The sequence below is a fragment of the Hyaena hyaena genome, unplaced genomic scaffold (assembly GCF_003009895.1).
Source record: "Hyaena hyaena isolate Hyena2069 unplaced genomic scaffold, ASM300989v1 scaffold_248, whole genome shotgun sequence".
Classification (NCBI taxonomy): domain Eukaryota; kingdom Metazoa; phylum Chordata; class Mammalia; order Carnivora; family Hyaenidae; genus Hyaena; species Hyaena hyaena.
This window is the reverse complement of record NW_024080881.1, coordinates 974,999-1,088,187: the sequence shown is the minus strand read 5'-3', so window position 1 is coordinate 1,088,187 and position 113,189 is coordinate 974,999. Positions and strand designations below refer to the sequence as shown.

Here is a 113,189-nt window from a genome sequence, read left to right as displayed (position 1 = left end):
GGGGTTTCCATACCACTCCCAACCCCCCACCTCGTCCCCTGATCTCTCCCACCTCCCCCACAGGCTGGGTCACCGCTCTCCTTCCCCTGTGCTTTGTCGTGGCTGTTGATTGGCTTCTCAGCCTAACCCCGTTACACAGGGAGCTCCTTGAGGTCAGGGGTCAGACTTCCGATTGGTCCCCCCCTCCAGCCACGGCACCTGCTTCCTTGGTACTGTACACCCCCATCTTTCCACTGGGAGTTTTTGCCCTGCCTGGCCCCTTTTGGAGTTGCCTCCAGGGGAGTGGTGCCAGAAGTCGGGGACCACTCCCCCTGGGGGGTGCCGGCCTGGCCACTCTCATGAGTGCTGCTTGTTTCCCTTACTCCGCTCAGTTGCTAAGTGGGGGTTACAGACTGGCTAAGAGGGGTTACTTAATTGGCAATAAAACCGAGGAGAGTGTGTACCCACTGATGTCCCTGTCTGGTCTGAGATCAACCTGGGCCCGCCTTCTGGTGACCCAAATGCCTGGAATTCCTGCCACTTACTGGGGGCTCCCTATGAAAACCATCACAATAGGGGCGCCTGGCTGGCTCTGCTGGTGGAGCATGTGACTCTTGACCATGGAGTTGTGAGTTTGAGCCCCATGGTGGGTGCAGAGATGACTTTCAAAAAACAAAATAAAATCTTAAACAAAGCAAAACGACACATCATTGGGTGCCTGGGTGGCTCAGTCGGTTAAGCGCCTGACTTCTGATTTTGGCTCAGATAATGATCTCCCTGTTCGTGGGATCAAGCCCCTAGTGGGGCTCTGCGTTGATAGTGCAGAGCCTGCTTGGGATCCTCTCTCTCCCTCTCTCTCTGCCCCTCCCCTGCTCATGTGCACACTCTCTCTCAAAATAAATAAACTTTAACCACCCCCCTAAACCATCACAATATTATCACAATTTACAACATTATAGCTCTTTATCACAGCCTCAGCTCAGAGACTGTGTAATGTGTCCAAGGTCCCACGGCCAGTAAGTCACACAACTTGCCTGGACACATCCAAGCCTCCAACTCCAGAGCCCAGTTACTCTGCTGCTCTTCTCTACCTGGGGCCCGTCACAGCCTCCCACCAAGTTCAAACTCACCGGGGCTCCATGTGTGCTCCTCAGAGCTCTCCTTCACTGGACGGGGGGCTGCAGACTGCGGATAGCACCCAAATCGTGACACCTAGGGTTAGAGTGTGGCCACAACACATGTGCCCGCTCAGCCAGGCTCCGCTTCCTAACCTTCCGTGCAGCTCAGAGGGCTGAGCTGTCCCTGGGCTTTTGCTAGAGAAGCGTGTAATGCCTGCAATTGCCCATCTCTTTATTATACATTTTTTAATGTTTATTTTCTTGATATATATACATATATATATATATATATAGAGAGAGAGAGAGAGACAAAGCATGAGTGGGGGAGGAGCAGAGAGAGAGAGGGAGACACAGAATCTGAAGCAGGCTCTGGGCTCCGAGCTGTCAGCACAGAGCCTGATGCGGGGCTTGAACTCATGAGCCCCAAGATCATGACCTGAGCTGAAGTCAGATGTTTAATCGACTGAGCCATCCGGGTGCGCCTCTCTGGTCCCTTTAAAACACATTAAAGCTTAAGTACTGGTGTTCAGATGCTCCTACAAGCAGAAACGTGTGTGCTGTCCTCTCGAGCTAAGGGAGTTATGAATCCGGTAGAAGGGACTAGAATTCCTCGCTCCAGTGGCCTCCCCTCCTGTCCAGGAAGCTTCAGGAAGCCTGTGTTCCTGATATGGAAAGACAGGGTCTGTCTCAGCCAGTCACCACCCTTCCTGTGCCTCAGTTGCCTCTGATGTCTGGTCAGTTTGTGAGCCCCAGTGCCTGCCCAGCACCGCTTGGGTGGGTGCCAGGGATTTGGGGCGAGATAGGGCGGTGAGGGTACAGCAGTTGTTGGGGGCGGGGGTGAGGGGCAGTCGGTACACGTGAAAGAGAAGGTGGTGCTTATACATGGGCCAGAAGGCAGCAGGAGGTCAGAGTGGTCCTCTGTAGTTTGCCGTTCTGCACCTTACCAGTCAGCGAGAGAATAAACTTTAAAAATCCTTTCTTGACTTGGTTTTAATTAAATCCTCTTTCGGGGTAGTAATTACACCCATAACCTGCCTTTGTACTGTCTAGGCAGAGACTTCTGTTTTCCCTGGTTCTTTCTAGAGGTTTCTTTGCAGGCTGGAGCTCTTCTCCTGTCCTCACTTACAAGCAGAGACCTCGCAGGCCTCCGGCACATGGCCAGGGCGCTAGCTGGCAGCAGAACTGGAGTGAGTTTAGGGTTAAGTGTGAACATGACTAGTGGGAAAACAACTCATTCCTCTTTCAGAGGCCCCGGGAAAGGACACAACAGTGTTGGAAAGGAGGGTGGAAAGACAAAGATCAAGCAGGAAGTGGCCAAGGATAATTAAAAAAACTTTTTTTTTAATGTTTATTTTTGAGACAGAGGGAGGGAGGGAGAGAGAGAGAGAGGCAGAACGCAAGTGGGGGAGGGGCAGAGAGCAAAGGAGACACAGAATCTGAAGCAGGTTCCAGGCTCTGAGCTGTCAGCACAGAGCCCGACATGAGTCTTGCACCCACAAACCATGAGACCATGACCTGAGCTGAAGTCAGACGCTTAACCAACTGAGCCACCCAGGCACCCTCAGGATATATATTTTTTTATGTTTATTTATTTAGTGAGAGAGAGCATGCATGCACCAAGCGGGAGAGGGGCAGAGAGAGAGGGAGAGAGAGAATCCCAAGCAGGCTCTGCACTAACAGCCTGATGCAGGGCTCGAACTCACAAACCATGAGATCATGACCTAAGGCGAAATCAAGAGTCAGATGCTCAACCGACAGAGCCACCTAGGGGTCCCCCAAGGATGTTTCTAAAAGCCGCACGTTATTTACATCAGTGGGGTCTCATAATACTCGTGTTAAATTCCTCAAAGAATTAACATGTTGTTAGGGGTCATCATTATTTTCGAGAACTCCCTGAGCTCGAAGGAATCCCTCAGAACCAGGAAATCGTAAATGCACGTGCTTCGAGGTTGACGCCAGGGATGCTGTCTGAGGCTTGCACGTCAGGAGCTTGTGACTTGGGCGGGCGTGAATAACGTCTCGGTTTTGTGTTGCCAAATGTCAGCCTTATTTTTATAGCAGTGACCACAGGAGGCTAACTTATGTGGATAGTGACACAAAGGCTCCGTGTGCAGGTATAGGGGAAATGACACACCTCAGGACGATTCTGGCTTAAATCACTTCTTCCAGACTCATGGGGATTCACTTGGTGAATGTGACTCAATTGTTTCCGGCTTGACCGCTGGCCTGAGCTCCATGCCCACACTGCTCTCTGTCTTTGGTCACGCATCCCTGAGGATCCCGAAGGCGCATCATGGTTCCTTATCCCCAGCTGGCCCCTGCTGCGCGCTCTGCGGTGCAGGTATATCTCGGTATACCTCAGGCTAGGTGTCTCTGGGGAGCTCTCCTTTCCCCTCCTCCCCTATCAAAGGAATCCCCAGCTCCTGCCAACCCTGCTTCTGAAGTTTTCTAGAACTCACTCCCTCTTTTGCCGTCTGCATGCCACAGCCTTGGTCCTGGCCTGAATCTGAACAAATAATTCAACTTTTTCAAATGCAGCTCTGATCAAGATACCCAACTCCTCTCATTCCTCCTCGATGGCTTTCCACCACTCTGAGGAATCGGGGCAAGCTTCTTCTACAAACTTCAAGGCCCTCAGACATTCACCTTCCCTTGGGTCCTTAACCAACCAGATTCCCTCTGGCCTCAGGACATTTGGACATGCTGTTCTCACTGCCTGTGTGCTTCCCGCTCATCCTTCTGCTGTCATCCTTGCTTCCTTAGGGAGACTTTGGTCAGCCCCTCTGTCTAGGTCAAGTTCCTTTGGCTTATGGGAGCAGTTTAGAATCACCTGGGTGGGGGTGGGGGGGACTTGTTAAAATACGGATCACCGGGTCCCATCCTGGACTTTCTGATTCAGCAGGTTTGGGGAGAGTCCAAGAACTAGTGCTTTACTAAGTTCCTACTAATGCTGCTGGTGTGGGCCACAGTTTTGAGAAACACTAGCTTGTGCTTTCGTGTCATCCCAACTTCATCTGGAATCACACACCTTTATTATAATTGTCTCTGCTCTAAGCTATGAGCTCCATGAAACAAAGACCTTGTCTGTTTTTGTACCTCATCACAAAGCTCGCTGGCACACAGAGGTGCTCAATTGATAGTTTTGAACAAATGAATGAATGAATGAATAAAGAAAGAAAGAAATCTGGTCTCCCCAAACCCCCTCTAGCAGACTGGAGCTCTGGATTGTACCCAGATCCCCCCCTCTATGAAGAAACTGGACTCCACATCCATTAGAACACACAGGATCTGGGGCGCTTGGGTGGCTCAGTCGGTTAAGCATCTGACTTCGGCTCAGTTCATGATCTCAAAGTTCATGGGTTCGAGCCCCGCGTCGGACTCTGTGCTGACAGCCAGCTCAGAGCATGGAGCCTATTTCGGATTCTGTGTCTCCCTCTCTCTCTGACTCTCCTCTGAGAGACCGCTCATGCTGTCTCTCTCTCTCTCTCAGAAATAAATAACACATAAAAAAAAAAAAAAGAACACACAGGATCTTAAAACCCTAACTTGAAGAAATAAGGGAACTTCCTAAGCGCCCCTTCAAAACCAGGAAGTAAGTGGAATTGGAGCTGCCCTTGGGGCTCACAGTAATGTTTCTCAGCATTTAACCTCCGTGGAGGTTAAAGAACTGCATGGAACTGTCAGGGGGAGCTGAACCCCAGGCTCCTAAATTAAGCCAAGATTCTGGAGAGGGATACACTTTTAGTGCAAAGGTAGACCAGAAAACCTCCATCCACCAGGAAAGGGAATTTACAAAGAAACCTACTTCTCCTTCGTGGTGGACAAAAATTAAAAATAATATCTCCCGTGAACCAGGAACCCTATGCTTATTCATATTGCTTCAAGTCTGGGACGCTTTCCTTTTTTCTTTTAAAAAAATTTTAAATGTTTATTTATTTTTGAGAAACAGAATACGAGAAGAGGAGGGGTAGAGAGAGAGAGAGATGGAGACACAGAATCTGAGGCAGGCTCCAGGCTCTGAGCTGATACTAGAACCTGACGTGGGGCTCAAACTCACAGACGGCAAGATCACGACCTATGCTGAAGTCAGACGCTCAACCACCTGAGCCACCCAGGCGCCCCAGGGACATTTTTCACGGAGAAATTAATTTATCATGGCCATAGCGCCCTCTCGTGCCTGGTAGGAGTAACTACAAATTTTTCTGAAGAGGAGCTCTCCTAACCGGGATCATCAGGGTTTCCAGCGATGAAAAATAAAAAATAACTGCCCCCAAAATAAATATAATTACTCCCACAATGAGAAATTAATAAATAACACAAAGAAAAAAGCCACCATCAGTTAGAGCATCAGTAGAAACAAAAAGCAAAATTTAACCCCCTCCCCAAGGATTTCCGATGTTAAATTTCTCAGATACAGAATACAAAATAACCATTCATGAGCTCTTCAAATATATAAAAGAATTATAAGAAGCAAGGGACTATAAAAGTGATTATTTGCATTTGATAAAAACAAAACAAAACCCAAAAGAACAATCGTGGCTGAAGAGAGCTGGAAGGATGGGTGGGGAGAAGTTACTCGGAGCGCAGCGTGGAAACAGAAGTTGGGGAGCTGGTCTTTCTGCTCATGGGCTTCCTCCATCCAGTTCGTCGTCGTCTTCTCAGACCGACGGTGAGGATGAACAGAAGAGTGATGACAGAGGGGCGCCTGGGCGGCTCAGTTGGTTAAGCCTCCGACTCTTGATTTCGGCTCAGGTCACAATATCATGGTTTGTGAGATCGAGCCCCACATTGGCCTCTTTGCTCACAGCATGGAGCCTGCTTGGGATTCTCTGTCTCTCTCTCTCTCTCTGCCTCTTCCTCTGTCTCTCCCTCAAATAAATAAATATTTTTAAAAAGAATAGTAACAACAACGAATACAGACCTAGTGTTTAGAGTAGTGCCTGGTAAGTGGCACTTTATAAATGTTGATTCATGTCATCCCCTTGACTGACCTGTGCTATAGGTCATTTCCTATTTCTCCCACTATCTTGAGCACCTTAGAAACAGGGACTGTGAGGGTGCCTGAGTGGCTCAGTCAGTTAAGCATCTGACTTTGGCTCAGGTCATGATCTTATGGTTCGTGGGTTCGAGCCCCGCGTTGGCCTCTGTGCTGACAGCTAGCTCGGAGCCTGGAGCCTGTCTCAGATTCTGTGTCTCCCTCTCTCTCTGACCCTCCCCTGCTCACACTGTCTCTCTCTCTCTCTCAGAAATAAATTAAAAAGAAAAGAAAGAAAAATGACTGTCTTTTTTTTTTTTTTAGTTTATTTATTTTGATAGAGAGAGAGAGAGAAAGAGCACGTGAGCAAGCAGGGGAGAGGCAGAGAGCAAGGGAGAAAGAATCCCAAGCAGGCTCTGTGATCGAGCTCCAACACAGGGCTCGAACTCACGAACCGTGAGATCATGCCCTGAGCCGAAATCAAGAGTCAGATGCTTAACCGACTGAGCCACCCAGGGGCCCCAGGGACTGTGTCTTATTCATCTTTGCTGCCCTGGAGCTTTGAATGCCTTCAGAACATAGAGGGTGTTCATTACAGGCTTGTAAATAGACTGGAACAAGGCACACACTTTCTTCTCCCCGCCCTTGCTGAGCCAACGGTGATACCCGCACGGCCTTGATAAAGACTCAGCACTGTTGGGAACAGCAAATGTCCTCTGTTCTTCCTCTCCTTTCACACCTGCGCTCCGTGCATGAAGTCCCACCAAATGCAGTAGCTTCTTGACTGACTCGGTTTCCCGGTTTCCACTTTCGCTCCCCAGCCTCCCCATGTTCTTCACACAGTAACTAGAATTCGATTTACTGAAACATAAAACACTGTGTCCCTCTGTTGTCCAAATCTGGCACCTGCCCAAATCACCCCTGAACTATCTGTCTCACTTGAGATCAGCGAAAATGCTGCGGCCCAGAGGCCCCTCCCCTCCTCTCTACCCTCCGTCACTGCTGGCGCGCCGCTCCCCACGTTCAACCACAGGACAGGTTTCTGTTTCCTAAACCTGTCCAGCTGCTTCTGACCTTGGACGTTTGTACCTGCTGTGCCCGTTGCAGGGAACACTTCCTTGGGAAGTATAAGTGCTCCCTTCTCATTCACCCGTCTCCCCAACTCCTCCTCCCTGCCCCTCTCAGTGACATCATTATTTTACTTTCAACCTGGTGAGTGTCGCTATCTAAAATGACTGTGTTTGTTTCCTTGTCTCTTCTTTATCCTCCTTGACCAGAAAGTAAGAGCTTTGAGAGGAGGGATCCTTTCTGTCTTGTTCTGTACGAGCTCCGGAGTCCTGGAACGGGGCCTGACCCACAGGCAAAGAGGTTGGTAAACACTGCTTGAATGAGCCAACAAAGTCAATCGCAAGCAGGCAAAGCATGACACAGGATCGCAACGCAAGAAATGAAAGGGTTCCTGTGGCTTTAAAAGAAAAGCTCTAGGGGCCCCTGGGTGGCTCAGTCGGTTAAGCGGTTAAGCGTCTGACTTCGGCTCAGGTCATGATCTCACGGTTTGTGGGTTCAAGCCCCGCGTCAGGCTCTGTGCTGACAGCTAGTAGCCTGTGCTGACAGCTAGTTCAGAGCCTGGAGCCTGCTTCAGATTCTGTGTCTCCCTCTCTCCCTGACTCTCCTCTGCTCACTCTGTCTCTCAGAAATAAATAACACATTAAAAAAATTTTTTTTAAATTAAATAAAAGCTCTGGGGTCACCTGGGTGGCTCCACCAGTTGGGCATCTGACTCTTGATTTCAGCTCAGGTCATGATCCCAGGGCTGTGGGATCGAGCCCTGTATCGGGCTCTGCACTAAGTGTGGAGCCCAGTTGAGGTTCTCTCTTCCTTCCCCTCCGCCCGTCTCTCCCTCTCTCTCTCAAATAAAAAAATATAAATGAATGAATGAATGAATGAATAAATAAAAGAAGTCAGCAATGTGACTGCTGTATTGTGCTGCCCGAACAGGAATGTGGCACCGAGAACAGAGCGCGGATGTGTCCCCCTCCTCGTTGCTTTGGGCAGGTCTTGAGAAACTGTTTACTTTTGGTTTTAACAGTTAACAAGAGATACGTCAGAACTGGGATGACTTCTGGGGCGCCTGGGTGGCTTAGTCGGTTAAGCATCCGACTTTCGCTTAGGTCATGATCTCACGGTTCGTGGGTTCGAGCCCCGCGTCGGGCTCTGTGTTGACTGCCAGCTCAGAGCCTGGAGCCTGTTTCAGTCTGTGACTTCCTCTCTCTCTGACCATCCCCTGCTCATGCTGTCTCTCTCTCTCTCTCTCTCTCCTAGAAATAAAAAAAAAAAAAAAAAAAAAAAGAACTGGGATTTCAGAAAAGGGACACGTGAAATTAACACAGGTAGGAAAACCGGAATCAGCCTGGAAAGCCTCAGGGACCTGGGATCTGGGAAACCAGCCGGCAGGTGGCCTCAGCACTGTTTACAAATGAATGGTCGCCACTGAGCTGTCAGGTGGTCAGTTAGGATAGTGAGCCACACGGAAGGTGATGACAGAACAGCTGAAGAGGCACCAAGAGACATCCCTGCCTGCTGTTACATTTTCTCCAACGAAACGATGCTGGGTGAGGGTCAGATGACACGCAGAGCAGATGGGGGAACTGTCAGGAACCCCAAGTACAAGGCTCCTGTCTCTTTACAGACCACAGAAGGGAGAGAGAGAAGGGCTAGTTGTCAAAGGTACTTCATCAAAGGGGACAAAGTGTCGCAGCCACTGCCCCCAGTGAGGGGGAGCCTGGGCCAGGCGTGCAGGGGGGCATGAGTGTGGCTGCCCTGGACGCTGTGTCCTGGACTGCACCCTCCCCACCCCCCCAACCCCCGCCCCGAGAAAGCTGTCCCACACTGGCTGGTGAGGGTCAATTGCCTTTTCGGCTGCAGTAGGATTTTGGCCTGAGCTTGACTCCTCACCGGCCGACGTCTGTCTGTGTCCACAGCCCATGTGCTTTCCAGGCCAATTCATCCTCTTCAAATCCTGATCTGGCTCAGGCTGCCCACCTCTCACCGGGACCGCTCAGACACTCTCCCTCCACGTCTCAGTTCTTCTAGACCCCACAGGAATGGCCTGTCCTCACCCTGAGACCCTTTGGGGTGCCCCCCCACCAAGTGTGGTGGGCTGAAGACCCCTCCTGCTCCCCAGCCCTCCCCCTGCGTTCTAGAGGGACTGCCTGCCTCTGCCCACTACCGTGTGCCTCTTCCCACCCGGCCGGCCTCCATGCTGCCCACCCCTTCCCGCTCAGCCCCTCCAGGAGTCTTTCCAGGCTCTTCCAGGCCACAGCACTTGGCACAGGGCCGTGTGACAGCCTGTCGCTGTGTGGAAGGTCCTGCCTGGCAGGGAGGCTATTTTTGCAAGCTCTTCACACAGGAGGCTTGCTGACGAGAGGCTGTGAAATGATCAAATGAATGGATGACGATTCCAAGTTCCGGCTCCGTTCGGTTCCCCTCGACTGTCCCCAGCCTGCTCCCCTCCTTCCTACCACAACCTGAGAGCGAAGTTATCAGAGCCGCAGAATGTCCTGGGGCCACACTCGGGGTCTGTCCGTCGGCAGGTAAGGAGCCCCCGTGCCCGGGAGTCCTGTGCAGACACGGCGGACAGCGTAGACAGCGGCGCTGGGTGAGCCTCAGCAATCATTTAAAAAAATCTGAGTTGAAACTGTTTGCCCCTTTCCCATGAAAATAACACCCTGACGTCTTTTCTGATTAAAAACCTTTATTTTCCGACACAGAGTTCAAGGGCTCGGCCTGTCTGTAAAGCCTCAATTCCACCTGCCCAGGTCCCAGCCTCCCTGGAGGTTCAGAAACTCAGCACTCGCGTCACAACCCCCTTCTCAAGGCTTGGACAACTTTCTCTCAGAGTGTCGACCTGGTCTGCCCGCTTGTCTCCCTTCCACACCTTTCCAGAAGCTCCATTTCCACGGGAAAGAGCCCAGCCTCCTGGCTGCCTTCCTAGTGGGGCCGTTTCCATGGGAAACAGGAGAGGAGGGGCTCCGGCGAGCAGCTCGGGGCCCTTCACCCCTTCACGAGCCGCACAGCCGCTCGACCTCCTCCTCGCAGGCGTAGAATTTCTCGAAGAGCTCCGGGGAGGTGCCGTTGCACTCCAGCCACCTCCTCAGCGTGCCCAGTGCCCGGAGGGCGTCGGCCTTGGTGGGCAGGGGCCCCGGGCCATCCTCCCAGGCCCCCTCCTCGTCCTCAGTGCCTGCCTCCTCCTTGCACACTCCGGACGCGGGCTCCTCACCCTCCAGGTCCACGAAGCGGGAAAACTCCTCGAGGCTCAGCCCACCGGGGACTGGCGGCGGCATCTCCGAGGCGGCCTGGCCTGGGGCCGGGGCCATTTTGCAGGGAGCCAGCCCTTCCTGGACGAAGCTGCTCCCGATGAGCTGGGGGGGCACCTTGGCCCAGGCGGCCGCCGCCATGTGCAGCGCGTCCAGCACCGTGATGCCCGCCGCGGCCTCGGCCAGCGAGACGCCGTCCCTGTCGCTCCGGACGGCGGCCAGCTTGCCCAACAGACGGTGGCGGTAGTGGGTCCTGAAGGCCCGGACCACGGAGCCGGGCAGCGAAGGCGGGCTGCCGTCAGCGGCCAGGGGCAGGAGCCGCACGTGGCGGAGGCCCGGCAGGCCGGCCACCCCCTCCACCACCCGGGCGGCCAGCAGCAGGGTCACCTGGCGGCCTTGCCGTCCCATGTCCCTGTCGAAGTGCGCCAACCACTCTGACCAGGGGACGCCCGGGGCGGGGTGGTAGGAGGCAGGCAGGGCCTCACCGCTGACCCCAAAGAAGCACCTCGGCGCGGCCCGGAGCCCACTGAGCAGCACGCGCCGCTTCTCGGTGCCTCGGCTGTTGGCGCACAGCAGCACCCGCAGCCCGGCCCGCGCCCCGCCTCCGCCCGGCACCGCCCGGTAGAGCAGAGGCACCTCGGCACAGCCAAACACGTCCTCCGGGGAGAAGTCTTTAAGAGAAAGAGGAGGCTGCGCCTGGGCCGGGGGGCCCGGGGGAGGGGGCTCAGGCGGGAACGGCGGTGCGAGTCCGTGGCGCCCCCCGAAGCCCACGTTGTTCCGGCGTTTCCAGCGGACCAGCCAGCCGATGCTGGGCACGAAGTCCTGGCCCATGACGTCGGCCAGCTCCTTGGCCTTGTGGAGCAGCATGGGCCCCGTCACGTCCCAGGCCCTGGCCCGCGCCACGTGGTACCAGCAGAGCAGGGCCTCGTCGATCCCGCTGTACTTGGACTCCCGCTTGCGCTTGCGCTCGCCGTTGGCTGTGCCGCTGCACCAGTCCGCCAGCAGCTTCTCCTTATTCTTGCAGATGCGGGAGATCTGGGGCTGGGAGACCTGGAAGCGTCGGGCCACCTCCGACTGGGACATCTTGGACTCGTCCAGGAGTTCCAGCACCTGGATCTTCTCGGCCAGGGAGAGGGCGTGAAGCTTCTTCTTGCTGCTCAGCTCCATGGCTTCTCGGCGGCGGCACCTGCCGGGGGAGCAGACAGTGAGCCGGGCACAGGCGGCTGAGGCCGGGAGGGCGGCAGAGGGGCACCGGCGGGAAACGAGGCTATACGGGGACAGGGGAGCAGGCTGGTGTGGGGGAGACACCAGGGAAGGCGGGGCCGGCCGGAGAGGGTGCGGGGCGCACTGGGTGGGTGTTCAGAGGGCTGGGCTGGAAGGAAGGGCATGGCTAGGTTGAGCGAGCCGTGCGCGGGCGCAGGGCAGGGCGAATGCCGGAACAGAACCGGGCAGTGGAGGGGGCTCGCTGGTCAGACGGAGCAGGAGTCTGGGCTGGGGTTTTGGGGAGAAGGATGGATAGAGCCAAGGGGACAGCGGCAGAGACAACAAAGGGGTGTGGATGGGGGAGGACATGGGGCTGGGGCTGAGTGGGGCAGGTGTAGGGGACAATCGGGGCTGGGGAGAGGCGTCCCTGGAAAGCGGAGAGGGATGATGGCCTGGGCTGGATGTTGGGGAGGGGGGGTTAAGGGGGCGTAGGGGGGCGGAGTAGGTGAACAGAGTTGAGGTGACAAGTGTACAGACGACAAAGAGGGACGGACGGGAGCAGAAGGAGCCAGGCTGATTTGGTGCTGGGTCCTGAGGAGGTGAGACTGGGGGTGGGGGGGCGGAGGAGTCGGGCCTGGAGAGGCAGTGGGAGCACAAGACCAAGACGCCAGGTGCACAGGCGACAAACGGCAAGAGGGGTGAGGAGGCCGCAGGCAGCGAGAGGGACGAGGTGTCCCCAGAGGGGAGGGTGGTGGCCTGGGAGGGGGACTAGAGCGCGGACCCGAGCGCCCGGGACCGAGGCAGGCCAGGAGCCGAGCTCCGCCACCTGGCCGACCTCTCCCCACCTCAGCGCGGGGTCCTTAGGCGGGGCGTACCCAGGCGCCCGCCGGCCCGGCCTCCCTGCTTCCCGCTCTGCACCCACCTCAGGCGCTCGTCCCGCGGCTCCCGCCCCTGCCCCGGCTCGGCTCGGCTCCCGAGCCCCTGTCTGGGCGGCGACGGGAGGGCAAAGGAGGGACGGGCGCCACGACCCGCCGGGCGGAGTGGGCCGAGGGGCTGCGCGGTGGCAGGTGGCGGGCGGCGAGCGCGCGCACAGCACGGCCCGTGCGCGCCGCCCGCGCCGGGCTCTCCCCGGGCTGGGAAGACCACGGTGCAGCCGCTCGGCTCCCACCCGCCGCAGCCCCGCCCAGGCCCAATCAGATTGGCCCTCAATGACGTCCCGTCCCGCCCCCAGCCAAGTCTCACTGGACGTCGCGGAAGCGGCGGGGCCCTCCCAGGGGCGGGGCCTCCAGCGTGAGGGGCTCTGAGGCGGAGCCAAGACCCGGCGGGAGTCAGCAGCGTGGGCGCGGGAGAGACCTGGCGTCTCAAGGCCTTCCTGGCAGTGACCTAGTCAGTCTCAGCTTTCTCATCTACCCAACAGGGCTGACACCCCTCACGGACCGGTTGTGAGAAAAATGGAAGAAAGCTTTAAGCCACACAAAAGCTGTTACCATGGACAGCGCTGGTCTCACGTCCATCTGTCCAGCTAGGGATGACCACCTGCGTGGGCCAGTTCCGATTTAGGGCGATTAAGGTCCAAGTTTTATTGGTTTTGGTAACTGTTGGCAAGATTCAGGTTTCTGAACTCAGGATCTATTACCAGTCCCGTCCTCGGTAACCTTCAGTCCTGCCTGTTCTTAGCAAGCGGATGTAGACACCTTAACCTGCGGCGGGGCGCTCACGGCCCTCAACCTCAGCCTGCTTTCCAGCCTTGATTCCCTCCCCCGCTTCTAGCTCTGATGGGAAGCCTGGGGCCACAGATGGGAGGGGGGCCACACAGAGTCCCCATCACTCTGCCTTTCTCACAGGGTTCCCTCCCCAACCCAATCCTACTGGCTGATTCTTTTTCCATCCCTTTCCGTCCCATCCGAAATCTCATCCCTTGCGAGCCCTTCCCAAATTTCTCACTTATGGCTGCTACAGCATTATCTTTTTTTTTACATTTTTCTTTTCACGTTTCTTTTCTGACTCTTGAAGACTACTCAGCCACCAACGATCATTGCTTTACTCCACCTGCTTCTGGCCTACTTCCGTGTAAAATACCTAAGGACAAGAGATGTGCTTTGTTACCACCCAAATTCCCAGCCCAGAGGACCCCGCTTACTTATTGAATGCAATGGTCTACGCCACTGGCTTCCAGTGGGTAACAGTGGCTTTCAGGCTGTTTCAAAAAACGCTAAGGATACCTCAGTGGGTTGATAACTGACTGATTCAAATCTTAAAAAGTTTAAGTTCAGAGCACCTGGGTGGCTCAGTTGGGTAAGTGTCACACTTTGGCTTGGGGCATGATGTCATGGTACGTGAGTTCGAGCCCTGCATCAGGCTCCATGCTGACAGTGCAGAGCCTGCTTCAGATTCTTTCTGCCCTTCCCCCACTTGCACACGCTCTTTCTCTCAACTAAAAAAAAAAAAAAGTTTAAGAACTTCAAAACACACACTCAAGCGAGATAGAGAAGATCCATTATGGAAGCTGTCAAAAAAAAAAAAAAAGTCAGCTGCAAAGAAAGGAAACTCATTTTTGTGCACGTAGATGAGTCCCCAGGAAAGCGGCATGGGGGCTGAGCTCATGTGCACCACATCTACAGGAGTGTGTGCCAGGCAAGCAAGGCCGAGTGAGGGGTCTCTCTGCTCCTTGTGTGCAATACACACAAAGCTTTCACGTGTTCCACTGTAGTATTTTCTTGTGACTGTTTTATCTGTATATAATAATCAAGCTCCTGAACCCATGTAAAGTACCTGAAATCCCAAGACCAACCGTTACAAACCTGTCACCGTTTGCATATACAAGTCAAGCAGAATTTCCTTCAAACCAACCCAAATACAGAAACAGGATGAAGTTGACTTTAACCCAAGTTTTGTATTAACTGCAACCCCTTCTCTGTCTTTCATAACAAGGAATAGTTGTGTTGTAACACAAATGTACGTTAAGAATTAGAACACTCAATTTTTTATATATGCTTTAAATACTGGAGTTTGGCAAAAATTTTAATTCGGGATTAAATAAACGCCACTGTCCTAGGAAAGTTTTAGGATGAAATGACCTCCTTAACCAGGGAAGGGAGTCAGGAGATAAACCATGCAGCAGGGAGTTCTGCGTAAAAACGTTTATTTGTACTAATGTTTAGAATACAGGAACTAAAGAAAGAAAAGACACCTCAACTCCAAAGCGACCGTGAATTAGGGCCTGCCCACAGCTAAGGGGAAGGCCACTCCAGGGTGTCCTGGCATGGACTGTCCCCCCCACTATCTCATGTCAGTGTCACCAGGCAAAAAACTGAGGAATCAGGGCGTGAAGACCTTACCAGCTGCTAGCGAGCGTGCAAGGGAAGAAAGGGAGGTCTGTGTGGCTTCCCTGTGACCCAGGAGCCACGATACACAGAGCAGGAGGCAGAGGCTCCCAATTCAGTTAAGGGCAGGAGCTGAAAGTCCAGGTCCAGAAAGAACAAAAAGGGGGATTTCGGAGGTAGGCTTTTTCATCGAGTTAAAAAACAGGCACATTATCCAACGTCTCCCTGTGGCCCCCAAGCTGCTGGCCTGGCCCCCTGATTCTTCCCCTCTCCCCACGAAACCAAAGGGAACAAGGAGGGGAGGCAGAAGACAGGAAATTCCAAGGGCGGGGAATGCTTCGGTCACTAGAGACCGCCTGGGAGTGAGCCAGGTGAGCACAAGAAGAATCAGGTGAAGCTGCTACTCCCCCTGGGGTGGGGTGGGGTGAGGGGGACAGGACCGAACAAGGAGGGTGACCAAGAGCATCCCGGCTCAGGCAAAGGACCCTGGGGAGCAGGAAGACAGGGCCGCGGAGGGCCGGTCCAGGGGAAGGGGGCAGCGAGGCTAAGCAGCACGACGCGCACGGAAGCGCTGCCTCAGCTCGCCCCAGCCGCTCGCCCCCAGCCGCTCCTGGTGAAGAGGCCCTGGCCTGGCTCCCCTCTAGGGGATGGCAACACCCCAGGGACTGGAGCGGAGGCAGAGCGGAGAGAAAGGGGAGCTGCTCTCCTACTCTTTCTCAGAGGACACTGTTTGAACCCTGTGATCACCAGGGCCGGGGCCCAAGGCAGGCAGAGTGAATGCACGGCACGGAGAGCAGTGAGAAGCTGGGCCGCAGGCACGCCTCGGGGCAGTGTGCTGCTCCGTTCTCCCTGAGGGCCTAGGGCCAGGGGTGGCCAGAGCTGCCACCCCAGCTTGCTGCTGCCAAAGGCAGATTGGCACGACCACCCGAGGTTCTCTGGACTTGTGAAAGAGGAGGAGGGGAGAGGTGGGCGTGAAAAACAAGAGAGGAGGAGAGAAACAGCCCTAGATGCATGAGGGGGAGGGGAGGGGGGTAGCCGGACGGGGCGGGGGGGCACATCAAGAGGAGTTCTGGTTCTGGTAGATGGAAGCTTTCTCCTTCAACAGGTCCAGACACAAGTGGCAGCTCCAACTTCCTGCAGAGAAGCAGAAAGGGTCAGGACAGGGCCCACATGGCCCTAGCGCGGCGCCCCTCAGCTCCGCACACCTCCTTCCAGCAGCTGGACCAGCTACGTGTGGGAGAGAGGTTCTGCGCAGTGAACGTTCACAGTTACCCTGAACTACGAGAAACCTCTAGGGCCTCAAATATCATGAGAAAGAATTCTTGGTGCTGAAAGAAAGAATCACCTGGAGGACTACTTCCAAATACAGACTCCTAGGCCCTCTTGGCCCTAGTAAATGAGAATCTCTAGGGGCACCTGGGAAGACAGGATTTTTTCAGGCATCTCCAGTTTAGACTTGTGATTACAGAAGAACCAGCCTTTGTTCTCATGGCCCCAACGGTCAGAGCAGAGATCACGAATAGTGGCTCTAGAGAAACCAACTCTGACTCCACACTAAGCCGGCTTTCTGTGAAAACCACAGAAAGGAGACGGGCTTGCCACCGTCACTAGGTGTCTGAGATGATGCTGAGGACTGAAGAGAGCTGAAAAGGGGCAAACTGTGATGACCCAACTTGCTATGATCTACTTCACCAAAAAACTGGAAAAAATGTCCCTTGTCAGAAAAATAACTGTTTCATACTTTGCTTATTAATATTTATTAATGTTGTGTTCTTGTTTTGTTTTTAGAAACAAAATTAGCCCTTGTAGCCTTAAAATCATAAATGTAACTGTACATACGTATATGTGGATGTGTACGCGGGACAGAATCCACACCTTTTATAAACTCTTCAGCGATCTAGGACTCTCAAAATGGAAAAAGGTCCTTTGTAACCCGAAGGTCAATACCACCGGGGCTGGCAGGCTTCTCTGTAAACAGCCAGCCAGAGTGCTACATATTTTCGGCTTTGTGAGCCACATATAGTCTCGGTTCCATGTTTGTCTTTTTTTATAATCTCCTTTAAAAATGTAAAAACCGTTCTTAGCTTGTGAGCTGTATACACTAGCAGCGGCTGGATCTGGCTTATGGGCTGCAGTTTGCTGACACCCGACTTAGAGCCTAGACCACCTCATGGCTTCTAGAGGGTTCTCCCCCAGCTGCCTGTAGCTCTTCACTACCTCAGCGTCTGACAGTACTTCACTAGGAAGGCCCTTGTACAGTTCACGTAGAATTTGGTCTATAAATTAATATTTCACAGTTAAAAAAATAAAACACAGATCACACGACTTTTCATCCAAGTAGATTTGTAAAGTGAGCACGAGAGAGGACAGTAGCTATGTGCTCCCCCGTAGCTGCCAAAGGACTCTTCAGACTTCGTTAGTGTCCCCTTCCCTAGGGGGTGACACCAGTTTGACCTCTATTACGAATCAGCTTAACCACACAATGGGCCACTTGCTCTGGTCTGTGATGCTGGCCCACATCCTCTGCGCACAGTGAAAACCAGGCACTCACACCCTCCTGAGCAAGCTCCGGATTTCTATAAAGGAGGAGCCTGGGGACAGAGATCTGGCTGGAAGGGGAGGGGGACTTCAGAGAGGCAGCCACTTTTTGGGGCCACCACTGGTTTGGCCAAAGAGCTTCCACAAACTCAAAGCATTATTAAGCAAACTACCAGAGGGGCGCAGTGACCCATTCACGCTCCAGATTTAACACTTTCCTAGTCCAGGCAACGGAAGAGAAATGATATGGACACTCAAACCTGTCAAGTCCAAGAGTTGACACCAAAGCCTCACATCAGAAAAACTATCAATGGAGTTTCTGGACTGGCTGGAGGAAAACAAACCACTCCTGGTAAATGTTTTCTGCTCAGCATCTGTTTTCTCTTGGGCTGGGGATTTTCTGCATATCTAAATGTATCTAGGGACAACGTGCAAACATTAAACCCTTGAAACTGAGATGGTAGGAAAGCATTCTGAGTGAAGGCAAAGTATCTACTCCCTGATTTAGAAGAACAGATCACCGAGAACTCATTTATTGTACAAGTGATCTGCCAGGTGACAAATAAGATAATTGTTCTGAGTAAGAGATCAGGGCAACCTACCTTCAGGAGGCTCAGACATGGATGGTGTGAGACAGTACATGTGGTAGCCACGATCACAGTCGTCACAGAAGAGGAGCTGGTCCTAGAGAAGGCAAGGTGGGAGAGGAAGGGGCAGGTGAGTGACCAGTGGGCCTCAGTCGGGCCACTGGGGGAGGGGAGGGGTGGGCGCCTCTGCAGACTCCATGGCTACTTCCAAGAGGGGGCAGGGAGGTGGCAAGTAAGAACAGACTTGGGAACTTCTGGAGAGAAAACGGCTGTCCTGGGGCACCTCGGTGGCTCAGTCAGTTAGGAGTGCGACTCGGTTTCGGCTTAGGTCCTGACCTCATGGTTTTACAAGTTCAAGCCCCGAGTCAGGTTCCAGGCTGACAGTGGGAGGCCTGTTTGGGATTCTCTCTGCCCCTCCCCGACTCATGCTGGCTCAATCTCTCTCAAAATAAACTAAAGAAAAAAAAAAAAGAAAATGGCTGTCCTCCATGCAAACTGAGTCACCATCATGCCACCTGAACCCTACCAGCTCCCTAACTCAGCTCCTGGCCTCCACTCTCGTCCCTTACATTCTATTCTTTACAGACTAGGTATCTTCTAAAAATATTGGGGCACATCACCCCCGGATGAAATCCTCAGACCTGGTGATGGCCGCCTTCCGCTCTCTCCTCCTCCTGTGCTCCCGCTGCAGGAAGGCCCCGGCTGGCCAAGCTGCCTCGGGACACTTGGCTCGTCTGCCTTAGGCCTCTGCACTTGGTGCTCCTCCCCTGGGCACGCTGTACCCACAAACCTTCTTGGACTGGCTCCTCTGCATCATCCAAATCTCAACACCAACGTCACCTCCTCGGTAAGGCCAGCTCTGACTACCTACATGTAGTATCCAGCGACTCTGCCACACCACCGCGCTCACTCTCTTCACGGCCCCAGGGAAGGGTCACTCATCTCCTCGTGCACCGCTTGTTCCCACCAGAGGATAAATCCCATGAAGGGAGGAGCCTCGTGCGTCTTGTGTCCTCGGTGCTTAGAATGGCGGCTGACACTAAGCTGGCACTCAGTGAGCACCTGCCGAGCAAAGGACTCAAAGTTCTCACTGGGGTGCTGGGGAGGGTCTTGCTTCCCTCTCAGAGGAGGCTCCCGTGCACGGGCCGCGGACGGCCGGTGCCAGGCACGCGGGGTGGGGGGGACACGCACGTCGTTCTCGGAGGTGCCGCAGATGTTGCAGCACTTGCACTCGATGCACTGCCAGCGGTAGGTCTTCACGGCGGCCATCATCACTGGGGTGAACTGCAGGCAAGACGGGTGCCCTGTGGAAGGCGGGAGCACGTGACACAGACAGCTGGGGACAGGGAGGGGGGCGCAGGGGGCCAGGTTGCCCGGGGCTCCTCGGGGCTGCCCGCGGCCCTGGGCTGGAGGTACCTGAGCGGCCACAGTCAGAGCAGGACACCAGCTCCTCCGGCTGCCCTGTCTTCTTGTTGATCTTGGAGTCCCCCAGGCAAAAGTCACAGTAGTTGTTGGGCAGGGCCAATCCATCGGGACCCTTCTTGGCTACAGAAAGAGAACTCTGACGACACCCTCGGGGGCCTCTAAGCCACCCCAAATCCCTGCAAGGAGGGCTCTACGTAAGCAGGCCAACTCCCGCTTGCCCCACCTCCAACACCTCAGCTTACACTTCTGCTCCTCCGACCTCTGGGAAACCGGGGTGGGCGGCTGCGAGTCTTCCTTGTCCTCACCCTCCTCCTCAGCCAGGTGGGAGTGGGCGTAGTGGTAGCTGAGGCCTGGCCGGTTCTTGTAACGTTTTCCACAGACTGAGTGGGGAGAAGAGTGCAGAGAAAGGCATTAGGATCCGAGAGAGCTGCATCCTGGCCCCTCCGAGCTGCGGGGTGCCCCCCGAGGCAGAGGCGACCACCCTGCCCCCCACAGGCTCTGTCTGAGACAGGCCTTTAGTGACAGCCACCTCTCCTCGGCTAGGAGCGGTAGGCCCCGGGGCTCTCCGGCTTCCGTGGCTCTTGCCCCTGCTGACCCCCAGCCCATGGCCACCTCTGCTCTTCCACACTGGCTGTCTGGGAGGCGGACCCCTTGTCCCATTACCACCTGGCCTGGGGATAGTCCGGGGAGCTCTGCATCAGGAAGGAAAGGGAATTTCTACAATCTTGCAACATGGCAAGGAGGAATAAAGGTAATGAAGAGATCCCAAACTTGCTTTTACCTCTCAGTCAACGTGGGAAGCTCAAGCTACCCCGTGAATACCACAGAGCTCATCTCTGCCCAATGAGGAGTGGGGAGTGGATCACTTGGGGATCACCTATCCACTGAGTCCACTGGGGTATCTGGCCCCCAAGGCAATTCAAAGACACTCTCACATCAGTGCCCTGCCCACCCCCTGCCAACCAGCCAGGAAAGCAGATCTCCACAAGGCATCTCGTACTCTTAAGCAGTGACACCAGAAAGAGCAAGGGGCCGGCAGGAAGGGACGGGGAGAGGACGGGAGGAGGTGGCGAGACGGTGAGAAACGTTAGCTGACCACCATGTGTCTGTTCTGGGGAAGGGGAAGCAAAGGGATCTGTTGTAGCGGGTTCCTGATAATGCTTCTGAAGCCACCCCATGCAGCGGGGCCGAGCAGCCCTCGGAGCCAGTCCGTGGGAGACAAGCAGCGGCAGAGGCAGCTTCCGGGACTGGGAGGAGTGGAGCACAACAGAAAGCCCGCCGCTCCCTTCCCCATGCCATTCCAGAGAGTTTTACACCAGCACCACAGGAGATGAGAAAGGTGGGAGAAACAGGGAGGAGGGAAAGGGACAGGAAAACCAATAGTCTGAAAAGTTGAGAGAGCTACCTCTCTGGGGCGCTTTCGAGGTATGCTTTTGTTTGAAACTATCTGAAAGACAGAAAGAAAAGTCATGAGAAGAAGGCCTTGATACACTTGAGACAGGAGCAGCAGCAGCAGGAGAGCGGAGCAAACGAGAGAGAGACCAGCGGCGATGGCGCTCCCAGGGTGGAGGAACAGAAGTGGGGCGAGTCAGAGAAAAGGGGGACAGCAAACATTGAAAAACTCAGTGTTGGACTCCGGGAGCCCTGGCTTGACTGGGGCCCGCAGACCCGGAAGTGGTCTATCGAGAGGCCGATTCTGCCTGCTGAGTGTGCCCCCACCCCCGGCACCCCGCCCCCGGGGACAGCAGCAATCTCTCCCAGAGCATGCAGGCCCCCTCCACGGCGGAGCAGAGGCCGGGGCCTCCTGTTGGCAGGCAGGACGGTGTCAAGGCTGACTTTACCACTCTGAACAAGAACGACACCCTCCCTTCTCTCACATCCTGAGCAGGGGCTGGGTCCAAGGCAAGGACTACCCACCCACTCACGAGGCACTCACTGTCACAGGCATAGGGTTTGTCCCGATCCTCCAGGATGGAAGCGTCCAGCTTCTTCCGGGCACTGCCCACACCTTTACCCTGCCAAAAAGAACAAAATGATGTCCTTACTGAGATGTTTAAGCTTGAGGAGTTGAGCTCTCCAGGAAGTGGCTGCTAATTTCACAAGAGAAAAAAAGGCAACAACAAGCAATAACGCAGAGGGACTCCACGGGGTCCCCTGCAGGCAGCACCTCGGCTCTCACCTTGGATTTCCCCTTGCCCCGACGCTTGGGAGTGTCTTCCTCATAGTCCTCGTCATCAAGGTCATCCAGGAAGTCATCTGGTTCTAGGATCCGCTGAATGGACAGGAGGATTAGGATGGGCAGATACAACATACATCCAGAAGCTCCCACACGACGGGACTGGGCAGGCCGCCCACAACCCCTTCTGTCAGGTGGCCCCTCTGCTCCGGCCTCCGGCCTTACTGCTGCCCTTCAACACCCTGCTGTCCCAGCCCTTCACTGCAATGCTCTGGGCTCTCCTGCCCTTTCATGTTGCTCTCCTGGAGTGCCTTCCTCGCCATCTCCAAGGGGCTGAATCAAATGCCATGTTGTCAGAAAGTCTTTGCTGGTACCCCAGGGAGCTGTGCCCTCTCCTGCCTCTGACCTGCTGCCCTAGGAGCACCCTGACAATGGTTCCCTTCCCTCTGACATCTCACTTCCTAGATTTTTTTTTTAGTTATTTATTTTTTTAGTAATCTCTATACCCAATGTGGGACTCGAATTCATGACCTGAGACCCTGCACACTGTTCTGAGGCAGCCAGGCACCCCCAATCTTTCGATTTAAATTAGAACTTTGTTGCTTACTTGTGTGGCCTTATAGGAAGGTTTTCTTTTTTTAACTACTCTGTTTCAACTTCCCTGCATGTGAAACGGAGGCCACAGTACCTACTTCATAATAGAGAAAGTAATGGGAAAGCACTCAGCACATCACCTGCCGTATTTTTAGCTCTTAGTATTTCTTTTTTATTTTTATTTTTTAAAATTTATTTCTAGGAAGAGAGAGAGAGAGACAGCGTGAGTAGGGGAGGGTCAGAGAGAGAGGGAGTCACAGACTGAAACAGGCTCCAGGCTCTGAGCTAGCTGTCAGCACAGAGCCCGACGCGGGGCTCGAACCCACAAACCGCGAGATCATGACCTAAGCGAAAGTCGGACGCTTAACCGACTAAGCCACCCAGGCGCCCCTAGCTCTTAGTATTTCTATGTATAGTTTTGTCTTCCCTATAGACCAGGTCTGCTTCATCCATGTAACCCCAGGCACCAAAAACCATCTGCGACAAAAGATGAAGGAGTCTGTCCTTAGAAGGAAAGGAACAGGACAAATGGGATGCTAAAAGCAAAGCCAGTCAGTACCCAGTGCTAATCAGGGAATGAAGCAGGAACAGAACGGCAGGGGCCTGCTGCCTGGCCCACAGCCTCTGCCTTCCATTCTGCTTACTGCGTGGCCTCTGATGAAGAGGAGGCCAGTTTCTATCAAAACTCCCTTAGCCGTAGTGTTAATCCTGTACCTTCCGTGCTCGACTGTTGGTTACAGGAAACTCGCCCAGGCTGTCGTCATCCACTCGGGGATCCGGGGCACCTCGCTTCTCCAGGGGGTCGGTGCGCAATAGAGCCTCTAAACTACTGCCATCTTGAGAGATCAGCCCCTCCTTCTTCAGGGTCTGGTCTGTGTCTGCAGGCAAGGTCAGGAGGAGGCGAGGCTCAGAAGGGCTGAAAGCAGACCGCTCTGGGTCTACACAGTGCGAGGCCAGCCACAGGCCAGTCACTGTCTTTTGGTCTCTGGCTGCCCAGGAACCAAACAAGACACCTCAGTTTACATGGCAGCATAACTATCTGTTTACCTGTCTCCTCTATTAGACTGAGTTCTTTAAAGGAAGGAATGGCTTCTCACTCATTTTAGTATCTTCAGGATCCAGCATTGGGCCTGGCTTATAACAGGTAATTAGCAGGCCTCCTACCATGCAGCAGGCCACACCCCTGCTCAGGGAGGAGTGTGCTTTACCTGGTTTAATAGATGGGAAAGAAAGTCTTGGATCCTCGGGAGGGTGGGCTCGCCGCTTTTTCCGCCAGCGCCGGGCCGGGTAGGAGTACAGCTGCCCAGAGGCCAATCCTGTGGAAAAAGGAAAGGGAGAAAAGTCAAGCTCTAACCCAGTCCCAGGCAATAACAGCAAACACTTTCTAGATGAGCAGCCCTCCCCACCCCATCCCAGCCCTGGGTTCTAGAGCAAGGGAGGAACATGGACAGTGAAGGCCCAGGCAGGAGGAGAAAGTTTATGCAAAAGAAAACTGGATGTAGACTCAGGGGCCTTGGCTAACATCTAGCTTCCCAGAAGCCCAATGACAGCCTCAGTAGGGCAGCCCTGAAGGAAACAAAGATGCTGGTATGAACTTGTCTGCTCCATCCCCCCCTGGGCTTCTAGTCAAGGGAAGAGCATATTCATCCAGTGGGGGGAAAGCAGTGAGGAAAACCCTCTCAGCTGGCTCATCACTTAAGCTGAGAAAGCTCCTTCCTTGTGCTTCTGAGTGTGAACCCTCACCTGGACCCCGGTGTCGCTTCTCCATCCAGATGTAACAGTTGCTCTGGGCTACTCCAGTCTGTGAGTCCAAGAAAGGAAGGCGCACGCTGCGCTCAGCACAGAGGCGGGCATTGTAATTGTGGCACTGCTCCATGGCATCTTTGTAGTACTGCTCCCCAAGGCTGCGGGGAAGACAAAGATCAGGGCAGGGCGGAGCACAGGGCACCGAGCTACCCCTCCCTTGCCATCTGCTTCTTGAACCCAGAAGGTTCAAGGGACTGGGAGATCATGGCTCGGTCCTATTTGTCTCCATTTCTGCCTCATGGGACACCAAGTCCCTTCACTAAGCCATTATGAGGAAAGGCACTTTATAAATAAATTACCATCAGGAACCCATGATCTCTCATGTCTAATCAGACTTAAGTCTAACCCAGAGAGAGAGGAAGAAACTAATGTTCACTCTGTGCCTCTCTTGAGTCCAGCCCTGTGCTGGCCAAGATGAGGTTTCCCTTGACCCTCAGGACTGAAAAGAAGAGGTTAGCTTCTTTTCACAAATGAGGAAAAGGGTTCAACAAGGTCTAGGGGGGTCTTATTAAAACATATTTAACAAACTGCAGCATATCTATACCATGAAATTCTACTTAGCCATTCAAGAAAAAGAAGGAAACTCTTCATGTATGGATATCAAACAATCTCCAAGATGACTAGGAAAAAATAAGCAAGGTACAGTGCCAAGAAGTGTTATAAGATGCTACCATTCATGTAACAAGAGGTGGAAAAGAAACTGTAGACCTCCAGAGAGAAAAACTGGGGGCAATTTCTCTTCTATGCCATTTTTTATCTTTTGGATTCTGAACCATGTGCAGGTTTCTCCCACTATCTGACAGTTTCCTTTATGGCATTTCACTTTGACAAAAGACCTACATTAGTAACTGTTTTCACTAACCAGAAGAGATTCAGAGAGATTTTTACTTTCAAGAAGTGGTAATTGCTTCTTTGCTTTATGCCATCTCAGCTTATGAACAGTTTCATAGGAACACTTTACTTTTGGATAGCAGGGGTGGGGTGGGGGACGTGTATTTAGCCAACTAATTAATTCTATATACTGATTTTACAGTCAATGGAAAACATCTGAAAATACCTGAACTACCTTGAAGCCTACTTTTTTTACTCAGTACTACTAGAGTGATACAAAACCTGTTTGCTCAGAGGCCCATCCTAGGCCCTTTTCCATTCCCACCATCAAATTATTTACTCCAAAGACTGAGCTTGAAATGTAAATCTTCCTTCACTCCAAGACTCCGTTTGAAATCTAAATCAAAGGTAAACCTTGGGGCGCCTGGGTGGCTCATTTGGTTAAGCCTTGGACTCTTGGTTTTGACTCAGGTCATGATCTTGCGGTTCATGGGTTTGAGCCCCACACTGGGCTCTGCCCTGACAGCGCAGAGCCTGCTTGGGATTCTCTCTCTCCTTCCCTCTGCTCCTCCCCTGCTTGTGCGCACGTGCTCTCTCTCAAAATAAACTTAAAAAAAAAAAAAGGGTAAACCTTTAAGTGTTTTAAAAAGCAGAAGAACTGTACAGTGCCAGGTTCTAAGAAGCATGTATAGAGAAACAATCTTGTTTTCATCCTTTACAGTTTAACAAGCACTTTATTAATTGAGCTTAAACTAAAATGATTCATGTTTACATATTCAATCAATCTTAAAATTAAACCGAAGGCAGAGGTATTTTCTTTGCCATACTATCCCCAGCACCCTCAAGGGTGTTTGGGACATCTGGACTTGACTTGGGAGTAAGCAGACCTTGCATGGCTGCAAGTCACCACACAAACTGGACATTTCATCAACCCACGTGGAGTTCTGGTTCCTTTGCTACAGACTGGGGAGGTGGGACTAGATAAGCTCTACCATATTCTATGTGAGGGAGACCGCTAGCATGAGAAGCTGGACACAGTATGTCTCTGTTGCTTATGTTCATAACTCAAGCTCTGGGAAGGGAGGGGAGCAGGGTAGGCTCTCACAGCAGCCATAACAGACTATTTAGGCACAGCTTACTTAGTATGTACCAAAGCAAAGACACACACCACATACAAGACGATGACAACACAAGACAGCCTGGCCTGATTCAATGAGCTGTAATGACTACAATTTGAGGGAAGCGTGGATCTTGTGTCGGAGAGTAAAGAGAAGGGAACAGGCTCACATTAGCTGGCCTTTAGGAGGCAGCCATGTCCTTACCACGCAGAGGAAAACTGGATAAACAAGGCTGAGTGCAGCAGCTCCTTTGTTTCTGCTGATGGGAATTGATACTGACACTGGAAGTCAAATGGAAGGAAGGGCGAGACAGACTTTGGGCTTCAAAGTCAGAGCAAGGAGGCTAGAAATGGTTTGGGGCGAAAGAGTAAGAGATGTTCGATCAAAGCTCCTGCAGTTAGTGGGATTTCAGAAGGCGGCGCAAACAGTCTCGTGAGCAGAGAAGTGGCAAATGAAACACCTAAGCTGGGGGAAGAGAGGATCTGATGAGGAGAGATTAAGAGAGAATGAGAGCATTTATAAACAGGAAGATTCTTCCTCCAGAACAAGATGCAAATCAGAAAAGATGCGCTAGTAGTCCTGACCTCGATGTATCATCTCAGCTGTTCAAAGAGCAGGTACACCATGATCCAGAGAAGCTCCAGAAAGGTATCTCTCTCCAGGGTGACAATGGTAGACGAAGAGTAGAAGCCCCTTCTTAAAGGGCAAGTTCTGTAGGGAAATGTGCTAATTGTGGCTCACAGCCCTCTGCAGCTACAACAGAGGAGAAAGTTACTAGTGCTCAGTAACGAGTGGTGACCCTCACCATCTCTGTAGTTCTTTGAAGAGAAATAAGAAGTCATGCTCTGTATAAACAGGCAACTCCTCCCTTTTAGCACCACACGAAAGGCTTGGCAACTCTATTTCCCTGAAGAAAGTCTTCCAACATCAAGTCTCATAACCTATTAACTCTCCAAATCTGATATTCCCCCAGTACGGTAAGATTTCTAAGGAAATCCTTTCCTGGGATTCCTTCCTGGGAAGTATGAAACCTTTGTAAAACCTCCCCTTAAAATGGGATGTGTGTGTGTGTGTTGGGGGGGGGATCAACAAAGAGAAAGGCACGGAAACAAAGAAAGAACATCTGAGTCAGGAAGGATAACTATACAAATGGTAGATCAACAGCGACAGTTCTAAATTGAGGGAAATGTCAGCCTGAAGAAAGAGCTGGGGGAAACTGGAGTGGGCAGATCGGAGAGAAAGATAATAGTGTTAGAAGGAGGGGTAGCCGAAAGAGGAGGCAGGATGGAGCTGAAAGCAAGTCAAAAAAAAAAAAAAAAGAAAGAAAGAAAGAAAAGAAAGAAAAAAAACCCCACAAGCCGAGAAGGCACTTAGCTTAATGGAAGTGGGAACGCATTCTCAACGAAAAGGCTCCAGGCAGAGAAGGGGGAAGCAACCTACTCTTTAGAAAGGCTCTTGGGAAGAGTGGGGGCTCAGCCCACCACAAAGGCAGATGAGAAGCTGTGAGTCCCTCAGAATAAATGCCAAACCTTTTACCCTGTCATCCGGTCAAAATTCATCCGGTCAAAATCCAAAAGCCCGGCCCCGCCAGCTAGACACCTTTCAATCTTCCTGCGGCTGCACCCAGCCCAAAGTACCCATTCAAAAGAGCTTGCTCTCTCCGCCCAGCAGGCATGAACCCATTGCAATCTTCGCGGAGGAGGCTGGGTGACATCAAGTCCCAAAGCATCTTGAACTCGCAGCCAACAGACCACTCTCCATTCTCCCCAAGAACCACGAACTAACTTTGCCCGACACCTGCCTGGCACAGGGGGGCTGCACAGCGCAGCCTGCCCACCGAGATGCCCTTCTGCGCGGCAGAGGCGTCCTGGACGGCCTCCGTCCAGTTCCCGTTTTTTGGTGGCCGCACTGGCCGGCGCAAAGGCTCCCTCTCTCCCCTGAAGTTCTCGCTCTTCTGGATCGGCTCCTCAACAAATGCTTCCCAAGAAGGTTTTTGGTTCGGGGTCGCATATCCTCAAGACCTCCCCCCGCCCCTCCGGGAACGTCACGGGGCTGTTAAAACAAAACAGCTCCGCGGTGCTTAACTGCGCCAGGGCTGCTGAGCCTGTTGCTCCAGGACCGGCTGTAGGCGGCCGGTGGGGAGGGGTCGGCGGCCGGGCTTCGCGGGGGACACGGCCCGGCCCCTCCGGACCGAGGCGTCTGGTCGCGAGAGCGCACCCAGTCTGTCGCTCGTACGCAACAGGGGCGCCATGCTCGGGACACTGCGAGCCTGAAGGAAAGCTCAGACCGCACAGCCCCGCAGGGAGGCTACCGGTAAGGGGCTCCCGTGTGCCCCCCTCAGGGCCTCCACAAGTTTCCAAAGAAGCGCAACGTCTTCTCGGAGTCTCCTGTTGCCCTCCCTACCAAGTCGCAACGACGCCTTCTGGGGCATGTCTTTCCCTCCGCCTCGTCCCCTCCCGCACCGCCCCCTACTCCCAGGCCCCTTACCAGAACCCCCCACCGGCCTAGGAGAGAAAGAAACGACTACTCACAGCTTCACTACATTTTCCACCACAGCCGCCATCTTCCCTGCTCCTCTCCCTCAGGCCGGGAGGCCCGGAGCCCTCAGCGCGCAGGCGCCGGGACCGCACCGGGGAACCGGTTTCCTCGTTCCTCTGCGCAGGCGCCGCCCGGGCGCGCGCGCCCGAGAGCGAGGCAAGGAGAACAGCCTCGGGGACGGTCCGCCCGGCCCGGGGAGCCGAGGGAGCCCAATGCGCAGGCGCGGTGGGGACGGGCGCGCGCTCCGGGGGCTCCAGCTCGAGCCCGGTGTCTTCCACTGGGAGGGCGGGGCCAGCGAGAGAGGATCTGGCCCCGTGCAGAAATGAGAGGATTGATGAGATGATGAAATGAAGGCTGGCGAAAACCGGCAGGCCCAGAGATGGGCTAGATGGACTAGACGGAGCACATGCGTTCTGCTACTTCGCCGACCTTTAACCTTTTGGTTAACCCTTTGCCCTCACTCATGGGCTCGGGGAGGGGGATGATGGTGCACACTCCACTCCCCCCCCCGTACCCTCCCCCATCACCAATCAAGTGCCCATTTAGGGAGAGGAAAATTAACGTCCAGAACTGCAAGAACGTCCAGAACAAGCAGTTCCTTGTTCTGAACACTGGACCCTTGGCAGAAGCTACCTCACCATCTTGTCACCAAACCCAGCCACCAACTGAAATGATAGCCACTTCTCCCATCCTTCCTACGTCCGTCCCTCCACTCAGGCCGTGAAGAACTTCTCTTCTGCAGCTATCTTTTGTGCCATGCATTTCTCCTTCACTACCGAATCATGCAAATTCATGTACAAACATGGCTTAATATCCTCTTAGAAAATCAGAGCTCTTCTGGCACCTGGGTGGTTCAGTGAGTTAAGTGTCCTATTCTTGATTTCTGTTCAGGTCATGATCTCACAGCTGGTGAGTTCAAGCCCTGCATCAGGCTCTGCATTGACAGTGTGGAGCCTGCTTGGGATTCTCTCTCCCCCGTCCCCACCCCTCCCCTGCTCGTGCTCTCTCTCTCTCTCTCTCTCTCTTAAAATAAATAAATGAACATTAAAAAAATTGGAGCCTTCCTTCAGCCCATGTCTGCCTTGGATTATCACCGCATTTGTTTCCCCTTTCACAGCAAAGTTTCTGTTTATACCCCCATCTCTGTTGACTTACTTCCAAGTCCCTTTTTGCCCAGCTTAATGGTGATTCTGTTCCCCCTAGTTCATTGAAACAGGTCCTAACAAAGACACCAGGACCTTCATTTCAACACATTTAGAGATCTCGTCTCCATCCTCATTGGCCTGTCAACCCAATAGCTCTACTCATCTTCCCCCTCCTTTTTCAAGCTCTTCTTCGGGTCTCTGAGATGCACATCCTCCAGCTGTGCTCTGACCACACTGGCAGCTCCTTCAGCCCCTTTTGCTGACTCTCTGTCCTCTGTTCCACTTTTAACTGTCACAGTCCTCGGGGCATGGCCTTTGGTCTTTGACATATACCTTATCCCATGAATCCCAGGATGTGCATATTCCCTCCCTGGCCTCTCCTCCATATTAATATTTTAGAATCAAGAGACCTCTTAGCATTGCTGTGCCTTAAGATCATTTTTGGCAGAAGAGCGTTGTGGGCTATCTGTCACTGCCTACCCTGCACCACATTTGCAGAATAGGTACCAGCAGCTTGAAAGAAAACCCAGAGACAACACACTCTTTTACCCCTAGGAACCGAATGCTTGTCAGGACAGAGAATATCAGAAGTGACTCCAAAGCAGGAATCAAAAGTACATGGGGCGCCAGGTGGCTCAGCCAGTTAAGCATCTGACTCTTGGTTTAGGCTCAGGTCACGATCTCCCAATTCATGGAAACGAGCCCCGTGTGGGGGCTCTGCACTGACAGCATGGAGCCTGCTTGGGGTTCTCTCTCTCTCTCCCCCTCTCTCTGTTCCTCCCTTGCTTTTGCACTTTTGTGTGTGTGTTGTGCACATAACCTCTATCTCTCCCTCTCTCTCAAAATAAATAAGCATTAAAAAAAAGTACAGTATGTACTGTGGCCTGAATATTTGTGCTCTCCCCATTCATATGTTGAAGCCCTAAGCCCCAATATGATGGTATTTGGAGTTGAGGCCTCTGGAAGTGATTAGCTGTAGATGAGGTCACAAGGGTGAGGCCCTCTTAATGGGATTAGTGCCTTTATAAGAAGAAGAAGAAGAAGACAGATATCTCTCTCTATGAGGAAAGGCCATGTGAGGTCACAACAAGATGGCAGATGTCTATGTCAGGAAGTGGGCTCTCATCAGAACCCAAATCTGCTGGCACCTTGATCTTGGACTTGCCAGCCTCCAGAATGGGAGAAATAATTGTCTGTTGCTTAAGCCCCCCAGTCTGTGATATTTTGTTATAGCGGTCCCAGCTAAGTAAGACAGTATGCTAGCACTGAAGCTGAACGTATACAAATCCTATGATCTAGCAACTGCCCTTGCAGATGCAGACACCAAAAAGCATGCACAAGAATATTCACCACAGCATTCATTGTAATAGCTCCAAACTGGAAAAAACCCAATGCCCAAAACCCAAAACAGTACAATAGATTGAACAAAACAGAAAGAATAAGTTATTGTTATACAACAATGTGAATGAATCTCAAAAACTTAATATTGAAGAAAAGAAGCCAGTTTTGAACAAGGACATATTGCATGGTTCCATTTATATAAAAGTACAGAAATAGGCACGCTAGTCCATGGAATGAAAACTCAGGAGACGCGTTATCTTTGGACGATAATGACAAGAGGGGGCAAGAGGTAGCTATTGAGGTCCTAGGAATGTTCTTTTTTTTTAATGTTTATTTTTTATTGTTCATTTTTTTTGAGAGAGAGAGAGAGAGAGCACACAGAGTGGAGGGGTGCAGAGAGAGAGAGAGGGACAGAGGATCCGCATAACCGACTGAGCCACCCAGGCGCCCCAGGGACAGAGGATCCGAAGCAGGCTCTGCGCTGACAGCAGAGAGCCTGATGTGGGGCTTGAACTCACTAACTGTGAGAAAATGACTTGAGCCGAAGTTGGACGTTTAACTGACTGAGCCACCCAGGAGCCCCATGTTTATTTTTGAGAGAGACAGCACAAGCAGAGAGGGGCAGAGAGACTGGAGACAGAGGATTCAAAGTGGGCTCTGTGCTGACAGCAGTGAGCTGAAAATAAGACTTAGACTCATGAACCAGGAGATCATGACCTGAGCTGAAGTCCGAGGCTCAACCAACTGAGCTACCCAGGAACCCCTATAGTAATGTTCTTTTTCTTCATCTGGGTAGTGGGTACATAGGTTCTTTAATAATTTAATTATTGATTAATAATTTTATTATTTTTTAGATGGGGAAATTGAGTAGAGCTTAATAAAATAAGTATTTACAAAGATGCAAGCAGGTTTAGGGAAACCAGTAAAGGATAATGTGGTAGTCAGTGGCTTATCCAGCTTTTGTGAGGGCTTGTGGCTAAGGCATACTTAATTTTTTTTTTTTTTAGCATAAGGTACTTTTTAAAAATATTTTTTAATTTATTTCTAGGAGAGAGAGAGACAGCGTGAGCAGGGGAGGGTCAGAGAGAGAGGGAGACACAGACTCTGAAACAGGCTCCAGGCTCCGAGCTGGCAGTCAGCACAGAGCCCGACACGGGGCTCGAACCCACGAACCGCGAGATCATGACCTAAGCGAAAGTCGGTCGCTTAACCGACTAAGCCACCCAGACACCCCAAGGCATACTTAATTTTTAAAACCTTCTTTAAGAAAATGAATGCAAAATCATTGATACAAAATAAAGTTTTAGAGGTTAAGATAGAAAGAAAGCACATCAAACCACAAATCTATAAAACTAAAAACGTTTGTTCACTTTATAAAAATGTATTGAACTACACAAAACTGGGGCGCTTCTCTGCGTGCATATTTCAAAAAATTTGTTTTAATGTTTATTTATTTTTGAGAGAGAGAGAGAGACAAAGTTCAAGCGGGGGAGGGGCAGAGTGAGTGAGAGACACAGAATCTGAAACAGGCTCCAGGCTCTGAGCTGTCAGCACAGAGCCCAATGCAGGGCTGGAACCCACAGACCATTAGATCATGACCTGAACCCAAGTTGGACGCTTAACCAACTGAGCCACCGAGGCACCCCATCTGCATGTATATTTCAATAAGAAATTTAAAATAAAAAATATTAGTAATAACACATAGGCTAGTTCTGTTTAATTGGAAAGGTAGTGTGTGAGCCCCTCATGAAAGCCTTTCAGTTCCTTCAGGATTCTTTCAAGAAATGCTTCATCACCAGGGGCGTCTGCATGACTCAGCTGGTTAAGCATCCAACTCTTGATTTCAGTTCATGTCATGATCTCACGGTTCGTTGGTTCAAGCCCCAAGTCAGGCTCTGAGCTGACTGCAAGGAGCCTGCTTGGGATTTTCTCTCTCTCTGCTCCTCCTTGACTCATACTCCTGTTCTCTCTCTCTCTGTCCCTCTCAAAATAAATAAGCTTTAAGAAATGCGTCGTCACTGAACAGCAGATGCCCTCAACCACTGACCAGCGTATACAGTGTTTCTCTTACAGACAGCAACGAAGGAGCGGCGGTGGGGTGCAGCCTCTCCCAATCTCAACTAGTGACTCTTTTCCCAAATATTTCTAATTTCTGCACCTCTGGGTTCTGCCAGATCCACGGGAGGAACAATAACGGTATCTCTACATTAGGAACTATGACGGCCAATGGGCCATTTTGTTCTGCATGACACTGGGCAAGAAAGTGAAAAGGAGGGGCGCCTGGGTGGCTCTGTCGGCTGAGCAGCTGACTTTGGCTCAGGTCATGATCTCCTGGTTGGTTTGTGAGTTCAAGCCCCCCATTGGGCTCGCTGCTTTCAGCACAGAGCCTGCTTCAGATCCTCTGCCTCCTCTCTCTCTGTCCCTCCCCAGCTTGCATTTTCTCTCTCTCAAAAAAAATAAAATAAAATGAACATTAAAAAAAGAGAGAGAAAAGAGAAAGGAAGTACTGCTATTGTTTGGGGGATTGGTTCTTTTTTTGTTTTAATGTTTTTATTTATTTCTGACAGAGAGAGAGAGAGAGTGAGCATGAGCAGGAGAGGGTCAGAAAGAGAGGGAGACACAGAATCTGAAACAGGCTCCAGGCTTTGAGCTAGTTGTCAGCACAGAGCCCAACGCGGGGCTCGAACCCACGAACTGCGAGATCATGACCTGAGCTGAAGTTGGACGCTTAACTGACTGAGCCACCCAGGTGCCCCTGGGGTGATTGATTCTAATTGTCAAGGCGAAATAGGATTATTACCCAGTGGGGGCAAGGAGAAATATAAATGAACCCCAAGGGGTCTTCCTAATATTACATATGGGTAGTTAATGGGACACAGGCTCCTGGTTAGATATTTAATTCCAATATTCCCAACTGAACAAACTAAAAAGCAGAGGAAATGGAAACAAAAATCTTTTTTTTATATATATATATTTTATTTATTTCTGAGAGAGAGAGACAGTGTGAACAGGGGAGGATCAGAGAGAGAGGGAGACACAGAATCCGAAACAGGCTCCAGACTCTGAGCTAGCTGTCAGCACAGAGCCCGACGCGGGCCCGAACCCACGAACCGCAAGATCATGACCTGAGCTGAAGTCGGACGCTCAACCGACTGAGCCACCCAGGCACCCCGGAAACAAAAATCTTAAAAGCATTGAAAAGCTAATGATACAGTGAAGGATAACTGGACCAATATTTAGGAAGCTAAAACTCAAAGAGGTAAGCTCAGCATTCAAAGCAGTTTTTGTCCTGGGGACATTTACTGATCTGGAAGATACAACTGTGAAACTGAACTGTTGTTTGGTGGTTGATGGTGGGGAGGGTGAAAACTCATGGGGTGCCTGGGTGGCTCAGTCGGTTGGGCAGCCGACTTCAGCTCAGGTCATGATCTCGCAGTCCGTGAGTTCGAGCCCCACGACAGGCTGTGTGCTGACAGCTCAGAGCCTGGAGCCTGCTTCAGATTCTGTGTTTCTCTCTCTCTCTGCCCCTCCCCTGCTCAAGCTCTGTCTCTGTCTCAAAAATAAAAAGTTAAAAAAACAAAACAAAACAGATGAACATAAGGGAAGGGAAGCAAAAATAATATAAAAACAGGGAGGGAGACAAAACATAGGAGACTCTTAAATATAGAGAATAAACAGAGGTTGGTGGAGGGGTTGTGGGAGGGGGGATGGGCTAAAAGGGTAAGGGGCTTAAGGCATCATCTACTCCTGGAATCATTGTTGCACCATGTGCTAACTAACTTGGATGTAAATTATAAAAAATAAATAAATTATAGAAAGAAAAAAAAGTGGACCCATCCTTATAATGCGGAATGTACTGTCATCCCAGGCCTCAAATTATGTCTAAAAATATTTTTTCAGATATGACAAAGATTATCAGGCACACAAAGAAAAAAGAAATCTTTCACAAGAACCAGTACAAAAACTATTACACACAAACTGACTCACACAAAGATGTAACATATTGGAATGGTTTGATACTGACCATAAAATAACATTGCTACTACATTTAAAGGAGTTAAAAACTACCATAAAAACATCTGCAGGGGACAAGTACTTATTAAGAAATGCCACAACAGAATTTTAAAACAACAACATAGAACTTCTTCAACAGAACAATAAAATAACCAAAGTTAAGAACACAATGAATCCTTTAAACAAATTACTCACAGCTGAAGAGAGAAACATAGAAACTAGAAGATAGGTAGGCAGAAATTGTCCCTAACATTTCATAGAAAGACAAAAGAACAGAAAATAGAGAATTAGAGCAGACACATAGACATATAGAGAGATCTAACATACATTTAGTTGGGGCATCAGAGGGTAAGGAGAGAGAAAGGGGGTAGAGACAATATTTGGAGAAAATGACTGATAATTTCCCAACAATAATGAAAGATGTGAATCCACAGATTGAAGAAGCCAAATAAAACCAAAATTGAGCTACATAAAGACTTCATGGAGACGCCTGGGTGGCTCAGTCAGTTGGGCATCTTAATCTTGGTTTCGGCTTGGGTCATGGTCTTAAGGTTTGTGGGTTCGGGCCCCGCATCGGGCTCCACGATGGAGGCATAGAGCTTACCCGGGGTTCTCTCTCTCTTTCCCCCTCAAAGCCCCTCTCCTCTCTCTCCCTCTCCCTCTATCTCAAAATAAGTGAATAAACTTAAAAAAATAAAAAAGGACTTCCTGGAAGCCAATGGTAGAGCATTTGGGGTCTGCAACTTTTCAAAAGGTCAGGAAAAAAGTTCATGTAGGCAAAGAGATAAAGGAAACAAGGCAAAATGGTAAAAGTGAACAAATCTAGATGAAGGTATATGGACACACATTGTACTGGTCTTTCAGTATCTCTGTAGGTTTGAGATGTTTCAAAATAAAAGTTTTGGGTGGTGGGAAAGTCAATTCTATAAAGGGAGATCCACCAAGGACTCAGATTCTTTGAAAATAAAGGTCTGGTGGAGCGCCTGGGTGGCTCAGTTGGTTGAGCAACCAACTTCAGCTCAGGTCATGGTCTCACGGTTCATTGGTTTGAGCCCTGCCTCGGGCTCTACTGACAGCTGGCTCAGAGCCTGGAGCCTGTTTCGGATTCTGTGCCTCCTCTCCCTCTGACCCTCCCCTGCTCACGCTGTCTCTCTCTCTCTCAGAAGTAAATAAAACATTAAAATTTTTTTTTAAATAAATAAAAAATAAGGGTCTGGTTCAGAACCCTGAACCAAGATGCAGGCTGAAGGCAAAGTGAAGGGGTGTCTGGCTGGCCCAGTTGATAGAGCACGCGACTGTCAATTTCAGGGTTGTAGGTTTGACCCCCACGTTGGGCATAGAGATTACTGAAAAAAAAAAAATCCTTAAAAAAATTCTTGAAGGCAAAAGGAATATGAATTGGATAGTGAAAGAAGGAGTTTAATGGGTATGGAGTTTCACTTTGGGAAGACGAAAAAAATTCTCAGATGCATAGTGGTGATGGTTGTGGAATGATGTGAAGTGATTCATACCAGCTACAGCTTTGCCGTAGAAAAAGCCCACAGCTTCTACGTATGTTTTTCTTGCTGCATCAGGTATATTTTTATATATATTTTAATTCTCTCACACTTCTCTCCTGCTTTCCACTCTCGAATATAAGGTATATTGGTGATAACTAACTTTTACAGCATAGTTCATAGTTTGCAAAATCGATATTTTGCAATATTGGGGGCTGGTAAAAAAAAAAATTTTCAGGAGGAATGAATGTCTAGAAACCCTGAACTTGTAAGTGGATGTGATCACTGACAAGATATTGAGTTGTCTCCCTTTGGAAGAAGAGTGAATATATTGTTGACAGAAATAGGAATAGATCCATTCTACTGGGGACGCTTATTTTATATTGTAGTAAGTAATGCATGAATGTTGGGCATCTAAAACAGAGGATTGTACGGACACTTGCCTTTTTTTTTTTTTTTTTGGCTGTCCAATAACTTCTTTATTTTAGGGAAATTCCTTTTTGTGGGTGGTATATAGTGAACAGCACTATACAAGCTGAAGAGGAAAAATCCATCTTTCCATCCCTGACTACCTTAGTGCAAGCAGGTATTCCTAGTTTAGTTAATCTGATGCTTGAGGACCCCTGCCTAATTCCCTTTCTCTAGCTTGACACAGCAGTCCCAAGTGATTTCCTAGGGCCCTTGGGTTGGTGCCTGATGCAGGGTGGGTGGGGAGACAGTTAGGGGACTCAGGACAGGCACGTCTCCGTTCCATGGCTACTCTGGCCTTAACTCAGGTCCAGGGTGAGGTGCAGCCTTTTAACTGGGTAAATCTCTAGGGAAGGTTTCCTTTTTTCTTTCTTTTTTTAAAAATGTTTATTTATGAAACAGAGAGAGACAGAATATGAGCAGGGGAGAGGCAGAGAGAGAGAGAGAGACACAGAATCTGAAACAGACTCCAGGCTCTGAGCTGTCAGCACAGAGCCCGACGTGGGGCTCGAACCCACGAACCGCGAGATCATGACCTGAGCTGAAGTCCGACGCTTAACCGACTGAGCCCCCCAGGTGCCCCAACCTTTTTTCTTGTCTTCCTTTTCCAAGGGAAGGGACAAGTCGTTAAAGCACTGAGAGGGAGCCTCCAGCAAGAAGCTTCTGGCCCTTCAGCTCCCCACCTTTGGTCTTCACACTTTACCAGTTCTGCTGCAGAACTCCTGCTGGGGGAGAAGGTTGCAGTGGAGTATAGGCACTGGGTTAAAGCCCCACTACCCATCGTGAAACCCCTACGCTCTAAATAACAGCAGAATTTTCAGATTAAAAACAAAAACTTAGCAGGGATGTAAAACGGTGCACCTGTAATGGAATAGAATATGGTGGTTCCTCAAGAAATTCAACATAGGATGAGCGTAGGATCTAGCAATTTCCACTTGCATGGACCCGAAAGAATTGAAAGCAAGGACCCAAACAGATATTTGTACATCGGGGTTCATAGCAGCATAATTCACAATAGCCCAAAGGTAGAAGCAACGCATGTGTCCGCTGATGGATGAATGGATAAACAGAATGTGGTCTAGATGGACAATGGAATAGTATTCAGTCTTTAAAAGAAGGAACTTCAAAGAGGTCATGCCAAGAGAAATAAGACAATCACGAGAGGACAGATACTGTGTGAACCCACTTATTTCAGGTCCCGAGAATAGCCAGGTCCACAGAGACAGGAAGTAGATGGTGGTTGCTGGGGCCTGGGGGAAGGGAGAATGGGGCGTTAGCGATTAATGCGTACGGAGTTCCACTTTGGGAAGATGAAAAAAGTTCTGAAATGGATGGTGGTGATGATTGCAGAATAACATGGATGTACTTGATGCCACTGAATTACGCACTTACAAATGGTTAAAATGGTACATTTCATGTTGTATATATTTCACCTCCTCCTCCACACACACAGAGCCCTATGGCCAAGCAAAATGCCTCCTGGTCAGATTCAGCCTCCGCGATGAAATCTGACACAGGGATTGGAGGCAGGAGAGGCTGGGGGTGAGGTGGGAGTCTGGGATCCGGAGGGTCAGAAGGATGGAGAAGAACTAGCAGAGAATGGAAGAGGGGGAAACTGAGGCTTGAACTTGCGTCCAGCTGCCCGTGTAGTTTGTACCAATCAGACACCAAGCCCCACCTTAGCACTGTCCCCAACTCCGTCCCCACTGTCCCTGTCCCGTCCAGTCCACCTCATCCTGCACTGGCTTCCTCCGCTTTGACCTTTGATCCATCTTACATTGGCCTCAGTGGTGACCCTTCTAGAACCTGGATCTGACCACATGTCTCTCCTGCTTAAAGTCCGTCTGCAGCTCCCCACTGCCTCTGCTCAGCCTTGAAGGCGACGCTGTTCCCAGCTGACTCCAACCTGCTTTTCCTGCTTCACAGTCCTCATGTTCCCGAGCTCCGAGTTCCTTTATGTCCATAGCCATTTTTGCATACCTTCCGTGCGGCAATTCATAAATGTTACCCCTAATTTCCCCCCACAACCCTGCAAGGTCGGTACCATTGACTCCCTTTTAGAGATGGGAAAACTATCTCACATAGGCTAGGTCAGACTCTGAGATCTAGGCTCCTATCACCCCACGGCGCTCCTCTGGTGCCTCAGCGCCTTTTGCTCATGCATGAGCAGATCTTAGCCCTCAGGTCTGGCTCAGAAGCACATCTAGCCTAATGGGCCCTGACACCAGTTGCACCCCTGTCCCAGCATGCGCGATCATGTTTTTTTCATAGTATTCAACACAGCTGGAAATCACTCTACCTGCTTACAAAGTCGGTGTCCTTTTCCCACTAGACTATAAGCTACAGGAGAGTAGGGATCGTGTCTGTCTGATATCCCCAGCACGCAGAGCACGCCTGGGTGCCCTGTAGGTAAGTGCTGGCGAACCTGGTGACTGGCACTTGCTGGATCCCTCCCAGCCCCAGGCCTGGCCATTCCTGCCTGCGTGCTCCCTTAGTCTTCAGAAGCTGGAGAAGCCGCTGGTCCCTTGCGCTAGGCCTTGGGGTTATTCTTTCCCTGTTGGGGTCTCCCCCTCGTGTTAAACACCTGAAGCAATACTGCAGTCACCCTAGACGGCATTCGGTTCCTTCCTGCTTCTTTCTCACTATGGGCTTGGAATCAGGTGGAGGCTTCCAAAGGGCAGGGCCCGCCCTGCGCAAAGCCTTCTGGGAATGGGGTCTCCCCCACGGTCGGCCCAGGTCGTGGAGGCTCTTCTGCCTTCAGGAGGAAACCTGGGTCAAGGGTGCCGGGAGCACAATTACCAGCAGCAGCAAGTTTTATTGCGACCAGAATCTCCTGGTCATGTGAGAGAGGATGGGACTGAGGGACGTTCGGTCACCGACGCCGCGTTCCTAGTCCAGGACAACGAAGCCAAAGTTCTGGCTGGCTGTGCCCTGCCTCTTCCCCCGCCCCCAATCGGGGCATCCCATGGGGCTGAGGCAGGAGGGAGGTGACAAGGGGGCTCCATTTCAGGGGAGCTTTCGTCCAAGGGATCTGAGGGAAGGAGGAGCAGTTGGTGGTGGGGGCCCAGGTGGCCCGGGGTGCTCAGGGCACTTGGGCTGGCTTCCGCACGTGTCCTCGGTGAGTTTTAGGGGAAAGCAAATGAGGCACACTCTGCCCACGGGGGGAGGGCAGGAGGGAGGGAAACAAAGGCTCAAAGAAAAGAAATCACTGGCGGGCGACCACACAGTGGGACCTGGGGATCCCGACGTCTAGGCCAGGGCTCCATCCACCCCCTGCCTCCAGCATTCACTCCATCCTGAGCACCCGGCCTGGCCAGCCGCGGTCCTATGTGGGGATCTGCATGTGGCCCAGGTCCTGGTCCATGATCTGGAGGACCTCATCCAGGATGGAAGGCCCCAGGTCCACGTGCAGGGAGAGCAGGGAGCTGGCATGGGACAGGAAGGGCTCCTCGGCCCCTGACTCGGGGGTCAGCCCATTGGGGGCAGAGCCAGCCTCCGGAATTCTCCAGATGTCCACACTCCCTGCCTCCTGCGGGGAAGGCTGTGGGGAAGGCTGTGGGGTCTCCAGGTGCAGGCGAGGGGGTTTGGGTGGGGCCTGGGTTGTGGGCAGGGTGAGGGCCTGGGGCCCACCGATGACAGGGAGGGAGATGGCGTTCTTGAGCAGAGGGGATGGCCCCTGCGGGAGCTCCCGCTCACACAGTGTGGCGGTGCGGGTGAACTGGAAGGGGAGGTCCAAGGTGCCGTCCTCCTCGGGTCCCTCGACTGCCGTCCCTGGCAGGAGGTGGAACTTGCCCTGCAGGAAGGAGATGTCACCAAACATGTCGCTGCCACCGCCACTGCCGATATGAATGGTGTGTCGGAAGTCCCCCAGCGGCGGGCTGATCATGTCCGAGGACAGCAGGTCCCGCAACTTCTCCTTCTTGCCCTTGCGGCTCCCACGCTTCAGATAGATGGGCACCTTGGTGGACATGGCGATCTCAGCGCCCAGGCCTGGCTGCGGGGACTGGGGACAGCGCACCCTTGGGGACCACGGCCTCCGGCTGCCTCCTCTCACCACCTCAGCCAGGGACACCCAGGGGGGTTTTCAGACACCCAAACCTTGCCCAAGGGCTAAGACAAGGGTGTGGGGCGTGGCCGAAGTTGGCCCAAGGAATGGATTAATGATCAATGAAGTCAGAGGGCTGAGATAACAAAGATCAGTTTGTCCCAAAAGAGTTGAAAGTGCTCTGGTGAAATCAGCAGCAGAAAGGTGGGGCTCCTGTGCGCAGCAACGCTCTCTCTGGTCTTGTTCTAGGGTCTCCCCGGTCCGGGGCTGAAGAGCTGAAACACCAAAGGTATGAGTCAGGGACAGAAGGACAAAAGTCAGAGGCATCCGTCTCATTTCTGGGCCCTCTGCGTCAGCCCCGGGAGCCCAAGTGGGGCCACTCTCCTGCGGAAGCCCGGCGGGAACAAGCCTGTGTTCGCTTACAGACTCCTTGCACCTTAGAGCCGGGATCACCAGCCCCGAGCCGCTCCCTTTTCAAGTGGGGAAACTGAGGCCCGGGAACCTGAGAGATCGGCCCAAAGTCATATACAAAGTCCCAGCTCTGGTCTCTTGCCTTGGGTTCCTGGCTCTGCTCATCACCCCCTATCACACACCAACTGTGCCTCAAGACATAAGTGTCAAGGGGCGCCTGGGTGGCTTAGTCGGTTAAGCGTCGGACTTTCGCTTAGGTCATGATCTCGCGGTTTGTGGGTTCGAGCCCCGCGTCGGGCTCTGTGCTGACTGCCAGCTCAGAGCCTGGAGCCTGTTTCAGTCTGTGACTCCCTCTCTCTCTGACCCTCCTCTGCTCACGCTGTCTCTCTCTCTCTCCTAGAAATAAATAAAAAAAAAAAAAAAAAAAAAGACATAAGTGTCAAGTTGTGTGTGTGGGGGGGGATTGATTGTCTCAATCCCGTACTTGACCAAGGATAGAGATCATGTAACCTCTGCCTCGCCCACCTGTCTGCGCCAGATCTGGACACGCTGGAGGTGTTCAGCCCGCAGGGCCGAATGACGGACACCTCCTGTTTGGCCCAGTCTTGCCCCACCTGGAAGTGAGGTCACCTCGGGGTTTCTCTTTTCCCCTGCAGGTTGGCAGTTCCTAGCTCTGGGAGCGAGTTACTGTCCCTCCGCCCTGCCCAGCACCTAAGAGGAAGATGCAGTGGAGAGTGCAAATATTTGGGGGGGCTCTGCTCTGTGCCCGGCATTTTGCTAAGTTCTTTGCAAACACATCTCATTTAATGAGCCCGACCTATCATCCCCATTTTAAAATTTGAACCAAAGGGGTGCCTGGGTAGCTCAGTTGGCTAAGCGTCTGACTCTTGACTTTGGCTCAGGTCATGTTCTCATGGTTCGTGAGATTGAGCCCCGCCTTGGGGATTGTCTCTTTCCCCCCCCCGCCCCTCTCCTGCTCACAATCTCTCTCAAAATAAATAAACATTTAAAAACAAATAAATAAAATTTGAACCAGAAAAATTTTGGAGGGATTTGCACAAGGCATCGCTGAGGGAGGGAAGCAAAATGCAGATATAGTATAGAAGGTTCCATTTCTGAAGCAGTGACCAACTCCCCTCTCCTCTGTCCCTTCCCTGTATATATATGCATGCCTATATATGTATATACACATGCCTACCTACATATGTGTATCTACATATACACGTTGGCATAGGATTCTATCCTACATAAAAAGAGAGAAAGGGGCTCCTGGGTGGCTCAGTCGCTTGAGCATCTGACTTCGGCTCATGTCATCATCTCACGGTTCGTGGGCTCAAGCCCCTTGTCAGGCTCTGTGCTGACAGCTCAGAGCCTGGAGCCTACTTCGGATTCTGTGTCTCCCTCTCTCTCTCTGCTCCTCCCCTGCTCGTGCTCTGTCTCTCTTTCTCTAAGAACTAAATAAGCATTAAAAAAAAAAAAAGAGAGAGAGAGAGAAGAATCTAGAAGGCCCGCACCAGGTTGTCATATAGGCTATGTAGACTGGGGTGGCGGGCAGGATGGGGTGTGGCATCAGTGATGGGGGAGGAAAGGTGTCCTCAGCCAAAATGATCTGTATACTGTTACTATAAAATGATAGATGTTCTCCATAGTTTTTTATAAGCTCAAATTCTTTCTTTTTTAATTTGAAAAATATTTTTATTTTAGGGGCACCTGGCCGGCTTGGTCAGTTAAGCGTCCAACTCTTGGTTTCAGCTTAGGTCATGATCTCATGGTGTCATGAGTTTGAGCCCTGCATTGGGCTCTGACAGCGCCGAGCCTGCTTGGAATGCTCTCTCTCTGCCCCTCCTCTGCTCTCTCTCTGTCTCAAAATAAAATAAATAAACTTAAAAATGTTTTAATTAAAGAATGTAACTTTTTTTTAAAAATTTTTAATGTTTTGTTTATTTCTAGGAGAGAGAGAGAGGCAGCGTGAGCAGGGGAGGGTCAGAGAGAGAGGTAGACACAGAATCTGAAACAGGCTCCAGGCTCTGAGCTGGCAGTCAGCACAGAGCCCGACGTGGGGCTCGAACCCATGAATCGCGAGATCATGACCTAAGCGAAAGTCGGACGCTTAACCGACTAAGCCACCCAGGCGCCCCTGAATGTAACATTTTTATTTTAGAGATTGAGAGAAAGACAGAGATCACGAGCTGGGAGAGGGGCAGAGGGACAGAGAGAGAGAAAAAAAAAATCTTTTTTTTTTAATGTTTTATTTATTTTTGAGAGAGAGAGAGACAGCATGAGCCGGGGAGGGTCAGAGAGAGATGGAGATACAAAATCCGAAGACAGGCTCCAGGCTCTGAGCTGTCAGCACAGAGCCTGATGTGGGGCTCGAACCCTCAAACCGTGAGATCATGACCTGAGCTGAAGTCAGACGCTCAACCGACTGAGCCACCCAGGCGCCCCAAAGAAAATAAAACCTTAAGCAGGCTCCCCGCTCAGCATGGAGCCTGATGCGGGGCTCGATCCCATGACCCTGGGATCATGACCTGAGCTGAAATCAAGAACTGGACAGTCAACCGACTGAGCCACCCAGATGCCCCTCAAATTCTTGAGGATCGAAGCATGTATTATTTAGGTGAACCTAGTATCCACGTAATCAGAAAAAATAAGCTATTTTTAATGTGGAAAAAATAATACACCCTGGAGTGGGGGTGTCACATGGGTTTAACAGAAAAAGGAAGCATTACAAGCACTCAATGGCGTTCCCACAGCTGTTAGAGGACTGGCCTTGAACGTGGACGCGAGAGAGCCCAGATGTAGAATCAGAGCACAGAAGGCAAAGAAAGAAATTTGTCCAAGGTCATCCAGAGGGTAACCAGATGAGCGCCCCGTCTCCCACTGCCGAGGCCGGGCAGGGGCTGAGCAGGGGGGAAATGGGCCAGGGAGGGGCAGAGCCACAGCTGGGAGGCCTGGGGGGCGGGGGAGTCCATTCTCCATCCTGGGCAGGGCGAGGAGAGAATGAGGGGGTCGGCAGGAGGGAGCAGGAAGGGTCCCAACTCCCAGCCCAGGCCCTCACTCAGGAAACCCCACCCCAGGACCGGACACCCTAGGTCAGTCACACTGAGCCCGGACATCTTGCCCCTCCCTGAGCACCTGCAGCTTAACGGGAAACAAAGGAATGACTCTCCAGTGGCCGAATTCCAGCTAAGCTTGGAAGGAGCTTGGGGGGAGGGTCGGGGAGGCAGTGAGCGCCTCAAGGTGGTGGAATCCCATCCCTCACTGTGCTACCAGGCAGTCACTTGTGCCCACCGTGCCAGACCTGGGGGCACGCCAGCACATCCTACCGGGCTCCTTGCTAGGCGAGCGGTCCTGAGGCAGCCTTTCCTTCCTTCCCAGCCACGGAGAGTGGGGCTGACTGGTGGGATTTGTCGTCCTCGTCCCCCTCCGCCCCCCACTGCTTGTTACACAGGGCGCCAAGACAGCCTGAGTGTTTCCACAACAGATTGGGCGTCCCTGACAGCTGTCTCACTCGGAGCCAGATGTACCCGCCCAATTCCAGATGTGGGGAGAACTGAGGCTGGGGGGGGGCGGGAAGGGTTGGGCCAGTGTCAGCCACCCAGGGGAGAGCTGGGAATTGCAATCATCAAGCCCGAAGTATTCGGATTTGGCAAGCGTGAGACCCCAGGCTCCAGCCGCCCTTGCAGAGTTCCGATTTTTATGCTCCCAGGCACGGCACGGTGGGTGTCACTATTGACTTTTGCAGAGGCAGAAGCTGAACCTCAGAGACCTTAATGTTGCTGAGGTCACCCAGCTGGGAAGAGGAAGAGGGGTCACTGGTGCCCAGCCCGGGTCCTGTGGCTCTGATGCAGCGGGGCCATCCAATGTCTGAAAGCTGCTTGCAGAGAAGGAGAGAAACAGGCTCCCAGCTGGGCTGGGGCCACTGGGTCCCCAGGCCTCTCCCTTGTAAGTCCCGTCAGTTGTCTCCCACTCCCCACTGGCAAGGATCCAGAGAGATGAGAATGGGCTCTCCATCAGGACAGGGTATGAAGAGCTGGAAGCGGTGACTTCCCTTAGCAGTGGGAGGAGCAGATGGGAGCCATCCCAGCCCTGTGAGCTTGCTCTGGCCAGGAGCCCTGGGCCTCCTCCGGAGCTAAGGACTTCCTACAGGCACATCCCCTCCTGCCCTGAGGAGTATTAGCCCACTGCCTACCAACGTTCAATCAGCAGCCCCCTGACCTTGAAATCAGGAGAGGGACCTTGAATCTATCTCCGGCTAGGACTCACCTTGGAACTTTGGGCAAGACACAGCTCCTTTATGGCCTTCACCTTCCCCATCTATAAAATGGGCTGACAAAGTCGTCACCAGAGGGCTACTGGAAGACCCTACAGTGCAAGTGAGAGCAGATGGACAGCAGACAGGGTTATCGGGTCACTGTCACCCCTGTCATTCATTCAGCAAATAACTGTAGGTTTTCCACGGACACTGTTCCAAACAAGACCAAAAACCGAATGCACCCATCCTCCAAGAGTCCGCCTTCTCCTGCCTTGGAGGCAGTCTGCGCAGAGTTCCCCTCGCGGGCCCGCGGGAGGTCTGGTCGCCCCCGGTCCCTGTGCAGAGCGGCGCTCGGCTCCACGGCCGCGGGGTGGCGTGCGAGTGCGCGCTCTGTCGCCTGCTTCCCAGAGGGGTCCCGGCGCTCACCAGGGTCTCCAGCGCCCTCGGGGCTCCAGGCAGGGCCCCCCAAGGAGCTGCACGTTCGCGTACCAGATGCGGATTGTCTAAGGGATCTTCCTCTCTCGGACCGTTCCGGTCTCACAACAGGACAGTAGAGGGGGAAAGGGCGATCGGGGACGTTGCCAGGGTCTCCAAGCTCTGGGAGGAGCCTGCCCCGTGCTTTCCGGCCTGGGCGATGTCCGAGTGTCCGCTCGGCTCAGGGCCAGAGCTCGGGCGTGCAGGCCCCCCACCCCTGGGTCCCGCGGGTCCTGTTCCTCAGCCCCAGCTCGGGTTCAGCGCAGACCCCTCCCCGCCCTCTGCGCGAGTGCCCAGCCCGGATCTGTTTCAGGACACTCGCGGACGCGGCTAAAGATAGGAGGACACCTCACCATCGACTAAAAATACGACCCCCAGCATGGGCGGGGTCGCTGGGCCGCGGGAGGGCGCTCCCAGCTCCCGAGTGTGTGGAGGGGACCAGGGCTCAGAGTGAAGGGCGGGACCGCGAGTTCGAGGTCTGGATGCGCGGCGCCTCGCAGGCGGAGGGGGCGCGGGCGTGGCCGCCTGGACCTAGGTGCTGGCGGGAAACACCGTGGAACCCGAGGTTCCCGGGAAAGGACCTGCGCGGAGGTGACACACGGACCCGGGTGCGACGCAGGACGGGGCGCCACGGGGATGGGCCTCTCGGGGGCCCCCCGGGCGTCGCGGACGGGCTGCAGAGTCCCGGCCGTAACTCACCTTAAGGCGCTCAGGCGGTGGGCCCGCGGGCTGCGAAAGCTCTGGAGCTAGACCGCGAGGCTATGGGACGCGATCCCGGCTGTGAACTCACAGGACGATCGGTGGCCCCTGAGGCCCCGCCCCTGGCCCGCGGAGCCAATGCCGGGGCCGTCCCAACCAGCCCCGCCCACAGCCCCGCCCCACGCCGGGCCCCGCCTCTGCTCCCCCTTTGGTAGCGCGGCGCCGGGGTTCAGCAGCCGCGCGGACGAGGGGTGCAGTGCAGGCTCGGACCACTGCGAGCCAGGCGGTGTCGGGTCCCCGGGCTGGACTCCGTGGATTCTGGCTGTGCCTGTCGGAGCCAAACTCGGTTGTAGAAGGGCCGAGGGCGTGGCAGCCGGTAGACCGAATTGTGGTTCTTCAGAATTCACCGAGCGTCCTTGGACCCGTTCCCTCCCTGAAGAGCTGGGTCTGGGGAGGCGCCCGCACAGGTGTGTTCAGTGACCACTACGGGAGTGAATGAGGCCTTGGAGGCGCCCGAGTGAAAATACTACAAACTTGCGAGACCTTTCAGGAGTTTACCGCCCCCTAGAAAAGAGGGCACTGAGGCTGTGCCGGCAGAGTGGCCTGGGTACGCCCCTGTTTGTCATCAGTCTAGGTGGCTTCTGGGTCGGGGGTGGAACCCATACTTAGACTCGTTTCACCTTCGTTTGTTTCATTCATTCATTCATTCATTCATTCATTCAGTACCAGAAGCATCTATTGAAGGGCAGACCCTGCACAGGGCCCTGGAGATAGACGGAAGGAAACTGCCCTCGCTCCATTCAGTGATTCAACAGACACTTGAGCAGCTCCATTCAGTGATTCAACAGATACTTGAGCATCTATTAGGTGCCAGGCACGGTTTTTGTCCCTGGGGATTCATCGCCTTAAGGAAGAAGGAAAAGTAGTTCAGGGCCCTGATAGTGATCTTCTAGGCCTGAAAGTGAGAGACCTGTGGCCTTTGGGCCTTCCTCCTGCCTCAGGCTTCTCATCCAGCCGCCCTGCCCCCTCCCCCCCCCAGCACAACCCTGGGAGAAGACACAGCTCCGGGCCAAGCCTTAAGCGCTCCCACTGGGCCCAGGTTCCCAGCTGGCTCCGCTGCCCACCCTCTCTGTGGCCACAGGCAGAGGACAGTCCCTTCCTGAGCCACTTTGCCTGTAAAAGGAGAGTTACATGAATCCCAAACAAGATAAGAGGCTTTCATGTGTTGTGTTGATGGGAACACATAGCCCTCAACAGGTGCTACATTCATGCAAATGTTCACAGTCGCCTTGGGGGAGAGCAGGCTGGCCTTGCCACTTGACTTGGAATGGCCCCCCTGATGAAACCTCCTGAGCCTGCAAGAATGTGGCTGAGGCACAGTCCTTTACCCTCTGTCCATCCGCTGGGCGTCCTTTGGGGGAAGGAGGTTGGAAGGGGTCGAGAACTCCATTCAGAGCTGGTGACAAAACAGAGTTGGAGAGATGGAAGTTTGGACAGGCAAAGACACCCAAGGCCACATGAAACTGGGAACCAGTTCCAGAACTCTTTGAAGAGTTTTTTTTTTTTTTTTGAGGGGGGGCAGTTAGTGGTGATCACTGGGGGATGGGTAGAGAGCAGTGGATTTGGCCCCTTCAACCTGACCCTAGCCCCTGCTCCCCTCCCCCAGCGGCTAGTTAGTAATCGTCCAGCATGGCTGCTAGCCCACGACTCCTAACCAGGGCCCCGAGCCATAGGAGCCACCATCTGTGATCTGGGGACTGTTTTGAGTGCATCCGGGTGTGACAAGGCTCCCTGTACGTGCTGGCTCCCCTCATACTCCTGCCATCAGCCAGGGCTCGGGGCCAGCCTGCACAAAGCCTCCATTACATCCGAGCCGTGATCTGTGCCTGGTGGTGAGTTCTGTGCTCTGCAGGCACTCAGGTGAGCAGGTCACTCTCTCCGTTCACAGATGAAGTTATGTCACTTGGCTGGGGCTGGAGGAATCCCGAAGGAGGCTGCTGACGGCGGCGCTGCTCCTGGAGGTTTTGCTGAATAGACAGGATCTTTGCATACACACCCAGCTGCTGTGGGAGCCCTGCAATTAATGCACATTTATGAAAGAGGATTTCATTTGCTAAAATTGGCTACTTTACGCAACTTCTCAGGCTGTGTGTAAGGGCCCGAGTGGGGGCGGGGAGGCTGGGATCCTGGGCCAGGGGATAGCCAGGGTGTCCTGCGTTTCTGACTCAACGGACATCCAGGCCAAGTGTCCCGCCTCCTGCCCCGCCTGCACCCCACGTCCAGAGTCTAAAACTTCAGCCAAGGCCCTGGACTGTTCTCACTGGGAGGGCTCTGCCTGGACATCCTGGTGGCTGAGGGGGCAGGACCCTGAAGAACATTTGGAAGGAGTTAGAGGCAAGGAAGGCTGAGATGGAGCAGTGCCCGACATGGGCTATTCAACTTCCTTCTCCTCCGCTGGGAGCTCCCCCTGGCCCTGAGATGGGTCTGGTCCGTTTCTCCCACCCGGAGGCTGCTCCCCCCTCTGGGCTCTGTAATCACCACGCAGTGACTGACTCAGCCCTTCCTTCCCCTCCCAGCCCCTTCTTCCTGGAAATCATCCACGTCAGCAGCCCCAGCCCCTGTAGGCCCAGAGGGAGAGACTTGGAAGCCCCCTTCTCCAAGATTAGCTGGGGAGGATGAGGGACTGATGGGGAAGGCCCCTCCCCCCCAGGCTGGAGCCCGCTCTCCAAGGCCCCACCTACCCCGGGGAGCTCGGGCTCTGGGACGCAGGTGGAGGACAGTGACCAGGAGTTTGGGGGCAGGCCTGGGGGCAGAGAGCCACAAGGAAAGGGCAGTGATAATCTTGGGGGTGGGGAATCTGGGGGGCCGGTGAGAGGAGACAAAGTGTCTGGAAGGGGCCTCAGCACCCCTCCCAGGACCACAGGGCAGCACGGAGCTGGGCAGGAGCTCAGTCGCCCCTAGGAAGCCTCTCCAGCCCAGCCCAAGCTCAGCCTGAGGGCCCCATGGCCTCAGCCAACCCCAGGCCTGGGTTGGATTTTTCCTTGATTGTTTCTTATTTCCTTCCTCCCCTGGGCTCCTGCCAACTCCAGCCCTGGCTTGCTTGCAGAGAACTCTGACCCACCAGAGGCTGGGATTCAGATGAGAGTCCCCTCCAAACTGCCCCCCAGCTTCTGTCTCTGTCTTGAACCCCTCCTGGGAACGGGGTGACAGGGCCTTGCGGAGGGACTTTCCTTTGGGTCTGGATTTTGGGCCCATGCCCAGAGCCATGGGGGTTCCCAGAGTGGTGACAGCTCCGTCCTAGCGGGGACCAGCCCAGGCATTGCCCCAGAGACCTCTGGGAGCATCCAAGCCGCATGGCTGTCCTTTGGCTTGGGAAACGCAGGGTCAGCCGGGGGCCATCTTCAACCCTTCCCACCTCTTCAAGACGTCTTGTCGATATCCATTTTGAAAACCCCCACTTGCGTCTACTTCTTGCCTAGGGCTGTGCTGGACACAGATGGCCAAGGCTGGTCCCCAGCCCTCAGGGAACAGATAACCCCAAATGCAACAAATAAGCAATTCTAGAATAGCACATTCTGTGCTGTAAATGAGGGCCTGGAGGGTAGAGGCTGGCTCTGACTCACGTCTAACTATCCCAGGCCAGCACGGATGAGGCTGTCTGTGACTGCGGATGGAAAGGAGAACTAATAAGGACAGAAGTGAGAAGGACTCGATTTGCTAGAGGGGAGGAAGCAGATGGGAGTGTTACGAAAACTGCAAGGAGGAGGGGATATTTGAGTAGGGTATTCATGGATGCATAGGAGTTCACCAGGCAGAGAAAAGAAGGGACATCGCAGGTGGAGCCGGCAAAGGCGGGGCGGGGTGGGGGGAGGGCGTGCTACAAGTAGATGCATGGTGTGATCAGGGAACAAGAGATACCCCGTAGACCACGATGGTGTAGGAGAGGCAGACAGTCTAAGAGTGAGCAGTGAGAACTGTTTGCCTTGCCCAGCACCCATCCCTCTTACTCTGGTGACCACTCACCACTCCATTTCCCAGCGTCTTCAGTGTGACTAACGCCACCCCCAAGGCCAAAGTGCCCCTCGACACCCCCCGCCCCGTTCCCTAGGCCCCCATTCTCCCAGAAGACAACCAGTGGTATCAGCTTCTTGTCTATCTTTCTAGAGATACTCTGCATATGCAAGCAAAGACCCTCCTGTCTTTTCTACACAAATGGCACCGTATAAACAGGCAGATTCCCAAGGAACTGCAGGTCCTGGTGGCGCTGGGGGGGGGGGGGGGGGGGGAGGCCCACCTGACTGTGGCAGGCAGCAAAGGTCTGGCTGTTGATGATGTTGCAGGTGCGCTCTGCCCACGCCTGGAGAAAGGCAGGCTCTGCTGTCGATGGCAGTGGAGGTGACTCTGCAGGGCACACGGGAAACCACCCTGATAGGGCCTCTGCTCTCCCCACTGTCCTGCGCCTGGCTTTTCAACAGCTAACCTATTATGAACACTCTACAGCAGGACACAGAACGGGTCCTCATCTTCACATTTTTGCCGCTGCACAGCATGCGGGGGGCAGTTTCCAGAAGCGGCTCTCAGGCGCTGGGCGTGTGGGGTGTTCCCAGCCCTTTCCCAGGACAGGCGGCTGAGGCGGGTCCTCTCCTGCGAAGGCCGAATGACGCGCGCGTGCGCACAGCTGCGCCACCATTCCTGCGCGCTCAGGGGCGAAGGGACGCGCACTGGTGTCACTCGGTCAGCGCTGTCTGCTTGTCCTTCCAGGGCGTGGGCCGCGTGCCAGGTCGCAGAGGGCCCCTTTCTCCTCAGCCTCACCAGCACCTGGTTCTCGATCTCTCTGATTTCTTTCAGTCTGAGAGAGAAAAACCAAAGCCGAAGGAGCCTGGGTGTGGTTTTAGTTTGTGTCTCTTATGATAAGGGAGTTTGGCTACCTTTTCGGAGGCTTTAGGGTCATTCCTCGTTCTGTTTTCTGTGGACTGGCTGCACAGTCTGGCTTAGGAGGTCACTCCGGGGCGGGGGGGGGGGACCCGGAGGGGGGCCGGACTGGAGGCGGGGGCGGCTCTGCGGAGAGTCGGTTCAGGAAAACGACGGAATTTGGCTCTGAGCTGTGGCGTAAAAGCCAGAGTTGGAGATAATAAAGTATAAAGATTGGAATTCGGTGACACACCGGCCACGGGGCCCATGGAGGGGGAGGGGAGGGTCGAGCCCAATCCAGGGTGATGACTCAGAGTGGGGCGGGCGGGGCAGGGAAGGGAGGATGGTGGGGCCACCAAGGGAGATGGAGGATCCTGGGGGGTGAGATGATGTGCCACCTGCCTGTTTGCCACCCTGGGTCGTGATTGATGTGCCACATGCCCCTGCTGACATGCTGCAGGGTCCACAGTCCCTGTGCAGGGGGCCCCTACCGCCCCCTCTCCACTCCGTGTTGCAGGGGCGGCCCTTTGCGCATGCTCCGCCCCTGGCCTCACCTGGCTGCCTCGCGGAGGGGGGCCTTCTCTCAGCTGGGGCATCTCTCCCTCAGGGAAGCCTTCCGAACCCCCAACTGATGTCAAGTCCCCTTGTAGTACCCACGGAGAAACTCCAGGCCACTGTCCCATCTGAATCACATCCACCCCCCACTGGACAGTAGCCACCAGTGTCTCCCCAGAGCGCCTGGCACACAGTAGGTACCTGACAAAGGAACGGATGGATCAGCTAATGAATGGCAGGAGGCTGGAGACAGCAAGCTGCTAGGAGACGGGTGTTTGGGAAGCAAGAGCCTGGAGCCTAGGACCTCTCTGGGGCCCCGCCCTGGCGCCCCCTCTGCGCTTGGCCTGCTTTGGTTTCCTCGAAGGCATTTGCCTCCCCCTGCGCCTGGTGTTTGCTTATTGGTGGTGCTCTGGGTGGGGCGGGCGCTGTCTGTTCCCTTCGCCTCTGCGTCCCAACCCGATCCCGGCCCAGAGCCGGCCAGCAGCCAGTGTTTGCAAACAGGAGCAAGCAGAACTGATGGGCTCGGGCTACAGGTCCGCACACCAGAGGCAGGGGTGCCTGGGGGCTTGCTTCTTCTCTCCAGGCACCTGTCTGGGAAGGCGGAAGGGAGGATGTGTGGTGACAAACCATTCCTGCCGCGGGCATCTCCCGTGGGCCTACTGCGGGTGAGGCGCTCTGCAGGGACGGGACAGGCTCCCTGCCCGCGGGAAGCAGGCATCCTGACGGATTCTCGGGGAGAGGGTTACCCACGGGGACGGGACACGGAGAACCGAGGAGCGGAGGGGCTGGATCGCGCCGTGTATAGTTTCTTTGCAAGGATTCTCCACACGGGGCACAAGATTTCAAGCCGGATAGGAGCGTGGACATGACGGTTAATTCTCCGAGGCCTCGGGCCCCTGACCCCTAGCCCTTCCACTCCTGTCCGCAGAGGTAAATCGCTGCTACTAGAAGTGTTCTAGAGGGCAGAGCACTTGGTGGGGCTGGAGTCGGCTGGCCCGGCATCTCCCCTTTCCCACTCCTCCGGTGGGGCAGTGGCCCCGGCCCCGGAGGCCTCCAGATCTTTCTCAGAGCAGATGCTCCAGATCCCGGGAAGATCTGGGAGTGACGGAGCGGGCAGAGGAGATGGGGCTCAGCTGGGCCCTCAGAGAGCAGTGTGCGGGGACGAGGGGTCAGCAGGGTCATGGGGCAGCAGCTGTCCCAGAGGCCTCGGAGGGGCCCCTTGGCCTAGGCAGCTGCTGGCCATCTCAGCTGTCAGGCGGGCAGGGGGCGGGGGCAGGGAGTCCGGGACATGAGGAGGAGGGTGGGGCTGGGTGGGGGAATCTGGAACTGGCCGTGGGCCCGAGTGGGCCCAAGGGCAGGCTGGCCCCTGGGGGCCTGGCATTTCTAGGGCGGACCCAGAGGGAGCAGATAGGCCTGGCTGCTTAGGGATAGAGAACCCAGAATGACAGAGGCCAGGGTGACCGAGGGGTCCAAATGTCCGAGTGCAGCTGACTGAGTCCCAGCTCAGTGACAGGCACCTCAGTGATGTGCAGCCTGGGAGACCCGGAGGGTCAGCTCCACCTCCAGCCACGCCCCCCCACCCCCCACCCCGTCACTGCCCTCAGGCAGACCCCCAGTACTTCCCAGTTCCGCAGCTTTTGAGTCCGGTCCCCACTCCTCACCAGAGTGCTACTCTTCTCACCCATAGCCTGGGTGCCCCCCTCAGTCCCCATCTGCCCCCAGTAGTCCTGGGCACCTCCCTAAGTTTCTCTCTTCAACCCCTTCCCCACGTGCTCCCAGGTCCCTGGGCTGCTACCTGTGACTCCTTCTCAGTCTGTCCTTGCTGCGTGCCAGGTCGGTCAGCGTGGCAGGGTGGAGAGACAAGGGGTTTGGAGTTTAAATCCCAGCTCCGTCACTGACTTAGGCTGGTGACCTCTAACCTCTCAGCACCTGCCGGCAGGGATGTGGGGAGTTAGATGCGATCCCCGTGTCAGAGTACACGCAGTACATCCCCAGAAACGTCCACTCCCTCGTCTTCCCACCTGAGCTGCGTCTTCTCCGTCTGTGTCCTGGCAGTCGCCCTGATCCTGCGGTCCCGGATCAGGCCTTCACTGTTTTGATTGCAAATGCCAGAAAGTTCCATTCTGACTAGTTTAAGGAAAAAAAGAGGGGGGTGGTATTTGTGGGCTTAGATTTTGGGGGATGAGGACGAGCTTCATCAGAGCTCAGACAACGTGGCCTGGCGCCACCCTCTCTCTCTCTCTCCTGGCTCTGTGTCCTCTGGTTTAGTCCATATTCATGATGGGTTTCCCTCATTGCGGCAAGACGGCTGCAGCAGCTCCAGCGTTGCGGCCGCGTCTTTTCTAACACTTCTGCAGAGGTCTTGGAGTCATTGTGTTTGGACTGTCTTAGGGCCTGCCTATCCCTGGCCATTCACCGAGGCCAGGGAGATGCAGTGTGCTGCTTGGTTTAGGCAAGGGAGGAGCGAGGAGGAGGGGGGCTCTCCCACAGGAAAACTGGGGTACTGCTTCCATAGGAATGGAGAGTGGGTACTGGGAGGCTCTTCTGAGAACTTCCAGCCTCTCCTAGTTTCACTCTGCCCTTAGTGGCACTGCCAGGCCTTTCTAAGTCCCAGGCTCCATACTGTCCATCTGCTCTACTCAGAAGCCTTTACAAGTTCCCTGGGAGGCACTGAATCAAGTCCAAACTCCTCCACGGGGCCCTCCTGACTTCACATAAAGTTTGTTTATTTTGAGAGAGATAGAGAGCGAGTGGGGGAAGGGCAGAGAGAGAAGGAGAAGAGAGAATTTCAAGCAGGGTGTGCGCTGTCAGCGCAGAGCCTGATGCAGGGCTCGAACCGACGAACCGTGAGGTCGTGACCTGAGCCCAAACCAAGAGTCAAATGCTTAGCTGACTGAGCCCTTCAGGTGCGCCAGGCAGCATCATTTACAACAGCCAAAAAAGTGGAAACAGCCCCAATGTCCACCACCCCGTTGAGTGAATCGAGAAAATGCCGTCTATCTGTACGATGGGATGCCACTCAAAACAGGAAAAGAACTTAAGGACTAATACCTGCTACAGTGTGGTGACCCGTGAGAACGTGACGCTCAGTGTGAGAAGCTGGCCACAGAGGACCCCATCATTTGTATGATGTGCCCAGAACAGTCAGGTCTGTTGAGACAGAAAGTAGATTTGTATTTTCTAGGGGCGCCTGGGTGGCTGAGTCGGTTGAGCGTCTGACTTCGGCTCAGGTCATGATCTCATGGTTTGTGGGTTCGAGCCCCGCGTCAGGCTCTGTGCTGACAGCTCAGAGCCTGGAGCCTGCTTCAGATTCTGTGTCTCCCTCTCTCTCTGACCCTCTGCTCACACTGTCTCTCTCTCTCTCTCTCAGAAATAAATAAAACATTTTAAAAAATTTAAAAAAAGATTTTTGTTTTCTAGAGGATGGGGGTGGGGAGGTGACTGCTAGTGGGGATGGAATTCCTTTCAGAGAATCCTCTGGAATTAGTAATGATGTTCACACACCATGGTGAATGTACTAAAAACCACCGCACGGTGCCCATTAAAATGGTAAAGTTGATGCTGTTAGTATATCTCAATAAATTTTAAAATGTTACCCTCCCCCTCCCGCCATCACTCAAGGCCATTCATGGGGAGTTAGAAGGCTCAAGTCTGGAGGAGGCCCCGTGTGGCCAACCAAGCCTGGTTCTTGGGGTGGGACGGGGGCCTCAGCCAGGAGCCCGGGGGTCAGGGGGAAGGAGATGTGTCCCAAACAGAAGTGAAAAATCAGCCCAAAAGGCTACTCCCAGCACCAGGGGAAGCTGCCAGACAGGCTGAGCCAGGCTGGGTGACCCTAGGTCAAGGGAAAGGAAACACCAAGCCCAAAGTAGCTGCAGAAAGGCAGAGCAGGATAGAGGCCCCAAGGAGCAGAGTCACGGCCCTGCCCCGGCCCTCTGGGTGCCCCGACCGCCACAGTGGCCCAGCTTCGTTCTTAGAATTCACTTGGGTTCCCTTCAGCAGCTCTCCCCGGACCTTCCTAGAGATAGATCCTGAATCCTAAAGGGGGCCCATGCAGGGGTCGAGGGAGGGCAGCCTCAGGCTCTACCGGCACCAGGAAGACGCGGTTGGCAGCCCGGGTGGCCCTGCGGGGGCACGACAGCTGGGACACGGAGGTGTGGGACTTGGTAAGAGCACAGAGACTTTGTTTCCTCAGAACCATCTGCTCCGCCCTCAGGCTTGTGTCCCAGGACCAGGGGAGGTGCCACTGAGCGAAAGGGGGTTCCCTGGCCCCTGCGGCTGGGCTGCCTCCACCCTGCCTCACCGATGCCTCACCCCCCACCCCCAACTCCCCGGGGACCTTACTTCAGAGGTCACGCGCCCCAGCGCAGGCGGCAGCGAAAGCCCTACAGGAGCAAGAGGGACACCACCGACTCAGGAAACTGGCGACCCAGCTCAAAAGGGGGCTGGGAGCAGCCGGCGGGCTCAGCTGGGCACCGACTTCCTGACAAGAGCCAAAGGGACCGTCTGGTGGCAGAGAGGCGCCTGCGTGCCAGACCTGTCTGCAATCTGGGGTTCGCATCCTGCTTTCTGGTCGCCCTCCCCGATCGCTTCCAACAGTCACACGACTGGTATCCAGGCAACGGACTCGCGCTCCCATTCATGCTGAGCTCCTGCTTTCTCACCCGGAGGCTGCGCACCCCTGCCTCCTGCCTCCGTCTGCCCTGCACACGCCTCCCCATCCCCGGCCCCCCTCCGCCCCATGCGGGTCTTCCCTCCCCCTCTGCCAACTGCCGCATCCCACAGGGCCTCTGGATTTTGCTGAGGCTGTAATAAGGGGAAAGGGGACTTTGTGCCTTGCCAAGCGGGGACCCAGACATCACAATTCCCCACAAGGCTTCTCCAGCAGTAACACCAGGGTAATTGCCAGGAGCCGTGGCCCCCTGAGGGCCACACATGGGTTCATGAGATAAGGATGCAGAGCCTTGTTTATCGTGGCCGAGGGCCTGCTGGTTAATCTTCCCAGGCCGGGAGGGGCGGGCCTGTAGCTGGCCTTGGTTTGGTAGAAGTGCCACTGCTATTCTTGAACTGGGGTTCAAGGTTGTGGAAGAGGGGCCCAGGGTTCCCCAAATGCCACATCCGGAGAGGAAGGCGTGAGACCCCCTGCCCCGCAGCCGGGTGCTTCCCTTGCGGGGGAGTCTTGGGGAGGGAGAATCAGCTCCCCAAGCTGGGAATTGTCTCCAGTTCCCGTCTCCAGAGGCGGTGCCTATAACGTGCATGAAGCAAAACCGCAGCTGCTTGTTTTCAAAGGGAGACCGGTTTCACCCAAGCCTGGTTGGACCTGCCGCTGATGCCGCCTCACCGTCCCAGGTGGGAGGCAAAGGTTGGACACTGCTCAATCACCCATTCGTCTCCGACAGAGGGCACAGGCATCGGCACCCGCTGCTCCCTGGCGCACTTTCCCTCGGCCCGGGGGCTGTGGTTTCCGGGCTTGGCTTTGGCATACAAGGCAGCACAGCCTGTCGGCTTTGGGCAGAAACCTACTCCATGTTTAACCCGTGACCGCCTTTCCCCAGATGCCAGTACACACGGGACGTTGGGGGACCCCGGAGGGCGCCTGGGGCCGTGCGGCTTGGCAGGGCCGGCACCAGGAAATCCAGCTTTGGCACAGCTCCGAGCGGCTGCCCCCTCCAGATGGACAGGTCAGGCTGGGGCCCCAGCACGCATGCGAGGGCTGTGCGGGGAGGGCTGGGCACGCTGCCAGCTGCTCGCCTTGCGGCCCAGGCCCAGGCCCGCAGCCTAGTGCATGTCCTCAGCACAGAGGCTGCGGGGAGCCTGGGGTCAGGGCTGCGGCTGGACAGAAACCCGGTGTGACAGATGCTCTGCCTTCTCTGGGCACAGGTCAGGGAGGCGATGTTCTTGGTCCTGCCGGGAGAGAGTGCGTGCGGAAGAAGGTTTAAACTCAGAAGTTCTCAGAATTTACTTTTATTTCTCCAAAAGCTGTTTCTGTGTCTGGTCCAGGTAGAAGAGTCACGAGGCCGCCTTGCGTTTTCAGAGCATCTGCGTCCACCACCCGTTCGCTCTGGACTCTGTGTGTCCTTGAGGCAACAGCGGCTTTCTTCCAGGGAAGCTCCGCTCCGAGTCGGGGTCCAGCCGCACCAGGCCTTGCCCGCCGGGCCACCTCTCTTCCAGCCTGCTGCCTGCTTCCTCCGCTGGGCAACAGCTGCGCTTTCATGCGAGGGCCGCACGACGGGGACGGCGGGCGCCCCCTCAGATCCTGACCACCTGGACGGCAGCACACGGACTGCGCGTCCCCTCCCCGTCCGTGGCCCGCTGCCCTCTGAGGAGGAGTCTGCCGAAGGTGCCCCCCACCTGCCCTTTGGTGAGGCGCCCGGGGTTCACGCAGACACAGCCGAGGACGTCCTGGGGAGAGGGGAGGCGCCAGCGTGAGAAAGCTGGGATCGCCTAACCCAGACCCCAGGGAGGGGTTTGTAAGATGGAAAGGAACCCATCTCGGGTCTGATCTGTTAACTGCTTAGTGGAAAACCCCGAGTTCCTTGGGGGCTTCGGAAGCAGGACGAAGGTACAAACGTGACCCGGGGGCTGTTCTCCAACGTGGGAGCTAAATGTTTAGCTCCTGAGAGGAACCAGCTCTGGGCTGGCAGGAGGGGTGCTGGTGGGGCGGATCCCCTGCGATGGACCCACCCCCGGGGGCGGCGGCAGACATGAGAAAGAGCCAAAGGGCTGAAATGCCCTTGGAGGTCACATCCGAATTCAGGGGAGGGGGGCAGGCAAGTGCACGTGTGAAACCTCTCCAGGTCACCTGACATGGCCCCATGTGACAACCACTGTTTGAGGGCCTTCCCACCAGCCCTGGGGCTCCCGGGCCGGCAGACAGCACCATGCCACGGAGCGCTGGGGAGCAGGGGGATGCCTTTTACTTAAACGTTTTACTAAGAGATTAGGCACCCCCCTCCCCCCAACAAACGGGGCGAGCACGGAGAGCGAGGACCAGCGGTCTAGAAGGGCAAGTCAAAGAGCAGTTCTGGCGTTTCTGGGAAAAAGCAGAGTCCGAACCCACCTTCACAAAGTATTTCAGCTCTGACGGGATAATGAAGATGTCTGGGGTGACAGGCAGCTGTGCGTAGGTGTAGAAATTCTCATAGTCAATGGCCATGTCTTCCTGGGGAGGGTAGAGCGGGTAGTAGCTACAGGGATGGAGAGAAACGGTCAGCAGCGGCTGGCCGGGGGCCCCCCTTCCCACATGGCTTCTCTCCGTGTGTCTCTGCTTTCAGATTGTCCTGCCCGCTCCTCTGGGTTCGGGGGACAGAATGCGGGCTTGTCAGGACGGGGTGGAGTTCCCTGGGAGAGGCCCAAGGAAGGCACCGCCAATCAAATTGGTCAGAGCTCCGGGCCCTGAAGCACGTCCTTCATGGTCGGTTATCCCAGCGAGCGGACTCACCTCCTCTGGGTCAGGATGTGCTTGAGGATTCGGCTGAGTCTGTCTGAAGTTCCGGAAGAACTGGGGAAGGAAGAGAAGCAAGACACGGAATGCAGAGCCCTGATTTTCAGCTTCTGTTTCTCCCTGGGGAGGACTCGAGGATTTAATAAACTAGGGGGAAATGGCGTGGCCCGGGCACAGTGATGGGAGGGTGCCTTGGGGAAGTTCAAAGACCCACCCACAAACAGCCCGGTCTCTTCCCACCTGAGAAGGGGAGCCAGCCACCGGGCTGTGAAGGGAAAGGCAGGCATCCCTTCTGACAAGGTCATGGTGGGCTGGTGGCCAGGACCATAGTGTGCAAGAACGGGTGAGGGGCTCGCCAGAGCACAGTGGGTGTCCAGTTGGGGCAACCCCCACCTCAAACCTCAGCCAGCAAGTGCACAACCATCTCACCCAACACCCGAACTATTTCACGCTCCTTCCAGCCATGGGGGACCCGCACCGCCGGACCTACACTCAGCAGGCGCAGGGGGCCGGAGAGCCGGCATCCCGCCCACGGGCCCAGAACCGCTTCTCACCTACTGATCTCCTCGGCTCCCATGTGGAACAGCAGATCCGTGGACGTCAGGCCGAAGACCACTCCATTCAAGCAGAGGCTGCAGGGCTCAGACACGAACCGCACTCGCTAAGTTGAGGGGGCGAGACAAACATTTGTGCATCAAAGCTTAAAACTTCTTCCCCATGAAAGTGGGGGTGTCCCAGGGGCTGGGGAGACCACCGAAAGGGGGACCTGACCAACAGAGTAAATCACAAATACAGTTGCTTGTTAAAAAGAGAACTTTAAGGGGCGCCTGGGTGGCTCAGTTTGGTTTAGTGTACGACTTTGACTCAGGTAATGATCTCACAGTTCACAAGTTTGAGCCCCACGTTGGGCTCTGTGCGGACAGCTCAGAGCCTGAAACCTGCTTCAGATCCTGTGTCTCCCTCTCTCTCTACTTGCTCTCTGTTTCTCTCTCTTTGTCAAAAATAAGTAAACATTAAAAAATTAAGAAATTTTAAGAAAAGAGAGAAGCCCTATCCATGCCCCAAAAAGGCAGCCCCCCCCCGCCCCCAGGGGGCAGAGCTGGGTCCCCTGCGGCACATTGGATCCGGGCTGCCCGCCGCTCAGGGAAGGGATGCTGGTACCTTCACGTCTTCCCGAGACAGATCGGAGTAGCTGAAGGGTGGCTGTGGGTACACGGACTCATGGTGCACGTCCCTCAGCGACGGGACAAAGACGAGGTGGGAGCCGGAGCTACTTTGCCAAAAACACACCAGAAGGGGGAGAAAAACGAATGCGGTTGAGTTGGAACAGCTGGACGACAGACTGAACGTGTCACAGCTGGATACGTGAGCCTGCATCCGGGGAGGAACGTCAGAACGGAATTCTAGAAGGAGAGGTGCTGTTTCCCATGGGACACTGCGAGCAAAAGCCGACTCGTCCTCACGTCCGCCCTTCTACCGCCACGAGGCTCCGGTCACCGGGGGCATGCTTCCCCCTGGCTCCGTGCAATGCTCCACGGGGCAGAGTGGGGCCGTTCGGTGGGAAAGGGGGGAGATGATGGGATATAGAAAACCTAGAAAGATAAGGCTCAGACGAGGCCCGGAGCCCGAGCTGAACCCCAAGTTCTGAGTCTTCACACTACGCGAAGGGACACGGCTGCGGGCATCAGCCTCCCCAACGGGGGCTCCTTCCCAGGGCGAGGCCGCGTGGCCTTTCCCATTCGGGGATCAGACTACCGCCTCCTGACACAACACTGGGTCCGAATTATGGAGACAGGAACACTTTCCGGGGGGTGGGGAAGAACACGACCGGCCTGTCCCCGGAGCCGGCCCGTGCCTCTCACGTGGGGAAGCGAGGCCCCAGGTTTTTTCTCAGCAATCCTCTTGCTGAAATGACAGGAGTACTTAACAGCAATAGCAAAAGCATGGATCTCCTCTGACGCGTCCCTTTTCGGTGGGAACGGGGGAATCTCTAGGGTACAACATGTCATCGAAGAAAAACCTTGAACTCTGGGAGCCAACTGTTTATCCTCCTCAGCCACACAAAAGAGGCAAGGGGGAAAAAAAGTCCGGTTTCCTTGGTCCCCTCAGCTGTGCTCGGCAGCAGGGCCTGCTGTAAACCACACAGGCGCAAAGTGCTGCTTGGGGGGCATGTTCAAGACCCGCCCACGGCGCCCACGGCCATCTCCCTTTCTCGCTCACAGCCGCTGGCCTCCCCAGACGCAGGAGGGATAAAGGTCTTGTGACTGTGGTTCCATTCGTCACTTGTCTGTTATACCTGCTCAGAGTGTGAACTGAGACTTTTGCAACAGATAACGAGGATCCTGAGACCACAGGCACTTTGCATGTTATGGTCCCTCTGACGTGGAAAAGCGTGTGGTCTTTTCCCAAGGCCGGGGGGAGGGGAGAGGGGGGAACCTGAACGGGACTCGCCGTGCTCCAGACCCCAGGGGCTCAGTCTGTGGTGGACACGAAGGGTGTGTGCAGCTGACCCCGCTGTTTCAGCGAAGGTGCTGGAAGAGCAACAGTTAAGGAGAAAACAGCCCCGCCCGCTCATAGTTATGAAGTGGCTGTAGGGGGAGGGATCAGAAAGAAAATTCCAACTATGCTGAGCATTGCAGAGCCCTCAGGCAGCACGGGGGGAGGGTCCCCACGGCCCCCGCTCTCCAGGGAGGGGGTGCTTCCTCAGTAGTTCGGGCTTTCCCTGATAAATCGGCTCTGTGCTCTGCGGTTCTGCGCTCTCAGGAATACAAATAAATCCCCGCAACGAGGAGACGCTTATATACAGTTTGGGGAAGGGTGGGCGGCTCTCCCAGCCCCAAGGCGCACACTGGCCCCAGATGAAAGTGCCTGGCGGCGCTGGGCACTCACCCCACAGTGACAATGCCCCCTTTGTTCTTTGTTTGTTCCACTGCTGTCACCACCACACGGGGCGAGGAACCAAAACCAGAACCCGATGTCACAGGGACAGCACCCAGCCCTCCGGGGCCCTGCTCTGCAGGCCCCTGTCCATCCCCAGGGGACCCGACCGATCGAGGACACCAGCCCTGCTCCCGGCTATCAGGGAGTAGGGGGGAGGTCATCGGGGAGAAGGAGCACTGGGCGCTCTCTGGGTCTGATGAACTCAGGTCAGGGTCACCGCAAACGTGGGAGGCGAGAGGGCAGCCACTGGTATAACCCTCATTTGCGGAAGCGAGGGGGGAAGGGGAGACCCAGGCGTACTTGGGCGGTCACTGGTGCGACTCAAGTCCCGACTGGCAAGTTAGATTAGTGGGTGTCCCCCACCACCCAACGTCCCTGAGGTCTACCGCCCCGGCCACACTGCGCATACAGGAAGGTAGTATTACGACTAATCGACTCCGGGATCAGTTCTCAGGGCGGGTGGGCGGAAGGCGGCACATCTGGTGTTGAGAAGCATCTTTGTTACAGACTCGTTTTTAAAAGCTTAGCCTCAGGAATGTGTCCTCCTGAGCTCGGCTACAGGCAAGCAAATCCCTGGGGGAGACGATCCATCACCTACGCCAATTCCTTTCAAACCCTGGCGCTACAAGGGCAAGGACAGGAAGTGAGGAGGTCAGCTTCCTGAATCGCTTCCTACATGCAGCTCCAGACTCTTCCTGCAACAGTCCCCTTTCTCTCAAATTAGAACCGCTCATCTCTCTCATCACCCCTGGGACCTCTCACCGTCCCTTCCCCTCGGTGTATAGCGAGGATCCAAGGTCCCTCCCTCTCGGGAGTTTCTACCACAGCTTCCTGGCCGTCGGCAGTGCCCCTCGAAACCCGGGGAAGCTCCGACTCCGGGGAAGGACTTGGGCACACCCCAAAACAATCACTCAAGCAGCAAGATGTTTGGGGCCCCCGGGGACTTTGTTGGGTAACTCATCGAACGCTTCTCAGAATCAGCTGGGAAGATTCCCATGGAATGAGTTTACACAAATGCGAGCGAGAAAAAGGAAGGAAGTAAAAGAGCAAGCGAGGGAAGAGCGAAAGTCCACGCAGCCCTTTCCTGTCAAGTGTGTTTATCTTTGCGTTTTACAGAGATGCCTCTTAACCCGGCGTCGGTGCGCTTGAGGGTCAAGAGTTGGATGTGATCTCTGGTCCCCGAGGAGGAAGGGGGCAGGGGCTACCGTCACTCTGCAACAGTTTCAGCTTCTTACTGCGAAGCCCTGGAGAAACTAGGCAGCTTAAGGTTCTGCCCAATGTTCTGAATTCTGACCTTCGTGTCCCTTCGATAATCGTCCGCAGACACTGCTTGAAGACGTCTTCAAATGGACTTGTCAGCAGACAGTTCTGCGAGAGAAGAAAGGGTAGACGTTGGCCTTTCTTCAGCTGCCTACCACGTGAGAAGACCCCAGGGGCTGGCTGTTGAGCGAGGAGCTGGAGGGGATACAGAGAGGAGACACATCTCCGCCCTCAAGGAGCGGAGGCTACAGGGGGCAGGGGAGGAGATAGGGGAGGAATTCATCCTCTAGAACGTAAGCTGAGAGAGAGACTAAAAGGAAAAGCGTCTCGAAATCCTTTCCATGGAAGGTACAACATCCAGAGACAAAGGGTAGGAGGCACCAACTCTCGGCCACCAGATGCCACGGGAAGGGCCATTTACGTTTTATGCATCAAGGGACAGCATGACGTGGGTCACAGAGCTGAGAACAGTGGCATGGTGAGGCGCTGTCACACGTGCGGCTCCATGACCCACGGACACGTGCATCTGAGCTAGCGCACTATGCCTCTGCGTCCGGTGTCACAGGGGGCCACCAGGACTCACAGATTTGTATTTCTCTCCCCCAGCTTCCAAACGGCCTTGGCCTTGTGTGCCGGGGAAGTGAAGCCTTCCAATTCCGCACCTTTGCAACAATGCCCTGCTACAATGTTTTCCTGCTGAGCCACAGGGAGTAACTGAGGTTTGTTACAGATGCAGCATAAACTCCAAAATCTGGGAGTAACAACTGAACGCAAGATTCCAGCATGTGCCCATCCCAGGCCCCGTCACTTACCTCAACCTGTTCATGCTTAGCATCCAAGAAAGGTCCAAACTGCACATAGGCCCGAAGGGAGAGAAACAAAGGTGTCAGAACCACACCATGTCCATGAGCACCTCACACACCCTCCTAGCAGTTCTCTGCTGGGGGAAGGCTGCACGTGGAGCCCCGGACAGGTAGCAGATGGGGTGGGGGTGCCCAGCTGTGACCCGGATGGAGGGAGGCTGCCTCCTACAACACTGGGGCTTTTTCCAAGTTCTCCTTCCCAGTTTTCCTTGGCCCGCCCTCCCGCCCACCGGGGAAGCTGTCCCAGGAGGGCTTCCTACCAGGATGCAGACGTCTGGCCGGTCACGGTTGATGACGGCAATTAGATCGAGCAAGGGGTCGTACGTGATGCTGTCGGAGGTGGTGTATGGCCCACAGGCCACCAGGACCATGTTTTGCTCAAAATCTAAGAGGGAAAGGATCATAAGGTGTTGATTAGAAGAAAACAGAATGGTGGCAGAAAGGACAATTAGGGTGAAAAAAACACCACAGGATTCAATTAATTGAGTCTCTGTGTACAACTTTGGGAATCCAAGAAGATCCCCTTTCCATCCTCAAAGAATATTCCATCAGCTGCCAGAGACAGGGAAGCACGCGAGTAACCAGAGTGTGACCTGCAGTTTGCTAGCGGCGCATGTGAGCGATGGGAGGAAGCAGCAGTCAGGAGAGAAGGGATCAAGGTGAGATTTGCTTATGCGCTTCCTCCGTTTATTTTTTATCGTGGTAAAATACACACAACATAAAATTTACCATCTTAGCCATTTTTTTTTTCCTGAGAGAGAGAGACAGCATGAGCAGGCGAGGGTAAGAGAGACACAGAATCCGAAGCAGGCTCCAGGCTCTGAGCTAGCTGTCAGCACAGAGCCCGACACGGGGCTGGAACCCATGAAACGTGAGATCATGACATGAGCCGAGGTTGGACGCTTAACCAACTGAGGCCCCCAGGTGCCTCCATCTTAACTGTTTTCAGTGGCAATAAACGCAGAATGCTGTTTAACCGCCACTGCCATCCAGTCCCTGAACTCTGTTCTTGTCAAACTGAAATTGTTCCCTTTAAACACTAACTCACCCTCCCCAACCCCGTTCTCCTGTCTATAACTTTGGCCGTTCTAAGTATCTCATATAAGTGGAATCATACAAAATTTATCCTTTTGTGACTGGTTTATTTCACTGTGCTTATGCTTGTAAGTAGGATTTTCCGGGAGCAAGGGCGAGGCGGTCCCCCAGAGAGCGGGTGGTTGCATGTGCTTGGTGTGAGGGAGCATTTGGTGGGCCAGTGTGGCTGCAGAACGTGGTCCAGGGAGGAGTCCAGAGGGACAGGCTGGGTGTGAGGCTCGGAATGGGATTCCCATGAGGGGCACAGTGTGGCGTCTGGTCACCTGTCACGCACTGCACGTTTCCTCCCAGCATCGGCTTTCCTTTGGGAGAGTCCGCCCCCTTCTCCATAAGGCAGTGTGTGTGTTGGGGGTGGGGGGGTGCAGATTAGGTGTGCTGTCGTCTCCTAGCCTCGAGACAGATGTCTGGCCGGTTTAAGCCATCCACACTCTTCTCCCTAGTTCTGGAATCTTGAGATGAACTATCCAGGAACAGGAAAAAGAGGGGAGCTGACCTACTCCAGCCAGAGGGGAATTCCTGCTGGCCGGACACCTCGAGTCGTGAGGCCCTTCCCTGCTTCTAAGTCCGCGTTCCTAGCCACCTGTCCTATCTGTGAGCCAGCTGGATCCCCAACAAATTTCCTTTTTAAGTTAGTCCACACCAGGTTCGGTAGCTCACACTGACCAACCCCACGGAAGATCCGTGGCTTCTTAATGTGTTTGAGCTTACCGTGGCTGTTGTGACAATGATCACAAACTCAGCGGCTTAAAAACAGCACAGGTTTATTTTCGCAGGTCTGGAGGTCAGGAGTTCTAAAACCAGTGTTGACAGGCCTGTGCGCCTTCTAGACGCTCCAGGTGAGAACTGTTTCCTTGCCTTTTCCAGCTTCTAGAAGCTTCCTGGCATTCTTTGGTTCATGACTCCTCCTGTATCTTCAAAGCCAGTAGCCTACGATTTCTCTGATGTGGATCATTCTGCCCTCCCCCTTATAAAGACCCTTGTGATTGCACTGGGCCCACCTGGTCAGTCCGGGCTAACCTCTCCCCCTCCCCCCGATTCCTACACACATCTGCAATGTCCCTTTTGCCATATAAAGTGACATTGTCACCCGTTCCAGGGACTACATGGGGGCATTGCTTGTCTCCCAAAGCAGGAACCCCATGAAATGGGATAGAGAGTTCAGGGAGAAGAGGAAGTTCCATGTAGCGACAGGGCAGAGACAAAGTTAAATCTGGTTCTGAGGAGCCTACAGGCGACGTAAACCCTGGAGTAAATAGCAGCTGGATGAGACCCACGTCTCATTCTGTCTCCTTGAGTGCCCAGCCCAACACCCTGGTCAAAAATGTTTGTTAATAACCGATTCCACTGTTTCCAAAAGCTTCCCTGGTACACGGCAAGGGCTCCAGGCATCTCGAGTCAACTTTGTTTCACCACCTGAAGTGGATCTGAGATCACTAATGTTGCCAGAAACCCCTATCTTCTGATAGGATGTGCAATGTCATAAACTCCTAAACTGCATTCCTGGGTCTCGGTGGTCTCCAAGAATGACGTCACACACTATCAATGTGCGGGGGTGAGGGGGGAATACCCGGGGTCAGCCATCTCTTTGTGAGTTCTCAACAGTCCTCTGCTTTGCTTTCAAAAATGCTTTGAATTATTTTGAAGCGGTCTGTTAACACTTTTTATCCCCTTCCCCTCTAGATTAGCTATCAAATGACTCTACGCTTCCTTAGAAATTTGTCTTTTTTTTAATTTTTAAATTTTATTTAAATCCAAGTTAGCTACCATATAGTGTAGTAAAGATTTCATGAGGAGAATTCAGTGATTTCTCACTTACATATAACAGCCCCGTGCCCATCCCAACCAGTGCCCTCCTTAATGCCCACCCCCCATTTAGCCCATCACCCTACCCAACACCCCCTCCATCAACCCTCAGTTTGTTCTCTGTATTTAATAGTCTCTTCTGGTCTGCCTTCCTCTCTGTTTATATTTTTCCTTCCCTTCCTCTACGTTCTGTTTCTTAAATTCGTCTAATTTTTTTTACTGTTTTATTTATTTTTGAGAGAGAGAGACAGAGACACAGCATGAGCAGAGTAGGGGCAGAGAGAGAGAGAGAGAGAGGGAAACATAAAATTTAAAGCAGGCTCCAGGCTCTGAGCTGTCAGCACAGAGCCAGACATGGGGCTCGAACCCACGGACTGCGAGATCATGACCTGAACCGAAATCAGCCACCCAACCGACTGAGCCACCCAGGCGCCCCATAAATTCATCTTATTTTTAAGTAAACTTGTTATTTTGGAATAACTTTAGAAACATACGAAAGTTGCGAAGACAGCACCAAGTTCCTGTCTACATCTGTTCCGAGGCCCATAATGCCGACATCCTGACTGCGGTGCATTTGTCAAAACGTAGGGATTAACGCTAGCTTACTACTCTTGGCTCCTGACTTTATTTGGGGTGTTACTAGCTTTTCCACTAATGTGCCTTTTCTCTTCCAGGATCCCACAGTGCATTAGAAGAAATTCTTTTATATAAACGATTCTTATTTTTTCTCTCATTAAGTAACTTCCAGATACAAATGGTGTGCATGCCTCTTGCAGCCGGAACCCAGGTGGCAACGCTCACTGGGCTAGGAACCTGGGCTAGGAACCTGGCCCTCCGCGAAGTGCCCCTGGGCCACCCATCTGCCGTCACCCCTGGCCTCCGCAGGGCGCTCCCAGGCAGCCTCTGCAGTTCTCTCAGGGCCTGCGGAACCTGGACCCTCGTCCACCATATTCACGGCTAGCAAAACAATGTTCGGCCCCAGACTTACCTTCGTCCTCTTCGGTGGGCTGATAAAACGGAAGCGGCACACCCTTAAAGACAGGAGAAGAGCTAAATTGAGGCCTTACCCCAGGCACCATCTTTGGTTAAAAGAAGGGGTGGCCCCTGAACAGGTGGGGAGGGGAGGATAGCACTTGAGGGGGGGAGGGAGGGCTGAGATGTCTAAGAAAGCAGCCTCAGTCTTGCTCTGTGGAACTGAAAGCTCACAGACCTGAGCACCCGCCATTCTTCTACGTGGCTGAGCGGCAAAGAGATCCACATGATGGGGGGGTCACGGCCAATCTCATAGTATAACATCCAGCAAAGAGCGGGAGCAAGACAGGCACCTGAAGTGCCAGCTCGCTAGGCCAGGACCGCACAGCAGGGAGTCTGAGACTTCCCAGCGCGGGGGTAGGTAAAGCAGGGCCTGTGGGCCCAATCCGGCCACTGCCCGTGTTTCCCTGGCACACCGCCACCGCCACCCTCGCTGGCTTACAGGTGTCTATGGCACTTTTGTGCCACGGCGGCAGAACTGAGTCACTGTGACAGAGACCATATGGCCTGTAAATTAGCCCGAAATACAGAAACGGTTTGCTGGCCCCTGGCCTAGAGGTAGTTTCCCATTTTATAGAGAACTGAGAAGCAAATAGCCACAGCTAGGCTCTCAAGGAGGATGGGTTTCCGGGACAGTCAGAACTGCATGTAGTGCGCCTGCAGCAGAAGGGGAGGGGGGGCAACCGCCGGGGTACCTCGTACAGTTTGGTGGCGATAAGTTTTCTACCCGTGGTGTTGATTCCTTCCAGAATTACGACCTAGAGGACGAGAAACAGAACGGGACATAAATGATAGGTCAGCAATCAACTATTTTGATGCAGTTAAGAATCATTAAGTATCGGGGCGCCTGGCTGGCTTAGTGGGTAGACCATGAGACCCTTGACCTTGGGATTGGGAGTTTGAGCCCCATGTTGGGGGTAGTTTACTTAAAAAAAAAAAATTAGGTACTAAGTCCAGCTGTCTCATTTTATGGTTGTAAATGTGGGGGTACTTTTTTAGAAAACAAATTAAAGGGGCTGGGGTGCCTGGGTGGCTCAGTTGGTTAAGTGTCTGACTCTTGGTTTCGGCTCAGGTCATGATCTCATGGTCTGTGAGTTTGAGCCCCACATGGGGCTCTGTACTAACAGTTCAGAGTCTACTTGGGATTCTCTCTCTCTCTCTCTCTCTCTCTCTCTCTCAGCCCCTCCCCTGCTTGTGCTCTCTCTCTCTCTCTCCCTTCTTCTCAAAGTAAATAAAAAAGTTAAAAAAAAGAAAGAAAACAAATTAAAGGGGTTATATTAGTAATAATAATTATGCTCTATACAGATGACCTAATTTTTCATAACGATCCTATGAGCTAAGAACTATTATTCCTCTGTTAAAGATGAGGACACTCTGGCCTCAAGAGGAAAAGGAATGTGGTCAGAATGACACACCTTATGGGGTGGAGCTGGACCCTGGCAGTGGATCCCAGAGCCGAGGTCAGGGCATAGGGCGGCGGGGGGGAGGCTGGAATCCCCACGCTCCTGGGCCTGGTCTCCAGCCATACCCCCTGGCGCCACAGGCTGAAAGTGAGAGGCAGCCGGTGACGGAACGCTTGTTGCCAGGGCCGCAGCCCACCCCACGTACCACAGGGTAAACAGCCCCCGTGCACCCTGTCTTACCTGTCCGGGAAACAGAGAATATTCTTTGAGCTCAGATAAATCCACTGGAATTTGAGCCCCTGAGGAATGTTCCCGGTCTCCCTCGAGAATCACAGACTTGCTGTTCAGCTTCCCGTTGGTGTCACAGCCAATCTGGCCCAGCAGAGTGACAGGCTCCTACCGAAGGTATAACACAAGAGTGACAGTCTTTGGGACAGGAGCCCAAAACCTGAGGTCAATAGACTAAATCACAAAGCAAATCCCAAACGGCAAATATTTTTTTTTGGGGGGGCATCACACTGACAAGAATCACCACTGCCTCTCAGGGCAGAAGAACGAACACTCAACTGGCATTTGGTCTGTCTGTAGCACCCCCCTCACCCCCATGTTTGAGCCCCTCTGAGTGGTGACCTAAACTCGAGCATCAAGGAAAGGGAAACGTGCACCCTCAGGCAGCCCACCGCACCTCTGGAGAGTTTCAACTATTAACAATAATAGCTCACATCTACTGAGCTCACGGAACATCAGGCACTGGTCTGGTCGACAGGCTTATGTGTATTAACCTATTTAATTTTCACAACAATGGTGGAGTGGATACTGTTATTGTACTCACTTTACAACCGAGAAAAATCAGCCCAACAGGTTACATAATTTAGTCAAGGTCAGAGAGTGGGTAAAGTCTGGGTCTGAAGTTTGGCTCCCGAGCCAGATCTTTAACCATATAATGTATCGTCTCTTAACAGGAAGTTCTTCTTTGAATTGAGCTGAAATTTCTCTCCCCGGGGCTTCCTCCATCCTGTTCCCACTCCTGGGGAGCCGACTGAGGAAGTCTAATCTTTTCCCACAAGATCCTGCGTCCCCTGTCCCCTCCACTACTTCCTCCCAATTCCTCCCAAACTTCCTTCTGTGACATGGCATATCTTCCTCAATCGGCCAATCTTCTCTGAATGCAAATAATGACAGAGACACCATAATGAATGTTGTAGAACATATTCCCCCTTAGATTAAAAAATGTTTTAGAGAGAAAGCACTGGCCCATAAGCCAGATGAAATCACAATTAAAGATACTATTGGCAATAGCTGGTCCATAAGGCCAACGACCAGACTAGGGGGGACTAGGTGTCACCGTTTCTGGAAACCCTATCCTTGCTGTTGTCCTCACATCCCGATAATTGGATGCTTCTATTTGTGGGAAATCTCCAGGGGGCTACCTGCCTTACCACTAAAAGGAAAAGGCCTCAGTCTTTGCGTTCAAGCCCCTAATCCAAGTGTAAAGAAAATGACTGTCTCTGGTCATAAAACCTGAGAGCTCCTGAAAGCTGTTCTTCAGTCAGTTAAAAAGTACAACAGTAACTGGAGAGAACTAATAGAACAATTCTTACTTGAGCTGGGACCAGAACGGGAGTAAAAGCCTCAATCTGGTAATGTTCCTTGAGTTCACTGCCGAGTTCTTCGATCTTACAGATCAGAACTGAAATCCCAGAGGGGAAAAAGTGTTGTGTTTAGGACATTCCACTTGCCAAGTGGAGAGAATACCGCACGCTGCAAGATATTAAAGTTAGTCATTTCACAGAAGCAGGACGGTGTCCAGGATGCATTTCTAAGTGGCCTTCCATTCGGCCACCTAGCGGGTGGCAGAATCCCTACCTGAGAGTCAGCACGGATTCCCCAAGACCCGGCCTTCCTTTCGTGTTGGTCATCAGAGAGGTTTAGGGGGAGCCAAGCCCAACCTGGGGTGTCTTCCATTTTTTACAAGGAAGAAACTGTAAATGTCTTTGACCTTGGCTTCTTCTACACGGTTCAAGCGGCTGTCACTGGGAAATGGTTACGCACTTTCTCTTTAGCACTTTTCTCAGTGATGTGGGAGAATTACTGAGAGCATGTCTCATGTCCCTCCACTAACACCTACCGGCTTCCATATTAAAAGGCAACCTTGGGCTTGTTCTCCCAGCCTCGCTAAAGCTTTGGTACTCACTCTACATCTTTTCAGGTGTTTTTATATTCTCTGGAACTTCTTTCTTTCTTTCTTAATACATTTTAAAAAATGTTTTATTTGAGAGAGAGAGAGAGAGAGAGAAAGAGAGATAGGGAGGGAGAGACAGGGAGAGAGAGTGTGAGCGGGGGAGGGGCAGAGAGAGGGGGAGACTGAATCTGAAGTAGGCTTCAGGCTCTGAGCTGTCAGCACAGAGGGACTCGAACCTATGAACCATGAGATCATGAACTGAGCCAAAGTCGGACATTCAACAACTGAGCCACTCAGACGCCCCTCCAGAATTTCAAAGGGAAAAAGAATCACCTTCTCGAATATCTGGAAGCTTCTGAAACATTGATTTGTAGCTCCCGGTTAGTGCCTCCGGACACCCCAAGACCTTCAGGCTGAAATTGCTGGCCCCTCCTCTTCCAGACCAAGACACTCCCTGTGCTGAGCCAAAGGAGGTAACCACTTCTCCGCGGTTACTTCTCGAGTTGTATTTCTGAGAGCGAGTAGCACTGATTGGAAGCAAAACAGATAAATGTTACTATATTCATATCTAAAGAGGGAGAGGAATAAAACGAGGTCACCTTTGGGAAGTAGGGACTGGAGAAACATCAAGCTGGCCTCACATTTTATAAATCTAATCAGCTTAACGGGGTTGGACATACCCAGACCTTTAAGGAATTTCAGGAATGAGGGTAAGTTTAGAGACAGAGCCAGATTTTAAAGGATTTTTTCCTGGCTTAAAATGAAACAAAGCAAAACCAAACCAAACCAAACCAAACGCTAAACTGATTAAAAAACAAGTTTCAAGTACCACCTTCTTTTCTTTCTGACGATGTTTTGTTTTTAGCACTTATTAGAATACCATTAGAGCCTAGCTGCGGATAAGCCCAAAGTTGCTGCCTACGCCTAATACCTCACGATGGAGTTCGAGGTAGACACCCCAATAAAACACAGTTAACAGGAATTAATCAACGTTCCCCAGTGTCTACGAGGGTGGAGAGGGAATGAATTCGGTCAGTTGGTGAATAAACATTCCCATTCTGCAAGGCTCAACTGACGAGTCCTCCTATTTCTGCTCACTGACGGGCAAACAAGAACGCACGAATGTTGCCGGACAGCTTAGCTGGCCTCTAATCCCCTGGTTGTGCACACAGCTTACAAAGGGGTCGATTTCAAACGGTCTTCGTTTAACGCACCGGGACCCTGCAGGAAGCAGTTTTACGTGGGCGACATTGCAACTGGCACTATCAGTCCGCATTTGACAGACAGGCTACAGAAAACGAGCTCAATTAATCACCTCGCTCTCCGGGGCCGCCTCTACCTAAACAATTTAGAAGTTACTTTCATTAATTACCAAACCGGTCTCTGACGTCAGCTTTATTAGTGTGCGTTTAAAAAAATGCCTGGGCAGCGCATCGCCAACTTCTCAGGGCTCCTCCCAGAGCAGCTCCGAGGGACAGCTGTTGTCGCGGGCCCTTTGATGCCACGATGTTTCAGGCGACTGCTTATTTAGAGATTATAACCGCCGTGGTAGTGCTGGTTCAGCTCATGAGAACCAAGTCTCTACATTATGTTTCTTTTTTTTTTTTTTAATATTTTTTAACGTTTATTTATTTTTGAGAGAGAGACAGAGGACGAGTAGGGGAGGGGCAGAGAGAGAGGGAGACACAGAATCTGAAGCAGTTCCAGGCTCTGAGCTGTCAGCACAGAGCCTGACGCGGGGCTCGAACCCACAGACCGGGAGATCATGACCTGAGCTGAAACCGGATGCTTAACTGACTGAGCCGCCCAGGCGCCCCTCTATGCCAAGTTTCACAGATGCCCTTGGAAGTCTAGAAAGCTCATGCCCGAAACCCGAGAGCAGGAGTGGACCACACTGGAGTTAACTGCCCTTCAGAGTCAAGGCCTGCTCATCCTGAACGACTGTGATCACCTCCTTCCTAAAGAGGAGCTGGCAAACCTCATGCTCTGCCGCATCTGGAAGACGTGACCGGAAGGGCAGGCAGTGACCCCCGACGGCCAGTATTTCCCTAAATGCTTAGCCTGACTGTTCCTTAGCCTCATCCTCATGTGGCCGCGCCAAAACCTTTCTCCGACTCTCCAGGGCCCTCACCTACAGGACTCTCCAGGGCCCTCACCTACGGGACTTTCCAGCAAGAGACAGGTCATTTACAAATTTCAACAAACCCACACGTGACCTTCGTGGCTTTACGTATGGAGGTGGCAGCGGGGATAAAAATGCCCATTAGGTCCGTATAGATTCACAGTGACAAGCAACTAGCTGTAACCTGAGAGGGGAACAATAAACAGGTTACATAACATTAGGAACACAGGGACGTGCTTTTCATTTTTAAAAATAAATACTTCAGCTTAAGAGGAGAAGAAGAAACCCAACAACACATGAACCAACAGAGGCAGGTGGGAACCTATTCATCTCTACTGGCAAGGCTCCTAAGACTGCAGGACTTCTGAATAGGTAGGTTGTTTTCCATCGAAGATCTCAGTTCCTGATCTAGGAAATGAGCCTTAGAAAAGGGGGTGGAAAGTGAGTTTCCTTAACTACTGGAAGACACGGTAACTTTCCACACAGGAAGAGAAAGAAGGCAGTGAGGGCAGGGAGCAAAGAGACTCTCGGCCAGGCACCGCGGCGGTACATGCCCACCCGCATTTAGTCGGGTTGCTCCGGAGAGCCGGCCACCCGATGACCAGAAAACGGGGAGGGCACGCCTGCTGTCTGGCAGCCGGGTTAATTCTGACCCGTACCTCGGAGAGAAACTCGACGGCGAGAGGAGCTGATGGGGGCTCCTAGTAGACGCCGTCCTTTTTGTTAGGGGGGTTTCTGGGGTGGTGATAACTCGCTTCTGAGAGCCCTAGGAACAAAACAGAAAACAGAATCTCAGGCACTGCAGATCCAAGTTGCTAACTGAGTGTACGCGGCCCCTTAGGAAGAGAAGCGGGTGCCCACATGCAGGGCACAAGGTAGGACCGGGTTGGTTCTGTTCTTAAGGCCCCACCTCCAAGCATAAGGCCACATGGCCATCTTCAGCAGGTATCCCCAAGATCCATCAGAATCCCGTCCCCATTTTGAAGGCAATAATGAAAAAGTACCGACATTTCCCAGAACAAGCAATCTGTCCCGTCCAATTGTTCACGGGGTTGTTCTCTTTTCCCACCTCTAGGCTTTAGAACAGCTGCTGAGTTCTGCAATGCGCATGGCTTTGACCTGTGCGGACACGGTTTCCTCAGAAGGGGTGGGACCGCGTTACTACTCACTTTACAAAGTCCACCGCACATTTTCAACATCACAGGTGGGCACGACTGCGGGCACATAACATGGCCGCGCTCATAGCAGGAGACTATTTAGCAAACACCTCACTGACGGGTCCCCTCTGTTTTCTGGATTTTGCTCATCAACAAGAATCCAAAGATATGCCCAGGATGGAGGATGAAGCTCGTAGCTCAGAGATCTGTTGCTCCCCACAGTCTAGAATAGCCGACTGTGGCAGAGCAAAGACAAAACTCTTGCTGGGACCACAGCCGGGAGGCTGGCGGGTCTGCAGAGGACTCCCTGCCCTTGGGCTCCCCCTGGCTGTGGACGGAAGTTATGCCACCACAGCGGTCTGCGGGGGATGCCCCGGGATGGAACTTAAGAAGACGGACTCAAGACCATCATTAAGTAGCCGAAATGGAAATTAGATTTTATTTATGTATTTATGTATTTATTATTTCTAGGAGAGAGAGAGAGAGACAGCGTGAGCAGGGGAGGGTCAGAGAGGGAGTCACAGACTGAAACAGGCTCCAGGCTCTGAGCTGGCAGTCAGCGCAGAGCCCGATGTGGGGCTCGAACCCACGAACCGCGGGATCATGACCTAAGCAAAAGTCAGATGCTTAACCGACTAAGCTACCCAGGCGCTCCAGAAATTAGATTTTAAAAAGACCCTTATGCTACCACTATTTTATATAATAAGCATTTTTTTCTTTTTTTTTTTTTGCGCCCCTCTGCTTCCTGTCTGCCACTGGAGACCTTTGTGGCCCAATCCATAATAACCATTTTTATTTTTTATTATTAAAAAATGTTTTTTAATGTTTTTTACTTATTTCTGAGAGAGAGAGAGAGAGACAGTGTGAGCCGGGAAGGGTCAGAGAGAGAGGGAGACACAGAATCTGAAGCAGGCTCCAGGCTCTGAGCTGTCAGCCCAGAGCCTGACGTGGGGCTCAAACTCATGAACCAGGAGATCATGACCTGAGCTGAATTCGGCTGCCCAACCGACTGAGCCACCCAGGTGCCCCTGGAGTATGTCAAGAGAAAAACTGTCTGTCTCCTAGGACGTGGGGAGAGGATGTTACTCTGGGAGGGGTGCCTGGGTGGCTCAGTTGGTTAAGTGTCTGACTTCGGCTCGGGTCACGATCTCGCGGTTCCTGGGTTCGAGCCCTGTATCGGGCTCTGTGCGGACAGCTCGGAGACTGGAGTCTGCTTCGGATTCTGTTTCCCACTCTCTCTGCCTCACCTCTGCTCATGCTCTGTCTCTCTCTGCCCCCAAATAAATAAACATTAAAAAAAAAAAAAGAGTGGGAAATAGTGGGGGAGAGGGAGAGAGGCAAACCATGAGAGACTCTTGAATGCTGAGAACAAACTGAGGACTGATGGGTGTGTGTGTGGGGTGATGGGCATGGAGGAGGGCACTTGTGGGGATGAGCACTGGGTGTTATATGGAAACTAACTTGACAATAAACTATTTGTAAAAAGAAAAAAAAAAAGAGGATGTTACTTTGGGAGATGATGCAGTCTCAAGGGGCTCGTCCTCAGCCCTCGTAGCGAAACCTGATCGTGTCAACAACCCAACTCCAGGTAAGCTTCTAGGGGATGCACTCTAACCGAGCTCACGAGATCTACCCACACTACACACCAGTAGTCATTTGCAGCAAGGAACACAAGGGACCAAGGGCACCACATTCCCAGGTCCCGGGATGAGCACATTCTCACGCCTCACAGAAACCCACGTGACAGCCAAGGATGTCACTTTATTAATTTAATAGAAATATGACACTGGTAGCATGGGAGCTTCAAATCCTCGGACTAACACGTTCTCTCCCTGTCAGGCAGGGCGTGAAGAAAGCCAGACCGTAACCACAGGATTTGTGGCGAGCATGGAGGCGAAAGAGTAGCTGTCGACTGCACAAATAGTTAATGATTGGGGCGCCTGGGTGGCTTAGTTGGTTAAGCGTCTGACTTTCACTTAGGTCATGATCTCGCGGTTCGTGGGTTCGAGCCCCGCGTTGGGCTATGTGCGGACTGCCAGCTCAGAGCCTGGAGCCTGTTTCAGAGTCTGTGACTCCCTCTCTCTCTGACCCTCCCCTGCTCACGCTGTCTCTCTCTCTTCTAGAAATAAATAAAACATTAAAAAAAAAAAACCCAAATAGTTAATGATGATAAACTAAGGCCACTGGAACATTCACCCCCTATAGCACAGGTACGTCTGCCCCTCAGACCTGACAAGGGCCTGGCGACCGCACTGTGGCACCGTTCGTGTGGGAAAGACCAAGTCTGGCACTGTGACTACTTTGTCAGGAGGCCACCACCGTGTGGCCCAGCTCCGATCAAGCACTTTCTGTGTGCCAGCTTTTGCTCTAAGCATTTAACATTTCTCTAGCACGACCCATACGGTGTCTCCCCTGGGCTTCGGACACATTTCATATCGTTTGCTCATTTCAGTCCGACTTACTCAACTCTGATTCCTTGGTCACCAAGTATAAGTCATAACTGAGCCCCCAAATGCCTTTGTAGCAGGAACGGGTGCCCTCGGTAGGATGTCTTCTGCACTAAGTCAAGTGAATTTGCATCTGATCTATGTGTCAGTCTAGAGCTGGGTTACCATGAGTCAGTCCCCAAGAACATGATCAACTCTGGACATACGGACAGAGCAGATACATTCTGGAGCTGTGAGGTGGTCAGTCAGATCAACACGTGGCAGCCCTACTGGGTCCCGCAATTCTGGTTGGTCCTACACAGGGAGCCAGGTGACGGTGCTTATCCAGAAGAGATGTCCTTCAACAACTGCCACTGTGCCAGGCTCTGGGCAAACAGCAGCGAATAAAGCAATGTGTCTGCAAGGAGGTTCCCTTCTTTTTTTTTTCCTTCACATTTTTATTTGTTTTTGAGAGACAGAGCACAAGCAGGGGACAGGTAGAGAGAGAGGGAGACACAGAATCTGAAGCAGGCTCCAGGCTTGGCACACAGCTTTCAGCACAGAGCCTGACTTGGGGCTCGAACTCACGGACTGTGAGATCAGGACCTGAGAAGTCAGACGCTTAACCGACTGAGCCACCCAGGGGCCCCAAGGAACTTCTGTTGTAAGGGACTAAAACAAAGAAGTAAATATATAACATATCTCATGGTAATAGGTTCCACAGAGAAAAGGAGAGGAAGAAAAGAAGATGGAGGGAAAGAGGAGGGGCTTTCTCTAGGAGGCAGGTTTGTTCTGTCGGGGGGCACAGGAGGTGGACATGCGCGGTATGTCTGAAGGGCAGCAAGACCACCGGAGTGAGGAGGAGGGTGGGAAGGCAAGGGAACAGGGCCAACTCAGGACAGACCCTCACACCCCTTCCGCGTGTGATCAGGGAAGATGGGAGAGCCGGTGGAGAGCCGTGAGCAGGAAAACCTAGCCTCACTGGCATCCGAAGGGAGCACGGGGCGCCGACTGTTGTGTGAATTGCGTAGAGGTGGACAGAGTGAAGGAAGCCAGGTCGGGGAGCTGTCCCGCTCACTCGGGGGACGACGGTGCTGTGGGCCTGGCGGGGACAGGTCCCACTGGACAGGGGGAGAGGGCATGGATTCTGGAAGGAGGCCCGACAAGACTGGCAGAGGAGGTGGATGTGGGGCGTGAGTGAGAAGGAAGACTGGGGGAGGTCTCCGGGGTTCCTGGCCTGGACAAATACGAGAGCGGAGGTACCTTTTAGTAAGAGGTGGGCTCTAGCACAAGCCCATCTCGGGGGGAAAGTCAAGTGCTGGTTTCAGATCTCTTCCATTTTAAGCTAAGGGAAATTGCACAAGTCCACGGTCTGGGGCGCATGCCTATTTTGTGCCAGCAAGTCCACGGGGCACATTTTTAGCTTTCCTGCTGGCCACAGGCACCCCGCAACTGCCCCCCTTCTTTCTCACAGTGTAACTTACTTTGAAAAATTAAGGCTTGCTCCACATTTGAGTTTCTACACATTTACTGTAAGCTTCTTGAGGGCAGAGCCCAGTTCGTTTCATCACCACTGTTTACCCAGCATCCAGAACAGTGCCCAGCACACAGCAGCTGCCCAGTAATGAACAGAAGCATCGTGACTGTGTAGCTAAGGAAACTGCAGCTCCGATAAAACAACTCGCCCAAGGTCACCTAGGTGTCTTGACTCAGGCGTTGAGGGCCATGCTCTCCACTACCTTGTCCTACCTCTCACGCTGGGATCCAACGCCAGAACTGGATTATTCGATTATAGGACTTGCACCGGATACAACACCCTGTAACTTTTACAAAGAGTAATTATGGAGAAACTGTATTTATAAACACTTCGTGATCCGCTAGGATAGCTTCACGGTCACAAGGACTGCCATTATGTAAGCGTATCTATGCCTGAGATGGGAAAGGAAGACATGGCAGGAAGACGCGATTCGTCTGCTCCCTCAGAACTTCAAACGTCGCGACAACGTTTGAATGTTTTTATAAGAGAGAAAACAAATGCTACGTATAGAAAGCATTTCCAAACACTACACTCACCTTAGAGGGTGTGGTGTAAGAATTCAAGAGGGTCTCTTCTTCTTCTTCCACTTCAATTCTAAAAACAGTGTTTAAGGAAAACAAGCTTCCACCCGAAATCTAAGGCACTGGTTGATTAAATAAGAAACCTACTTAATAGGTACTTAAAAAAATTATTTGTGTGAGAGAGAGCGAGCAAGAGAGAGAGAGAGAGCGCGCGCATGCCTGCAAGTGGGGGAAAGGGGCAGAGGGAGAAGGAGAGAATCCCAAGCAGGCTCTGTGCTCAGCACAGAGCCCAACATGAGATCCCACAACCCTGGGATCATAACCTGAGCCAAAATCAAGAGTCAGATGCTCAACCAACTGAGCCACCCAGGCGCCCCGGTAGGTACTTTTTATTATTTGTTTTTCCTTATTTTATTAAGTTAATTCATTTATTTTTTTTTTTTAATTTTTTATTTATTTCTAGGAGAGAGAGAGAGAGACAGCGTGAGCAGGGGAGTGTCAGAGAGAGAGGGAGACACAGACTCTGAAACAGGCTCCAGGCTCTGAGCTGGCAGTCAGCACAGAGCCCGATGCAGGGCTCGAACCCACGAACCGCGAGATCATGACCTAAGCGAAAGTTGGACGCTTAGCCGACTAAGCCACCCAGGCGCCCCTCATTTATTATTTCTGAGTGTGCGCACATGCACGAGTGCACATATGCACACACACAAGTGGGGGATGGGCAGAGAGAGAGAGAGAGAGAATCCGATGCAGGGCTCGAACCCACAAACCATGAGATCGTGACCCAAGCTGGAGTCAGATGCTCAACTGACGGAGCCACGCAGACACCCGTTATTTGTTTTAAAATTACACAAATTATGAAATAGAGCACGTGGCTTGATGCAAAGACCTTCGGAAGAAAAGGATACAGCTCTTGGATGGAAATAATGTCTCTAGCTCCGGCGTGCCCACCATCCCTGGAGGCTCTGTGTGGGGCTTTGGGCAATCTTTTGCTCAGACACTGAGGAATAAACAATAAGGAATATATTATTGCTTGGTCAAGTAACAGAGGCGGCGTTTTTCACAGCCATGAAGTAGTAACAGGCATTCAAAATATCACATAGATCTAAAATTTGTCAAAGAATTAAGATGCAAGATAGACTAAAAACAAAGAGTTATCCAGTGACTTACTAATTCTAATAATAAAACCAATGATTTGTTGACGACCTACCACCTGACATATACTGCGTTAGGTGATTTACACCCACGCTTGTTTAATTCTTCCAATAACTATAAAAAAATATGGGTTATTAGAACCCAAAGAAGAGGAAACAGAGGCCCAGAATCCAGACCTGATTCTAACGCCCATGCTTTCCTCAATACATCACAACGCCTTCCCTCAGGAGCAGAAGTGGAGAAGTTCATGATTAGTTTCCTTACATGTTGTTCTTACCTCATGCTCAAAAGAGTTCAGGATCTCTGAGGTCAGGCAAACTTTACCTGTGCTGGTGCAGAAGGCTATAACCTCAGTGGCCATTTTCTCCTCGCTCTGCCCGTACAGAATGCACAGCTCTACCACTGTAGGAAGGAAAATTGGACGGGTAAGAACTCAGTTCATTTCTTGCAGCCTTCCCCTTGAAAAGTGAAAATAATCCTCTATTTATTCAATCAATATTTATTCAGCACCCACTAGGGCCAGGCACTGTTCCAGGCATGAGAATATAGCAGCAAACAAAACGAATCCTGGTCTCCACGAAGCTTACTACTGGAGACAGAAAACAAGTAAAATCTGTAGTATGCTAGACGGTTAAGTGTGCTATGTAGAAAGATAAAGCTTGGGAAGGGATCAGGGGGTCGTGGGCAGGGGGTGGTAATTTTCAACACAATGATTAGGGCAGGCTTCATTGAGGAGGCGGCACTAGAGTGAAGACCGGAAGTGAGGCGTGCAGTATTCAGGGAAGGAGCTTTCAAGCAAAGATCCTGATGTAGAAGCAAGATCAGCAAAGCTACTATGGCTGGGATACAGGGACGCAGGAGACAGAAGGTGAGCTCAAGGGTCAAGGGCATGCAGATTGCTGGCCTGGTTAGTACTCTGAGCAACTTGGAAAATCGCTACAGAGTTTGGACAGAACAGTATCATGATCCACCTTCCACTGAACAGGATTACACAGGATGCTGTGTTAAGGGTAGACTAAAGGGGACAAGGGCAGATTCGGGGGGGCCAATTAAGAGAGTCATGGCAGGGCGCCTGCGCGGCTCAGTTGGTAAAGCGTCTGACTCCTGATTTGGGCTCAGGTGACCATCTCACAGTCGTGAGATGGAGCCCCATGTCGGGCTGTGCGCCGAACATGGAGCCTGCTTAAGACTCATTCTGTTTCTCAAAACAAAAGAGAGAGAGGGACAGAGAGAGAATTATGGCAAAATGCAGGTGAGAGGTGATGGTGGCTTGGATCAAGGTGGAGGCAGTGGAGGTGGGGAAGAAGCGGTTGGACTCTAGGTGGGAAGCATCCTGAGGGTAAGGCCAGTGGGATTTGCTGATGTGAAGAAAAAAAGGAGTCAAGGACGATGCAGCAGAGGAATTACTGGGAAGACGGGGAGGATATACAGGAGCTTGGTTTTTAGACACATACAGTTTGAGGTGCCAATTAAAAACCCACTGGAGGGGCGCCTGGGGGGCCCAGTCAGTTAAGCGTCCGACTTTGGCTCAGGTCATGATCTAACGGTTCGTGGGTTCAAGCCCCGCATCGGGCTCTGCTGACAGTTCAGAGCCTGGAGCCTGCTTCAGATTCTGTGTCTCCCTCTCTCTCTGCCCCTCCCCTGCTTGCGCTGTCTCTCTCTCTCAGAAATAAATAAAACATTAAAATAATTTTTTTTAATAAAAAATAAATAAATATCCACTGGCAGTTGGATGGACCAGCCTGCAGTTTTGCAAGAGGTCCAGGCTAAGATATACACCTGGGACTCATGAGCAATGAGATGAAAAATATGGGATGAAAAACCACAAGAGCAGCTGGGATCAATCACTAAGGGGCTCATTTGGGGCTCAGGACGAGCCTGAGAAGTGGTGACAGCCAAGGTAAGAAAACGAGGTGTAGTGTCTAAGAAGCTGAAGAAAAACGCGCTTCAAAGGTGACATGACCATCAAATGCTGCTAATTTGAGACAAGGACTGAAAATTCACCACCGACTTTAGCGAGGTGAAGGTCACTGGTGACCTTGAGAGGAGCAGTTTCAGCAAAGTATTGGGGGTGAAAAAGCTTCCTCAAATGGGCTTAAGGAGGAAAAAAAATCGAAGCTAATATAGACAATCCTTTTGAGGAGGTTTGGTATAATTGGGGAGGAAAGAATTGGAATGGGGCAGGGCGGGGGGTCGATAGAATGTTTTAAAAGCGGAGTAAGGGGGCACCTGGGTAGCTCAGTCAGAACATCGGACTCTAGTTTTCCACTCAGGTCATGATCTCGTGGCTCATAAGTTTTTGTTTAGTTTTGTTTTTAGTTTTTTAGTGTTTATTTATTTTTGAGAGAGAGAGAGATAGAGTGTGAGCGGGGAAGGTACAGAGAGAGAGGGACATACAGAATTTGAAGTAGGTTCCAGGCTCCAAGTTGTCAGCACACAGCCCGATGTGGGGCTGGAAACCAGTGGCTCATGAGTTTTGAGCCTCGAATCCGGCTCCGTGCTGACAGTGCAGAGCCTGCTTGAGATTCTCTCTCTCTCCCTCACTCTCTTCCCCTTCCCTGCTCTCTCTCTCTCAAAACAAATAAACTTCTTTTTTTTTAAAGTGGAGCAAGAATCACATTTCTATGCTATTAGGGAAAACACTCTCAGAGCGAGAAAAATGGAAAACACTTAAGAGTTTAGAATTACTGGGGTGATGTTCTTTTTTTTTTTTTTTTTAATATTTTAATTTATTTCTAGGAGAGAGAGAGAGCGTGAGCAGGGGAGGGTCAGAGAGAGAAGGAGTCACAGACTGAAACAGGCTCCAGGCTCTGAGCGGGCAGTCAGCACAAAGCCCGACGCGGGGCTCAAACCCATGAACTGCGAGATCATGACCTAAGCGAAAGTCGGACGCTCAACCGACTAAGCCACCCAGGCGCCCCTACTGGGGTGATGTTCTTAAGAGGGTGAGAAAGAATGGGATTTAGGACTCAAATGGAGGGTTTGGATTTTGCTAGGAATATGCAGAGTTTATTTATGGCAATAGGACGGAAGGAGAGGTAGGTGGGAAGAAAGAATGGTGGCAGCTTATGGAAGTTTTCCAATTACTTCTATTTTCTTGGTGAAACAAGAAGTTCATCAGCTTTTGAGTGGGGCAGAAAGATGTTAAAAGGAGGAGAAAGTGGCAAAAACGTCATCCAGGACACGCAGAAGGGAAGAGATCAGGGAAATACGGTCTGACCGGCAATGTGAGAGTCCCCCTGAGGCTAGTGATCATGAATTCAAAGCCTAGAGTTCCAACGCCACTACCAAAGTAGTTCTATGAGATGCAGGCAACAGGCATCTTGGAAAACAGCGCACTGGGCATCTGAACGTGGAATATTCTGGCATCTCGTGATAAGTCAACATGTTTGCATTCTGGTTTTATATATTAAAAACAGCTCTTGCCCCAGAGCCTGACCAATGATGGTGAGCACTGGACTTAAGGAAAGGAGACTGGGGTTCAGAGACCAGCTCAGGCTGGTCTCCTTGTCTGTTTCTCCCTCGATAAACAGCTGACAAGCTCCCCACAGTTCTAACCAAAGCTCAAATTCAGTTCTCGGAACCCAGCTCAGGGGATTCACATTTGCACAGGCCATCAACAGCTTTGCTGGGAAACCGCGGATCAGCAGTTTAAAGTGAAGGCTGGAAAGGGAGGAGCCAGGAATACAGAGCCACACTGCAAGCCCCCCCCCCCCATCTCTCGCTCAGTTCCGGAGGCTCAAATAATTTCCCAGCTCGTGCCACCGGGCCTAGTCTGAACCTGGCATGTCCCAAGTGCACCTTTCCGAAACTGCGCTGATCTAAAGCGGTGCTTCGCATTCCTATTTTCGAGTTGGGACCCGAGATTCCGCTGCAAACATTTCCAAGGCCCCACATCCCAAATCGCAACACCTGCCTTCACTCTTCATCTCCCACCGCCCAAGAGGTCCGATCTAGGGGAGGTGGGGCTTGGAAGGTCCCCCCTCCGGGTTCTACGTGACTCGGCACACGGAGAGCGAGCGTGGAGCTCCGCTGGGGTCCGGGGCGGAGGCGAGGGACTCACATTTCTCAGCCAGAGCCTCATCGCAATCCACGTCAAAGATCTGCAGCTCCTCCACCAGGCGCTCGGCCGACACGCTCATGGTGACGCGGGGGGCGGGGGGTCGGCCACGGGCCGGGCCCACCGAGCTCGGTCCGGAGTCCAAGAACCCGCGGCGTGGAGATCGATGGGCAGGACGAGCTTCCCCCGATCGTTTCGCCCTTTGGGGGACCGAGACGTAAGGGGTCGGAAGGTCCCAGGCGTCAGTCACGGCGAAGCACTTTACTTTAATTGGGAGAAGCCCCTAAACACCCGAAGGGAGGAAGCAGAAATCTCGTTAACTCGCTCTGCCTTCCGGGAGAGAACGTCCAGCTTCCTAAAAGCTACGGCGGAGCATCTCAATGACTGGAGCAAAACAGCGATCAAGGAAAACCCGCCAAATGGTTTGCGCGGAGCGCGCATGCGCAACGCCCGGCTTCAACCCCGCCCCTTCCTCTCTGCTTCCTTTTTCCACCTTCCCAGGCGTCGCGCGGGGCGCGTGCGCACAAACGCCAACGCGCCCTCCCGCGCGCTCGCGTCCCGGCCCGGCGGTCAGCCTCACCTGTGGCGGCTGCGCAGTTGCCCCTCGTAGGGCGCGGAAGCTGGGTTCTCGCGCGCGGTGTCCTTGACTCGCGTGATTGAAATCGCGTCACCGTGCCAGTCGCGGTGGCTGTGTGTTTCGGGCACCGCCTGCTGGGCTAAGGAAGCTCGGTTACGAAAGTTGGTCACTCTTGTGTCGTGCCTTGGTGCGCGGGCGCTGTTGTGGGTACGCCCGCAAGCCTCCCAGACCCGTGCCCAGCGCGGGAGAAGGAGGGCACGTCATTCCTTCTGTCCCCGCCTTCAGCCCGGCACTCAGTGTGCTGTCGCCTATCTTAAGAGGGTGGTTTCGTTAGGGAATCTGGTTGGTTATCGTCAGTGGTTATCAGCTTGGTCCCAGCCGTAGCGATGGGTCCATTTTCTAAATCTGGGGCATTTGGGTGGAGGAGGGAGGAAAGGTGAGAATTGCCATAATTTTTTGAGCACGTTGGGTTTGGGTGCCTCTGGGTGCCTCTGGATTTCTGAGTACAAGTTCCCAGTGGGCTACTGGAAGTTAGGGGTGAGGGTGGGTCACTAAGGGGGGGGGAGTCTGGAGGTAAAATGAAAAGCTCGTCTTCCCCCTGAAACATCCCCTGTCTTTGAGCTAGAAAGTCTATTGGCTCAGCTTAGGTCAATAACCTTAGACATTATACTCCCCTAGTGGGGTGGTAGTTTTTCTAGAAATGTTTAGTAATGTATATCAGCCCTAAAGATGTTCATTTGCTCTTGACTCCACACTTCGTATCCTAAGAAAATCAGCCAAAATCCAGGCAAAATTTTATGTACAAAGATGTTTTTGGTGGCCTTAATTACAGTGTTAAAAACGGAAACAGCTCCAACCTACAAAGGTAGAGGCTGATTAAGGAAAGTATGGGGTTTTACCAACATGGTGATTCTCAAGACTGGACCAAAGAGTCCAAAGACTTCTAGGGCACAACTCAAGGAATGAGATGAGGCAGCAGCCAGGCAAAGCCAGAGCTCCCTGTCTTAGCCTCAGCCAGATGATGTGGAGCAGAGTCAAGGGCAGGATGGAGAGGGAAAACCCTTACTCTCTCCAAAGGCCTCTTTCTGGCGGGTACCAAGGGCAGGTCCACTTGGGTACAAACAATAAAGGGTGTAATCGTTTTCTGTTGTTAGGTAATAATTTATCACAAACTTAGTGGCTTAAAACAATATCCACTTATTAGCCCAAGGTTCTGGGGATCTGAAGTCTGGGCATAGCACATCTCCGTTCTCTGCTCTGGAAGGCTGAAATCAAGGTGTTGGCCAAACTGGATTCCTTTCTAGGAGTTTCTTCACCAGCCAGGGAAACTGTTTTTAAAGGTCTTATGTGATTAAGTCAAGTCCACCCAGATAATTTCCCTCTCTCAAGGCCAAATGTTTTCGGACTATAATTACATCTACAAAATACCTTTTACAGCAGTGCCTACATTAGTGTGAAGAGGACACACTGTCCTTACATGAAAAGATATTGATTCTGTAGAGCCCAAGAAAGAAAAAGCAAAAGCAAAAGAGGAAGTTATTGAATGTTTGGGTCTATTTTGAAATACATAAAGCCTTTGATGTTGGGTGTAGTTTCATTTTGTGGCAAAAATAAATGTTAAAAATAATGTAGTATGGAAGAGGAGGAGTTAAATCTTCTATGGGTGTCAAAAAATAGACTAGGTGTGACACCAATTCTCCTCCTTTCTTTCAGTGCTTTCCTGAATTATTAGTTGCTTGTTATCTGGAGGTGGAGGATGGGAGCTGATTGTCAAAAGTCTGGCTCCGGTATTTCACAGAAAACTTTCAAGAGCATGTCAGTACTCGCTACAACGTGGGATTATTTGTCATATATTGTGCCCAGATAACAGGAAAAATCTCATTCCATATCCTATTATAAATGGCTAGTGGCCACTTGGATTTCCTTTTCTCCATCTTGCATTCTTTGTCCTTTGCTTTATACTACGAAGTTGCAGGAGCTCTTCGTATACAATCATAGACTAGAGGTCACAAGCTATCACCCTTGGGCCCAAATTGGTCAGCTGACTATTTCCATAAGGTCTTCAAGCTAAGAATATTTTTCACATTTTATGGGGTGTCTGGATGGTTCAGTCGGTGAAGCATCCAACTCTTGATTTCAACAGAGGTCATGATTTCATGGGTGGTGAGATTGAGTCTCATGGTGGGCTTTATGCTGACAGCACTGAGCCTGCTTGGGATTCTTTCTGCCCCTCCCTTGCATGCTCTCTCTCTTCTCTCTCTCTTAAAATAAATTAGAAAAAAGAAAAATCCAAATTCCTTTAAAAAAAGAAATATTTTACATTTTAAAATGGTAAATAAAGGGGTACCTGAGTGGCTCAGTCAGTTAAGCAGCCGGTCAACTCTTGATTTTGGCTCAGGTTGTGATCTCACAGTTTGTGAGGTCGAGCCCCGTGGTGGGCTCTGTGCTCACTGTGGAGCCTACTTGGATCCTCTGTCTTCCTCTTTCTGGCCTTCTCCCACTCAAGTTCTCTCTTTCTTTCTCTCTCTCAAAAATAAATAAGTGTTAAAAAAATTAAATGGTTGGGGCACCTGGGTGGCTTAGTCGGTTAAGCGTCCGACTTTCGCTTAGGTCATGATCTCACGGTTTGTGGGTTCGAGCCCCGCGTTGAGCTCTGTGCTGACTGCCAGCTCAGAGCCTGGAGCCTGTTTCAGAGTCTGTGTCTCCCTCTGTCTCTGACCCTCCCCTGCTCACGCTGTCTCTCTCTCTCCTAGAAATTAAAAAAAAAATTTAAAAAAAATTGAATGGTTGAAAAAAATCGAAGAATATTTCATGATGTATGGAAATGATATTCAATCTATTTTTCAGTATGCATAAAATTTTATTGGAACACAGCCATGCTCATTTTTTTATCGTCTATAGCTGAGTTTGTTCTACAAAGACAGACTTGAATCGTAACAGAGACCTTATGACCCTTAAGCCTCAAATATCTACTGTCTGTCATTTATAGAAAACGTTTGTAGATCCCTGTCATAGACAATAAGCACTGTCTAGTAAATGTGTTACACAGGTATTTTTTCCAACCTGTCTTTCAACTTTGTAATTTCTTCTACAATTACAAAAAGTTTTACAATTTTTTTCTTTTTTTCTCTATTTTTTTCATGTTTATTTATTTTTGAGAGAGAGAAAGAGTATGAGAGAGCAGGGGAGGGGCAGAGAGATCTGGGAACAGAGGATCCCAAGCGGGCTCCCCGCTGACAGCGCAGAGCCCCACATGGGGCTCAAATCTGTGAACACAGTATGGGGCTTGAACCCATGAACCATGAGATCATGTCCTGAGCCAAAGTCAAGATCTAGAGGCCCAACTGAGGGGCACCTGGGTGGCTCAGTCCATTGAGCGTTCGACTTCAGCTCAGGTCATGATCTCATGGTTTGTGAGTTCGAGCCCCACATCAGGCTCTGTGCTGACAGCTAGTTCAGAACCTGGAGACTGCTTCAGATTCTGTGTCTCCCTCTCTCTCTGACCCTCCCCTGCTCATGTTGTCTCTCTCTCTCTCAGAAATAAATAAAACACTTAAAAAAAATTGGAGGCTCAACTGACTGAGCCACCCAGGTGCCCCTACAGTTTTTTTTTTTTTTTAAGATTTTATTTTCTAAAAAATTTTGGGGCACCTGGGTGGCTCAGTTGGTTAAGCATCTGACTCCCGGTTTGGGCTCAGGTCATGATCTCTTGGTTTGTGTGTTCGAGCCCCCAGTGGGGCTCTGTGCTGACAGCGTGGAGCCTGCTTGAGATTCTTTCTTCCCCCTTTTCTGCCCCTCCCCTGCTTATAGTCTCTCTCTCTCTCTCAAAATAAATAAACTTAAAAAAATTTTATTTTAAAGTAATCTCTACACCAGTATGAGGCTCGAACTCACAACCCCAAGATCAAGAGTTGAGTGCTCAACTGCCTGAGCCACCCAAGCACCCCTACAATTTTTATGTCTGTCTTTTCCTTTATGGCTTTTTGGTTTTCTGCTTTGCTTAATAAGGTCTCCCCAATCTAAACTTATTTATACAATATTCTTCTAATTTCTCTTTTATTAATTTGTTTTACATTTTACCTTTAGATCTCTAGTCCACGTGGAATTAATTTTATTTGTGATGTGAGGAAGTATTTAGCTTTGTTTTCTTCCAGACGGCCAGTACATCAGGTAAACTTAGTAAATGAAACATTCTTCTGCAAGTGAATTGAATTGAGATCTCTTCATATATTATTAAGTCCCCAAAAAAACTTGGATCTTTAATTAATTAATTAATTAATTTATGTAAGCTCCCTGCCCAACGTAGGGCTTGAAGTCACAATCTTGAGATCAAGAGTCAGATGTTCTACAGACTGAGCCAGCCAGGTGCCCCTAAATACTTGGATCTATTTCTGGATTTTTTATTCTATTCCAATGATTTTTGCCATTGCCTTTTCTTAATTATTTATTTATTTTTTAATTTTTTGTATTTATTTCTAGGAGAGAGAGAGAGAGCGTGAGCAAGGGAGGGTCAGAGAGAGAGGGAGTCACAGACTGCAACAGGCTCCAGGCTCTGAGCTGGCAGTCAGCACAGAGCCCGACGCGGGGCTCGAACCCACGAACCGCGAGATCATGACCTAAGCGAAAGTCGGACGCTTAACCAACTAAGCCACCCAGGTGCCCCTCTATGTAAGTATAATAATGTTTTGATTATAGTAGTGTATCAAATAGGTTTTGGGTCAGTAACATATAGCAAAATCCTAAAATAACAGCCGCTTGGAAACAGAGTGTATTTCTCTATTAGAGAAAAGGATTTCAGAAATAGGCAGCCCAGGGCTGATGTGGTGGATTCACATTAATCAGTGACTGGCTTCTTTCCTCTTTCTGCTCCACTGTCCTCATACTTCAGGTCACCTCAGAGTCCAAAATGGCCTCTGGGATGCCAGCCATTACTCTAAATAGGAGGAAAGGGGGAAAAGACTTCCAAACCTTCATCTATTCCTCTCTGAAGGAGTCATTTTATAAACCCTTCCCAACAACTTTTGGATTTTGGTCCCATAGCCACAGAAAAAGGAGGCCAGGAAATGCAAGTTTATAAGTTATAATGTTGTAATATTATTGGGGTGACAGACACATTGCTACCCTCATTAATATGCAAATTTTGTTAGTAAGAAAGGAGAGAGTTAATGCTGGCCAAGCACTTAGCAGCCTTTGCTCCAAGTAACTTAATAGTTACTCTTAAAAACAGTAGGGACGAGGCACCTGGAGGCCCCAGTCAGTTGAGCATCTGACTCGATGTGGGCTCAGGTAGGCTTAGGTCGTGAGATCCAGCCCCACATTGGGCTCTGTGCTGACAGCGTGGAGCCTGCTTGGGCTTCTCTCTCCCTCTCTGCCCCTCCCCGACTCAAGCGCTCGCTCTCTCTCTCTCTGTCTCTCTCTCTCTTTCTCTCAAAATAAATAAATAAACATTAAATAAAAACCTGCTTGGTTAAGTTAGTGGAGCATATGACACTTGGTCTCCTGGCTGTGGGTTCAAGCCCCACGTTGGCTGTGGATAACTGAAAAATTTTTAAAAAGAACTTTAAAAAATAATAAAAAATAAAAGTGAAAACTGTTGAAGTATTTGCTATTTTTAAAAGAATTTTGAAGAAACCATTTTAGGGGCACCTGGGTGGCTCAGTTGGTTAAGCGGCAGACTTCGGCTCAGGTCATGATCTCCTGGTTTGTGAGTTCGAGCCCCTCGTCGGGCTCTGTGCTGATAGCTCAGAGCCTGGAGCCTGCTTCGGATTCTGTGTCTCCCTCTCTCTCTGCCCCTCCCATGCTCATGCTCTGTCTCTCTCTGTCTTTCAATAATAAATAAACATTAAACAAAAATTTTAAAAAAGAAACCATTTTAAACTTTAAAATGATTTTATGTGGTCCACTCTATCTCAGGCCATTCTGATAGAAGACACTTAACCGACTGAGCCACCCAGGTGCCCCATATTATTTTTAATGTTTTAGGAGAGTCTCAGATTTTCTAGGTTATATTATTATGAATAAATATACCTTCCCCCTCTTTTCTTAAAAAGTTTTTTAAATTTTCTTTTTGAGAGAGAGAGAGAGAGAGAGAGAGAGCGCATGTGAGCAGGGGAGAGACAGAGAGAGAGGGAAACACAGAATCCAAAGCAGGCTCCAGGCTCCGAGCTGTCAGCACAGAGCCCGACATGCGGCTTTAACCCACAAACTTGAGATCATGACCTGAGTGGAAGTCAAATGCTCAACCAACTGAGCTACGCAGGCGCCCCTCCTCTTCTTTTCAAATATTGATGCTAATACTTTTATTTTCCTGTCTCAGTGCATCAATCCAAACCTTGAAAACACAGTTTTCACAATGCGTCTCTTGCCTTTTTCCTGTTTCTGAGGGCAGTGGGTTCAGCACGGCCTCACGTGGTTGGATGGCTGATACTGGTTTTGTTAAGAATGCTTTATCAGTGTTTAGTTACTTTCTTCCAGTTCTGTTTTACTTAGAGTTAACATTCCATTAGGAATGGCTGCTAAATTGTACCCAATACCACAAGACAACGATTTCCTCTTTTAACTCATGGATGTCATGAAGTGTGTCACTTTTCTAATAATAAAACAAATGTTTGGGGTGCCTGCGTGGCTCAGTTAGTTAAGCATCTAACTCTTGATTTTGGCTCAGGCCATGATCTTCACATTTGTGAGGTCGAGCCTACATCAGGCTCTACTCTGATGGCTTGGAGCCTGCTTGTGATTCTCTCTCTCCCTCTCTCTCTGCTCCTCTCTCACTCATGCGTGCACACATGCACGCACATCCTCTATCTCTCTCAAAATAAATAAACATTGTAAAAAATGCACTTTCAGGGGCGCCTGGGTGGCTCCGTCGGTTAAGCGTCCGACTTCAGCTCAAGTCATGATCTCACGGTTCGTGGGTTTGAGCCCCACGTTGGGCTCTGTGCTGACAGCTCAGAGCCTGGAGCTGCTTCAGATTCTGTATCTCCCTCTCTCTCTGACCCTCCCCTGCTCACCGTGTCTCTCTCTCTCTCTCCAAAAGAATAAATTAAAAAAAAAAAATTAAAAAAAATAAAAAAAATTCCTTTAAAAAATGCACTTTAAAAGATCATGTATTAAAAATGTGCATTAAAGAGCACTATCAAGAAAGTGAAAAGATAATTCACAGAATAGTAGAAAATATTTGCAAATCATATATATCTAATAAGGGTCTGGTGTCTGGAATTATAAGGAATTCTTTTTTTTAGATTTTTAAATGTTTTATTTATTTCTGAGAGAGAGAGACAGCGTGAACAGGGGAGGGTCAGAGACAGAGGGAGACACAGAATCCAAAACAGGCTCCAGGCTCTGAGCTGTCAGCACAGAGCCCGATGCAGGGCTCGAACCCACGAACCGTGAGATCATGACCTGAGCCGAAGTCAGACGCTTAACCGACTGAGCCACCCAGGCGCCCCTATAAGGAATTCTTATAACTCAACCAACAACAAAAAAGACAACCTGGGGCGCCTGGGTGGCTCAGTTGGTTAAACGTCTCACTTTGGCTCAGGCTGTGATCTCATGGTTTGTGGGTTTGAGCCCCGCCTCAGGCTCAATGCTGACAGTTTAGAGCTTGGAGCCTGCTTCAGATTCTGTGTCTCCCTCTCTCTCTGCTCCTTCCTCATTCTCTCTCTGTCTCTCAAAAATAAAAAAAAAAAAAAAAAAAAAAAAAGACAGGGGCGCCTGGGTGGCTTAGTCGGTTGGGTGTCCGACTTTTGCTTAGGTCATGATCTCGCGGTTCGTGGGTTCGAGCCCCGCGTCGGGCGATGTGCTGACTGCCAGCTCAGAGCCTGGAGCCTATTTCGGAGTCTGCGTCTCCCTCTCTCTCTGACCCTCCCCTGCTCACGCTGTCTCTCTCTCTCTCTCCTAGAAAAAAAAAAACACAACCCAATTTAGAGGTGACAAAGGACTTGAGTAGACATTTCCCCAAAGACTATACGATACACAAATCGCCAATAAGCACATGAAAATGTGCTTAGCCTCATCAGTCATTTGGAAGATGCAAATCCTATCTCTTCACACCCACTAGGAGGGCTATAAGAAAAACGATAAGCAATAACAAATGTTGTTGAGGACATGAAGAAATTGGAACCCTCAAACATGCTGGTGGGAATGCAAAATGGTACAGCCATTGTGAAAAAATAGTCTGGTGGTTCCTCAGACTTTTAAACACAGAATTGCCATATGATTCAGCAATTCCACGCATAGGTAGATATCCAAGAGAATTGGAGGCATCGAAACATACAAGAACATCTACGAGAATGTTCATAGTGACACTATTCATAAGAGCCAAGATAGGAACAACCCAAACGTCCATCAACTACTTACGGATAAATAAAATATGTTATCTCCATACCATGGGTATTATTCAGTCATAAAAGGGAATGAAGTTATTGACACACGCCGCAACATAGATGACCTTGAAAGCATTATGTTAAGTGAAAGAAGATACAAATAAAAGACTGCATAGTAGATGATTCCGTTTATGTAAAATGTCCAGAAGAGGCAAATGCGAGCAAACAGAGAACAGGTTAGTGGTTGTCAGGAGCTGGGGGAGGGAAGAATGGGGAGTGACAGCCAACGGGTATAGGGTTTCTTTCCTTTTAGGGGATGAAAATGTTCTAAAATTTGATAGTGGTGATGGCTGCACAACAGTGTGAATATATAACACGACACTGTGAGTATATTAAAAACCACTGAATTGTACAATTAAAAAATTTTTTAATCTTTATTTATTTGAGAGAGACAGAGACAGAGAGAGAGGAGGAAGAACAGAGAGAGAGGGCTACACAGAATCTGAAGCAGTCTCCAGGCTTGGAGCCGTCAGCACAGAGCCCCACAAAGGGCTTGATCCCACAACTATGAGATCATGACCTGAGCTGATGTCAAGAGTTGGTCACTTAAAAAAATTTTTTTTAATGTTTATTTATTTTTGAAGGAAAGAGATACAGAACATGAGCAGGGGAGGGGCAGAGAAAGAGGGTGACACAGAATCCGAAACGGGCTCCAGGCTCTGAGCTGTCAGCGCAGAGCCCGACGCAGGGCTCGAACTTACAAACCATGAGATCATGACCTGAGCCGAGGTCGGATGCTTAACCGACTGAGCCACCCAGGCGCCCCAAGAAAGACATTGTTAATCTCATTTCACTGTTAGGGATTCCATAAACGCAGAGAGGTTAGGGAATTGAGTGGTGGTCACACAGCTGGTAAGGAACAGAGTAGGCTGTGGGTTGTGTCTTTGATATCGCAGCTATGGGTCGGCTTAGAGAAACCATTGTGGGAACTTTCAGAGAACAGAGGGGAGGCTTCAAACCAACTCCTGTCATTGCTTTCCTGGACTTGGGTTGCAAACGGGGATCTCAAGGACCTCACGTTTGTTAGAAGTGATAGAAAAGGTTAAGGCCAGGGTCAATTGTGCACTGCTGGTGGTAACATAGGGTGAGTATGTCACATATATTTGTACCTCAGCACGGGCAAAGTAGGAATGAGATGGAACACTGGGGTTGAGATTTCATCTTTGGAAACTGCAAACTGCATAAAGGGTGGCTTTGAGAGAATTGGGTCAAAGAGCATCAGTATATGTAAATATGTAATACTTATAATAGGTAACATAATTAATAACGCATATGTAAAATGACTATCACACCCCTGCTCCAGGGATGCCAGAGGGAAATTTTAAAGGGCTTGAGGGAAGTACAGAGGCAGGACAGAAGCACTTTGAACTGTTGTGTGATACTGTTATTTGTGTTACATGAGAAATAAGATTTGAGAGTGCCACAACATAATCCCAAGAAGAGCGATGTTACACCCTGAGGCAGGTGAGAAAGGACTTATTTTACTCTTTAAATTAAATTCGTTTCACAGTTTCTTTTTTTTCAATTTTTTTTTATCACAGTAAAGGCCTTTAATGTAAAACTTACCATCTTAGCCATTGTCAAGTGTGCAGTTCATTAGTGTTGTCTTTTCTTTTTTTCTGTCACTAATGTTGCCTCGCAAATGGCCACCAGGTGGCAGCAGCGTGCCACGATCCGGGATTGCTATTCAAACTTGTCCTTCCCAGATTTCCTAGTGCGTAGCTACGTGAAGCTAGGGCTTTCAGGTTCAAAGCCATGAACCTTCAACCAAAGAACTACTGTTTACTGCGTTACTATCCTTTCTGAGGCACTGGGTTTGATCTGTGGTGGAGAGGGAGATGGGTTACAAAGACAGTAAACCCTGGGAGCGCCCAGGACTTAATGGAGCAACTGGAATCTACTGCTGCCCTCATGGGGCTGGGCTGGCCTCTCCTGGGTCATCCTCACTCCTTAAAGCACACTCCTGTGCCATTATTGCTGCCTGCCTCCGCTCCCCACACTGTTCTCCCCATCGCAGCACAGCTGTGATCTGTTTGATATTCAAATACGGTCATGTCTGCCCTACTCCCCTGCTTAGAACACTGTCCATGGGTTCTTCAAGCCGCTGCACCTGACGCTCCCACCCCCACCTTTACTCACCCTTTGTTCTTCCTTCCGCAGCCTACTGGTCTGTCTGCCACAGGACTTTCATCCCCTCCGTGGCCCCCGCCTGGAACGGTCCCCTCTTTGCAGAGCTGACTCCAGTTCTTCTTTCCTGTTTCATCTCAGGGCTGTCTTCCCTAATCTCCAGGACCTCTCCTTCGGGACCCTCATCGCAACTTTAATTCCACGTGTGTTTCTGGCAGCCTTGGATTAATATCTCTGCAGTTCATTTTACTGTAAGCTCCTTGGGGCAGATGACGTGTGTCTGTTTTCAGATCCTGGGCTCTCAGACTGCTGCTTATGGACTGAACAAAGGAAACAAGAAGCTGGGTGTTGCAGGATTGGCTTGGGGTCCCGCAGCCGATAGAGATCCCAACCTAGACTGGATGCAGATTTGCCCGCTGTCCATTCAGGGTGGCTTTGAGCCCTGGGTGACCTTGGCCAGGTTACCTGACCTCTGCATGTCAGTTTCCTAGTTGGTCAAATGAGTATGAAACCACAAGGAAGGGTTGTTGGACTCCAGGGCAGCTGTGAAATGAAATGAGTTGATACATGCGAAGCCTCTAGGCACTGGAGTGTTGGATGGAGACCCACAAAAGAATGTAAGTGATCTCATCAATGACGTTTCAACTGGGTGGCTCAGTTGGTTAAGCCACTAACTCTTGATTTTGGCTCAGGTCATGATCTCATGGTTTGTGAAACTGAGCCCTGCATCAGTTGAGCGGGGTGATGCACAGAGCCTGCTTGAGATTCTCTCTCTCCCTCTCTTTTTGCCCTTCCTTCCCTCAAAATAAATAGATTAAAAAATAAAACAAAAGCCAACATACAAAGCGATACAACAATGATATTACTCTTCTCCTTGATTTCTGTGCTCCAGCCCGAGTAGCCTTGCCTCCATGGCCAAGCCTAGCTTCCTCCTGCCACAGGACTCTTGCACATGCCCTTCCCGCTGATTGGGTCTCTCTTCCCCTCTCTCATTGCTTGGTAGCCTCCATTCTTTTTTCAGATCACAGATGAACTGGAAACTATCCCCAATCCACTTGACCAAGTAAATGTCCCTCCATTATACTCTCTCATAACTCTTATCCTAATGGAAAATTTAATTATTTTTGTTTTATTTATTTATTTACTTTAGAGAGAGAGCTCGAGCAGTGGAGAGGTGTAGGGGGAGGGAGAGAGAGAATCTTAAGCAGGCTCCATGCTTAGAGTAGAGCCCGGTGCAGGGCTTGATCCCATGACCTTGGGATCATGACCTGAGTTGAAATCAAGAGTCAGATTAGATGCTGGCAAGGATGTGGAGAAATGGGCACCCTTCTACACTGTTGGTGGGAATGTAAACTGGTGCAGCCCCTCTGGAAAACAGTGTGGAGGTTCCTCAGGAAAATAACAATAGAACTCCCCTATGGCCCAGCAATAGCACTGCTAGGAATTTACCCAAGGGATACAGAAATGCTGATGCATAGGAGCACATGTACCCCAATGTTCATAGCAGCACTCTCAACAATAGCTAAAACATGGAAAGAGCCTAAGTGTCCATCAACGGACGAAAGGATCAAGAAGATGTGGTTTATCTATACCATGGAATACTACATGGCAGTGGGAAACAATGAAATCTGGCCATGTGTAGCAACATGGATGGACCTTGAGGGTGTTACGCTGAGCGAAATAAGTCAGGCAGAGAAGGACAAATATCATATGTTTGCATGTATAGGAGGATTAGGAGGAACTTAACTGAGGACCATGGGGGAGAAGAAGGGGGGAAATGGTGGGGGAAAGGGAGAGAGGCAAACCATGGGAGACTCTTGAATGCTGAGAACAAACTGAGGACTGATGGGTGTGGGGGGGAGGGGGGGATGGGCATGGAGGAGGGCACTTGTGGGGATGAGCACCAGGTGTTATATGGAAACCAACCTGACAATAAACTATTTGTAAAAAAAAAAAGAAATCAAGAGTCAGATGCTCAACTAACTGAGCCACCCAGGTGCCCCAGGAAATTTTATATTATTTTTATATAATTTTATATTATATAATTATTGGTATTTATATTGTATAATTAATACTAATTTAAGTATTAGTTGAATTGATGTTACTTCCTGTAATCTTAAGAATAGCCCTGTGTGGTACATGTTTATTTCCATTTTCTAGATGGGGAAACTGAGGCTAAATGAATTACCCAAGTCATGTAGCCAGAAATTGAACTCACTCCAGCTGACTCTACAGACACATAATCTATCCCTCTGCTACTGGGCAAAGGCCCAAATGTCTTTGAGTTTTATCTACCTGTTTTTTTTTTGTTTTTTTTTTTACTTCCTCTTATATAACTTGATCGTTTCCTGAGATGCTTCGGAATCAACGAGCCTCCTTTTAAAGAAACGTAGTTATTGCTGTGACATTTTAAGAATTACCAGTCCATTGCACATGATAAGAATCAGGCCAGATGAATTGCTTTCCTCCTATGGTAGAATAGCGCTGTGTTTAGTGATTAAGCAGAACTACTGAGTACAGCTGTGTAGGCGGTTCACTGAGCAAGGGCGCCTGGCCAAGTGGGTGGGAATGAGGTGGTGAAATTGAGCCCCTGTTCTGCTGGCCAGGCTGTGCATCTTGCTGTGAAGCTGTATCACCCCAGGGTAGGGTGGGGATTGGGACTCTTGGCTTATGCAACGCACCCTTCACTCACCAAGCTGGGTGCTTAGGGAGTTGCCTCTGCCCAGAGGGGGGAGTATCTTTCCCAAGGTCACTCAAGGGTGATGTGCGGCCTAGGTGGCCGTGGATTTAAGGTTAGCCCACCTGCATGTTTTAATTGAAAGAAGCATGCTCTGCTCTAGCAATTTCAGAAGAAAAGGGGCCTATTTTGGGGAGTATTGTGCATCAATGGGAAAAGATGGGAAATGATATCAGCTGTTCTCACTTTCCCAGCCTGGCTTTCGGTGGGGGCGGGGGGGGGGGGTGGGATGGTGGTGGTGGCTCTGACCAGCTGGACATGCATCCTTAGGGCACAATGTTAACTGTCCTTCTAGAACCAGGGCTAGACTGAGCCCAAGTGTTCCCCTTAAGAGGAAGGCTGTTGGCTCAGATGCTCTAGCTTTCTCGGAATGGACATTCTGCGAAGTTTAAGAAATTCAGATATTCAGGGCGCCTGGGTGGTTCAGTCGGTTAAGTGTCTGACTCTTGGTTTCTGCTCAGGTCATGATTTCACAGTTCATGAGTTTGAGTCCCGCATCGGACTCCATACTGGCAGTATGGAGCCTTCTTGGGATTCTCTCTGTCCCTCTCTCTCTGCCCCTCCCCCGCTCACTCTCTATCTCTCTCTCAATAAATAAATAAGCTTAAAAAAAAAGAAATTCAAATATTCTTCTGGCTTGTCCTGGGAAAGCAGGAATTTTCAGGAAGATGAGCTGGTGTGTAAGTTGGGCCCAGAAAATAGAACTATCAAGGACGCAAATTTTTTCTGTTTCCATTTTTATAATTAGCTGATTTTAAAAAAGTTTTTTTTAATGTTTTATTTATTTGTGAGAGAGAGAGGGACAGCATAAGCAGGGGAGGGTCAGAGAGAGAGAGGGAGACATAGAATCTGAAGGATTCTATGAGCTACTGTCAGCACAGAGCCCGACACCGGGCTCGAACTCACAAGCCGTGAGATCATGACCTGGGCCGAAGTCGGACACTTAACGAACTGAGCCACCCAGGTGCCCCTAGAATTAGCTGATTTTTTATCACTGAAAAAAGCAAATACCCTGAATGTGTACATGTAGCTAGCAAGTGACTGAGAAGCTATAGTGCGTTTTCGGCTCCATTTACATGAATTGAAGCTACGGTTTTTATACATTGTTCTAATTTTGGTAGACAGCAGATATTCAACTCGTCCTCGCAGTTACAATGAATGAGCTTACTCTGACATCCTGTTTTTCATAATTATCAGGCTGACTCTGACCAGCCATTCTTTCACGATTCTTTACCTTGTTTTCTTCTCTAATGAATTTCAATAGTTATATCTCCTCTCCTAATCAGGCAAAAAAAAAAAAAAATTTGGAGTCTTCTTCAGATAAAAGATGACATTCAGCTATTTCCACTTTTGTATGTAAGATTTAAGTCTCTCTTTAAGTTCTAATGTCACTCGGTCACTTTTTAAACATCAAATATATATTGCACGGCTTGCTGATAAGTAATGGTATCCTGTTTGGTACATTGAACAAAAAATGATCATTGCAAGTTTGCTGATGGAATTTACTTTCAAACATTGAAAATTTTGCTTCAGGGGCGCCCGGATGGCTCAGTCAGTTAAGTGTCCGACTTTGGCTCGGGTCATGATCTCACAGTTTGTGAGTTTGGGCCCCATGTCAGGCTCTGTGCTGACAACTTGGAGCCCGGAGCCTGCTTCGGATTCTGTGTCCCCCTCTCTCTCTCTCTCTGCCCCTCCCCCACTCACACTCTGGCTCTCTCTCTCTCAAAAATAAATAAACATTAAAAATTTTTTTTAATATTAAAAAAAAATTTTGCTTCAAATGGACATTAAGAAGTCTTATCATTAGTTTTTGCCCGTTTACCTGAAGTTAAGCAAAAGCTGGGGAAGAGAATAAATTTTCCACATTCTGGTAAAACCAACTTACAACACAGAAACCTTTGTTATCTGTTATCAGAGTTTCTCTGAGGAGTCACATTTCTGCAGCAAGCATTTACCCCTTAAATGCCTGAACCCAGGGGCCCCTGAGGCGGCTCTGCAGGTCTCCTGATGTGGCTGTCAGTGCCTGTGGGCCCGCTCTTCACTCAGCGCCCCATTGAGTTTCTCCCCATGTCTCTTCTCTAGCCTGTTCTGGCCCTTGCTCACAGATTAACACCTTCCATGGAAAACACCTGACCTTATGTGGATGGGACCAGTCACATAAGTTGAAGGGCTCAGGGCTCCTTGTTCAAAAATGATTAAGAATTCCAAGATGGCGGGGCACCTGGGTGGCTCAGTCGGTTGAGCATCAGACTCTTGGTTTCAGCTCAGGTCATGATCTTGTGGTTTCTGAGTTTGAGCCCCATGTCCAGCTCAGCACTGACAGTGTGGAGCCTGCTTAAGATTCTCTCTCCCCCTCTCTCTGCCCCTCCCCGGCTCGCTTATGCTCTCTTTCTCTCAAAATATATAAATAAAGTTAAAAAAAGAGAGAGAGAATTCCAGGATGGTGTCAGCAGAGCATTAAACCAAATGCGGGGCCTTCCCGAGTGTGGGGACAGGTCGCACCTCCTTGAGGCTGGCTGGCTGTGGTCAGTTATTCTCAGCTAAAGCCATAGCATCCCTTTGCTTGAGGGCAGCACTGGGCCAGACCCTTCTCTTGACTTGGGCCTCTCAGCTGCTCCATTTTTCCTCAATGGATCTATATTATTATTTTTAAATTTTTTATGTTTATTTATTTATTTATTTATTTTTGAAGCAGAGAGAGATAGAGCACAATGGGGGAAGAGTAGAGAGAGAGAGAGAGAGGGGGAGACCCAGAATCTGAAGCAGGCTCCGGGTTTTGATCTGTCAGCACGGAGTCCGACACGGGGCTTAAACTATTGAACTGCGAGAACATGACCTGAGCAGAAGTTGGTCACTTAATCAACTGAGCCTCCCAGAAGCTCCAGATCAAAGCTCAAAGATCTCTGTTACTGATAAGGGAGCATGGGGCAAGCTGAGGGCAAAGCACAAGCTAGCCCCTGTCACTCCCTCCCCACCCCCCAGCCCATTATCCCAATCTCAGGATCCTGTAAATCTACTTCCTTTATCTCAACAGCCCCAAGATATATATGCTGGCAATCACATCCTAAGCTTATGAACCCCCAATATGCATCTGAAGGGTCTCATGACTGAGGTTTTATTAACTGGTAATAAGTGGCATTTCCCTAGCAACAGCTAGCCCCTCAAGGTTCTGGAAACCTTGCTTCCAAAATATCTCAGATGCATAGGGGTACATGTACCTCAATGTTCATAGCCGCACTCTCAACAATAGCCAAATCATGGAAAGAGCCTCAATGTCCATCAACTGACGAATGGATCAAGAAGATGTGGTTTATCTATACAATGGAGTACTACCTGGCAATGAGAAACAATGAAATCTGGCCATGTGTAGCAACGTGGTTGGAACTCGAGGGTGTTATGCTGAGTGAAATAAGTCAGGCCGAGAAGGACAGATACCATATGTTTTCACTCATACGTGGAACAGGAGAAACTTAACAAAGGATCATAGGGGAGGGGAAGAGGAAAAAATAGTTAAGGAGAGGGAGGGAGGCAAACCATAAGAGACTCTTAAATACTGAGAACAAACTGAGGCCTGATGGGGGTGGGGGAGAGGGGAAGGGGGTGACGGGCATGGAGGAGGGCACTTGTTGGGATGAGCACTGGGTGTTGTATGGAAACCAACCTGACAATAAACTATAATTTTAAAAAATGCCTCAGAGACTTACTGTATCCCTGACCCCCTCGCAACCTGAGAGTCTATGATTACTTACCGGTCACAACCCGAATGCAGCTCTTCCTGTCCATCGGTCCTGTCCTTGCACTTTTAAAAAAAATCACCTTTTTGGGGCGCCTGGGTGGCTTAGTCGGTTAAGCGTCCGACTTTCACTTAGGTCATGATCTCGCGGTTCGTGGGTTCGGGCCCCGCATCGGGCTCTATGCTGACTGCCAGCTCAGAGTCTGGAGCCTGTTTCAGTCTGTGACTCCCTCTCTCTCTGACCCTCCCCTGCTCACGCTGTCTCTCTCTCTCTCCTAGAAATAAATAAAACATTTAAAAAAATCACCTTTTTGCACCAAAGATGTGTTTAGGAATTCTTTCTTGGCCATCAGCTCTGGATCCCATGAACCCCCCACCACCCCAAAACTTCATCATTATAATCTGTACTAAATCCTTCTGAGACCACCTGATGGTTTATGAGAGGCGGGGGCGGGTGTGTGTGTGTGTGTGTGTGTGTGTGTGTGTGTGTGTGTGTGTCTGCCAACAACAGCCCTGGCTGGGGAATCAGAAGACCTGGCGCGGATGATATGACAACCGACCTTGATTGCCCTTGAGTGAGTGCTTGCTAAAGAGAGAAATGGCCCTGGGACCTAGGAGCCAAGAACAATGGTAGCATTATTTAAGAGATTTTTGAGGATATTTTCCCTTGTTATCTTCTCTTGCACAGAACTGCTCTGGAAATTTCTATCTAGAAATGATAGGAAATGACCCAGAAAAGTCATATTATTCAAACAATACCTTGTTCATTAAAAGTAATCAGCACCCATTGGGAAAGGTGCCCCCTTTGCAAATGAAGGAGACTTCATGCCCTGGGCTTCTTCAGCCATCGGACTGAACACCATCATGTGCCTGAAGGCATCTGGAGCAGATGTATCTGGAGCAGCGAAATGGTGGAAATGTTCTAGATCTGTGCTGCCCTATACAGCAGCCACATATGGTTACTAAGCACTTGGATTGTGGCTAGTGAAACTGGGGAACTGAATTTTTTTACTTTTTATCTACTTTTTAAAGTTTATTTGTTTTTATTTATTTATTTGTTTTAAAATTTTTTCTTAATGTTTATTTCTGAGAGAGAGAGAGAGAGAGAGACAGCATGAACAGGGGACGGTCAGAGAGAGAGGGAGACACAGAATCTGAAACAGGCTCCAGACTCTGAGCTGTCAGCACAGAGCCCGACATGGGGCTCGAACCCACGAACCATGAGATCATGACCTGAGCCGAAGTCGGATGCTTAACCGACTGAGCCACCCAAGTGTCCCTTTATTTTTTTAATAAAATTGTTAATGTTTATTTTTGAAAGAGGGAGAGGCATAGAGGGAGTGGGCTAGGGGTAGAGAGACAGGAAGACACAGAATCTGAAGCAGGCTCCAGGCTCTGAGCCATCAGCACAGAGCCTGACATGGGGCTCAAACTGATGAGCAGTGAGATCATGACCTGAGCCAAAGCCGGAAGCTTAACTGACTGAGCCACCCAGGTGTCCCAAATTTCTTCCGTTTTAAATACTTTACAAGAGTGGGGCGCCTGGGTGGCTCACTCAGTTGAGTGTCTGACTCTTGATTTCAGCTCAGGTCATGATCCCTTAGTTTGTGGGATCATGCCCCGTGTTGGGCTCTGTGGGATTCTCTCCCCTACCTTCTCCCTCTGCTCCTCCTCCACTCGCTCTTTCTCTCTCTCAAAAATAAACATTAAAATTTATTTATTTAAAAGATTTTTTTTCAGTGATTCCATAAAGCACAATAATTTCTGTATCATGGTAGTTGTAGAAGAAGAAGAGTGGGAAAAGGGGGCGAAAGGTTTATTTGAACAAATTATAGCTGAGAACTTCCCTAACTTGGGGAAGGAAACAAGCATTCAAAGCTAAGAGGCATAGAGAACTCCCCTCAAATTCAACAAAAACAGGCCAACGCCAAGACATAGAGTGAAACTTGCAAAATACAAACATAACGAGAGAATTCTGAAAGTGGCTAGGGACAAAAGACCATTAACCTACAAGGGCAGACACACACGTTCACAGACCTGTCCATAGAAACTTGGCTGGCCAGATGGGGGTGGCAGGATATATTCAATGTGCTAACTGGGAAACATATGCAGCCAAGAATAATTTATCCATCAAGGCTGTTATTCAGACTGGAAGGAGAAATACAGAGTTTCCAAGATGAGCAAAAACTAACAGAGTTTGGGGCGCCTGGGTGGCTCAGTCGGTTGAGCATCTGACTTTGGCTCAGGTCATGATCTCACGGTTCGTAGGTTCGAACCCCGCGTCGGGCTCTGTGCTGACAGCTAGCTCAGAGCCTGGAGCCTGCTTCAGATTTTGTGTCTTTCTCTTTCTCTGCCCCTCTCCCACTCGTGTTCTGTCTCTCTCTGTCTCAAAGATAAATAAAAAAACCAAACCAAACAAACAAAACTAACAGAGTTCATGATCACCAAACCAGGTCTGCAAGAAATGTTAAAGGGGGTCCTTTGAGCAGGAAAAGAGAGACCCAAAGCAACAAAGCCCAGAAAGGAACAGAGACAATCTAAAGGAACAGTGAAGATATAATACAGTGGCACTAAATTCACATCTATCAATAATTACTCTGAATGTAAACGGACTAAATGCTCCAAAGATTCATGGGGCTCAAACCTACAGCCCTGAGATCCAGGGTTGCACGCTCCGCCGACCGAGCCAGCCAGGCACACCCACCCATCAAAATGTTATAAACTTAGATTTTCTAAAGCAGTCAAGGTTTATAGTGCACTTTGGTGTATTACTTTAATTATGTGCAATGTCCTATTTTCAAAAAGGAATTTTTATTTCTAAAAACAAACAATAGGGGCGCCTGGCTGGCTCAGTTGGCTAAGCATCTGACTCTTGATTTCGGCTCAGGTCATGATCTCACTGCCTGTGGGTTCGAGCCCCACGTTGGGCTCTGTGCTGACAGCTCAGAGCCTGGAGCCTCCTTTGGATTCTGTGTCTCCCTCTCTTTCTCTGCCCCTCCCCTGCTCACACTGTCTCTGTCTCTCTCTCAAAAATATAAACATTAAAAAAATAAATGAAATTAAAAGCACAGCTGAAATTCATCTGGAGTAACAGACTGAACTTACTTGGTCACCGTGGTGGTTTTGTAGGCTTGGTTAGGTGAGAGGAGGAACTTTAGCCATGTGACTGGTCCCCTCCACATACCTAGTGATGATGTATTCAATAAAAGGAGAATTTGGCAGAATTGTATATGGCCTCCTGAAGGATTTGCCTCCAAATGTTTCTTCAGGCTCCCAGTCACTACCAAGTTTAATAAACTTGAAGCCTTTATATATATTATATATAAAGCCTTTATAGTTAATATATATAATACATAAATTATATACATTAACTATAAAGGCTTTATATTTATATATATAATTTATATATTATATATATAAAGCCTTTATATTTATATATATAATTTATATATTATATATAAAGCCTTTATATTTATATATAATTTATATATTATATATATCTATAAAGTTTATTTACTTATTTTGAGAGAGAGCTTGGGGAGGAACAGAGAGAGAGGACAAAGAGAATCTCAAGCAGGCTCTGCGCTGTCAGCACAGAGCTGAGTGTGGGGCTCGAACTCATGAACCATGAGACCATGACCTGAGCCAACACTAAGAGTCAGATGCGTAACCGACCGAGCCAACCAGGTGCCCAAGCTATGATTATATTTACAGATGGAGGGTCAGGAGTGGAGGGAACTGCCCCAGACACGGTCCTGACACGGTCTGAGCGATTGCCCCGCTCCTTCTGGGGAAGCAATAGCCTGGCAGACCCATCCCCCCTGACCCCCCGCCACCCCGCTGCTCCGTCCCCGCAGGCTACACAGACTTTCTGAGATGCTGGAGAGTCGGAGCAGGGACGGTCCTGCCTCTTCTCTGTCTCCTGGAAGGGGTGAGCCAATGGCAGGTTGTCGGCCTCGGTCAGGAAGAAGCCTGCTACGGCCGCCAGGAGAGGGACCAGGCCGAACGTCACGGGCTGAAGCACTGGGCCGTGGTTCCCAAGGATGCAGGCCATGGGGGCCAAGAGGGAGCCCAGGCGTGTGCCAAAGACCCCCGCACTCCCTGTCAGCCTGCGGTGAGAGGGGCGTAGGAAGGGTTAGGACCCTGCACGCCCACTGTCACAATTCAAACACCTGCCATAGTCCTGATAGGATTTGGTGAACGAATGAATGAACCAGGCTCTGGGCGTCAGGGCCGATGCACTGAGAGATAAGAAGGCTTCGGGCAGGGGCGCTTGGGGGGCTCAGTCGGGTGAGCGTCCAAGTTTGGCTCAGGTCATGATCTCACGGTTTGTGAGTTCGAACCCCGCGTCGGGCTCTTTGCTGACAGCTCGGAGCTTGGAGCTGCTTCAGATTCTGTGTCTCCCCCTCTCTCTGCCCCTCCCATGATCATGTTCTGTCTTTCTCTCTGTCTCTCAATGATAAATAAATATTAAAAAAATTAAAAAAAGAAAAGAAGAAGAAGAAGGCTTCCGGCAAAGGGCCAGATCTTGGCATGGGTCCTGTGGGGAAGAGAGGGTTCATCTCGGGTGTAGCCCTTCATGCTGCTCATTGGAAGCCATAACAACGATGTAAAAACTAACAGCTGATACATACTTAGGCATGTTCTTCAGGCACTTGACGTCCTCAACTCCTCAATTTTCTACTGCTATCAAGGATATTTATGTTTCTGCTGAAGCTAAAGAAATTAGGCCATTTATGGGATGCCTGCCATGCTCCAGTCACTATTCCAAGACCAAAGTCCCACGATAACCAAAATCATGATAAATGGTGACTTGAATCCGTTTCTGAGACGGGACACCACAAACCCATTTCCAAATGGAGGCTGATTTCCCTAGTGACCCAGGTCTGAGTGCTGAGGGGCAGACGCTGTCCTCTTGGTCCCAGAAACTCTGATCCATCTTCTTACCTGATTTCAGTTGGGAAGATCTCAGTGGTGTACAGATAGAGACAAGAAAAACAGCCAGCCTCCCTTTCCCAAGTAAACAGAGGATCATCTGAAAGGTATTCGAGTCTGAGAGAAGGCAGTGGGTGGGGTCCAGACAAAAACGAGTTAATTAAATGTCAGTGTAGTCACCTGCTCTGACATCTCAATGTGTTAAGCACCTCCCTGCCTCAGGGCCTTTGCACTTGCATATCTCGCTCCTCAGAGTGCTCTTCTCCCCACTATTCACCTACTTTTTTCTCATCCTTCTTCAGATCTCAGCTCAAATGCTACTTTTGCCAAGAGGACTCCCCTGACCCTGTTCACTGGGCCAAGCCCACATACATTCCCTGACTCGCTGGACATCTATGAGGCACCCATCCCAATGCAAGTGACACAATGAAGCGATTGGTTACAGTCTGTCTCCCCAAAGGCCTCTGCACTCCAGGAACAAGGGTCTAGTGTGAGCCCAGGAGGGTGCTCAGGAAACAGCTGTGAATAACTGGCAGCCCAAATCGATACTTTCAGACAAGGAAGAGGAGGTTAGGGAGTGAGGGACACTGAAATTAGCCCCGTCCTGGGGAAATCAGGGAGATGACTGCCTCACGGTGTTCTCATCAGTAAAATGATAGATGTGACAGTCTTTTACACACCTCCCACTTGCAGGATTCTGGATTTCTGTGATTCCTACAACCATCTCATATTGGTGTCCCTTGCTACTATTAGAGCTCAGGCGGCTGATTTTATATCTTTATAAGCTCACCTGCAAGATGAGAACTAAAATATATTCGATGTTTCCCATGCACCAGGCACTAGGATAAGAGCTTTTACACATGATCTTTTATTATTTTGAAAAAGTTATTTCAGGAGGCACCTGGGTGTCTCAGTCAATTAAGCATCCGAACTTTGGCTCAGGTCATGATCTCACGGTTTGCATGTTCAAGCCCTGCGTCGGGCTCCGGGCTGACAGCTCAGAGCTTGGCGCCTGCTTCAGACTCTGTGTCCCCCTCTGTCTTTGCCCCTCCCCGGTTTACGCTCTGTCTCTCTCTCAAAAATAAATAAACATTAAAAAATTAAAAAAAAATTATTTCGAACATATAGAAAACTAGAGAGATTGATATAACAAAAGCACCCATAAAGCCACCACGTTGTCTTCTCTGATGTTAACATCTATTAGCTATGTGATCTTGGCCAATTCACTTAACCTCTCTGTGCTTCAGTTGTTTGTTTGTCTATTTATGCTTCAGTTATAAAAGTACTCCATGGAGTCCTTGTGAGGTTTAAATGAGTTGATACCTGCGAGGTGTTAGAGGTGTTTATTCTTCCTAAACTGCGAGGGTCAGCTGAGGGTAAGTGAGTCAGCTTGTCCACCATCACAGGCCACCACTTGCAAACAGGCTCATCTGGTTCTCCGATCTGCTCTGAATCATCAAACCGGACCCTGTTGTCCATCACATCAGAAGGGAGTTTTCACGAGACCCGGAAGAAAACCTCACCTCGAGGAAGACACATGGTGACAAGGATCATGTAACCAGCCACCCGCAGCAGGGAGGCCATGGTGATTTGGAGGCCACGGTAGCCCATACTCAGGCCCGCCAGCAGCTTTGCGGGTGAATCGATGATCGCAAACAGCACTTGTGTCCAGTAGATGTGGAAGCCAGACCTCTATGGATCTAAAGCCAGCCCGTAGAAGGAGAAGCCTGCAGAGAACGTGAGAGAGAGGACGTGCCAGCAATTTACTTCATACCCTAGAGGTGGCCCATGCTTTGCCTTTCTTTCCAATGGAGGGCGTCTCTCTAACCTTCTGGGCCACGGATGGGATGGGAATCCTATTCTAGAACCAAATACTCTCAGCTTCCAGACGTGGCCACGTTCCCATCTTCTCAGATTGCTTCGCCACAATTTGGTGCCTGCAACTCTCTCTCAAGCCAATGGGAATGCCAGCTCAGGGGGGCAGGTGTCAGCTAAGTGACTTGGGGGGTCACTCTTTGGGGCCCCCCTCACCACCCCAGGGCAACACAGCAGGCTTTCCTGCGGAGTCCCAGAGTGCACAAGAGACACAGGAGGAATGGAGGGTCCTTCACAGCAGGTGCGTCCTCATGCACGGGGAAGCTTACGACCTGCAGGAGACCAGAGCGGGGATGGCGGGAAGAAGGGCTCTGACTCTCGGTCACTTCCCACCTTGACCAATTCCCGCACAAGCCTCCAAGGAGAATCAGAGAACTTCACATTTGGGGTTTCTATTCTCTTATACAGCAACTTCTCCTTTGCTTTTAACTAGTTTTCTTGTTGTCAAGAACGACCATCATTTACTGAGCACTGCTACGTGCCAGATGGAGGTCGAAGTACTTGATGGGAACTAACTTCTTTAATGTAAGGAAGATTCTAGTAGCCTTTTTATAGATGAGGAAACGGAAGCCCAGAAAGGGAAATAACTTGCCCAAGATCACAGAGCTGTAAGTGGAGAGCTGGGAGTCAAACCCAGGTGAATGGTCCAAAGTCTTGGATCTTAGCCATTGTAATTTTGCTTCTTTATGTTCCAAGTTAGAAAGGTCCCTGCCTCCCCTTTATCACTACTCTTCATTTCCACTCTCCAGAAGCAACTACCCTCTACTCTTCGAGATGTTTCTGTTCATATTTATCTCCTATTTCCAGATAAAATGCTACGTTGCTAAAGGGAATGGCCTAGCTGTCTCCAGATGGGGTCTGTAATGAGCACTGGAGTGTGGCCTCTGGTCGCTGCCCGTGGGGGAGGGAGTGTGAGCAATGCTCCCTCCCTCACAGGGAGGTGCAGGACCTCGAATGTTCCAAAAGACACTTGGGCTAACACTCACTCTCTTCTGCCTCCTCTCAGACCCCTGTGTGCCAGGCAGGTGCCAAATGCTGAGGCCTCAATCGGGAGCTCACTGTCCCCTTCCCACGGGAGCCCTCCCCCCCCCACCTCTGGCCTGGGGCACTGTGGGCGGCCGTGCACTGCAGAAGGCAGGAAGCCTGTGCCAGCCCTGCTACAGACCTGCCTGTGGACCTTTCGGTCCTCTCGGGAGAATCAGACAATAAGTCAGATAAATGGTAAAATACACAGATCAGAGTATGTATGTTGGAGGCCACAGAACAAAGCAAAGTAGAGCTGGGGGACAGGAAATGCCCGAGGGGCTGCGGGTGTAAATAGGGTGGCCAGAGAAGGCTCCTCTGCGAAGGTGACTTGACCAGCACCACAGACCTAGCACTGAGATGTGCCGGGGCCCCTTCCAGGTCATCTCAGGTCAATATCATCCTTACCCCCATTTTACAGATGAGAAAATAGAGGCTCAAGCTTAGATGACTTGCCCCACACCCTCAGCCCAGGCGGAGGCCGCATCCCTGTACTTTTGAGTCTTTGAGAAGTGACCTGAAGTGGTGTCCTGGGAATAGTGGGCCTCACGGGACCGGAGGAAGAGGCAGGGGGCTGGGGTAACTGCAGGGGACAAGGGGCCCACCCGGGCAGGGCCAGCAAGCCATGCGCCCATTAGGCTTCCCCGGGCTAGGCGCCGGCGAGCTGGCAGAGCAGAGGGGGCCGGGATCTGTTCCGTATCTAACAAGATTGCGCTTCCCATCGATTGGAGAGTAACAGAAGGGGTCAAGGGTGGGAAGAAGGCCGGTGGTAGCCTAGAGGGTGGCGAGAGGAGGAGGCGGGCCTGGTCTGTGATGAGGACAGAGCCAACAGGCTTTGCGGATGTACTGGAGACGAGGGTAGTGATGGGAGAAGCGGGGGCCAAGGAGGGGGAGGCGGAGGGGAGCCAAGGGGATGTCTCGAAGGGATCAGGCAGGCAGAGCCATCCCTGACCCCCGCAGCTCTCAGCTGGCTGAATATGAGATACTAGTTGGCCAGGCCGTGGGCCCCTTGTTACTGGGGCCTCACTTTTAAAGCCAGAGCTCCCCGCAGGCCCACTGGAGATGATTTAGTTCCCTCCTCTCACCTCTGGGTAAGATGGGGGTGAGGACAGGGTCTGGGGCCCTCCAGTGGCCTCCTTTAAAACATGCAAGTCCTGGGGCACCTGGGTGGCTCAGTCGGTTAAGGTCCGACTTGGGCTCAGGTCATGATCTCACAGTTCGTGGGTTCGAACCCCGCGTCGGGCTCTGTGCTGACCGCTCAGAGCCTGGAGCCTGCTTCAGATTCTGTGTCCCCCTCTCTCTCTGGCCCTCCCCTGCTCGTACTCTGTCTCTCTCTCAAAAATAAATAAGCATTAAAAAATAAAAATAAAACAAGCAAGGCCTTTGCTTTGCCGGCCCCTCCTTCCCAGAGCTTCAGGCTCTGCACAGGGCCAGGAGGCTGCGTTCCCGAAGCCCAGCAGGGGGACAGGGATGGCTGGGCTGGGGCTGCTGGGGAACTGGGGGCGCCCCTCCATTGTGCAGAAATGGTCCCAAGAGCTAAGTGAATTTTCTAAGGTTTCAGAGACGGGCAGAGCCCAGCTCTCCCAGTGTCCCCTTAAAGACTCTTTCTGCCGCACTGGGTGGATACACCCAACAGGCCGGCAAAACCCGAGAGAGGTAAGAACTACAAGACACTGGGGGCGCCTGGGTGGCTTAGTCGGTTGAGCGTCCGACTTTGCTTAGGTCATGATCTCACGGTTCGTGGGTTCGGGCCCCGCGTCGGGCTCTGTGCTGACTACCAGCTCAGAGCCTGGAGCTTGTTTCAGTCTGTGACTCCCTCTCTCTCTGACCCTCCCCTGCTCACGCTGTCTCTCTCTCTCCTAGAAATAAAAAAATAAAAAATAAAAACATTAAAAAAAAAAAAGAACTAGAAGACACTGTACCCAGGACTGGCCTTCTCAGGAATGTGCCTCGTCTTCTTCCCCGCGGAACGTCATCGTCACTTCCAAGAACAGGGACTAAACACCCATCCTGGAATCAGTTTCCCGTAGGGCCAGTGGCGCTAAGCCTCATTTCGTCTGTAAAATGGGAGCAGTGATACACGCCTATTGGGTGGATGCAGGAAAGTGCTCAACAGAGACGTTCTCAACAATAATGATCATCCCAGGGGCTCTCACCTCCCGGGGAAGAAACCCGGGGAGGCGGCCCCGCAGAGGAGGCCCCGCAGCTTGGCAGGAATGAGACCGCGACTCAGCTTCATCACGAGGGAGATGTTCAAAATTCGTCCACAAGCAAGAAGCAATTAGAGAGGAACGATCGCAATACCTTTCAGAACAAAAAAGGGAGGTGTCATCACCTCAACCGCAGCAGATGTCGGCCCAGGGGGGTGTTTCCTAGAAAGGTGGGGTGCCCACGACCTGGGCGGGGAGGGGCGAGCAGCACTCTACCCCAGCCCCTCTGCTCCAGGTGTGGCTCTGGCCC

At 51.4% G+C, this 113,189-nt stretch overlaps 4 protein-coding genes and 1 long non-coding RNA gene across 8 annotated transcripts; all 5 read right to left on the bottom strand.

Annotated features, from left to right (window-relative positions):
• Positions 1-9,836: 9,836 nt before the first annotated feature.
• On the bottom strand, positions 9,837-13,183 carry TIGD3 (tigger transposable element derived 3). 2 transcript variants are annotated; one of them, XM_039244873.1, is made up of 2 exons: positions 13,079-13,183; positions 9,837-11,574 (listed from the first exon to the last, which is right to left on the bottom strand). In XM_039244873.1, exon 2 carries the CDS (start codon positions 11,553-11,555, stop codon positions 10,134-10,136), a length of 1,422 nt encoding a protein of 473 aa, XP_039100804.1. In that variant the 5' UTR covers positions 11,556-11,574; positions 13,079-13,183; the 3' UTR covers positions 9,837-10,133. The 2 variants fall into 2 exon arrangements, with proteins under 2 accessions (XP_039100804.1, XP_039100805.1); XM_039244874.1 differs by lacking the exon at positions 13,079-13,183 and adding an exon at positions 12,514-12,569.
• Positions 13,184-14,716: 1,533 nt separating this feature from the next.
• Positions 14,717-28,629, bottom strand: DPF2 (double PHD fingers 2). Of its 2 annotated transcripts, XM_039244846.1 has the most exons (12): positions 28,521-28,552; positions 23,978-24,138; positions 23,443-23,550; positions 22,949-23,112; positions 21,644-21,736; positions 21,401-21,479; positions 20,870-20,911; positions 19,707-19,844; positions 19,456-19,584; positions 19,231-19,343; positions 18,055-18,136; positions 14,717-16,048 (listed from the first exon to the last, which is right to left on the bottom strand). In XM_039244846.1, exons 1-12 carry the CDS (start codon positions 28,550-28,552, stop codon positions 15,972-15,974), a joined length of 1,218 nt encoding a protein of 405 aa, XP_039100777.1. In that variant the 3' UTR covers positions 14,717-15,971. The 2 variants fall into 2 exon arrangements, with proteins under 2 accessions (XP_039100777.1, XP_039100778.1); XM_039244847.1 differs by lacking the exon at positions 20,870-20,911 and having other exon boundaries at positions 28,521-28,629.
• A 9,532-nt stretch (positions 28,630-38,161) lies between these two features.
• On the bottom strand, positions 38,162-46,962 carry CDC42EP2 (CDC42 effector protein 2). Its single transcript, XM_039244688.1, has 2 exons — positions 46,876-46,962; positions 38,162-41,311 (listed from the first exon to the last, which is right to left on the bottom strand). Exon 2 carries the CDS (start codon positions 40,959-40,961, stop codon positions 40,317-40,319), a length of 645 nt encoding a protein of 214 aa, XP_039100619.1. The 5' UTR covers positions 40,962-41,311; positions 46,876-46,962; the 3' UTR covers positions 38,162-40,316.
• Positions 46,963-48,404: 1,442 nt separating this feature from the next.
• Positions 48,405-54,207, bottom strand: LOC120240212. The gene is made up of 2 exons (XR_005530594.1): positions 54,137-54,207; positions 48,405-48,949 (listed from the first exon to the last, which is right to left on the bottom strand). It is a non-coding gene; the product is annotated as an uncharacterized LOC120240212 (long non-coding RNA).
• Positions 54,208-58,286: 4,079 nt separating this feature from the next.
• Positions 58,287-86,147, bottom strand: POLA2 (DNA polymerase alpha 2, accessory subunit). Of its 2 annotated transcripts, XM_039244882.1 has the most exons (19): positions 85,919-86,147; positions 85,342-85,621; positions 81,556-81,680; positions 81,032-81,123; positions 80,139-80,196; positions 75,142-75,248; positions 72,694-72,887; positions 71,780-71,868; positions 70,419-70,574; positions 69,471-69,533; positions 68,732-68,774; positions 65,106-65,230; positions 64,795-64,833; positions 64,017-64,090; positions 60,944-61,052; positions 60,337-60,443; positions 59,780-59,839; positions 59,399-59,525; positions 58,287-58,740 (listed from the first exon to the last, which is right to left on the bottom strand). In XM_039244882.1, exons 2-19 carry the CDS (start codon positions 85,418-85,420, stop codon positions 58,588-58,590), a joined length of 1,800 nt encoding a protein of 599 aa, XP_039100813.1. In that variant the 5' UTR covers positions 85,421-85,621; positions 85,919-86,147; the 3' UTR covers positions 58,287-58,587. The 2 variants fall into 2 exon arrangements, with proteins under 2 accessions (XP_039100813.1, XP_039100815.1); XM_039244884.1 differs by lacking the exons at positions 85,342-85,621; positions 85,919-86,147 and adding an exon at positions 85,060-85,270.
• Between the last annotated feature and the right edge of the window lie 27,042 nt (positions 86,148-113,189).

What these genes read in the sequence shown, in the direction of transcription:
- TIGD3 (XM_039244873.1), bottom strand. Translation starts at nt 11,555, where the DNA reads ATGGAGCTGAGCAGCAAGAAGAAGCTTCACGCCCTCTCCCTGGCCGAG.
- POLA2 (XM_039244882.1), bottom strand. Translation starts at nt 85,420, where the DNA reads ATGAGCGTGTCGGCCGAGCGCCTGGTGGAGGAGCTGCAGATCTTTGAC. An exon ending in ATTCTCTGTTTCCCGGACAG is followed by an intron (nt 69,534 to 70,418) that starts GTAAGACAGGGT and finishes CTCGTCCTCTAG; the next exon opens with GTCGTAATTCTGGAAGGAAT. An exon ending in ATTATCGAAGGGACACGAAG is followed by an intron (nt 61,053 to 64,016) that starts GTCAGAATTCAG and finishes TTGGCAAAGTAG; the next exon opens with CTCCGGCTCCCACCTCGTCT.
- CDC42EP2 (XM_039244688.1), bottom strand. Translation starts at nt 40,961, where the DNA reads ATGTCCACCAAGGTGCCCATCTATCTGAAGCGTGGGAGCCGCAAGGGC.
- DPF2 (XM_039244846.1), bottom strand. Translation starts at nt 28,552, where the DNA reads ATGGCGGCTGTGGTGGAAAATGTAGTGAAGCT. An exon ending in CCAACAGTCGAGCACGGAAG is followed by an intron (nt 21,737 to 22,948) that starts GTACAGGATTAA and finishes CTGTCCATTCAG; the next exon opens with CGGATCCTAGAACCAGATGA. An exon ending in GCGGCACCTCCGAGAACGAC is followed by an intron (nt 18,137 to 19,230) that starts GTGCGTGTCCCC and finishes TGCCTTCTCTAG; the next exon opens with GACCAGCTCCTCTTCTGTGA.